Genomic DNA, 114360 nt, shown 5'->3' on the forward strand with positions numbered 1-114360 from the left:
CTAGGGAGTCAGTGACTAAAGGAAGGCCTATCTCATTGAGTTTATGTCACATCTGATTGAATTCCATCAAAACCAAAGCACATCAGTCAGTTCTTTGAAGTACATGGTCTTCATTGGGTGTCTAGGTTCCTCACATCCCTGTCTCATCCACTTCATCTCATCCTGTCAGTGGCCCTCCTATTCCTTCGAACCATCGAATGTAGAACAATGTAGCACAAGAACAGGCCCTTCAGCCCACCATGTCTGTGCTCACCGTAATGCAACATCTATCTTCTTTATGAATATATCTTTGTTCACCTCAACCATTCTCTGTCATTGTGAGGCCCACATTTTTACCCCTCTCTGGGTAAGAAAGATTCTCTTGAATTCCTGATTGGATCTACCTTAAACCTTCCATTGTGTACTCTGCAGCAGGTGGGAATACCTTTTTGATGCCCAGCTTATCCGGCTTCTTTGTACCTCAGTCTTCTCTTTTATGGGAAAAGGAGCCTTGGCATATTCAATTTTTCCTGGTAACCTCATAGTTCTGGGAGCTTCCTTGTTAATCTCTGGTGATTTTAAAAGTACTTTTTGTAACGTGGAGGCCTAAACGCTGAGAAAGATTCTAAAAGTGGTCTGACCAAAGGACTTTTGTGTTTAACATAGCGCATCTGTTTTCAATTCTACCCTAGAAATGATTGCTATCTTTCTTATATCTTTGTAAAGCTATGTAGCTACTTTCAATAAATAGCCTTTGAATGGGAGAGAACTTGTGCATTTCTGAAAAGAGATATGTTTTGTAGAGGCTTTCCATCTTGCAAGCATCAGGACAATTCGGAAGAATACCAATTCAAGAGGAAACCACAATTATACAGTAAAAGAAAGCTACTTTGTTGGCAGATGGACTCTCATTGGTAGAGGTATTGTCATAGAGAATGCACCAGTTAATGATGATTGATAGTTAACTGCAGTTATGCATTCTCCACATCAGTGCCTCCACCAATCAAAATCCACTCGCCAAAACAATCCGCTTGCTCTTCCCAGGCAATATAAATGTTAGCTTTCTCCTTGAACCCATATTTCTTACAAATTGTTCTGACAAGTGTCAGATAAAAATATACAACAAAATAAGCCATTTCAGTCTTTTAGTAATTTATCCCAAGATAACTTGGTACCTTTTCTTTATTTAGATGTTTGTTATGCATGCCTTTATTGGTCAGTGTATTGAGTACAGAAGTTGGGAGGTCATTTTGTGGCTGTACAGGACATTGGTTAGGCCACTTTTTGAATATTGTGTGTAATTCTGATCTCTCTGCCGTAGGAAAGATGTTGTGAAACTTGAAAGGTTCAGGAAAAATTTACAAAGATGTTGCCAGGATTGGAGGGTTTCAGCTACAGGGAGAAGCTGAATAGAATGGGGCTGTTTTACCTGGAGCATCGGAGGCTGAGGGGTGATGTTATAGAGGTTTACAAAATCAGAGGGGCATGGATAGGATAAATAGACAAGGTCTTTCCTCCAGAGTGGGGGAATCCAAAATGAGAGACCATATGTTTAAGGTGAGAGCGGAAAGATTTAAAAGGGACCTAAGGGGCAACTTTTTCACACAGAGGGTAGTGTGTGTATAGAATGAGCTACCAGAGGAACTGATGGAGGCTGGTACAATTACAACAATTAAAAGGTATCTGGATGGGTATATGAACAGGAAGGGCTTTGAGGGATATAGACCAAATGCTGGCAAATAGGACTAGATTAATTTAGGATATCAGGTCGTCATTGACAAGTTGGACTGAAGGGTCTGTTTCCGTGCTGTGTATCTCTACAATTCTATGACTCTAGATACTCACTTCTCAAGGGCTAGTGAGGCATAAGAAGAAATAAGAGCAGAAGGCCATTCAGCCCATCAAGCTTGCTCTGCCAATCAATAAGATCAGACCTTTTCATGGTCAGATACAACTGAGTGGCTTGCTCAACAACTCACCAAGGTTTCTTGGACAGCACCTTCCAAACCCACAATCTTTACCATCTAGAAGAACAACGGCAAGAAATACGTGACAACACTATCATTGCCCCTGCAAGACGAATCCAATCCTAACATAGTATTGTACCTTCATTCCACTTGTATCACTATTCCCTCAATGTCAAAATCCTGGCACTCCTCCCCAACATGACCAACATCACCACCCCTCCCAGGCCTAGCCAATGACATCCATGGCCTGTGAATGGATTTAAAACCCATGGCTGTTTTGGTTTTGGCCTTAACTTCACTTTACTGAGAGGTCAGTTTTGAGACAAGGCATGGCAGATTTAAAAGGGAGATAGAGAGAAATTATTTCTTGCAAAGGGTCATGAAGCCGTAGAATTCACTACCCCAGAGTGCGGTGGATGTGAGGACATTGAGTACATTTAAGGAGGAGATTGTCAGATTTACTTAGTGAAGGGTTAAAGTGTTATGGAAAATGAGCAGGAAAGTGGAGTTGAAGCTGAGATGAGATGAGCCTTGATTATATCAAGTAGTGGGGTAGGTTTGAGGGGCTGAATGGCCTACTCCTGCTCTTCGATGTTATGTACTCAGACACCCTCACCCCACATCCCACCCCCACTTCAAACTCCATGACTCGCTTGTAGATCAAAGCTCTGTTTAACTCAGCCTTCAGCATAATGAGTGAATCAGTCTCCAGTGTCCCCTGGGGCGGCTAATTCCAAAGATTAAGAGGAAATTCCAAAAATTCGTCTTCACTTCAGTCTTAAGTGGGACTCCCCTTATTCAATCACGTTATACAACCAACAAGAACATACCACCTGCCACAGCTTTATTCAGATTCACTTGTCACTTTCTCACCTATTCTCTCCATGTTTGTTTTACCATGCCTGACGTTATGTTCTGTACGGGTTTGGTTGTTATTTTCCCTTTGCCAACAGGTCAATGACAGAGCTTATTTTATCTACAATGATGCCGCCCCATTCATGCCTTATGATATACAGCACGGACACACAAAAGGTGAGCAAATCTTATACAGTCCTGGCAGAGAGGAAGCAAATGTGGTGATGACGGAGGCAGGCACTGAGAAAGTGAATGTGGCTGTGGTAGTGAGTTTTTTTCAGGACATGGTTGAAGAGCTTCAGGGCAGAGGAAATGACCTGGGAGTTGCAGTGGGAGAGGGACTCCCTGAGATTCTTGTAGAGAGAGGAGGAAAGCTTCTTCAAGGCAGGCATCCTTGCAAGAGGATTCGCAGTAGGGTTAAAACAGAATCTTGTTCACATTCGGTGTCAGATCGAGAATCACAGATTTATTCTGGCACAGAAAGGGGACTATTCAGCCCTTATCATGGTTCTATTCCTTACGCCAATCCATTGCTGGGGATTCTAGAACTAGGGGACATTGCCTGAGAATGAGGGCCAGCCATTTTGGGAGCGATGTTAGGAAGCTCGTGAATTGAATTGAATTTATTGTCACATGTACCGAGGCACAGTGAAAAGCTTTGTCCTGCGAGCAATACAGACAGATCACAGAGTTAAGTAGCATAGATAAGTAAATAATAGGTAAACAGCAGCAAAAACAAAAACACAGGTACAGATGAATGTTACGGGATTGTGAGTCCATTCAGTATTCTAACAACAGCAGGGTAGAAACTGTTATGAAAGTGGCTGGTGTGTGTGTTCTGGCATCTGTACCTTCTCCCTGATGATATAGGTTGTAGAAAAACATTGCCAGGGTGGGATGGATCTTTGAGAATGCTGGCGGCCTTTCCTTGACAGTGGGCCTGGTAGATGGATTCTACAGATTCTTTGACATACAAAGGGTGGGAAAGGTTTGGAACTCTCTTCCACAAATGGCAGTGGATGCTGAATCTGGCGTTAATTTTAAATCTGAGATAAATAAACATTTGTTAAGCAAAGGTATTAAGGGGTCTGGGCCAAAGGCAGATCAATAGAATTAGAGCACAGATCAACCATGACCTCATTGAATGCTGGAACAGGCTCAAGGGGCTGAATGGTCTGCCCGTGTTCCTATGTTCCAATCCCCTGCCTTTTCTCCATATCCCTGTATACCTCTATCCAAATAATCATCCAATACCTCTCTTAACTGCCACAAGTGAACCTGTCTCCACCACATTTGCAGGCAGTGCATTCTGCCTAACCATTCATTTGGTGAAAAAGTTTATTTCTCATATCACCCTTTCTTTGTTTACACATCACTTTAAATGTATACACTCTCATTCTTTTATCATTTAGAGTGGGATCACCTTCTCTCTGTCTACTCTATCCAGCCCCCTCAGGATTTTAAAAAAACTCCAGAAGATCTCCTCCCTCTCTCCAAGGAGAACAGTCCCAACTTCTTCAATCTATCCTCAAAGCTGAAATATCAAATTCCAGTTCCCCTTCTTGTAAATAGCTTCTGCACTCTCTCCAATACACTCACATCTTTCCTATGATGTGGCACAGTATCTGTAGCTGAGGTCCAATCAGTGTCTGTACAGGTTCAATACCTGAAGAAGGCTCACTACTAACTCTTAATGTTAATTCTGCTTTCTCTCCATAGATCGTGCAAGATCTGCCATGTTCCTCCAGCAATTTCTGGTTTTGTTTCAGATCTCCAGAATCCACAGTTCTTCATTTCATTCCAATATCACCTTCTTGCCTTTGTACTCTCTGCCCCCCATTGATAAAGCCAAAGACACTGTGTGCTTTATTAACTGTTCTCTCCAGCTGTCCAGCCACCTTCAGTAATCTGTGCACATACACCTCTGGCTGCCTCTGTTCCTGCACCCCTTTAGAATTGTACCCCCTATTTTATATTGTCTCTCAATATTCTCCTGAGCAAAGTCCATCACCTCACACTCTGCATTGAGTCTTGTCTGCCATCTATCCACCCACTCCACCAACTTATCAATATCCTTTTGGAGTTCCACACTAACATAGAGATGTACAGCGCAGAAACCAGCCCTTTGGTCCAACTCGTCCATGCCAACCAGATATTTTAACCTAATCTAATCCCATTTGCCAGCATTTGGCCGATATCCCTCTAAAGACTGGTGAAAGTGAGGACTGCAGATGCTGGAGATTAGAGTCGAGAGTGTGGTGCTGGAAAAGCACAACAGGTCAGGCAGCACCAAGGAGCAGGAGAGTTGACATTTCGAGCAAAAGCCCATTCCTGATGAAGGGCTTTTGTCCGAAACGTTGATTTTCCTGCTGCTCACATAGTGCCTGAGCTGCTGTGCTTTTCCAGCACCACACTCTCGACTCTCTCCAAACCCTTCCTATTCATGTACCCATCCAAATGCCTCTTAAATGTTGCAATTGTACCAGTCTCCACCACTTCCTCTGGCAGCTCATTCCATACACGTACCACCCTCTGTGTGAAAAGGTTGCCCCTCAGGTCCCTTTTAAATCTTTTCCCTCTCACCCTAAACCTATGCCCTCTAATTCTGGACTCCTTTACCCTGGGGGAAAAGACCTTGGCTATTCACCCTATCCATGCCCCTCATGATTTTATAAACTTCTATTAGGTCTCCCCTCAGCTTCCGATGCTCCAGGAAAATTAGATCCAGTTTATTCAGCCTCTCTCTGTAACTTAAACCCTCTGATCCTGGCAACATCCTTGTAAATCTTTTCCTCATTGTCCTCTTCACTATTTACAATTCTTCTAAATTGAGTGTTCTCTGCAAACTTTCCAGATTAAATTTGAACGTAAGTGTGTCCATCCCAATGTATTTGGTTCATTTATATTTGTCATTTGTGAATTGAGAACTATCTGATCTATTCAGGAGAGCAAGATCTTTCATAATATCTGCTGCACTGTAATTTTAAACTCCACCTCCCCCCACCCCCGACCATTGTGGGATGTTTCGAGTCTCTCTATCCCACTGACAATGTAACTGATTCTAGGGAAAAGTGAAGGGGTTATCAATTTTCAGAGTAATGATTAAATAACCTCAGGGTCTTGTCAATATTGAAAAGGCATCGCATAAACACCGATAGCTGATTGTGGTTTACCACTGGTTAATATAATAACCGACTTACAAAAGGGCTTCAACATTGGTGGAGTCTTTTGGGAGGTGATGGATAATGACCTTGGTGTAGGCTAACTATGAGCTTACATCTCAGATCTGGTTACTAACCCAATATTATTTATTTCCCTTCAATAATGGGAGATAGATACTTTCAGGCCAATTTTTGCCGAATTTTCTTGCCTCCTTTCCTGAAGGTCTTCACTTTTGAGTCTTCACAAGCTCTATGTTCATGGTCATCTTCACTTGTGTGAACTCAGTCTGTAAGCGTTGGTGAGATTTTCTACCAGATGGACAGTGAACCAAATTTGATTACCCCTTTCCCCAACATCAACTTTTCCAATTGGGCAGAACTGTCTCATAGAGGCATAGTCATACAGCACAGAAACACCCCTTCAATCTAACCCTTTCATGGCGACCATAATCCCAAACTAAACTGGTCCCACCTGCCTGCTCCTGGGCCATATCCCTTCAAACCTTTCCTATTTGTGTAACCATCCAGATTGTCTTTTAAGTGTTGTAACTGAACCTGCATCGATCCCTTCCTCAGGAAGTTGATTCCACATGCGAACCATCGTCTGTGTAAAAAAGTTGCCAGATTAGATTCCCTACAGTATGGAAACAGGCCCTTCGGCCCAACAAGTCCACACCAACCTTCCGAAGAGTAACTCATCCAGACTCATTCCCTATATTTAAGCCTGACTAATGCACCGGACACTATGGGCAATTTAGCACGGCCAATTCACCTGACCAGCACATCTTTGGACTGTGGGAGGAAACTGGAGCACCCGGAGGAAACCCACACAGACACGGGGAGAATGTGGAAACTCCACACAGATAGTAGCCCAAGATGGGAATCAAAGCCAGGACCCTGGCGTTGTGAGGCAGTGGTGCTAATCACTGAACCACTGTGCTGCCAGTGTCCCACCTGTCTTTTTTATATCTCTCCTCTCACCTTAAAAACATACTCCCTAGTCCAGAAATTCCCCATCCTAGGGAAAAGACAACTACCATGAACCCTTTCTATACCTCTTTATTAGATCACCTCTCAACCTCCTATACTCCAGTGAAAGAAGACCCAGCCTATCCAGCCTTTCTTTATAACTCAAACCTTCCATACCAGGCAACATCCTGATTTACCAGGGAAGTTGCCCGGTAAATCTCTCTAGACCCTCTCAAGCTTAATAATATCTTTTCTATACCAGGGTGGAATGGTCCCTGTGTCTGCGTGGGTTTCCTCTGGGTGCTCTGGTTTCCTCCCACAGTCCAAAGATGTGCAGGTCAGGTGAATTGCCATACTAAATTGCCCGTAGTCTTAGGTACATTAGTCAGCAGGAAATGGGTCCGGGTGAGTTACTCTTTGGAGGGTCGGTGTGGACTTGTTGGGCCGAAGGGCCTGTCCCTACACTGTAGGGAATCTAGCCTAATCTAACAAAGCAACAAGAACTGGAGACAGTATTCCAGAAGAGGTCTCACCAACTTCCTGTACAGCCTTAACATGATGTCCCAATTCCTATGCTGAGGTTTGAGCAACGAAGGAAAGCATGCCAAATGCCTTCTTAACCACCCGATCTACCTGTGACACAGCCTTCCTGCTATCCCCATGACCCAGTGAGATAGGGAAAGAGAAAAAGAAAGAGTTTCATTTATATAGTGCCTTTCACATGATGTTTGATGCCATTTACAATTAATGGTGCATTTTGAACTTTAGTCAATGTGATAATGTGAGAGCTAATTTGTGCACAGCAAACTGACCGGGAGCGGATGATCCAAGTTCAGCATTTATTCACAGACGGGCCAGGATTATAAGGGTAACTCCTCTTCAAAGTAATGCTGATGAATATTTAGTGTTCCTCAGGAGAGATAGAGTTGTATTGGAGATCGTCCAGGGGAGGTTCACTCGATTAATTCCAAGGGTGAGGAGTCTGTCTCATGGAGAGACATTGAGCAGATTAGGCCAATACTTGCCGTGGAGTTTAGAAGAATATTTGAGGTATACAAGATGCAAAAGGGGATTGACAAAGCAGACATAGAGAGGATGTTTCCTCATGTGGGACAATCTAGAATGAGAGGTCAGTAGAATAAGGAGTGGCAGATTTAAACAGAGTTGAGGAGAAATCACTGCTCTCCAAGGTTCATGAATCTGTGGAATTCACTCACCCAGAATGTGGTAGGTGCTGGGATATTGAGTTAATTGAAGGAGAAGATAGACAGATTTTTAATTCGTAGTGGGTTGAGGGTTATGGAGAGCGGACAGGAAAGTGGAGTCGAGGCCGAGATGAGATCAGCTGTGATCACATTGAATGGTGGAGCAGGCTCGAGGGGCTGAATGGCCTCCTCCTGCTCCTCCAATGTTCCTATGTTCCCCTGAGAGAAAAGGCAGGGGATCAGGTTAATGCATCTTTGAAATGGCAGCACCTCTGGTAGTGCTGCATTCCTCCTGTGCTAGAATGAGGGCCTACATTTAGCCCCTGGCTTGGAGCCACTGGCCCTCAACCCTTGGTTTGCTGGGCTGGCAGGACTGAAGTATGAAGGGAGACCAGATCAGTTAGGACTACACAGGACCAAATCACTGCAGATGCTGGAATCTCTACTGAAAATACCAAATGCTGGAGATCACAGTGGGTCAGGCAGCATCCCGGCAGAGAGAGCAAGCTAACATTTCGAGTCTAGGTTAGAAGATGAAGAGTCATCTAGACTCGAAACAGTAGATCGTTCTCTCTCCATAGATGCTGCCTGGCCCACTGTGATCTCCAGCACATGCTGTTTTTGGTTAGGTCTACGTCCACTGGAGTTTAGAAGAATGCGGGTGGGGTGTTGGGGGGGGGGGGGAGCAGATGGGGAAGGATCTCATAGAAACTTATAAAATTCTAACGGGGGTAGACAGGGTAAACACAGGAAGGATGTTCCCAATGTCAAGGGAGGTCACAACCAGGGGCTCACAGTCTAAGAATACGGGGTCAGCCCTTTCAGACTGAGATGAGGAGAAATGTCTTCACCCAGTTGTGGAATTCTCTGCCACAGAAAGCCGTTGAGGTGTGTCTTGATTCGGTTTCCTGGCTCATCAGTTTATTGCTGATAAGAAGGTTTGAAATGGAGAAAAGTTTGATTGTTACACATTGTCCAGTATGGAACCAGGAGATCTTCTACCATCTCAATGGCTTGGGAAGGCAGTGCACCAGAAGGAAACATCATTGCTGGTTGATGTCTTTAACCGGAGTCCAGGATGCTGGTTTCACCTGTTTGCAGCTCAAACCGGCGATATTCCTGATCGGAGTATAGCAGGACTCGCCAAAGGTTCTGCCTCCATGTGGGCCCACTAACCTCCATCTCTGAATCCCCAGTATTTAATATTGCTGATTAATATCATAGAACATAGAACATAGAAAAATACAGCGCAGTACAGGCCCTTCAGCCCTCGATGTTGCGCCGACCGAAGGCTACCTAACCTACACTAGCCCAATAACCTCCATATGCTTATCCAATGCTCACTTAAATGACCATAAAGAGGGAGAGTCCACCACTGCTACTGGCAGGGCATTCCATGAACTCACAACCCGCTGAGTAAAAAATCTACCCCTAACATCTGTCCTATACCTACCACCCCTTAATTTAAAGCTGTGTCCCCTAGTAACAGCTGACACCACACGCGGAAAAAGGTTCTCACTGTCAACCCTATCTAAACCCCTAATCATCTTGTACACCTCTATCAAATCTCCCCTAAACCTTCTTTTCTCCAATGAGAAAAGTCCCAAGTGCCTCAGCCTTTCCTCATATGATATTCCTACCATGCCAGGCAACATCCTGGTAAACCTCCTCTGCACTCGTTCCAATGCCTCCACATCCTTCCTATAGTATGGCGACCAAAACTGCACACAATACTCCAGATGAGGCCGCACCAGAGTCTTATACAACTGCAACATGACCTCAGGACTCCGGAACTCAATTCCTCTACCAATAAAGCCCAGTACACCATATGCCTTCTTCACAGCACTATTTACCTGGGTGGCAACTTTCAAAGATCTGTGTACATGGACACCAAGATCCCTCAGCTCATCCACACTACCAAGTAGTCTACCATTAGCCCAGTAATCCATCTTCTTGTTACTCCTACCAAAGTGAATGACTTCACACTTAGCTACATTGAATTCCATTTGCCACCTTACTGCCCAGCTCTGCAACTTATCTATATCCCGCTGTAACCTGCCACATCCTTCTTCGCTGTCCACAACTCCACCGACTTTCGTGTCATCCGCAAAGTTGCTCACCCAACCTTCAAGCCCCTCCTCCAGGTCATTTATAATAATGACAAACAGCAATGGTCCCAAAACAGATCCTTGTGGAACACCGCTAGTAACTGCGCTCCAAGATGAACCTACACCATCAACTACTACCCTCTGTCTCCTTCCAGCCAGCCAATTCCTAATCCAAACCTCTAATGCACCCTCAATGCCATACTTCCGTAGTTTTTGCATTAGCCTGCCATGGGGTACCTAATCGAACGCCTTGCTAAAATCCATATACACCACATCTACTGCTTTACCCTCGTCCACTTCCTTGGTCACCTTCTCAAAGAATTCAATAAGGTTTGTGAGGCACGACCTGCCCTTCACAAAACCATGCTGACTATCCTTGATCACATTATTCCTATCCAGATGTTCATAAATCCTATCCCTTACAATTCTCTCTAAGACTTTGCCCACAACAGAAGTGAGACTCACTGGCCTATAGTTACTCGGGCTATCCCTGCTCCCCTTCTTGAACAAGGGGACCACATTCGCTATCCTCCAGTCTTCTGGCACTATTCCCGAAGACAACGACGACCTAAAAATCAAGGCCAATGGCTCCGCTATCTCCTCCCTAGCTTCGCAGAGGATCCTAGGATAAATGCCATCAGGCCCAGGGGACTTATCTATTTTCATCCTTTCCAGTATTCCCCAGACCTCTTCCCTACGTACCTCAAGGCCATCCATTCTAATTAATTGTGACTCAATATTCACATCAGCAACAGTGTCCTGTTCCTGAGTGAATACTGACGAAAAGTATTGATTTAGTGTCTCACCAATCTCCTCCGCCTCCACACACAACTTCCCACTACTATCCTTGACTGGACCGATACCTACCCTAGCCATCCTTTTATTCTTGACAAACCTATAGAAAGCCTTTGGGTTTTCCCTAATCCTACCAACTAAGGACTTTTCATGTCCCCTTCTCACTGCTCTTAGCTCTCTCTTTAGATCCTTCCTGGCTACCTTATAACTCTCAATCGCCCCAACTGAACCTTCACACCTCATCTTTACATAGGCCGCCCTCTTCCCTTTCACAAGGGATTCCAATTCCTTATTAAACCACGGCTCCCTCACAAGACCCTTTACTCCCTGCCTGACTGGTACATACTTATCAAGGACACCCATTAGCTGTTCCTTGAACAATCTCCACATATCATTTGTGTTCTTCCCTTGAAGCCTATTTTTCCAATCCACGCATCCTAAGTCATGCCTCACCGCATCATAATTTCCCTGCTCCCAGCTTTAACTCTTGACCTGCAGTGCACACTTATCCCTCTCCATCACTAGAGTAAAAGTCACCGAGTTGTGGTCACTGCCCCCGAAGTGCTCACCTACCTCCAAGTCTAACACCTGGCCTGGTTCATTACCTAGAACCAAATCCAGTATAGCCTCACCTCTTGTTGGCCTGTCTACATATTGTGTCAGGAAACCCTCCTGCACACATTGGACAAACACCGACCCATCTAACGAACTCGAGCTATAGCTTTCCCAGTCAATATCTGGGAAGTTAAAGTCCCCCATAACAACCACCCTGCTACTTTCACTCTTCTCCTGAATCATCCTCGCAATACTTTCCTCTACTTCTCTCGGACTATTAGGAGGCCTATAGAAAACTCCTAACAGGGTGACCTCACCTTTCCTATTTCTAACCTCTGCCCACACAACCTCAGATGGCAAGTCTTCCTCCATCACCCTTTCTACTGCTGTAATACTATCCTTGGCAAGCAATGCCACACCTCCCCCTCTTTTACCCCCATCTCTGACCCTACTAAGACATTTAAACCCTGGAACCTGCAACAGTCATTCCTGTCCCTGTTCTACCCACGTCTCTGTAATGGCCACAACATCGAAGTCCCAGGTACCAACCCATGCTGCAAGCTCACCTACCTTATTTCTTATACTTCTGGCATTGAAGTATACACACTTCAAGCCACCTTCCTATTTACAGGCACCCTCCTTCGAGATCGATGCCATGTTCCTAACCTCCCTACACTCAAGGTCCTGTACCCTAAAGCTACAGTCCAGGTTCCCATGCCCCTGCAGAGTTAGTTTAAACCCCCCCAAAGAGCACTAGCCAACCTCCCCCCAAGGATACTGGTGCCCCTCAGGTTCAGGTGTAGACCACCCTGTTTATAGAGGTCCCACCTTCCCCAGAAAGAACCCCAGTTGTCCAGAAACCGGAATCCCTCCCTCCTGCACCATCTCTGTAGCCACGCATTTAACTGTTCTCTCTCCCTACTCCTCGACTCTCTATCACGTGGCACGGGTAACAAACCAGAGACAACGACTCTGGGTAACACAAATAATGAAAGATATCTTACACTAAGAAAACAAAGAACTGCAGGTGCTGGAAATCTGAAACAAGTAAAGAAATTGCTGGAGAAACTCAGCAGGTCTGGCAGCACCTATGGAGAGAAAGCAGACTAAATGTTTTGAGTCCGGAGATTCCTTGTCAGAACAATATAGAGTCGTTTCTGCTGTAATGCTTTTTCTTCAACACCATTGAAGAGTTCAGACCATTATTTGTAGAACGCGAACTTTCCTTACCAGTATTGGCTGTAATGTGATTCCGGCCCTATTAGTTTAAATGGTGCGACTATTGTGCGATTTTCTTATAACATGAGATCACATGAGTACGGATATCACATTATATCAGAACCACCTGTAGTGGCTTTTTTGACACTTTATAGTCATAGGGTTTGTTACTTTCTTTCTCATTTTTATCTTATTTCAGGGGTTCTGCTGTTTGACAAATCCCAGGGGTTCTGGCTGAGTCACAGTGTTCCACATTTCCCACCCTTTGCCAACAAGCGGTATTCCTGGCCTTCGACTGGGAAGATGTTTGGACAGATCCTTTTCTGTTTCACCTACAAATACAGACAAGTGATGGAAATTGGTAAGGAGTCTGTTCTAAGGTGAGGTTGGTGAGGTGCTGCTGGGCAGGTTTTCCCTGGAGTGTTGGAGGCTGAGGGGTGACCTTACACAGGTTTATAAAACCATGAGGGGCATGGATAGGGTAAATAGACAAGATAAAAACAATGACTGCAGATGCTGGAAACCAGATTCTGGATTAGAGGTGCTGGAAGAGCACAGCAGTTCAGGCAGCATCCAAGTAGCTTCGAAATCGACGTTTCGGGCAAAAGCCAATAGACAAGGTCTTTTACCCAGGGTAGGGGAATTCAGAACTAGGGGCCACAGGTTTAGGGTAGGGGAGAAAGATTTAAAAGGGACCTAAGAGGTAACTTTTTCATGTATTTGGGGCAGCACAATGGCTCTGTGGTTGGCACGATGGCTCAGTGGTTAGCACTGCTACCTCACAGCGCCAGGGTCCTGAGTTCAATCCTTGCCTCAGGCAACTGTCTGTGTGGAGTTTGCACATTCTCCCTGTGTCTGTGTGGGTTTCTTCTGGGTGCTCTGGTTTCCTCCCATAATCCAAAGATGTACAGGTTAGCTGGATTGGCCATGCTAAATTGACCGTAATGTTAGATGCATTAGTCAGGGGAAATGTAGAGAATGTCAGGATGGGTTACTCTTCAGAGAGTCGGTGTGGACTTGCTGGGCCGAAGGGCCTGTTTCCACACTGTAGGGATTCCTCTACTTAAAGAGGGTGTTGCATGTATGGAATAAGCTGTTGGTGGAGGCTGCTACAATTATAAAGGAACCTCGATTATCCAGCATTCAATTATCTGAATATTGGATTATCTGGCAAGATCATAAGGTTCCGATGCTTGGCTAAACTACATTATCCAACATTCAATTATACATAATTCAATTAACTTAATGAGATACTGCCCGCCCACATCCTTCAGATAAGCAAGGTTCTTTTGTCAATATTTAAAAGGCGTCTGGATGGGTGTATGAATAGGAAGGGTTTAGAGGGATAGGAATCAACCCCACCGCCCTGTGGCCCAACATTTCAACTCCCCCTCCCACTCTGCCGAGGACATGCAGGTCCTGGGCCTCCTTCACCGCCGCTCCCTCACCACCAGATGCCTGGAGGAAGAACGCCTCATCTTCCGCCTCGGAACACTTCAACCCCAGGGCATCAATGTGGATTTCACCAGTTTCCTCATTTCCCCTTCCCCCACCTCACTCCAGCTCCAACCTTCCATCGCAGTACCACCCTCATGACTTGTCCCACCTGCCTATCTTCCTTTCCACCTATCCACTCCACCCTCCTCTCTGACCTATCACCTTCATCCTCACCCCCATTCACCTATTGTACTCTATGCTACTTTCTCCGCATCCCCACCCCCCTCTCATATATCTCTCCACTCTGCAGGCACTCTACCTCTATTCCTGATGAAGGGCTTCTGCCTGAAACGTCGATTTTCCTGCTCCTCAGATGTTGCCTGACCTGCTGTGCTTTTCCAGCACCACTCTAATTTTAGAGGGATATGAGCCAAGTGCTGGCAAGTGGGACTGGATTAATTTAGGATATAAGGTCGGCATGAATGAGTTGGACTGAAGGATCTGTTTCCGTGCTGAACATCTCCACGACTCTTTGTTGGCATGGTAACCTGCATCCTGCCAAATGAAGGTTGGATTGTGACGGCCTCTGAAGATGAAGATGGGAGTTGGGGGAGGGAACTGGAGCTTGAGAGGCATGGTTTAACTGACAGGAAGTGGTATCAGGCTCAATACCATGGCACCCTCACTTGGTGGTGTAGTGGCAATGTTACTAAGCTAGCAATCCAAAACTTTAGGCAAATGTTGTGGAGATAGATGTGAGTTCAAATCCCCATTGCGGCAGATAGTGAAATTTGAATTCAATAAAAAAAACCTGAAATTGAGTACTAGTGTCATGGTGACTGTGCAACCACTTTCAATAGTTTATTTGGAAGAAAGATCTGTTTCACAGATGCTCCATAGCGAAGAAAATCTGTTGTTCCTACATGGCTGCACCAATGTGGTAGAGCAATAAATGTTGGCCGAGCCAGTCGTGTGCCCAACCTGTGAAGATGTTCATGCAACACATTCTCCCAACACCAAGCTTGGGACAGCAAGAAGCCCACCTCCTTCTCTCTGAGGGTTCCTCGGTTGGACTTGAGGTATTTCCTGCAGCCACTTCCTCTACTGATGACCCAGCCATTCCATGGCATTGCTAATTGGGCCAAGGGCACTGGGAAGTAGGTCACTCTTTCCCTTGCCTGCACCTCTGCTGCTGCTGCTACAAAAAGAGAGAAAAAAGATGACCAGGACATTTAGTCTCCTCAGTTTAGAGCACTGACTCTGTGCTGATTGGTGCTATAGTCAGCTGTTCTTACTGGAACTGAGGAGGGGAAGAGTTTTCTTTGTCTTTTCTCCCCCCTCTTTTTTGTTGAGGGAAGATATTTGTTTCTTTTCTGTTTGGTTTCTTTATTGGTTGTTCTAAAACAAAGAAAAAAAAGACTATGTACCGCCCACTGTACTGTATACTGACAAAGAAACTACAGAGACTTGTGAACACTGCCCAGTCCACCACACAAGTTGACCTTCCATCCACTGACTCCATCTATACTTCTCACTGCTTCAGAAAGGCAGCCAATGTCATCAAAGAACAAAGAACATTACAGCGCAGGAACAGGCCCTTCGGCCTTCCAAGCCTGCACCGATCCAGATCCTCTATCTAAACCTGTTGCCTATTTTCTAAGGATCTGTATCCCTCTGCTCCCTGCCCATTCATGTATCTGTCTAGATACATTGTAAATGACACTATCATCCCCACCACTACCACCTGCGCTGGGAACGCATTCCAGGCACCCACCACCATCTGGGTGAAGAACTTCCACACATATTTCCCCTAAACTTTTCCCCTCTCACTTTGAACTCGTGACCTCTAGTAATTGAGTCCCTCACTTTGGAAAACAGCTTCTTGCTATCTGCCCTGTCTATCCCTGTCATGCTTTTGTAGGCCTCAATCAGGTTCCCCCCATAACCTCCTTCTTTTGAATGAACATAATCCTAATTTACTCAACCTCTCCACATAGCTAGCACCCTCCATACCAGGCAACATCCTGGTGAACCTCCCCTGCACCCTCTCCAAACCATCCTATTTTCTTACAATCTATTTCTTCCATGTCCTTTTCCACAGTAAACACAAATTGTTTAATATCTCCCCCATCTCCTGCGGCTCCACACAAAGGCCACCTTGCTAATCTTTGAGGGGCCCTATTCTCTCCCTAGTTACCCTTCTGTCCTTATGTATTTGTAAAAACCCTTTGGTTTCTGCTTTCCTCTATTTGCCAAAGCTATCTCATGTCCTCTTTTTGCCCTCCTGATTTCCCTCTTAAGTATACTCCTACTGCCTTTATACTCTTCTAAGGATTCACTCAATCTATCCTGTCTATACCTGACATATGCTTCCTTCTTTTTCGGAACCAAACCCTCAATTTCTTCAGTCATCCAGCATTCCCTATACCTACCAGCCTTTCCTTTCACCCTGACAAGAATATACTTTGTCTGGACTCTTGTTATCTCATTTCTGAAGGTTTCCCATTTCCCAGCCATCCCTTTACCTGCGAACATCTGCCCCTAATCTGCTTCTGAAAGTTCTTGCATAATACTGTCAAAATTAGCCTTCCTCCAATTTAGAACTTCAATCTTTAGATCTGGTCTAACCTTTTCCATCACTATTTTAAAACTAATAGAATTATGGTCGCTGGCCCCAAAGTGCTCCCCCACTGATACCTCAGTCACCTGCCCTGCCTTATTTCCCAAGAGTAGGTCAGGTTTTGCACCTTCTCTAGTCGGTACATGCACCTATTGAATCAGAAAAATTTCTTGTACACACTTAACAAATTCTTCTCCATCTAAACCCTTAATACTGTGGCAGTCCCAGTCTATGTCTGGAAAGTTAATATCCCCTACCATAACCCCTACCATATTCTTACAGATAACTGAGATCTCCTTACGAATTTGTTTCTCAATTTCCCGCTGACTATTAGGGGGTCTATAATACAATCCCAATAAGGTGATCATCCTTTTCTTATTTCTCAGTTCAACCCAAATAACTTCCCTGGATGTACTTGTTTTCATGAAATTCCTCTCCGTGTTAAACGAATACCATGGCAACTGAAAACAAGTTGAGAAAAATGCTAAAAATGGATCCTGGAGGAATGTCTTACTGGCACATTCATTACAGATACCACAGAGCGCAATGATAATTGGACTGTTCATATATTTCTGCCTTAGCTGAAATTCTTGGCATTGGTTGCAGTCTGTGTCTGTGCTTATTGCTTCAGGGACTGAGAATGAAAAGATTGACACATTACTTTCTCAATAACACAGAAGCAGACATGCTGGTTCCTAAGTTGAGAGCTTCCTGAATGCTCTGGGGTCAACTCTTGGACATGTATGTATGCCGGATCTTGAGCAAATATCCGCTGACCTATTGAATGCAGTTGTAGTGACCTATTAAAATAAAAGAGAGTTTTGCAACATCACACAAAAATAAAAACAAAAAGGCCAAGGACTTTATTTCAGGCCACAAAAAAAAGTTCAAAAGCTGGAAGAAAAAGTCAAACAGAAGAAGAATTCTGAAGCAATTTTGAGGCTTTTGGAACATCCACATACTCAGGATTTAAATCAAATTTCTGTGGGTAGATTTACTAAGGCTGTAGTCAAAGACTCTTCTTTAATAAAATGTGCAAAAGGATGTGCCTTGTGACAGGAAAGCAACCATGTTGTTAAGCATGTACAAGAAACGTTTCTGATTCAGTATGTGGATGTACCTACTACTAAAGGTGCAAAACTTGACCTACACTTGGGAAATAAGGCAGGGCAGGTGGCTGAGGTTGTAGGAAAGGTTTTGGAAAGGATTATAAGAGATAGGATTTATAATCATCTAGCAAGCAACAATTTGATTTCAGATAGTCAACATGGTTTGGTCAAGGGCAGGTCATGTCTCACAAACCTCACTGAGTTTTTTGAGAAGGTGACCAAGCATGTGAATGAGGGTAGGGCAGTTGACGTGGTCTACATGGACTTCAGTAAAGCCTTTGATAAGGTTCCACATGGTAGGCTGTTGGAGAAAATGCAGAGGCATGGGATTGAGGGTGATCTAGTAGTTTGGATTAGAAACTGGCTTTCTGAAAGAAGGCAGCGAGTGGAGGTTGATGGAACATACTCAGCCTGGAGTCCAGTTACTAGTGGTGTGCCACAAGGATCTGTTTTGGGACCACTGCTGTTTGTCATTTTTATAAATGACTTAGACGCAGGCATAGGTGGATGGATTAGTAAATTTGTAGATGACACTAAAGTCGGTGGAGTAGTGGACATTGTGGAAGAATGCTACAGGTTGCAGGGGGACTTGGATAAACTGCAGAATTGGGCTGAGAGGTGGCAAATGGAGTTCAATGCAGCTAAATGTGAGGTGGTGCACTTTGAGAAGACTAACAGGAAAGCAGAGTACTGGGTCAATGGAAAGATTCTTGGTAGTGTGGATATGCGGAGGGATCTTGGAGTACATGTACATAGATCCCTGAAAGTTGCCACCCAGGTTAATAGTGCTGTTAAGAAGGCATACGGTGTGTTAGGTTTCATTTATAGAGGGATTGAGTTCCAAAGCCGCAATATCATGCTGCAACTATACAACATGCTAGTGCGGCCACACTTGGAATATTTTGTACAGTTCTGTTCCCCATATTTTGGGAAGGATGTTGAAGCATTGGAAAAGGTGCAGAGGAGATTTACCAGGATGTTGCCTGGTCTGGAGGGAAGGTTTTATGAGGAAAGGCTGAGAGACTTAGGTCTGTTCTCGATGGAAAGAAGAGGGCTAAGAGGGAATTTGATAGAGACATATGCGATGATCAAAGGATTAGATAGGGTAGACAGTGAAAGTCTTTTTCCTATGATGATGACGTCAGCTTGTACGAGGGGGTATAACTACAAATTGAGGGGTGATAGATTTAAGACAGATGTCAGAGGCAGGTTCTTTTCTAAGAGAGTGGTAAGGGCATGGGATGCTCTGCCTGCTAATGTAGTTAACTCTGCCACATTAGGGAGCTTTAAACAATCCTTAGATAAGCACATGGATGATTTTGGGATAGTGTAGGGGAACGAGCTGAGAATAGTTCACAGGTCGGCGTAGCATCGAGGACCGAAGGGCCTGTTCTGCGCTGTATTGTTCTATGTTCTATGAAAACCTGGTTGCAAAAGGCAGGAAAACCATCACATTGACCGTAACAAATGTTGAAAATATTCCCAGTGATAAGTAGGCCATTTAACACAATTTGAAACTGGAAGCAAGGACAGTCGGTTCTCATATAACACAATAGCTCTGTTCTCGTGCGATCTCATGTTATAAGAAAATTGTGCAATAGCCGCATTGTTTAAATTAATGGGGCCGGAATCACGTTATAGCTAATACAGATAAGGAAAGTTCGCATACTCCAAATAACCGTATAAATTCTTCAATCACATTATAGCCAATTCACGCTGAAGAAACCTACTTTATAGCAGAACCGACTGTAACACAATTCAGTTTCTGAAGGGTCACTGGGCCTAAAACATTAACACTGTTTCTCCCTTTGCAGATGTGGCCAGACTTGCTGGGTTTCTCTAACATTCCCTGTGACTTTGTTTCAATGTCACACTGTGATGATGTAAAAGGTGCTACTGAAATGCACATTCTTGTTTTTGTAGTAGCGCATGATCTTCAGCTCTCATCCAGTGGAAGATGTAGTTTGCCCTTTGAGTTGACAGACAAGGGAGCAGTTTGACCACTGTGGATTTTATTTAGTCTTCTTGTTCTAGGTTTTGAGGCTATAACTTTACAGACCTATTGCTGACAAACTAACAGCAGGAAGATCTTTCTTTGCAGGAAGGCAGTTTTTATACTTGAACCCACGCATCTACAACTGGTCTCTCCCTGACACCTTCCTGCCTGAACTTTCAGACCTGCAAATCGCTGCAAAGGGGGGCAGTGTGTCCCAGTCTCCATGGATACGTCACACTGTGCTGACATCCTCGGCAGGACTCCAGCTTCACAGCTTCGCTAAATTCAAGCGTTTTGGAGATGGTAAGAGCCCAAACCCCTTGTTTGAAGGGAACTGTCCCCATTCCCAATTGGAGAACAGGGACTGTGCAATCAGACAAGGATGCAGAGTAGTGGGATCCTACTTAGCCCATCATATCTGAGTTAGCATTTTGAAAGATCTATCCAGTTAGGCCCCCCTCTCTTCAGACCTTCAAATGATTTTGCTTTAGATGTTTATTTTGTTCATTCATGGGATGTGGGTGTCGCTGCCTGGGCCCGGCATTTATTGCTTGTCCCGAGTTGCCCCTTGAGATGTTGGGGTGAGCTACCTTCTTGAATCGCTGCAGTCCATGTGCTGTAGGTAGACCCCCAATGCCCTTAGGGAAGAAATTCCAGGATTCCGACCCAGTGACAGTGAAGGAACAGATGGTGACTGGCTGGGAGGGGATAGCTACCCTTGTCCTTCCTGGAAGTAGGGGTTGTAGGTCTGGAGGCCACTATGAGTTGTTGCAGTGTATCTTATAGATGGTACACTCTGCTGCTACCGAGCAATTTTGGGAGTGATTGCTCAAATATTGTTATTCCTATCATACTCTGATTTTTCTCCCAGAGTTTGCCTGCCACAGTTAATTACCTCAACTCAATTCTGTTCTTTCTCTGTATTCAGGATATTGTAGAATATCCTGTCAGCGTCTTTCATTATAGAGTCTCTCGCTCTCTCTCTCTCTTTCTCTGTCTGTTAACCCTCTGTTACAGAGGGTTGTTAACCTGACAGGTTGTAAATAGGAACATGAGGATATTTAATATGAAACTGAACAAATTGAAAGACCTAATTTTGGAGCTAAGTTTCTATCTTCTTCAAACCGTGTGATTAAAATATGATAACAGGAAGTGTTTTGTGGTGAGGGAGTAGCAGCAGATGTGTGAGTTCAAATATATTCTCGATGTATCTTTCACCACCAGTGCCTGTTGTCAATATTTTTCAGATATTTATGCAGCCTGGGTTGCTCAGGATCTGAAGACGGATTTGTTGGCACAAACTTGGAATGGCACCAAGTCCCAGCTCCCTTCGAACTGCTCCCTCCCCAAACACATCTATAATGTTGCCAGGGTCAAATTGCCAGGGCCAGCCAGCTTTTACTCGGACTATGACCACTCCAAGTGGTGTGTGTCACTGCGTTACCATGAGCAGTGGGTTTGTATCGGAGATCTCAATCGGTCAGTTGGTCAAATGTGGAGAAGTGGGGGCCTTCTCTGTACACAGCACCGGAATATTTACCAAACTCTGCGGAGGTCGGTCTCCTGGTACATTAACTGCACAATCTCTCAGTAGTGGAATGAGAGGACAGCTGACACCAAGCGAATCACAGAGCAAACTGGAGGATCAACATCCCATCTTCAAACTAAGCAGTTTACAACCTTCTGGGCTCAATACTGAACTCAATACATTCAAATTGTGAACCCGTTCCTTCCTTTTCTTATAGCTTTACTTGTTATGTTTTCTGTCACCTTCTCTCCCCACCCCCACCCCTGTGGGACTGTGTTCTTTCCAGTCTGACAGTTAGACACACCATTCTGCCAATCGCAAATTCTGAGTCAGAAAGTGTGACACTGGAAAAGCACAACAGGTCAGGCAGCATCTGAAGAGCAGGAGAGTCAACGTTTCAAGCATAAGCTGTTCCCCAGGTCTCGAAACGTCAAGCTTATGCCCGAAACGTCGACTCTCCTGCTCCTCAGATGCTGCCTGACCTGTTGTGCTTTTCCAGCGTCACACTCTTCGACTCCGACTCTCCAGCCATCTGCAGTCCTCACTTTCTCCATTCTCACATTCCGATTACTTAATCATAGAGTAACATAGCACGGAAACAGACCCTTCGGTCCAACTAGTCCACACAACCGTAATCCAAAACTAAACTTGTCCCACCTGCCTGCTCCTGACCCATATCCCTCCAAGCCTTTCCTATTCACATATTCACCCAAATGTCTTTTAAATGTTGTAACTGTACCTGCATCCACCACCTCCTCAGGACATTGATTCCACACACGAACCACCCTCTGTGTAACAAATTTGTCTCTTATATTTATTATAAATTTCTCTCCTCCCACCCTAAAAATGTGCCTCCGGCCTCGAAATTCCCCATCTTGAGGGGAAGACACCCACCATCGACTCTATCTACACCTCTCATAATGAACTTCGATCAGGTCACCTCACAGCCTCATACACTTCAGTGAAAGAAATCCCGGCTTATTGATATTCTTTCTCCCCCAGCACTCCAACCCCCCCCTCACCTGGTGGGCGGCACGGTGGCACAGTGGTTAGCACTGCTGCCTAACAGCGCCAGAGACCCGGGTTCATTTCCCGCCTCAGGCGATTGACTGTGTGATTAGATTAGAGTAGATTAGATTAAATTAGATTACTTACAGTATGGAAACAGGCCCTTCGGCCCAACAAGTCCACACCGCCCCGCCGAAGCGTAACCCACCCATACCCCTACATCTACATCTACATTTACCCCTTACCTAACACTACGGGCAATTTAGCATGGCCAATTCACCTGACCTGCGCGTCTTTGGACTGTGGGAGGAAACCGGAGCACCCGGAGGAAACCCACGCAGACACGGGGAGAACGTGCAAACTCCACACAGTCAGTCGCCTGAGGCGGGAATTGAACCCGGGTCTCTGGCGCTGTGAGGCAGCAGTGCTAACCACTGTGCCACCGTGCCGCCCATTCTCCCCGTGTCTGTGTGGGTTTCCTCCGGGTAATCCGGTTTCCTCCCACAGTCCAAAGATGTGCAGGTCAGGTGAATTGGCCATGCTAAATTGCCCGTAGCGTTAGGTAAGGGGTAGATGTAGAGTTATGGGTGGGTTGCGCTTCGGCGGGGCGGTGTGGACTTGTTGGGCCGAAGGGCTTGTTTCCACACTGTAATGTAATCTAATCACCTCCCCCCCCATTATTGTATAAATGCTGCCCCCCTCCACACTTCACATCAGCTCTGGTGAAGAGTCACCTAGACTCGAAACATTAGCTTGTTCTCTCTCTATGGATGCTGCCTGATACACTGTGATCTCCAGCATTTGTTGTTTTTCAGTTCAGCTTCCAGCATCTGCAGTAATTTGTACCGACACCAACCTTTCATTCATTGTTGTGGCCAGCATAGCCGTTAGACAACATGCCTAGCTTCTGCTCTTCTCTCTGTCTGGCAGATTACATGAAGCAGCAACAGAAATTGTCAGTCGACCTCCTGCTCAACTGCGTCACCTGCATTCATTGGAACATAAACCCATTTGCAAAATGCAGCCTGTTTCTTTGAAGAAATAATTCTTACGATTTAGATTCCTCCTTTCCCCATCTTCCCCCAGCTGAACTGGAGTTTTCTGGGTTTACCTGTTGAGTCTTTCAATAACAATACCACCATCATAAATCTTATGTGAGTCATTGTTTCAGCCCGTCCGAAACCTCCAAATCATCCACAATGCTTTTAACTTTCTGTGAGAAAATGCAAGGGTCTCCTTCCCTTCTAAGATGGGAGTTATTTTCATCTTAGGCAGAAGATGGTGGTGCAGATAGTTACTTATCACCCTGCTGTGTCACATTTCTGAAGCCTGGCCTCCTAACTCAGAGGTAGGGACACTACCACTGCTCCACTAAGTCAAGTATAATGTACTATTTTGGATATTGGATTGTTACTTGGGTAATTCTAACTACTTAATATGCTAATCATTTACTATGTAGAGAGGAAATAATGCAAATCACATGATTTGGTCTCTTACAGAAGCTCATGGAAGATGCAATAAGATGTGTTCCAATAAACCTCTAGTTTCACATACCTCTGCAGACATGTGAAGATTTTGTGTTAGACTGTCAGGCCATAAGCTCCAGCAGCAGAATTAGACCATTCAGCCCATCGGGTCTGCTCCATCATCCAATCATGGCTGAAATGCTTCTCAATCCCATTCCCCTGCCATCTCCCTGTACCCCATGATCCCAACACTAATCAGGAACCTCTCCATCTTTGTCGTAAAGACATTCATGACTCGACCTACACAGCCCCCTGCAGCGATGGGTTCCACAGAATCACAGCCCTCCTCCTCATCCTGATTCTAAAGGGTCGTCCCTTCACTCTGAGGCTGTGCGAGTCCAGCAATTCCGTGAATATTACAACAGCCATACACGAATGGCCTGTGAGTGTGGTAAGGTGAGATCTGCACTCATGTTCTTGAATATAACTGTTTACATGAAAACGTAGAGAAGATTAATTGTAGGTTCAGGAGTTAACCTTTTGTAATTGTCCACTCTGTGCTGATAACTATGACTGGAGATTCATGTGACACATTTGCTTTGAAACAAAGAACATTCCTGGAGGGAGTGTACTGAGAGGTTATGTCCCCTTGTGGGAGAGCTTAGGACCAGATGGCATTATCTCAGAATAAGGAATCATCCTTTTAAGATGGAGATGAGGAAGAGTTTCTGCTCTCTGAAGGGAGTGAATCTGTGGAATTCTTAGCCGCAAGGGCCGTCGAGGCTGGGTCATTAACGTAGAACATAGAACAATACAGCGTAGAACAGGCCCTTCAGCCCTCGATGTTGCGCCGACCTGTGAACTATTCTCAGCTCGTCCCCCGACACTATCCCAAAATCATCCATGTGCTTATCTAAGGATTGTTTAAATCTCCCTAATGTGGCTGAGTTAACTACATTAGCAGGTAGAGCATTCCACACCCTTACCACTCTCTGCATAAAGAACCTGCCTCTGACATCTGTCTTAAATATATCACCCCTCAATTTAGAACATAGAACATAGAACATAGAACAATACAGCACAGAACAGGCCCTTCGGCCCACAATGTTGTGCCGAACTTCTATCCTAGATTAAGCACCCATCCATGTACCTATCCAAATGCCGCTTAAAGGTCGCCAATGAATCTGACTCTACCACTCCCTCGGGCAGCGCATTCCATGCCCCCACCACTCTCTGGGTAAAGAACCCACCCCTGACATCTCCCCTATACCTTCCACCCTTCACCTTAAATTTATGTCCCCTTGTAACACTCTGTTGTACCCGGGGAAAAAGTTTCTGACTGTCTACTCTATCTATTCCTCTGATCATCTTATAAACCTCTATCAAGTCACCCCTCATCCTTCGCCGTTCCAACGAGAAAAGGCCGAGAACTCTCAACCTATCCTCGTACGACCTACTCTCCATTCCAGGCAACATCCTGGTAAATCTTCTCTGCACCCTCTCCAAAGCTTCCACATCTTTCCTAAAGTGAGGCGACCAGAACTGCACACAGTACTCCAAATGTGGCCTAACCAAAGTCCTGTACAGCTGCAACATCACCTCACGACTCTTGAATTCAATCCCTCTGCTAATGAACGATAATACTCCATAGGCCTTCTTACAAACTCTATCCACCTGAGTGGCAACCTTCAAAGATCTATGTACATAGACCCCAAGATCCCTCTGTTCCTCCACCTGACCAAGAACCCTACCATTAACCCTGTATTCCGCATTCTTATTTGTTCTTCCAAAATGGACAACCTCACACTTGGCAGGGTTGAACTCCATCTGCCACTCCTCAGCCCAGCTCTGCATCATATCTAAGTCCCTCTGCAGCCGACAACAGCCCTCCTCACTGTCCACAACTCCCCCTATCTTTGTATCATCTGCAAATTTACTGACCCACCCTTCGACTCCCTCCTCTAAGTCATTAATAAAAATTACAAACAGCAGAGGACCCAGAACTGATCCCTGCGGAACTCCACTTGTAACTGGACTCCATGCTGAATATTTACCATCTACCACCACTCTCTGACTTCGACCGGTTAGCCAGTTTTCTATCCAATTGGCCAAATTTCCCTCTATCCCATGCCTCCTGACTTTCCGCATAAGCCTACCATGGGGAACCTTATCAAATGCCTTACTAAAATCCATGTACACTACATCCACTGCTCTACCCTCATCCACATGCTTGGTCACCTCCTCGAAGAATTCAATAAGACTTGTAAGGCAAGACCTACCCTTCACAAATCCGTGCTGGCTGTCCCTAATCAAGCAGTGTCTTTCCAGATACTCGTAAATCCTATCCCTCAGTACCCTTTCCATTACTTTGCCTACCACAGAAGTAAGACTAACTGGCCTGTAATTCCCGGGGTTATCCCTATTCCCTTTTTTGAACAGGGGCACAACATTCGCTACTCTCCAGTCCCCTGGTACCACCCCAGTTGCCAGTGAAGACGAGAAGATCATTGCCAACGGTACTGCAATTTCCTCTCTTGCTTCCCACATAATCCTAGGATATATCCCGTCAGGCCCGGGGGACTTGTCTATCCTCAAGTTGTTCAAAATGTCCAACACATCTTCCTTCCTAACAGGTATCTCTTCTAGCTTATCAGTCCGTTTCACACTCTCCTCTTCAACAATACGGTCCCTCTCGTTCGTAAATACTGAAGAGAAGTACTTGTTCAAGACCTCTCCTATCTCTTCCGACTCAATACACAGTCTCCCACCACTGTCCTTGAGCGGACCTACCCTCGTTCTCGTCATTTGTGGTTATGCCCCCTCGTATACATTGACGTCATCATCCTAGCAAAAAGACTTCCACTGTGTACCCTATCTAATCCTCTGATCATCTTGTATGTCTCTATCAAATCCCCTCTTAGCCTTCTTCTTTCCAATGAGAACAGGTTCAAGTCTCTCAGCCTTTCCTCATAAGACCTTCCCTCCAGAACAGGCAACATCCTGATAAATCTCCTCTGCACCTTTTCCAATGCTTCCACATCCTTCCCGAAATATGGGAACCAGAACTGTACACAATATTCCAAGTGTGGCCGCACCGGTGTTTTGTATAGTTGTAGCATGATATTGCGGCTCTGGAATTCAATCCCTCTATGAATGAAACCTAACACACTGTATGCCTTCTTAACAGCACCATCCACCTGGGTGGCAACTTTCAGGGATCTATGTACATGGACTCCAAGATCCCTCTGCACATCCACACTGCGACGAATCTTTCCATTGACCCAGTACTCTGCCTTCCTGTAATTCTTTCCCAAGAGCAAAACCTCACATTTAGCTGCATTGTACTCCATTTGTCACCTGATGAAGGAGCGGCACTCCAGAAGCTAGTGTGCTTCCAATTAAACCTGTTGGACTATAGCCTGGTATTGTGTGGTTTTTAACTTTGTACACTCCAGTCCAACACCAGCATCTCCAAATCAGATCAGCCATGATCACATTGAATAGCAAAGCAGACTCTCCCAAAAACCTGCTACAACTGCAGCTACCTGCTCCTGCACTCAAAGAGTCCCTAAAGTGTTGAATCAGGCCATTCAGCCCATCAAGCCCACACCAACCCTCCAAACAGCATCCCAGCCCGTCCTGCAACTCTGCATTCCCTATGGGCTGCACATCCCTGGACATTATGGGCAATTTACTATGGCCAATCCATCTAACTTGCACACCTTTGGAAGGAAACCAGAGCACCCAGAGGAAACCCACACAGTCACGGGGAGAATGTGCAAATTCCACACAGACAGTCACCCGAGGCTGGAATCGAACCCGGGTCCCTGGTGCTGTGAGGCAGCAGTGCTAACCACTGAGTCACCATGCCACACTCAAACCCTCTTTGCAATAAAGACCAACCAGTTGTCTTCCTAACGAAAACAGAATTTGCTGGAAAAGCTCAGCAGGTCTGGCAGTGTCTGTGAAGTGAAATCAGAGTTAACATTTCGGGTCCAGTGACCCTGCCCCAGAGCTAACAGCTTGGTGTACCTACATGCTTGCTTTCAGTGACAGGTGTACAATGGCCGCAGATCCTTTTGTACATCAACGTTTACCAATCTATTACCGTTTAAATAGTCTCCTGCCTTTCTGTTCTTCCCACTGCAGTGGAGAACTCATACTTACACATATTACACTGTAATTTAAAAAAAATTTTTTACTGGATGTGGGCATCACTGACTTAGCCAGCATTTACTGTCCATTCCGAGTCAGAAACAATGAAGCAGGAAAATAGGAGTCGGAGTAGACCATTCGGCCCTTCGAGCCTTCTCTGACATTCAAATAACAAAGAGCAGTACAGCATAGGAACAGGCCATTCGGCCCACCAAGTCTGCACTGACACATGACACCTTTCTAAACTAAAAACCTTCTGCTTCGAAGCAGTCCGTATCCTCTATTCCCTGTCTATTCATATAACCGTCAAGATGCCGCTTAAACGTTGCTAATGTAAACTTTGCAGACTTGTAGTACAATTCCCTCAAAGTGACAGCACCCTTCATATTCCTGAGCTCTACCCACATGGCCTCACGTGATGAGCCCTCTGAGATGTCCTTCCTAAGTACACCTGGGATATTCTCCCTAATCAGTAATGCAACTCCCTCACCTCTTTTTACACCCCTGTCTCAACTAAGTCTCTGGAATACCTATAACATCATAGTTGTATGTATTAATCCAAGCTCTGAGTTCATCTGTTTTACCCTGCCATACTCCTCACAGTAAAACAGATGCACTTCAGGCCTCAGTCCTGCTGTGTTCAGTAACCTCTCCCTGCCTGTTCTTCCTCTCTGCCTTACTGGCCTGCATCACTGACTACTCCTTGGTCCTCTTATTTGCTGACCTACTGCTCTGGTTCCCATCCCAGTGTAAACCCTCCTGAGTGATACTATCAAACCTCCCTGCCCCTCCAGTTTAGGTGAAACCCATCCTTCTTGTACAGATCCCAGCCATCTCTGAAGGTATCCCAATGTTCCACATTCCTGAAGCCCTCCCTCCTACACCAGCTCTTTAGCTACCTATTTAACTGCATTATCTTCCTATTTCTAGCCTCACTGGCACATGACACAGGAAGTAATCCCGAGATCACAACCCTAGAGGTCCTGCTTTTCAATTTCCTACTTAACTCCCAGAATTCCCTTTGCAGGCTCTCATCTCTGCTTTTGCCCATGTCGTTGGTACCAATATGGACCACAACCTCTGGCTGCTCATCCACCCCCTTCACAATATCCTGTGCTTGCTCAAAGACATCCTTGACTCTGTTACCAGAGAATAGTGAGGACCGCAAATGCTGGAGAGTCAGAATTGATCAAGTGTGGCGCTGGAAAAGCATAGAAAGTCATGCAGCATCCGAGGAGCAGAAGAGTCGACGTTTCAAGCAGAACCCTTCATCTGGACTAGACTGGGGAGGAGGAAGGGGGCTGAGAGATAAATTGGGAGCAGGGGTGGGGGTGGGGTGTGGGGCTGGGGGAAAGGTCTATATTCCTTCCCAACTATCTGCTCCACCCTGCCCACTGACCCCTAGCACAATCACCTCCCATCTGTATCCACCTATCACCATCCTTTCCACCTTTCCAAACTGTACAAAACAGGAACTGCTGAAGAAACTCAGCAACTCTGTGATATCACCACCATGTTCCCCTCTGAGCCACTCCCTATCCTGACTTGAAAATCTATCGTCATTCTTTCAATGTCATTGATTCAAAAGCTTGGAATTCCCTCCTTAAGAGCATTGTGGGTCTCCCTACAGCACAGGGACTGCAGCGGTTCAAGAAGGCAGCTCACCCCCACCTTCTCATAGGGCGATTAGGAATGGGTAATAAATGCTAGCCCAGCCAATGATGCCCACATCCCGTGAACAAATGACAAACAAATGACACAGCCTTTGACCAGCTGCAGTTGTCCATGTGCCAGTGTCACTGGAGACTAGCATATGGATACTCTATCCCCTTCCCTTTGGGGGCTGACCCAGGGGGTTTGTAACCTCCAGGCTGCACGTTACCCAGGGGTGAGCTAGATATTTAATCCATTGCGAAGTGAGACAATGTTCCCCAAGGACTTTGTCTGACCATCACCCACCTCAACATTCCCACTGATGTAAAACTCCTCCTGCCAGTTCAAATTTCCAACCTTCGGCCACAGAGCGTTATAGAGGTTTACAGCATGGGGGAGACAGGCTCTTCAGCCCAATGGGTCCAGTTTGCCCAGATTTCACAATTGAAACTAATTCCATTTGCCTGGGTTTGATCCATATCCCTCCATACCTATCCATGTACCTATCCAACTGGTTCTTAAATGATGAAATGGTATTCACCCCACTACCTCAGGCAGCCCGTTGCAGACACTCACCACCCTGTGTGTGTAAACATTGCCCCTTTGTACCTTTTCTACCATTCCCCTCTCACCTTCAACCATTGCCTCTAGTTTTATACTTCCCTAACCTGGGGAAAAGCAGTTGGCTACTTACCTTAACTATGCCTCTCATGATTTTATAGACCTTTATAAGGTCACCTGTCGGTCTCTCAGGAAAAAAGATATCCAAAGCTTAGATTCCTGTATCCAAACTGCCTTCCAGCTCCTTGTTCCCCCCTTCATCCCACACTCAGTGGCTTCCATTTCAACAAAGCATTGTTGTCTTTCTTCAAATGTGGCTGCGACCCTCCAATACTCTATCGGCTCCCCAGCTCCTGGATGTCTGACTTCCTCAAACTCTGCTCTCTCCTGCTTTTTGCATTTAAACACTCCAGACAGTGACAGAGTGATAAAATCACTGGGCTGGTCATCCAGCACCCCAGGTAAATGTTCTGGGGACATGTGTTTGAATCCCATCAGACTGGCTGTTAGTCTCTAGATTTCAAAAGCATCTGGAATGAAAAGCTAGCCTAAAGGTGATGATGGCAGCATAATCTGAGAATGAGGGCTAGATTGTTCAGGAGAGATTTTAGGAAGCTCTTCGACACACAAAGGGTGGGAGAGGTTTGGAACTCTCTACCACAAATGGCAGTGGATGCTGGATCAGTGTTGATTTTAAAAATGTGATGGGTAAATTTTTGTGAAGCAAAGATTTTAATGGATATGGGCTTAAGATAGGTTATATAGAGTCATACATTAATCATGATTTCATAGCAGAACAGGTTGAGGGGCTGAATGAATCCTGGAATTCCTACAGTGTGGAAACAGGCCCTTCGGCCCAACAAGTCCATATCAACCCTCCGAAGAGTAATCCACCCAGACCCATTCCCCTACTACTCTACATTTACCCCTGACAAACGCACCTAACCTTGAAAAATGTGGTGCTGGAAAAACATAGCAGACCAGGCAGCATGTGTTTTTCCAGCACCACATTTTTCAACTCTGGTACTCCAGCATCTGCAGTCCTCACTTGCTCCTAAACACACCTAACCTACCCATCTCTGAACAGTGTGGTCAAGTTAAGGTGGCCAGTGCACCTAACCTGCACGTCTTTGGACAGTGAGAGGAAACCTACGCAGACACCGGGAGAAAGTGCAAACTTCACACAGACAAGTCGCCCGAGGGTAGAATCAGACCCAGGTCCCTGGCGCTATGAGGCAGTAGTGCTAACCCTGGGATGGCCTACTCCTATTTCTAATGACCTATGTTGGATGTAACCAATGTCAAATGTTGTAAAATCCAATCTCATTCACTAATATTTTTCAGGGAAGGAAATCTTCCAGACCCACAGCAATGTAGTTGACTCTTAATTTTTTGTTATTCTCTTGTGGGACAGGGGCATCACTGGCTGGGCCAGTGCCTTGGAGCCTCCTGTGAAGCGCAGCTGTACTGCGTCTTCTGGAATTTATTTGCTTCTGTTCCTGCTGCCTCTGGTTGCCGGTTCCAATTGCTTGTTGTAGTGGCCGGTATATTGGGTTTAGGTCAATGTGTTTAATGATGGAGTCCATGGCTGAATGCCATGCCTGTAGGAAATCTCTGACTGTCCTCTGTTTAACTTGTCCTATGATCGCTGTGTTGTCCCTGTCGAATTTGTGGTATTTGTCATCTGGGACAGCTGGTCGTGCTGTTTAGTGGTTGGTTGGTGTTCATGAATGCAAACTGCTCGTTGTCTGCTTGTTTGTCCGAGAGAGTGTTTTGTGCAGTCTTTGCATGGAATCCTGTAAATTACGTTAGTCTTGCACATGATGGATATGGGGTCTTTTGTCCCTGTGAGTTGTTGTCTGAGCGTGGCTGTTGGTTTATGGGCTGTCATGAATCTGAGTGGTCAGTGAAGTCCTAAACAGAGGACCTAATTTTGAAGGACCTCCCCCATATTTACCTGACATATACTTCCTTCTTTTTCTGAAACAAACTCTCGCTATCCTTTGACAACCAGGTTCCCTGGACTTGCCCTTGCACTTTGTTCTTAGAGGAACATGCTGGGTACATTACTTTTAAAAGATTCCCACTTTCCAACTGTTGACTTACCTGCAAGTAATTGTTCTGTGTCCTTGCCAGATCCTGTCAATTGATATTACATTTATGTGAGGAACAAGAGGATGGCCAGAGTGAGGATTGGGCCAATCAGGGATAGTGGAGGGAACTTTTGCCCGGAGTTGGAGGAGGTAGGGAGGTCCTCAATGAATACTTTTGAGGAACCTTGTTGTTTGTGAGAACAGATTGATACACTCAAACAGGTTGATATTACAAGAAGGATATGCTGAAAAGTTTGAAAAACATAAGGATAGATAAGTCCCCTGGACCAGGTAGGATATAGCCAAGGTTACTACAGAAATTGAGGGAAGAGATTGCTGTGCCTTTGGCGATGATCTTTGCATCCTCACAGTCCATTGAAGTAGTGCCAGATGATTGGAGGGTAGCAAATGTTATTGTTCAAAAGAGGGAATAGGAATAATCCTGGTAATTACAGACCAGTCCTACATCTGTGGTGGACAAATTTTTTTAGATTACCTACAGTATGGAAACAGGCCCTTCGGCCCAACAAGTCCACACTGACCCTCCAAAGAATAATCCACCCAGTCCATTCACCTATATTTACCCCTGACTAATGAACCTAACATTATGGACAATTTAGCATGACCAATTCACCTAAACAGCACATCTTTGGATTGTGGGAGGAAACTGGAGCACCTGGAGGAAACCCACACAAACACAGGGAGAACTGCGTGTAAACTCCACACAGACAGTTGGAATCAAACCCGGGTCCCTGGTACTGTGAGGCAGCAGTGCTAACCACTGTGCCACCATGCCGCCCAATTATTTGAGAGGATTCTGAGAGACAGGATTTATGATTACTTGGAAAACCATAGTTTCGTTGGAGATAATCAGCATGGCTTTGTAAGGGGCAGGTCATGCCTCACAAGCCTATTGAATTCTTTGAGGGTGTGACAAAACACATTGATGAAGGTAGAGCAGTGGATGTGGTTTACATGTTTTTCTCAAGGTGTTTGATAAGGTTCCCCATGGTAGACTCTGTCAGAAACTAGGGAGGCATGGGATACAGGGACATTTGGCTGTCTGGATACACAACTGGCTGGCCCACAGAAGACAGGGGTGATAGAAGATGGAAAGTATTCAGCCTGGAGCTTGGCGTCCAGTGGTGTTCCTTGGGATCAGTTCTGGGACTTCTGCTCTTTGTGATTTTTATAAATGATTTGGATGAGGGAAGGGGAAGAGAGGGTTAGTGCGTTTGCCAATGAAATGAAGGTTGGTGGAGTTCTGGATACTGTAGAAGGCTGTAGTAGGTTGCAACAAGACATTGACAGGATGCAAAACTGGCAGATGGAGTTCAACCTGGAAAAGTGTGAAGTGATTCAGTTTGGAAGGTTGAATTTGAATGCAGAATATAGGGTTAAAGACAGGATTCTTGGCACTGTGGAGGAACAGCGGGATCTTGGGGTCCATGTCCATACATCCCTCAAAGTTGCCACCCAGGTTGATAGGCTTGCTTAGAAGGTGTATGGTGTGTTGGCTTTCATTAGCAGAGGGACTGAGTTTAAGAGCTGCAAGGTTATGTTGCAGCTCAATAGAGCCCTGGTTAGAGCACAAGTGGATATTGTATTCAGTTCTGGTCGCCTCATTATAGGAAGGAATTGGAAGCTTTAGAGAGTGCGCAGAGGAAATTTACCAGGATGCTGCCTGGACTGGAGGGCATGTCTTATGAAGAAAGGTTGAGAGGGCTAGAGCTTTTCTCATTGGAATGAAGAAGGATGAGAGGTGACTTGATAGAGGTGTACAAGATGATAAGAGGCATAGACACTGTGGATAGCCAGAGACTTTTTCCCAGGACGGAAATGGCTATCACGAAGGGCATAATTTTAAGGTGATTGGAGGAAGGTTCGGTGAGATGTCAGAGGTTAGTTCTTTACACAGAGAGTGGTAGGTGCATGGAATGCACTGCCAGCAGTGGTAGCAGAATCAGATACATTAGGAACATTTAAGTGACTCTTGGATAGTAGTAAATTGAAGTGTACATGGGATTAGTTTAATCTTAGATTAGGATAAAAGGTCGGCACATCATTGAGGGCCAAAGGGCCTATACTGTGCAGTCCTGTTCTATTTGCTATGTTCTGTGATATTGAAATGGGCCTTCCCCAATTTAGACATTTACTTTTATCTTTTTCCATCATGACTTTGAAGCTTTAATTTATTTTTCATAAATATAATTCTGCAATTATTGTAAAAGTTGTAAGATTGCTTCCACCTAGTGGCTCTTGTGTACGTTAGTCCCGCTGTTGAATTTGGGGACAGAAAATTTGCTATTTCCTGTCAAGAGTGACTAAACAGGTTGGACCTTTATTCATTTGAGCTTAAAGGAAAGAAGCGTGATCTTATTAAAACATATAAGATTCTGAGGGACTTGACGGGGGTTTGATGAGAAGATGTTTCTACTTGTGACAGAATCTCAGACTAGGGGACGCTCATTTAAATCTGAGATGTGAAGGAAGTTCTTCTCCCAGAGGACAGTAAATGTTTAAAATCTTTACCCCAAAGAGTGTAGAGGTGAGATCACAAAGTATTTAAGGAGGAGGTAGACAGATTTTTAAAATATCAGGGAGTTGAGGGCTATGAGGAGTTGGTGCAAAACAGAAGTTGAGACCTGAGGCAGATTAGCAATGTTCTTGTTGAACAGTGAGGCAGGGATTAGATGGCCTGGTGGCTCAATGGTTAGCACTGCTACCTCACTGCACCAGGGACCAGGGTTCATTCCCTGCCTCGGGTGACTATCTGTGTGGAGTTGACATATTTGTCCCATGTCTGCGTGGGTTTGTTCTGGTTTTATTCCACAATCCAAAGATGCGCAGGTCAGGTGAATTGGCCACGCTAATTTGTCCATCGTGTTAGGTGCATTCATCAGGAGTTAACATAGGGTAGGGGAATGGGTCACTCTTCAGAGGGTAGGTATGGTCTTGTTGGGCCGAAGGGCCTGTTCCATACTGCAATCTAATGTTAGACATGAAGGTTTTCAATAGAGAATGTTCTTTTTAACCCCTTTGAAGAGAATTACTTGCACAGTCAGATCTCCGCATTGTCCCAGACCAATGCTTATCCCTCAAGCACCAACACCAAAATAGTGAGTAAATGAACGGTAGATTGGGTGACCATTTCATAGAACAATACGTTCTGCCCACAAAGAAGATCCTGAGCTTCCAGATGTCTGCCACCTCAACACCCCACCCTGTTCCCTGGCCAACATCTCAGTCATTCCTGATGAAGGGCTTTTGCCCGAAACATTGATTTCCCTGCTTCTCGGATGCTGCCTGACCTGCTGTGCTTTTCCAGCACCACTCTAATCTTGACACCAATATCTCTGTCTCAGCCTTGCTGCAGTGCTCCAGTGAAGTTCAGTGCAAGCTGGAAGGACAGCACCTCATTTTCCGCTTGGGGACCCTACAGTTTTATGGACTCAATATCAAATTCAATAATTTTAGGGCCTGAGACACCTTCTCCTGTGTCCTTATCGCAACCCCAACATACCAGGCCTTGTTACCACATGGTCAGCTATTATTAACCACTAACTGTCCCCATTCATAGCTACTCATTGTCCCAGGCTGATCTGTGTTCTCTCCTTTGCCAGTCCAACTGGTCATCTCTCCCTTTGGGTTCTATCCCCACCTATTGTTCATTCCTTATCCCCTCCCCCCCACCCTATCCTCTGCAGTAAAGCAACTTTTTTCTAGTGTTATGGACCAGACCAGACTCCCTCAAAACATTTCAAGAAAGTAGCCCAGACCCTAACTTTTCTAGTTGTTTTATGCAGGTGTAAGGTGGATATTCCAGGAAGGATGCAGCTGGGCCAACCAATTAGTTTTAAACAAAACAGAATTTATTTACAAGATTGCCAAATGAAACACAAAGCAGAACAGAATACAGAATAACATAACCTATCTGCACACCCGCCAGATCCTCCCAACTTAATGATGCTGTTCCAAATTCCTGCAACAATCCCCAGAAAGACCCCTTGGCATAAAAGGTAAAATCAAACACAGGCTCTTCCAGGAGAGAGAGAGATGGCGGGGAGATTCAACGTGGAACACCTTCTTCTGTGAAGCTGTTTCTTGGCTCAGCAGCCTCAAAACTGACTGCTCTCAGTGAATAGCCAGCCTGTTACAACCAAACCCCTTTCATTGTACAAGTGTTTTTTAAACCTTTAGCCTGAGGCAGTATCTGTTCGCTATAATCAAACTGGCCCTAAAACCCTTCAAACCTCGACATTTTGGAATTGCAGCTCTGATGACCTTTATCATAGAATAGAATCATAGAATCCCTACAGTGTGGAAACAGGCCATTTGGCCCAAAAAGTCCACACAGACCCTCTAAAGAGTATCCCACTCAGACCCATTCCCCTACCTTATTATGCTACATTGCCCATGACTAATACACCAACCTACACATGTCTGAACACTATGGCCAATTTAGCATGGCCAATTCACCCAACTTGCACATCTTTAAATGCTTAACCAATTCCTCTTGAAATACCTCCATTCTCTCCACCTTCACTATACCCTCAGATGAAAATTCCATGTGCACCAAAGGTTTCCTCATATTACTTGTGACTCTTAATCACCTGCAATCAGTGTCCTCTTGTTTCAGCTCTTATACAAATGACTAATTTCACCTACCTACTGTGTTGAGATCCCTCAGAATTGAGCATCCAAATAACTTCTAATTTGTCTAGACAATTATAGTACCTTATGCTAGGACATTGGTTAGGCCACTGTTGGAATATTGCATGCAATTCTGGTATCCTTCCTATCGGAAAGATGTTATGAAACTTGAATCTTGAAACTTGAGGCTACAGCAACGGATGAATGGGCACCGCACAACAATCAACAGACAGGAGTGTTCCCTCCCAGTCAGAGAACACTTCAGCGTTCTGGGACATTCGACCTCGGACCTTCGGGTGACCACCCTCTGAGGCGGACTTCAGGACAGGCAGCAGCAAAGAGTGGCCGAGCAGAGGCTGATAGCCAAGTTCAATTCCCATGGGGATGGCCTCAACCGGGACTTTGGGTCCATGTCACACTACAGGTGACCCCATTGCACCATACACACACACACGCACACACTCATAATGCACTCCCTCCCCACCCCCCATACACATATACACACGCACACATACACATATAAGCTTGTGGGATGAATTTGTACTTGCAGAATTACATTTTATTTTGCTCAAAAACTGCATAAATCAATGTAAGATTCTGTAAATCTGTTTTTTAGATTAGAATCAATCTGACCATTGTGGCACAGACAGCCTCACACAGGTAAACTAACACCTTCAATGCATCATCTGGGCTGACGTGACACCAATTGTTAAAGTTCACTTGAGAATATAGCTTTGAAAAGAAGTTTTGCGATTTACATATGAAAGAACTGAAACCAACATGGTCATTCTAAAAGATGAGAGACTTAACAAACAATCCAGGTCTTTTTCAATATATAATTTCAGTTACATCACACTGTAAACTTTTGCTATAAATTCTATGCCTTACAATCTTACTCTCCACAATCACCTGATGAAGGAGCGTTGCTTCGAAAGCTAGTGCTTCCAAATAAACCTGTTGGACTATAACCTGGTGTTGTGTGATTTTTAACTGTGAAACTAGAAAGGGTTCAGAAAAGATTTACAAGGATGCTACCAGGGTTGGAGGGATTGAGCTATAGGGAGAGGTTGAAAAGGCTGGGACTGTTTTCCCTGGAGTGTCGGAGGCTGAGGGGTGACCATTAAAGAGGTTTATAAAATCATGAGGGGCATGGATAGGATAAATAGACAAATTCTTTTACCTGGGGTCGGAGAGTCCAGAACTAGAGGGCATAGATTTAGGGTGAGAGGGGAAACATATAAAAGAGACCTAAGGGGCAACATTTTCATGTCGACGGTGGTATGTGTGTGGAATGAGCTGCCAGAGGAAGTGGTGGAGGCTGGTACAATTACAACATTTAAAAGGATGGGTATATGAATAGGAAGAGTTTAGAAGGATATGGGCCAGGTGTTAGCAGGTGGGACTAGATTGGGTTAGGATATATGTTCGGTATAGACAAGTTGGACCAAAGTGTCTGTTTCTGTGCTGTACATCTATATGACTCTATTACTCTAAATGAAAACCAGCAAAAATACTCAGTATGTATTGAAAGGGATTGAATCTGAAAGAGAAGCTCCTCATTCTGAACAAACACTCACCACAGGAATGACATTCCAGAGAAAAGAACGTCACCCAGGAACGAGTAAATATCAGACAAACTGACAACATTTCCTTAAGCTGCCAGATCACTTCAAAAATACTGAATCAAATGCATGTGCAGAGACTGATGAAAGTGGGACAGATGAGAATGATCATAGCTCAGTTCACAAATGATCATTTCTCTTTGCCAACCGTGTATGTTGTGTTGCCTGTAGCTCTAAACTATAGTGCATACGGGGTTTTTGTAAAGGGGAAAACTTGGAGAAATGCATTTTTAACAGTGTACTAGTTGACTTGCCATAGTCAAGTGACTTCCAGATCCACTGTGACTTCTTCTACTTTAGTTTGGGGCAGCCAGTTGCATGCCAACAATCTCATAAACAGTACGACCAAAATGATTCACTTAGCTCAGTCCCCAAGTTGCTATTAGACACCCTCTCCCCAGCCTGGGAACCCCCTGCCCTGGATTTGAACAGTTCAGTCAGCTGGAAGATCCTTTCCCGGTGTTGTCCAGAGTTAACAGACTTGTCAAGTGTCTGCAACACTCCATTCCAGTTCCACTCTACTCCACTCAGAGCATCATTTGGCATAAAACTGAAGGAATTTTGGAAAAGTCAGTGTTTTTTTTTCTTTAATGTGATCAACACTGTCTGGTCAGCATTTATTACTCTTTCCTAATTACTCCAAGTACAAAGAACAAAGACAATATACAGCCCAGGAACAGGCCCTTCAGCCCTCCAAGCCTGAACCGATCCAAATGTACTGTCTAAACCTGTCGGTCAAGTCCTAAGCATCTGTATCCCTCTGCTCCCCACCTTCTCATGCATCTGTCCAGACGCATCTTAAATGAATCTAACATACCTGCCTCTACCACCTCTCCTGTCAACGCATTCCAAACACCCACCACCCTCTCTGTGAAGTACTTGCCGCGCATATCCCCCTTAAACTTTCCACCTCTCACCTTGAGAGCATGACCTCTCGTTATTGAATCCTTCACCCTGGGAAAAAGAAAGCAGTGATCTAAAATGCTGCTGCAGCATGGAGGGCAGTTATACCCCTGTTAGGGTGGTTGTTAAATGCTGGCACTTCCACTGATATTCACGTCCTTTTTTTATTCAATTATGGGACTTGGGCATCAGTGGCTGCGGCCTGCATTTATTGCCCATCCCAAGTTGCCTTTTGATAAGGTGGGGTTGGGTTGCCATCTTGACCTGCTGCATGTGCTGCAGATAGAGCCACAACGCATTACTGAGGGAATTCCAGGATTTTGACCCAGAAATACTAAAGGAACAGCGATATATTTCCAAGTCAGGATGGTGAGTGATTTGGAGGTGAATTTGCAGGGGGTGGTGTTCCTATGTATCTGCTGCCCTTGTCCTTCTAGATGGAAGTGGTTGTGGGTTTGCAAGGTGCTGCCTGAGGATCTTTGGTGAGTTTCTGCAGTGTATCTTGTAGATAGTACACACTGCTGCTACTGAGCATCGGTGGTGGAGGGAGTGGATATTTATGGATGTGGTGCCAATCAAGCTGGCTGCATTGTCCTGGATGGTGTCAAGCTTCTTGCGTGTTGCTGGAGCTGCCTTCATCCAGGCAAGTGGGGAATATTCTAGCACATTCCTGACTTGTGCCTTGTAGATGGTGGGCAGGCTTTGGGGAGTCAGGAGGAGAGTTACTCGCCATAGTATTCCCAGCCTCTGACCTGCTTTTGTAGCCATTGAGTTTATGTGGTGAGCCCAGTTGAGTTTCTAGTCAGTGATAATGCCTGGGGTGTTGATAGTGGGGGATTCACTGATGGTAACATCTTTGAATGCCAAGGGATGTGTGAATGGATGGCCTCTTATTGGAGATGAGAGTCAAAAAGTATGGCAGGGGAAAAGCACAGCTGGTCAGGCAGCATCCAAGTGGTAGGAAAATTGACATTTCGGGCATAAGCCCTTCATCAGGAATGTGAGGTGAGAGCGAAGGGGGCTGGGAGATAAATAGGAGGGTGGGGACGGGGATGGGTGGACGGTAGCTAGGAAGGTGATAGGTAGATATAGTTGGGGGATGATTGTGATAGGTCTGCAGGGATGGTGGACTGGATAGATGAGAAGGAAGATGGACATGTAGGACAGTTCAAGAGGGCGTTGTTGAGTTGAAGGTTGGATCTGGGATGAGGTGGGGGGAGGGGAAATGAGGAAACTAATGAAGTTGATGAAATTGGAGGGGGTCCCAAGGTGGAAGATGAGGCGTTCTTCCTCCAGTCACTGTGAGGCTTAGATTTGGCGGTGGAGGAGGCTACGATCTCCATGTCCCTGGTGGAGTGGGCAGGGGACTTGAAGTGACCAGTCACAGGATGGTGAGGTTGTTTGGTGCATGCGTCCTGGTGATGTTCCCTGAAGCATTCCATTAATTGGCGTCCTGTCTCCTCAATGTAGAGGAGCACATCGAGAACATAGGACACAGTTGATGAGGTTAAAATCAACTCGGCAGAAGTGGGTACTGCAGATGCTGGAGATTAGAGTCAAGGTTAGAGTGGTGCTGGAAAAGCTCAGCAGGTCGGGCAGCATCTGAGGAATGGCCTCATTCCTGATGAAGGGCTTTTGCCCAAAATGTTGATTTTCCTGCTCCTCGGATATTGCCTGACCTGCTGTGCTTTTTCAGCACAACTCTAATCTTCAGAGTAGATGAGTTTTGTGGAGGTGCAGGAATGTCTTTGCCAGGTGTGAAAGGAACCTTTGGGGCCTTGGATTGAGGTGAGGGGGGAGGTGTGGGTGCAGGTTTTACAGTTCTTGCCACAGCAAGGGAAGGTGCAGGGAGTGGAGGGTGGGTGCTGTGGACCTCACGAGGGAGTCATGGAGGGAATGGTTTCTGTGGAATGCTGACAGGGGTGGGGAGGGAAATATATCTCTGGAGGTTGGGTCTGATTGTAGGTGGCAGAAATAGTGGCTGTATCCAGAGATTAGTGGGGTAGAAGGTGAGGACCAGGGGGTTTCTATCCTTGTTGCGGTTGGAGAGGTAGGGTTGAAAGTGCAGGAAGTGGAGGAGATGTGCTGAATCGCATTGTTGACCTTGTGGGGGGGAATATTGTGGCCTTTGAAGTAGGAGGCCATCTGGGATGTCCTGGTGTAGAATTACTCCTCCTGGGAGCAGATATGGCAGAGGCAGACGAATTGGGAGTAAGGATCTCCAGCATCTGCAGTCCTCACTTTTCCTTATTGGAGGTTGCCATTGCATGGCATTTGTCTGGCATGAATGTTACTTGCCACTTGTCAGCCCAAGCCTGGACATTGTCCAGATGTAGGGGCAGCATGGTCACTCAGTGGTTAGCATTGCTGCTTCACAGCGCCATGGACCTGGGTTCGATTCCACCCTTGGGTGACTGTCTGTGTGGAGTTTACATATTCTTCCTGTGTCTGCATGGGTTTCCTCTGGGTGCTCCGGTTTCCTCCCACACTCCAGAGATGTGCAGGTTAGGGGAATTGGCCACGCTAAATTGCCCGTAGTGTTCAGGGATATGTAGATTAGGTGCATTGGCCATGGAAATGCAAGGTTACAGTTATAGGGTGGGTGGGTCATGCTCTTTGGAGGCTTGGTGTGGATTAGATGGGCTGAATGGCCTGTCGGGAATCTAAGATTCGGATCTTGCTGCATTTGGTGACAGATTGCTTCAGTATCTGAGGTGGTGTCAACGGTGCTGAACATTGTACAACAATTGGCAAACAAACCCATTTCTAACCTTCAATCAATCCCTTCAATTAGTTACAGAGTCACAGAACTGTTACAGCACAGAGGAAACCTGAATCGGTTCTACTACCCAGTGTTAATCTCCAGTCTTTTTCCCCATATCCCTGCGTTCCATTTCTATCCAAATAACCATCCAATCCCCTCTTGAATGCCTCAGTTGAACCTGCCTCTATGACATTTCTAGGCAGTACATTTCTACATCCCCAATCTACTCACTGAGTGAACATCATCCTTGCTTCATTTGCACATCACTTTAATTTGATGTTCTTTTGTTTGTGTTCCTATCAGGAGTGGGAACAGCTTCTCCCCATCTGTGCAGCCCTGCTCATGATTTTGGAACCATCTCTCAAATGTCTTCTCAATCTCCTTCTCTCCAAAGAGAACTGTCCCAATTTCTTCAATCTGTCCTCATCACCGAAGTTTCTCCTCCCTGGAACCACTCTTGTAAATCACTTCTGCCCTCTCTTCAACAGATTCACATCTTTTCGATAATGTAGCACCCAAAACTGTACGCAATACTCCAAGATATATCTGGTACCAGTTCAACATCATCTCCTAGTACTCTATGTCCACATTTATAAAGCTGAGTGTGCTTTTTTAACTGCTCTCACCCCCTGTCCACATATACCCCAGGCCCTTCAGTTCCTGCACTCCCTTAAGAATTGCACCCCCTACTTTATATTGTCTTTCAACATTCTAGCAACCAATTGCATCACCGCACACTCTCTGTGTTGAACCTCCTCTGTCACCTATCCACTCACTCCACTGACTTGTTAATGGCCTTTTGGAGTTCTATACTGTCCCAAACAGTTTACAATGTCCTAAGTTTTGTGTCATCAGTAAACTTTGAAATGGATTCCCCCCCCTCCCCCAACTTCAAGATCCAGATCATTAAAGTATATCAGAAAACACAAGGACCACCCCCCTCCCCTCCCAGGGGATCACTACCACAATGCTTCCTACAGCCTGAAAAAATATATTGAGCACCACTGTCTGTTTCTTAACAATCAACCAAATTTTGTATCCACTTGTGTAAAATGAGAAAGCGTTGGGAGTTGGAGAGTTCAACTGTTCACTGTTCTGTAAAAACTTGAGAAATTAGGATTTGAGAAAGAAATTAGGATTTGAGCTGTGTTGTAAGGCTGAGGCTGTTCAAGGCTGAGACAGACCCATTTTTAAGCAAGCAGGGAACTGGGGGATATGGGGAAAAGTGGAGGTGATGATGATCAGATCAGCCATGAGCTCCCCATTGAATAGTGGAGCAGACTCGATGGGTTGAATGGCCTACTCTACTCCTACACATTGTGGTCTTATCTCGGCCTTGTTCTCAATCTCTCTCTGGCAGTGGCTCCAACAACCTTGCTGTTTACATGCCCTGCTCTCAGGCTGGGTTTTGTGTGAACAGCAGCAGACATGTGGACTGGAAGGGTTAGAAAACCAATGGGTCCTACACAGTTTAAGCTCAGGTACATTCTCCAAAGACCATCATGCAGCACAGTGGCTCAGTGGTTAGCACTGCTGCCTCACAGCGCCAGGGACCTGGGTTCGATTCCACTCTTGGGTGACTGTCTGTGTGGAGTTTGTACATTCTCCCCGTGTCTGCGTGGGTTTCTTCCAGGTGCTACTCTTTCCTTCCACAATCCAAAGATGTGCAGTTTAGATGGATTGGCCATGGGAAATTGCTCATAGTGTCCAGGGATGTACAGGTGAGGTTAGTTAGCTATAGGAAATGCAGGGATAGGGTAGGAAGAGAGTCTGGGTGGGATGCTCTTCAAAGGATTGGTGTGGACTCAGTGGGCCGAATGGCCTGCTTTCACACTGTAGGAATTCTATGATTGTAGGATCCTATGATCAGCCAGGAGACGAGACCCTAGCAGATTCTGGATTCGATCAGATTTCCAGTCTGACGCTCTGAGTCACTCCTTGAGTCTGCTGGTGTCAGTGGTTGATTAGGTGTGGGAGTGAGGAGTCTTGGCACAATTGTGGTAATGTCACTGGGCTGGAAGTGATACATTCTGCCATGGCAAAAGGTGAAATTTGAATGCAACGATAATTGAGATAAAAAAAGCAAAGCTAACAGTGACATGGTCAAGTGTTGTCAAAATCAATGAGGTGAAAGTGAGGACTGCAGATACTGAATAAGCCTCCTCACAGAGTGCTTCAGAGAACATCTCTGGGACATCTGCACCAACCAACCCCACCTCCCCAAGGCCGAACACTTCAACTCCCCCCCCCCCCACCCCCATCCCCACCACTTCGCAGAGGACATGCAGATCCTGGGCCTCCTTCATCACCACTCCGTCACTATCCAACGCCTGAAGGAAGACCATCTCAACTTCTGCCTCGGGACCCTCCAACCCCAGGGCATTAATGTGGATTTGACCAGTTTCCTCATTTCTCCTCCTCCCACTTTACCCCAGTTCCAACCTTCCAGCTCAGCACCGTCCTCATGACCTGTCCTACCTGTCCATTGTCCTTCCCACCTATCCACTCCACTCTGCCCTCCAACCTATCACCTTCACCCCCACTTCCATCCACCAATTGCACTCTCAGCTACTTTCCCCCCAGCCCCACCCCCCTCCCCCTCCCATTTATCTCTCCACCCCTGAGGTTCCCAGCCTCACTCTGATGAAGGGCTTCCCAGTGCTGCTGGGAAGGGTAGGTTTTTTCCGCTTACAAAGGGACTTACCTCGGGATTTGGGCCTCCATTTTGACAGAACAGCGAGGAGAGAAGGTGGGGTGAAGCCGGGAAGGTAAGGGCTTGATTTATATTCGGGCAGTGGCTAAACCTGAGATACTACACATGTAGATCTCCCCCCTCCCCCCTCCTCTAACCGGAAGAAAGAGTCTCTGTAAGGTAAGGCTTTTATTTCCTTCTTATCTATCTTTTTCATTTATTTCAGTGCATTGTTTGTTTAAGTTAGTTCATATAAAGTTAAGCTTACAATGGCAGGGGACCTCAGACCCGTGGCATGTGCCTCTTGCTTGATGTGGGAACTTAGGAATGTGTCGGATGTTCCTGACTCTTACACTTGCAAGAAGCGTGTCCAGCTGCAGCTCTTGTTTGACCACATGACGGCTCTGGAGCTATGGATGGACTCACTGTGGAGCATCCGCGATTCTGAGGAGGTCGTGGAGAGCACGTTTAGTGAACTGGTCACACCGCAGGTTAGAGTTGCTGAGGGAGACAGTGAATGGGTGACCAAAAGACAGAAAAAGAGTAGGAAGGCAGTGCAGGTGTCCCCTGCGGTCATCTCCCTCCAAAACAGGTATACCGTTTTGGATACTGTTGGGGGAGATGGCTCACCAGGGGAGGGCAGCAGTTGCCAGGATCATGGCACCGTGGCAGACACTGCTGTTCAGAAGGGCAGGAAAAAGACTCGTAGGGTCATAGCCATAGGGGATTCTATTGTGAGGGAAGTATGATAGGCAGTTCTGGGGCTGAAAATGGGATTCCTGGATGGTATGTTCCCTCCCAGGTGCTCGGGTCAGGGATGTCACCGATCGGCTGCAGAGCATTCTCAAAGGGGAGGGTGAACAGCCAGTTGTCTTGGTGCATATAGGCACCAACAATATCAGTAGGAAATGAGATGAGGTCCTGAAAGAAGAATTCAGGGAGCTAGGAGAGAAGTTAAAGGGGAGGACCTCAAAAGGTAGTGATCTCGGGATTACTACCAGTGCCACGTGCTAGCCAGCGTAGAAATGAAAGATTAGGCAGGATGGACACGTGGCTTGAGAGATGGTGTAGGAGGGAGGGGTTCAGATTTGTTGGACATTGGGACCGGTTCTGGGGAAGGTGGGATTATTACAAAATGGACGGTCTACATCTGAACCAGACCAGAACCAATGTCCTTGGGGGAGATTTTGCTAATGCTGTTGGGGACGTTTTAAACTAAGTTGGCAGGGGGCTGGGAGCCTGAAGAGAAAACAAGTCGGCAGCGAGGTGGAGACTGGAGACTGGAAGGATTATGAAGATAGCATTAATAAAGGGAAGAGTAGGCAGAGAGCAGATGAGCGCAAAAGAACTGGTGGCCTTTAAATGCATCCACCTTAGTGCAAGGAGTATAGTGGGTAAGGCAGAAGAATATAGGGCTTGGATTGGTGCCTGGGAGTATGACGTTATTGCAGTCACAGAGACTTGGTTGAAGGAAGGGCATGATGATTGGCAACTAAATGTTCCAGAATATAGATGCTTCAGACAGGACAGGGAGGGAAGTAAAAGGGTGGGGGGTGGGGCGGTGGAGTTGCATTGCTGGGGGCTTCATTCATCCCATGAATGAATAAAAATAAATCACTGGAACTACTCTGGAGGGGCTGGTGCTGAAGACAACTGAGGGTGATGTTTCATGCCCCTCCCCCATTGTATGGGGGTAGTTACTCCTGATGTAGGCCTTTTGCCCAAAACGTTGATTTTCCTACCCCTCGGATGCTGCCTGACCTGTTGTGCCTTTTCAGCACCACTCTAATCTAGACTCTGATTTCCAGCATCAGCAGTCCTCAGTTTTGTGCAGTTACTCAGCAGGAGGGTGACCAGAGTGGCTCACCATACTTTCCCACCCCCACGTTGATAAAGTCCATGTGCCCATGGGCAACCTGCCTGTGCCCCTGTCAATTGAGCCCCTTAAATGCCCATTTCATTGGGTTGGGAGCACAACAAGCAAACATCCGGGATTATTATCTATAAAGGAAGAATTTGCAGAGTTATGGGGAGATGGCTGCGGGATTTGTTCATACAGATAGCTGGCACAGAGGCTTCTGTCTGAATAGCCTCTGTCTGTGCTGTACTTTCGTTACTTTGATAGGAACAAACTAAGGGATACAATTCTAAATGGGGTGGAGCAGAGCGAGCTGAGTGTATATGTGCATAGATTGTAGATGTGTGTTGACTTTCCTGCTCCTCGGATGCTGCCTGACCTGCTGTGCTTTTCCAGCATCACTCTAATCTAGACTCTGATCTCCAGCATCTGCAATCCTCACTTTCGCCGTCCTGAAGAAGGGTCAATGGAGCTGTAACATTAACTCTGATTTCTCTCCACAAATGCTACCAGACCTGCTAATATTTCCAGCAATTTCTGTTTCTGTTTTTGATTTACAGCATCCAGTTGTACTTTTCGTATTGAGGGTGTGGAATGCACTGCCTGGAAATATGTTGGATTCAGGCATTCAAAAGGACACTGAATGATGATTTGGATTTTTAAAAGTGAGCAAGAGTAAGTGGAAATGGCAGGAAAATGATGTTCATTCAGAGAGCTAGTGTTGCGAGATGGGCTGAACGGCCTGTCCCTTTCTTGTGCGAGGGTTTGTCGTTCCTCTCTCTCGCCAGCAGGGAGCGCGACGGGAACGCACCGACGTCACACACCTTCTCCCGGAAACGGAAGCGGGCGGTGGGGTCAGCGGTGTCAGCAGCGCCAGCGGAGGCGGGGCGAGGTGAGGAGAGGAGGAAGATGGCGGCCGCGAGGAAGCGCGAGCGGCCGGGCACGGAGCCCGAGGCCCAGGCCCAGGCCCAGGCCCAGGCCCAGGCCGAGGCCCAGGCCCAGGCCCAGGCCGGGTCCGGGCCGCCGCCCGTCCCACAGTTCCCGCCCACCTTCAGTATCTCCGAGATCAAAAACAAACAGCGGCGGCAGTTCATGTTCCAGCGGTGGAAGCGGGCCCGGCGGCAGGTGGGGGAGGGGAAGGGGGGGGTGAGGGACAGAGGGAGGTTATTGGGGTGGCCGGGTTATGGGGAGGGGCTTGTGTGGGGGCAGGGTTTGGGGTCGGTGGGTTGTGGGGGAGGGGCTTGTGGGGGGGCAGGGTTTGGGGTCGGTGGGTTGTGGGGGAGGGGCTTGTGGGGGGGCAGGGTTTGGGGTCGGTGGGTAGTGGGGGAGGGGCTTGTGGGGTCGGTGGGTTGTGGGGGAGGGGCTTGTGGGGTTGGTGGGTTGTGGGGGAGGGGCTTGTGGGAGGGCACGGTTTGGGGTCGGTGGGTTGTGGGGGAGGGGCTTGTGGGAGGGCACGGTTTGGGGTCGGTGGGTTGTGGGGGAGGGGCTTGTGGGGGGGCAGGGTTTGGGGTCGGTGGGTTGTGGGGGAGGGGCTTGTGGGGGGGCAGGGTTTGGGGTCGGTGGGTTGTGGGGGAGGGGCTTGTGGGAGGGCACGGTTTGGGGTCGGTGGGTTGTGGGGGAGGGGCTTGTGGGGGGGCAGGGTTTGGGGTCGGTGGGTTGTGGGGGAGGGGCTTGTGGGGGGTGCACAGGGGAAGGGTTAGGGTGGGTGCAGATGTGGTTGTGGTAGAGAGGAGTGAGGTGTGAAGTAGAGAAGGGTGGGGGGGGTTATTGTGTTGTCCCGCCACCCCCCCCCCCCCCCCAAAGCAAAATGCTCAGAGAGGCAGTATAGTTTTACCTCCTTCATCTTTATTCCGGGCCCTGGAGGGGGAGAGAGAACAATCACCCATGTGCACAGAGACATGAGTTCTCAGTCTTCTCTGGAATAGTAGCTTCTTAATGAATGATATAGTTATTTTACAGGGAGATGCCATCCAGATTGATTGGCTGACCATTGCAATCAATGAGTGTCAATAGCAAAGATAAAACCATCTGATATTATACATAGAATGTTCTTAACCATAACTAGCTTCACATAATGAATACTTTTCACCTTGTTAAACTGACCTTACACACTGAATGCTTCCAGTATTGTTAAATGGCTGTAAATAATGAATACTTTTCCATCTTGTTAACCTATTACCCTTGCCTCCAGCATCCCATTGATAACTGCAAGTTCTTATCTGATCTGAGTCATGCTCAGCTGAATCTCTTGTTTCATAAAACTCAGAACTTAATTCTTTCCCTACCTGCTTATACCTTGCACACTTTCTCAGTTGGGGGTGGGGTGTTAGAGTGGGAGCAGGTGTAGTTGGGGTAGAGAAGAGTAAAGGGTGAGGTAGGGAGAGTGTGGGTGAGGGAGGGAGTGCTTGGGAACGGGGGTGAGGATGGAGGGAGAATGGGGATGGGAGGAGTTGAGTGGAGTGTGGGTAGAGTGCGAGGGTGGAGAAAGAGGAGCTGGGACGGTGAAGAGAGAATGGAGATGGTGGAGGGAGATGGGGTGGTGGTGTGCAAGAGACTAGAGGGGTTGGCAATGAGTGTGTTTGGGGGGAGGGGGGCGAGGAGCCGGTGAGGGTAGAGGATGAGAGTTGTATGGTGCCAGATGCGATTAATAGTGATGAAGGGAGAAAGGGGTGGGGGTGGATTGTGACAGAGTAGTGGGGCCATAGGCCTGGGGTCTAGATGTACCAAGGCCAATTGGAGATAACACGAGAGAGTGTGTGTGAAAATTGCTTGAGAGAGTGGGTGAAGTGAAGGAAATTAGCAAAGAGGAATCTGGAAAACAGAGATCTGCATTTATATCACATTTTTAATGACCACTGGACTTCTCCACATATTTTACATCTGATAATGTACTGCTGTCTCTGTCATACTGTAGGGAACATGTCAAGTTTTCTTGAAGATTTCAAGTACATTACTAGATAATCTGTATTTTTAAATTACTTATTGAGAGAGAAAGATTTGGACTGGTATTGGAGAGAATTCCCCTGCTGTTTTTTGTTTCAAAATTGTGCCATTGAGACCTGTTGTATTCAATATCTTGTGTGAAAGACTATCTTTGGCATCCCAGAATAGGAGCAAAGCCACACCTTTAGAGCACAGGTGAGGGTGCTACATGCTAAACCAGAGCTGATGTGAATGCGAGTTACAGTGGGAGTGTTTAGGATTTGAAGAGCATTTTGCGAAAGAGGGGAAGTGTACATCAGGTGTGGGTGTGTGTGAGGAACAGGCGGTGAGGAGGAATGGGCTGGGAAAGAGATGTGGCTAAGCTGACAGTGAGAGAGAGGAGTGGGTATACCAGTGGGTGATAGGTGGGTGAATAGGACATGGGTATTGTTGAGTGGGCCAGCATTAATTGCCCGTCCCCAGTTGCCCTTGAGTAGGTGGCGGTGAGCTGTCTTCTTGAACGTCTGTGATCCATGTTGCGTGGGGACACCCACAATGCCTTTAAGAGGACAGTTCCAGAATCATGACCCAACAACAGTGAAGGAACAACAGCATATTTCCAAGTAAGCTGCTCAAAATCACTATCTCAGAGCAACTAGGGTCGAGCAACAAAAGCTGGTGCAGCCATGGACGCCCATGTTCCACAAATGAGTTTTTTTAACAAACTGTCAGGGTGGCAAGTGGCTTGGAGGGGAACTTGCAGGTTGTGGTATCCCCATGTATCAGTTCCCCTGTCCTTCTGAGTGACAAGGTTCACTGGTTTGGAAGGGGCTGGCTGAACAACTTGAGTGAGTTATTGCAGTGCATCTTGTAGTTGGACACACTACTGCTGTTTCTGGATATGATATCAATCAAGTGGGCTGCATTATCTTGGATGGTGTCCACTTTTTGAATATGGGAGCTGTACTCATCCAGGTGAATGGAGAGTATTCCATCCTACTCCTTGCAGATTGTGGATAGGTTTTGGTGAGTTGGGAGGTGAGTTTATTGATGCAGGATTCCGAGCTTCTGATCTGCTTTTGTAGCCGCGGTGTATATTTGGCTAGTCCAGCTCGGTTTCTGGTTTACCCCCCGGATGTTAACGATGTTGAATGTCAAGGGGAGGGTTAGAATCCATCTTGTTGAAAAGAAGTGAAGTACTTATTGGAGTGTGACCTTTACTGTTAGAGTGTGATGGAGATGTGAGACACGTGTAACGAGAGGAGGAGGATGGGAAATGAGTGAAGGAATACCCTTCAGTTTCTTACGGGTGTACTGATTTGGGTGTCGATGGTAGAAGGTTCTGAATAATTGTCTGAGATGGTTTTAAAGTCTCTTCATTGTCACTTCTCTGCAGCTTCTGTCATGATCAGCCATCCGGTTACCCCCGCTAATTCCCTTCTCATTCACCTTAACTTTATTTTGTTTCAGGGCTTCTGAGAGTTTAGGCTAACCTATAATTTAGCTTTGGCAATACTCATTTAATGTTATTGTGATAACAAAAGAGGAACTCAGCAGGTTTGACAGCATCTGCAGAGAGCAAAACAGAATTAACTTTTGAATCCAAGATGACTCTTAGGAACCCCACTGTCAGAGAATCTTAGAAAACAGGACCAAGAATGGGTATGAAACTGCCCCACCATTTAGCATGGTCATAGATTTTGGTTATTTCACTGCTGTATATGTGTGTTTGATTTCTCAGTTTATCTATTGATGGTAATTGTTGCTCAGTGTAAAACAGATGGTTTGGGCAATAAAGTTAGACACAAATAGTATCTATCTCTTGTGTATCAGCACAATGTGTAAATAGTTCAGGTTAGGATAGTTGTCTAGTTATTAAAGGTATCGAGGAAATGGGGATAAGTGGATGAAAATGGTGGTGAGGTTGAGGTCAGCCATGATCTAATTGTGTGTCAGAGCAGGATAGAGGGGCCCAATGGCCTGTTCCTGCTATTTCATGTGTTCTACTTCAATCACTTCAAGGCCTTGAAGAAGTACAGTATGCACTCTTTGAGACAGATGCTCCACATCAGCTTGGAGAATGGGCATGGGAACATCAGCTAACAGCACCAGTATCGAGGCTGTGATCATACAAAGCTAACTCTACAGGGCCAGCCACGAGCTTAGGATGCCTGAGTTCCTATTGGCCAAAGCAAATCTTCTCTGGCCAGTTCAAGGAAGGCACTCAAACAAGAGGAGGGCAAAGGAAGTGTTTCAAAAACTCCATGGAGGCTTCCCTCAAGAAATGCAGCATAGACTCATTTACAAAAGCATTTTGTGTTGGCGTTTTGTTCACAAGAATGGTCCCAGTAAATGAAGGGAAGGTCTTTTAGAACCGAGATAAGGAGAAACTTCCTCCGTCAGAGAGTGGGGAATCTATGGAATTCACTACCACAGAAGGCTGTGGAGGCCAGGTCATTGAGTATATTTAAGACGGGAAGTCCTTTCTTGCTTGTCAAAGGGATCAAGAGTTACGGGGAGAAATTGGGAGAATGGCATTGGGAAATTTATCAGCTGTAATTGAATGATGGAGCAGACTCAATGGGCTGAATGGTCTAATTTCTGCTCCTGTGCCTTATGGCACAGTTTGGGCCAAAGAGCCTGTTCCTGTGCTGTACTGTTCTTTGTTCTTTAAGTTGTTTAGGTAATTGATAGGCTATTGAAGGACAGAGGAGCAAAACGATATGGGAACAGGCACACAATAGGCTAAGATTGCACAGTGAAACTAGAATTTTTTAATGAAACTGGCAACATCTATGGGGAGAAGGCAGATATAATATTTCAAGTCTGGTGACGCATATTTCTGTTCTGACCGGCTGAGTTTCACCAGCAGTTTCTGTTTTTGCTCCGGATCTCCAGCATCGGCAGTTCTTTGTTTTATTATGAGCTAAGGTTCCTGCTTGTTTCGAGGGAAGGATTGAACAGTCTCATTTCTTTGTAATAGATGTAAACTAGAAAGACAGAGGTGATTCACTGCTTAGACTCTCATCGCTTTAAGTATTAATTTGGTGACTTAGACTATTTCTGGTTTTTCTCATGTTTTACATGTTGATAAGAGCTATAAAAACATTGCTATTTTATATCTGTCTGGACAGATTTGGAATTACTGCACGTCAATGATGAAGGATATCGTAGTTTTGAGAGATAGAAGGCAGAAATGTTTTCCTTCTGGAAATCCAACTATGACAGCAATCCTTACCTCAAAAAAACCATCAGTTTTTCATAACTGCCCGCTGCTGTTGACAGGAATAGGCTGCTGGGCTACTTGTGTCTACTCCATCCTTGGTTAGGATCATGGCTGATCTCACATTCCTCATGTCCACATTCCTGCTTTTTTAGCTTCAACTGATCGAGAATCTTATCTAGTTCTGGGTAAGGTCGGTCACGTTAACTCTGATTTCTCTCTACTGGTGCTGTCAGTTCTACTGAAACTTTGCAAACATTTCTGTTTTTGTTTCAGATTTCCAGCATCTAAAGTTCTTTCCATTTTTAAATCCCATACATTTCAGCATTAAATATTCACAAGGACTCTGTCCCCACAGCTTTCCATAACAAGGAAAGGAGTTCCAAAAGACACTCAACTCACTGAGAGATGAAATTCCCTTTGCCTCAGTCTTCAACTGGCATCTCTTTAATCTAAGTCTATGTCCTCTAGTTCTAGACTCTCCCACGAGGGTGGAACATATTCTTAGCATTTACTCTGTCAAACGCCTTACAATCTTGTATGTTTCAATGAGATCACCTCTCAATCTTCTAAACCGAAATGAGTAAAATCCAACCTGACCAGCCTTTGTTCATAAGACCCATCCCTTCAGACCAGGCCACCCTATTGAACCTTCTCTGATCTGTCTCCAGTGAAATGATACCTTTCCTTAAATAAGGAGACCAGAACTGCTGACAGTACTCCAGATGCGGTCTCCCCAGTACCTTGTACAGTCAAGAAAGACTTCCCTACTCTTATACTCCAACTCCCTTGAAATAAGTCCTGGCATTCCATTACCCTTCCGGATTGCCTGCTGCCCATTTGTGTTTTAATGCCTGACTTCCCCCAAGTCCCTTTGTGTTGCAGCTTTCTGCAGTTTTTCTGTTTTGGTTGGAACCTTTAAACGAGGGTGTCTCTCTGGAAGTAGTGAGATACTTGCCATGCAAATATTCTGTGGCATTTAAATAGTTCTGTCTGAAAATGTAAATGTCCTCCTGGTTAATTTGGATACATTGCCACTTGTCTTTAAGGCTCTTATCAGCTCGTAGTTCCAATATTTGTAAAACTGGTTTAATCTGTCATCCGATACATATACTGTGACATTTTATCATGGGGGTATATAGGTTTGCTGAAATTTTCATTCTATTATCTTTAGCCATGAGAAACACCTTTTTGTATCTTTATTTTGTATCTACATAGAACATAGAACATAGAACAATACAGCACAGAACAGGCCCTTCGGCCCACGATGTTGTGCCGAACTTCTATCCTAGATTAAGCACCCATCCATGTACCTATCCAAATGCCGCTTAAAGGTCGCCAATGAATCTGACTCTACCACTCCCACGGGCAGCGCATTCCATGCCCCCACCCCTGACATCTCCCCTATACCTTCCACCCTTCACCTTAAATTTATGTCCCCTTGTAACACTCTGTTGTACCCGGGGAAAAAGTTTCTGACTGTCTACTCTATCTATTCCTCTGATCATCTTATAAACCTCTATCAAGTCACCCCTCATCCTTCGCCGTTCCAACGAGAAAAGGCCGAGAACTCTCAACCTATCCTCGTACGACCTACTCTCCATTCCAGGCAACATCCTGGTAAATCTTCTCTGCACCCTCTCCAAAGCTTCCACATCTTTCCTAAAGTGAGGCGACCAGAACTGCACACAGTACTCCAAATGTGGCCTAACCAAAGTCCTGTACAGCTGCAACATCACCTCACGACTCTTGAATTCAATCCCTCTGCTAATGAACGATAATACTCCATAGGCCTTCTTACAAACTCTATCCACCTGAGTGGCAACCTTCAAAGATCTATGTACATAGACCCCAAGATCCCTCTGTTCCTCCACCTGACCAAGAACCCTACCATTAACCCTGTATTCCGCATTCTTATTTGTTCTTCCAAAATGGACAACCTCACACTTGGCAGGGTTGAACTCCATCTGCCACTCCTCAGCCCAGCTCTGCATCATATCTAAGTCCCTCTGCAGCCGACAACAGCCCTCCTCACTGTCCACAACTCCCCCTATCTTTGTATCATCTGCAAATTTACTGACCCACCCTTCGACTCCCTCCTCTAAGTCATTAATAAAAATTACAAACAGCAGAGGACCCAGAACTGATCCCTGCGGAACTCCACTTGTAACTGGACTCCATGCTGAATATTTACCATCTACCACCACTCTCTGACTTCGACCGGTTAGCCAGTTTTCTATCCAATTGGCCAAATTTCCCTCTATCCCATGCCTCCTGACTTTCCGCATAAGCCTACCATGGGGAACCTTATCAAATGCCTTACTAAAATCCATGTACACTACATCCACTGCTCTACCCTCATCCACATGCTTGGTCACCTCCTCGAAGAATTCAATAAGACTTGTAAGGCAAGACCTACCCTTCACAAATCCGTGCTGGCTGTCCCTAATCAAGCAGTGCCGTTCCAGATACTCGTAAATCCTATCCCTCAGTACCCTTTCCATTACTTTGCCTACCACAGAAGTAAGACTAACTGGCCTGTAATTCCCGGGGTTATCCCTATTCCCTTTTTTGAACAGGGGCACAACATTCGCTACTCTCCAGTCCCCTGGTACCACCCCCGTTGCCAGTGAAGACGAGAAGATCATTGCCAACGGTACTGCAATTTCCTCTCTTGCTTCCCACATAATCCTAGGATATATCCCGTCAGGCCCGGGGGACTTGTCTATCCTCAAGTTGTTCAAAATGTCCAACACATCTTCCTTCCTAACAGATATCTCTTCTAGCTTATCAGTCCGTTTCACACTCTCCTCTTCAACAATACAGTCCCTCTCGTTCGTAAATACTGAAGAGAAGTACTTGTTCAAGACCTCTCCTATCTCTTCCGACTCAATACACAGTCTCCCACCACTGTCCTTGATCGGACCTACCCTCGTTCTCGTCATTCTCAGGTTTCTCACATACGCATAGAATGCCTTGGGGTTATCCTTGATCCTATCCGCCAGGGATTTTTCATGCCCTCTCTTAGCTCTCCTAATCCCTTTCTTCAGGTCCCTTCTGGCTATCCTGTATCCCTCCACTGCTCTGTCTGAACCTTGTTTCCTCAACCTTATGTAAGCCTCCTTCTTCCTCTTTACTAGACATTCAACCTCCCTCGTCAACCAAGGCTCCCTCACACGACCATTTCTTTCCTGCCTGATCGGTACATACATATCAAGGACACGTCGTATCTGCTCCTTGAAAAAGTCCCACATTTCCACCACATCCTTCCCTGACAGCCTATGCTCCCAACGTATGCTCCTCAAATCCTGTCTTACAGCATCGTAATTTCCCTTCCCCCAATTGTAAAAACTTCCTTGTTGTGTGCACCTATCCCTCTCCATAACCAAGGTGAAAGTGACAGAATTGTGGTCGCCATCACCAAAATGTTCACCCACTAACAAGCCCACCACTTGTCCCGGTTCGTTACCGAGTACCAAATCCAATATGGCCTCCCCTCTGGTTGGACAATCTACATACTGCGTTAGAAAAGCTTCCTGGACACACTGCACAAACACCGCCCCATCCAATCTACTTGATCTAAAGAGCTTCCAATCAATATTTGGGAAGTTGAAGTCGCCCATGACTACGACCCTGTGGCTTCTGCACCTTTCCAAAATCTGTTTCCCAATCTGTTTCTCCACATCTCTGCTGCTATTGGGGGGCCTATAATAAACACCCAACAAGGTGACTGCACCTTTCCTATTTCTGACTTCAGCCCATACTACCTCCAGAGGCAGATCTCCCTCAAACTTCCTTTCTGCAGCCGTTATACCATTTCTAATTAGCAATGCCACCCCCCCTCCTTTTTTACCACCCTCCCTAATCTTACTGAAACATCTGTAACCAGGAACCTCCAACAGCCATTCCTGTCCCTCATCTATCCATGTTTCCGTGATGGCTACAACATCGTAGTCCCAGGTACCGATCCATGCCTTAAGTTCACCCACCTTATTTCTGATACTCCTTGCATTGAAGTATACGCACTTGAGCCCATCTCTGTGTCCGTAAGTAGTCCCTGTCAGTGCTACCTTCTCCACAGCCTCCCTACAGTCTTGGACATCCTGACACACAGCTAGCTTACTTGCTGGACTACAAGTCCGGATCCCATCCCCCTGCCAAATTAGTTTAAACCCCCCCGAAGAGTGCTAGCAAACCTACCCCCCAGGATATTGGTGCCCTTCTGGTTCAGGTGCAACCCGTCCTGTTTATACAGGTCCCACCTTCCCCAGAATGCAGTCCAATTGTCCAAATATCTGAAGCCCTCCCTCCTACACCATCCTTGCAGCCACGTGTTCAACTGCACTCTCTCCCTATTCTTTGCCTCTCTGTCACGTGGCACCGGCAACAACCCAGAGATGACGACTCTGTCTGTCCTAGCTTTTACAGATGGACCAGAGAAAATATTTTGGCCCACTTGGTATTAAAATGAAATACAAAGACTTGTAAGTCGGTCTCTGGTAGTGGGAGGAATTTAAAGTGTTGTGTTACAGCTAAGCTACCAGAGGAACTTTGGTCACTGTTAGCAGGGTTCATATATTAGAATTGCCTCTGCCTACTTAAGTTGCTGTGCCCATGAAGATACTCCAGGAACTTGGCTAGGTTACTTTGCAGAATCTTGTAGCTTCTGTTATCTGGAAGGACAGACCAGAGAGCTGAAGTTATATTGGGGGAGTATGGCATTGTCAGGAGAGCCCTTTCGCAATTAGTTGGATGACAAAATAAAAATCACCCCTATGCTATTTGAAGAAGCATGGGGACAGTTCTTCTGGCATTTCACTCAGTCTTTTGATAGATGCCACCCGATATATTTTAATTAGTGAGTTTTGAGACGATTTGTAGCTCAGGTTGAGGTTCTGGATGTAGGTTTGCTCGCTGAGCTGGAAGGTTCATTTCCAGATGTTTCGTTACCAAACTAGGTAATATTTTCAGTGGACCTCAGGTGAAGCTGTGCTGAAAATTCCTGCTGTCTATTTATATGTTGGGGTTTCTTTGGGTTGGTGATGTCATTTCCTGTGGTGAAGTCCCTTCCTGTTCCTTTTGTCAGGGGATGGTAGATGGGGTCTAACACGACGTGTTTGTTGATAGAGTTCTGGTTAGAATGCCATACTTCTAGAAATTCTAGAAACAATTGAATTTGTTTCGATTGAGATGGGGCATATTTTCTTAATCCTTGCTTTACAGGTAGTATGTTCAGGCAGTGTGCAAATCAGCTGCCAATTTTATCTACTTGGTCTCAGGAAGATAAGTTAATTCAGAAAAGCCGATGGAAGATGCCAATGAAATGTCGGTTCTTTCTTTGCCAATACTGTAAACAGTCGTCGTGACAGCACTGAGTTTAGGAAAACAAACACAAGTATGTTCTAATTTATTTCCTTCTATGTTGCAAATGGTAAGGAAGCTCACAGCATTTGAAAGTCTAGGTGGTTCAGAACCCTTTCATGTGGGAGTATGCAAATATTTAACAGGTGTTTTAGTGACATTATGAAAGATGAATTCATTTTCTCTCACAGGAGCTGTACTTTCAGTTTTTTTTAAGGCTTCTTGCTTTATAATCAGTGCGCTCACTAAGGAGTGCCTTCGGAATGTCTTGTATCTCAGTCTAACCGCAATAACGTTCTCTGACATTAAAATGCTTCTGCAGGAGAATTGTTCCTGTTTTTGCTGAATTGTCACTGTCTCTTTGAGCCTGCTCAACAAAGGTTGGAGGTATAAGGTTTGTCTTTAGGCTGGGCATCTCTCTGTACCACTGAGACTCTGGTCATTTGCTGACCTGAGCCTCTGGTTGTCCTTGGCATCAGAAACATTGTCAAAACGAATGGTTTTGGTGCTACTGATTGCTCCCAATTTATACTCCGGTTGACATTTCAGAGAAGTACTGAGAGGAATGCTGCACTATGAAGAAATGCAGCTTTTTAAAAACCAAGTGGACATCAAAGCACCAGTTTGAAGTAGAGCTGTAACTGTACAAAAAAGAGAAGAAAATGGAATGACTTAACTGTATTGGAACATTTGACAGAATAATAGATTCTTTAACGACTAAACAGTAACTGTTCCAATACAGTAACATCCCATAAACACAGCATTTGCAATGCAAATTCAGGAAAATAGGTTGTCTCGCAGGCAATTCTCCAGTCCGGGAGGAAAAACATCGAAAAAACTGAGAGAGAGAGAGGAGGGAGAGAAGAACAAAGAAAATTTACAGCCCAGGAACAGGCCCTTCAGCCCTTCAAGCCTGAGCCAATCCAAATGTACTGTCTAAACCTGTCAGTCAATTCCTAAGCATTTGTATCCCTCTGCTACTCACCTTCTCATGCATCTGTCCAGACGCATCTTAAATGGATCTACCGTGCCTGCCTCTACCACCTCTGCTGGCAATGTGTTCCAAACACCCACCGCCCTCTGTGTGAAGTAGTTGCCGTGTGTATCCCCCTTAAACTTTCCATCTCTCACCTTGAAAGCATGACCTCTGGTTATTGAATCCTTCACCCTGGGAAAAAGCTTGTCTCTATCCACCCTGTCTATACTCTTCATGATTTTGTAAACCTCAATCAGGTCACCCCTCAATCTCCTTTTTTCTAATGAAAATAAACCTAAACTACTCAACCTCTCTTCATAGCTAGCACCTTCCATACCAGGCAACATCCTCGAAAACCTTCTCTGCACCCTCTCCAAAGTGTCCACGTCCTTTTGGTAATGTGGCAACCAGAACTGTACACAGTATTCTAAATGCGGCCGAACCAATGTCTTGTACAATTTTAACATGACTTGCCAGCTCTTGTACTCAAAACCCCGTCCAATGAAGGCAAGCATACTATATGCCTTCTTGACCACTCTATCCATCTGTGCAGCAACCTTCAGGGTACAATGGACCTGCACTCCCAGATCTCTCTGCTCATCAACTTTTCCCAAGGCTCTTCCATTCGTTGTATAATTCACTCTAGAATTAGTCTTCCCTAAATGTATCACCTCACATTTGTCTGGATTGAAAGCCATCTGCCACTTTTCCACCCAACTCTCCAGTCTATCTGTATCCTCCTGTATTCTCTGACAGTCCCTTATGCTTTCTGCTGCTCCACCAATCTCTGTGTCATCTGCAAACTTGCTGATCATACCAACAGTGCCCTCTTCCAGATCATTTATGTATATTACAAACAACAGTGGACCCAGCACTGACCCCTGTGGAACACCACTGGTCACCGTTCTCCATTTAAAGAAACTCCCATCAACTACTACTCTCTGTCTCCTGTTGCTCAACCAGTTCTTTATCCACCTAGCTAGAACACCCTGCACACCATGTGACTCCACTTTCTCCATTAGTTTACCACAGGGAACCTTATCAAATGCCTGACTAAAGTCCATGTATATGACATCAACAGCCCTTCCTTCGTCTATCAACTTGGTCACTTCCTTGAAGAACTCTATTTAAGGGATGATCTCACCCACACAAAACCATGTTGCCCATCACTGATAAACCCATTCTTTTCTAAATATAAATAGATCCTGTCCCTCAGTACCCTCTCCAGCAACTTCCCCACCACTGACATCAGGCTCACTGGTCTGTAATTACCCGGAATATCCCTACTACCCGTCTTGGACAGGGGGACAACATAAGGTACCCTCCAGTCCTCCAGTGCCTCACCTGTATTTAAGGATGCCGCAAAGATTTCTGTCAGGGCCCCAGCTATTTCCTATCTTGCTTCCCTTAGCAACCTGGGATAGATCCCATCTGGTCCTGGGAATTTGTCCACCTTAATAACCTCTAGCATACCCAACACATCTTCCCTCCTTATGCCAACGTGATCCAGACTAATCAGACTTCTATCTCTAATCTCAAGATTCATCATGTTCCTCTCCTCAGTGAACACTGACGCAAAGTAATCATTCAGAATCTCGCCCATTCTCAAAGGTTCGACACACAGCCTTCCTTTGTTATCCTTTAGTGGACCAATCCTTTTTCTAGTTACCAGCTTACTTCTTATATAAGAATAAAATGCTTTGGGATTTTCCTTAATTCTGTTCGCCAAAGCTATTTCATGGCCCCTTTTTTGCCTGTTTGGTTCCTCGTTTAAGACTTGTCCTGCTCTTCTGATATTCCTCCAGGGCCCGTTCTGTTCTTAGCTGCCTCGACCTTATGTACGCTTCCCTTTTCCTCTTGGCTAGTCGTACAATGTCTCCTGTCATCCACGGTTCACGAATCTTACCCTTTCAATTCTTTGCCTTCAACGGGACATGCCTATCCTGCACTACCGTTAACCTATCTTTGAAAGCCTCCCACATCTCAAACGTAGACCTCTCTTTAAATAGCTGTGTCCAATCCACATTTCCCAGCTTCTGCCTAATTTTGATATTTTTGGCCATGGCCCAGTTTGATACTCTTCCCTTAGGACCACTCTCATCTTTATCTATGAGTATTCTAAAACTTGCAGAATTGTGGCCACTGTTCCCAAAGAAATCCCCCACCGCAACTTCTACCACCTGTCCTGGCTCGTTCCCCAGTACCAGGTCTAATATGGTCCCTTCCCTCGTCGGACTATTGACATACTGTTCTAGAAAACTCTCCTGGACGCTTCTTACAAATTCTACTCCATCCAGACCTCTGACACTAAGTGTATCCCAGTCAATGTTGGGAAAATTAAAATCTCCTATCACCACTACCCTATTGTCTCTACATCTTTCCATAATCTGTTTACCTATTTGTTCTTCTACCTCACGCTCACTGTTGGAGGTCTGTAATACAGCCCCAACAATGTATCTGCACCCTTCTTATTTCTCAGCTCCACCCATAATGCCTCACTACCCAAGACCGCCATAGTGTCCTCCTTTAGCACAGCCATGATGTCATCCCTGACCAGCAATGCAACTCCAACCCCCTTTTTTACTTCCCTCCCTGTCCTATCTGAAGCGTCTATATCCTGGCAACTAAATGTTCCAATCATCATGTCCTTCCTTCAACCAAGTCTCTGATGGCAATAATGTCATACTCCCAGGTACCAATCCAAGCCCTAAGTTCATCTGCCTTACCCACTATACTCCTTGCATTAAAGTAGATGCATTTCAGGCCACCAGTTCTTTTGCGCTCTCTGCCTACTCTTCCCTTTATTAATGCTATCTTCATAATCCTTCCAGTCTCCACCTCGCTGCCGACTTGTTTTCTCTTCTGGTTCCCAGTCCCCTCCCACATTAGTTTAAAACCTCCCCAACAGCAGAAACTCCCCCAAGGACATTGGTTCTTGTCTGGTTCAGATGTAGACCGTCCCTTTTGTGATAGTCCCACCTTCCCCAATGTCCAACAAATCTGAACCCCTCCCTCCTACACCATCTCTCAAGCCACGTGTTCATCCTGCCTATTCTTTCATTTCTACACTGGCTAGCACGTGGCACTGGTAGTAATCCCGAGATCACTACCTTTTGAGATCCTCCCCTTTAACTTCTCTCCTAGCTCCCTGAATTCTTCTTTCAGGACCTCATCTTGCTTTCTACTTATATCATTGGTGCCTATATGCACCAAGACAACTGGCTGTTCACCCTCCCCTTTTAGAATGCTCTGCAGCCGATCGGTGACATCCCTGACCCGAGCACCTGGGAGGGAACATACCATCCAGGAATCCCGTTTTCAGCCCCAGAACTGCCTATCATACTTCCCTCACAATAGAATCCCCTATGACTATGGCGCAACGAGTCTTTTTCCTGCCCTTCTGAACAGCAGTGTCTGCCACGGTGCCATGATCCTGGCAACTGCTGCCCTCCCCTGGTGAGCCATCTCCCCCAACAGTATCCAAAACGGTATACCTGTTTTGGAGGGAGATGACCGCAGGGGACACCTGCACTGCCTTCCTACTCTTTTTCTGTCTTTTGGTCACCCATTCACTCTCTCTCTGAGCAACTCTAACCTGCAGTGTGACCAGTTCACTAAACGTGCTATCCACTCCCTCCTCAGCATCGCGGATGCTCCACAGTGAGTCCATCCGCAGCTCCAGAGCCGTTATACGGTCAAACAAGAGCTGCAGCTGGACACGCTTCTTGCAAGTGTAAGAGTCAGGAACATCCGACACATTTCTAAGTTCCCATATCAAGCAAGAGGCACATGCCACAGGTCTGAGGTCCCCTGCCATTGTAAGCTTAATTTTATATGAACTAACTAAAACCAAACAATGCACTGAAATAAATGAAAAAGATAGATAAGAAGTAAAAGCCTTACCTTACAGGGTCTTTTTCTTCCGGTTAGAGGATTGGGGCGGGAGGGAGATACTACACGTTTAGCCACTGCCCAAATATATATTAAGCCCTTACCTTCCCGGCAGCCCTTGCTTCACTCCTCTCCTCGTCGCTCTGGCAACATGGAGGCTCGACTCCCAAAGTAAGTCCCTTTTTATGCGGGAAAACTTACCCGTATCCTAGCTTTTATCTTACCTGTACCCTACCAGAGAGGGAAAACAGCTTCACGTCCAGCTTCAAGACCTCAGCAACTACTACTGATTAAACTAAAACTAGAAATCCTAGTTCTGCAGGAGCTTGCCCCTCCCTTTCAGACTGCTTCTATTATCCTAACCTTTTTTAAAAATACCCAAGGCGCCTCAACCTGTTTACTTTATGGGCTTTCAATAGACAGCTCTGACTTAAAACTTCTCTCCAAAACAAAACCCAGGGCAAAATGCACTTCTAAAAGTCATAGTATTGTCACAATTCCATTGAACTTTCTCAGTACTTAATTATATTTAATGGTTTTCACTTTGAGTCTTGAGGTCATGCCTTTCCCTCAAGCCTTGAACTTCAGTGCTGACTCTAAGTAGACTCTCAACATGCTGTTTCTTCCACTGATCTTTACATTGTTCTTCAGAAAGAATTGAAACATTTATAGATCAATAATTTATAGATTAATATTTGTACTTGTGGTTCAGTCAGGTTTAGACGTGATGGATAGTTGAAGACCAGGTTGTATTGTTCTTGCTGATTTTATATGATTCAAACCCATTTGACAATTTAATCCATTGTTGTTATTCAGGAGCAACTGGCAGCTAAAAAGAAACGGCAGAAGGAGAGAGAGGCACTTGGAGACAAGGTAACTATCTCATTTTGTACAAGTTTAGATGTTTTTTATTTCTTTGGGATGTGAGCAATGCAGGCAAGGCCAGGAATTTTTGCCCTATCCCTAACTGCCCTTGAATGGAGTGGCTGCTAGGGGCATTTCAGAGGGCAGTTAAAAGTCAGCTGTATCGCTGTGTGTCTGGAGTCAACTGTAGGCCAGACCTGGTAAGGACAGCAGAGTTTCTTCCTTCAAAGCTATTTGTAAACTAAATGGGATTTTACAACAATTAACGATGGCTTCGGAGATAATAGTCACCATTCCTGAGTTTTGAATTAAAAATCAGTTTTTCATTCCAGGCTTTGTTTGTTGAATGTAAATTCCTCAGCAGCTGTGATGAGATTTGATCCTGTCCCCCCCCCCCCCCCCCCCCCAGGAGCATTGACCTAGGTCCTTTATTAGCTGAGTTGGCATTTCCACGACACCACTATTCCCTGATACCCATTGTGCTCTCTACTTCAGTTATGGAAGTGGAATTGAGTAGAGTAGAGAACATTTACTAAAAATGCTCAACCTCATGAGGGGTTTTGGTAGAATAATTGAAGAGAAACCATATCCGGGGCAAGAGGGCCTGCAACCCATGGTCATGGAACCTTCTGTTTAAAGAGTGACCCAAGTTTAATTAAACAAGGGCTAAGGGTTGGAAGTGTGAAGATTTGGATGTCCCATACCTTGATTAGTTAGGGACAATGACACTAAAATTGAAAGTGTAGTGGACAGTGAAGATGATTACCTCAGTACAACAGGATGTTTGTCAGATGGACCAATGGGCCGAGGAGTGGCAGATGGAGTTTAATTCAGATAAATGTGAGGTGCTGCATCTTGGAAAGGCAAATCAGGCCACAACTTATACACTTAATGGTAAGGTCCTAGGGATTGTTGCTGAACAAAGAGACCTGGGAGTTCCTTGAAAGTGGAGTGATAGGTAGATAGGATAGTGAAGAAGGCGTTTAGGATGCTGCCTTTATTGGTCAGTGCATTGAGTGTAGGAGTTGGGAGGTCATGTTGCAGCTGTACAGGACATTGGTTAGGCCACTTTTGGAATACTGCGTTCAATTCTGGTCTCCTTGCTATAGGAAAGATATTGTTGCCGGGGTTGGAGATTTGAGCTACAAAGAGAGACTGAATAGACTGGGCCTGTTTTCCCTGAAGCATCTGAGGCTGAGGGGTGACCATAGAGGTTTATAAAATCAAGAGGAGCATGGATAGGGTAAACAGACAAGGTCTTTCCCCTGGGGTGAGGGAGTTCAAAACTCAAGGGTATAAGTATAAGGTGAGGGAGGAAGATTTAAAAAGGGCCTAAGGGGCAGCTTTTTCACACAGAGGGTGATGCATGTATGGAATGACCTGCCAGAGGAAGTGGTGGAGGCTGGTACAATTACAGTAGTTCCCCTCGTACCCACGAGGGATACGTTCCAGGGCCTACTGTGGATAGGAGTGAGCCCATTCTTGTAAATGGGAACGTACTTTCCCTGCAGCCTCCTTGTCCCTGGTTCTGGAATGTTCCCCTTTTATATGTTCGGGCCATGGGTAACTGAAACTGCCGAAAATGATTCCGTGGGTACAGGATTCGCCCTGTACAACATTTAAAAGGCATCTGGATGGGTATGTAAACAGGAGGGGTTTAGAGGGATATGGGCCGAATGGTGGCAGATGGAACTAGATTTATTTAGTGAATCTGGTCGGCATGGACAGGTTGGACTGAAGGGTCTATTTCTGTGCCGTACATCTCTATGACTATAATCAGAATTGTGGTTATAATTATTTTAGGCGTAAAATATTCATTTGTCTCTTGTGGAGACAAATATAAGGTAATTAGCAAAAGAACTTGAGGCAGTATAAGGTGAAACATGTTCATGCAGCAAGTTGCCAAGATCTGGAGTGTAGCCGCTGAAAAGGTGATGGTGTGCTTTTAGTAAACATATATTCAAAAGGAAATTGGGTAACTATTGAAGTGGAATAGTTTGCAGAGCTATGGGGAAAGTGCATGAAGTTGAAACGATTTGGATAGATACCATGCAGGGCATACCAGCACCAAGGGCCCACCACTACCACCTTCTGTGCTGCACAATCCTATGTTGCTGTTCACTCCAAACTTTATTGAATGTAAACACCCTTGGCATTGAAGGAACTAGAATGTTGCTCCCATTTGGGTTCACGGTTTAGCCCACTTGTATTCACAATTGCCCAGAAAAAGTGGGGTGGAAACTCAATACTAAGGTTAGGGTGTTCAGAGCTGATGCCAAAAAGACCAATTTTCTCAATGAGTTGTGGAGACGTGAAAGTCCATTCAAAAAATTTGCAGACATCAGTTGACAATTTTAGATGTTGTTAGTCAATCTGCGCACTTGTTACAATGTGTATGTGAGGTAGGTGGGACTTGAGCCCTGGATGTCCTGGCCCAGCGGTAGGCAGTACTGCTCCATCACAGAAGCCCTACCGTTGGCGATCTTAAACTGAGATTGGTAGAATTTTATTCCGACACTAAGGCCAATTGTTGCCAAGTAACCTGGTATAGTTCTGGATCGTTCTGATTTATTTTGTACATAGCTGTACCACAGAGGTTGGTTCAGGCAGGGAGTGGGATTAGAGTGTACTTTCCAGAAAAGCACCGCTATGTCGTATAGATAATTGGTTTCTATATTTAAGCTGCATAATAGTTGTTTGGTAGAACAGAACTTAAATATTGTTTATAAAAGAAACACATCTTGTCAAAGCTATTGTCTTGGACAATCAGGACAATTCACAAGAAGCAAACAAAATAGAGATATACAGTATGAAAGAAGTGTGCTGATTGGATAGTAGACTGATTGGTAGAGGTTTTGTCATGGAGAATGCACCTCCAAGCTTTGTTTACATTTTAAATGGCAGGGTTGATTGACTGCAGTAACCAGCACATGTCCAATCATGGAATTGGTTGGTTGTGAGTATGTTCAGACTGTTGGGTACAGTCAATACCTAGTTTGTTGTGAACTGCTGTTGGGATATGGTATTTGATACAATCTCTGAGACTTATGGTTCGCACAGACACTGAAATTTATAGCACATGCCTCATTGTGATAGGTAGTGTATGTTTGGCTTAACAATAGCATCCTGCTAGTGGTAACCATCACTCGTGTTGCTGCTGCACAGTGTGAACTCACCAACTTCGTCTGTTGCTGAAACTGCAGATGTAAATCTTTTTTGTGTCTGAAGTCATTCCGTATACAGTAGGAGAGTTTACTTTTTTAATTTTAGGAAGGGAAATGGCTGCTCATGTGAAGGTTTGTGGCTGAAGACACTGTGCAGCCTAAACTGACTTGGGGGAACTGGATGGGTTCATGTTTAAAAGCTGAACCATGACGTGCGAATCACTTGTCTTAAAGTGAAGGTAACCTTGCTGTTTCTGTCCAAGGCACCGCCAAAACCAGTCCCAAAGACCATTGAAAACCAACGAGAGTATGATGAAACAACTGTCGACCCAGATGATGAGGAGGTAATTTTATAACTTCTGTCAAACTTGTCAGCCTGTATGAGGCCCTTTCTGATGTGTTGTCCTTGCCATGATTTAATTGAATACGCAGTGTTTGTTCATATTACTGCTGAGTTTAACACTAACCATCTTCAATTTTGAACCTTCTAAATCCTTTCATCTGAGGTTCACTTTAATTGTCAAAGGGTGGGGTCCACGTGCTTCCTTTTACAATGGGTGTTGACAAGGTTAGAGAGGAGAGGCATTGTTTTGATGCTCCTGTTTCCACAGAGAGTCCAGTATGTGGAAGACTCTTGTTTATAAGAGAGTTTATTTTCAAACTGAGATCTAGGTGAGATTGAAGTCAGACATATATAATTTTTTTGAGCAATCATGTGCATTTTCAGTCCGGAGAATGTAGATTTGTTTATTTAAAAATAAAATTGATTTTCCACAGGTGGCTTTCGATGAAGCAACAGATGAATTTTCTTCCTACTTCAATCGACAAACAAGTCCGAAGATCCTTATTACCACGTCTGACAGGCCTCGAGGGGTGTGTGCAAATAAACAGTCACAGGGCAAGAGGTGTCTGCGAAAGGGGTGTTGGTGCCAATTTTTCTTAGTTGCACTTGCTCATGTACCTCTTATGACTCAGTCCTGAGAGAAGGTTCATTCTGTGTATAAGACTGGTTGGTTTGTCCCTCTCCCTCTCCCTCTCCCTCCCCCTCCCCCTCCCCCTCCCCCTCCCCCTCCCCCTCCCCCTTCCCCCTCCCCCTTCCCCCTCCCCCTCCCCCTCCCCCTCCCCCTCCCCCTCCCCCTCCCCCTCCCCCTCCCCCTCCCCCTCCCCCTCCCCCTCCCCCTCCCCCTCCCCCTTCCCCCTTCCCCCTCTCCCTTCCCCCTCCCCCTCCCCCTCCCCCTCCCCCTCCCCCTTCCCCCTCTCCCTCTCCCTCTCCCTCTCCCTCTCCCTCTCCCTCTCCCTCTCCCCCCTCTCCCTCTCCCTCTCCCTCAGTTTTGAGTTTGCTCTGGCACTTGTCCTGCACAACCTCAGCATTCTCAGTCTTTGATCTGCTCTTGTACACAGTGTGGCTGGTCTGTTATGTTTCTGCTTGCCATGTTATTTGACCCCCATACTCATCATACATCATGCCTAATTTAGATGGATTCCAGCAAAGCCACAGGCTCTTAATTTCTCTGGGATCCTAGCATCTAGATTTGGTGGCCTTGGCCACCTCACATTTTGCAATATTGAATGGATGATTTTATTTTTCAGAGAACAGTACGGTTATGTGAGCAACTGGCAAAGGTAGTGCCAAACTCTCATGTCTACTACAGGAGGGGATTGGCTCTGAAAAATGTCATACCACAGTGTGTCGCCAGAGAGTTTACATACTTACTTGTCATCAATGAAAATCGGAAAGTACCAAGTATCTTTTACATTTGTGAGCTTGTTTGAAAACGTAGACTAGTTTTCTTCCAGGTTTTCAGTATTTTGATTTATTTTCACGTGTCAATGTGTATGTTCATCTGTCATGAAGTTTGGATGTTGCGGGTGGTTTTTTAAATGTTACTTATGTAGCACAAGGCTGGAATGGGGACTGGCGATGTAAAAATGCAGTGTCTTTCACTTTGTAGTACGTTTCACCTGTGTACTTTGAATGAAAAATATAAGTGGGAATGTTTGGGAAAACAAACTTGTGTTGAAAAGCTGTGCTAATCTGGTTGTGTGGTTTTGTAGGAGATGTTAGACTTTACAGCTTTGAACGGAACGGACTCAGTGTGGTGGAGTAATTTTAAGGCAGAGGTAGTTTGTCACAATCTAACATGAGATTCAAAACTTTTTTTTTTATTTGTTCATCGGATGAGGGCATCACTGGGAAGGCCAGCATTTATTGCCCATCCCTAATTGCCCAGAGGGCAGTTGAGAGTTAATCACATTGCTGTGGTCTGGAGTCACGTTTAGACCAGATGAGGTGAGAATGGCAGATTTCCTTCCCTGAAGGAGATTGGTGAACCAGATGGCTTTTTATGACAATCAACAATGATTTCACGGTCATTAGTGGATTTTTAAATCCATTTTTGGATATAGAGTTCAAATTCCATCATCTGATTTGAACCAGGATCTCCAGAACATTAGCTGAGTTTCTGGATTAGTAGTCTTGTGATAATGCTACTAAGCCATTGCCTCCCTTTTAACGAGGTATGTGGGAGTGTGGAGTTGAAACGCCAGTCAGATCAGTCGTCATCTTATTAAATGGTGCGATTGGCTTACAGAGTTAATCGCATACTTCTCATTTGTATGTTGTAGCCCAGTGGTTACAACCTGTAAAAGTTTGTAACGTTGCACTTAATATTTTTATGACCACAAAAGTAGTCCCAGTTGTTTTTTTTTAAGCACAACCACTTCACTAATTTCCTTCTGTGGGCCCCTCCCTTGCCTGATAAACCTGAAACACCGGTCGCACACTTTGTGGCTGACACCCCTGCAGCTACGTTAGGACGTGTGAGATACTGTCGTGTTTTTTTGTAAGTGAATGAGCTGAGCTGTCCTTGCCTCAAGGATTGTACATGACCTATGTGTAGGCATTTTCACCATCGCCACCTTTTCTGTCGGGTGTTTGGCTGAGCCTTTGTGCAGCTATTCAGACCGCATCGAACCAATGTCAAAACTGGCTGAGCGATTCATCATAGCTGTGGGTTGCAAACAATTCAGAAGCTGGAAGATTAAAATCTAGCAATTGAGAGATTCACTAGATGTAGATCAGATGAGTACACTCAATATTGTGTGTATGCACAAGAATGACAATAATACTTGAGTTCCCGTGTCGTGTTTGTAGTGTTTCTGAACCTGAGAACGTTACAGAATTTCCCACAGAATGTCTCTATAGAATAGTCGCAGGTAGATAGGATAGTGAAGAAGGCATTTGTTATGCTTTCCTTTATTGGTCCGAGTATTGAGTACAGGAGTTGGGAGTTCATGTTGTGGCTGTACAGGACATTGGTTAGGCCACTGTTGGAATATTGCGTGCAATTCTGGTCTCCTTCCTATTGGAAAGATGTTGGGAAACTTGAAAGGGTTCAGAAAAGATTTACAAGGATGTTGCCAGGGTTGGAGGATCTGAGCTACAGGGAGAGGCTGAACAGGCTGGGGCTCTTTTACCAGGAGTGTCGGAGGCTGAGGGGTGACCTTACAGGGGTTTACAAAATTGTGAGGGGCATGGATAGGATGAATAAGCAAAGTCTTTTCCCTGGGGTGGGGGAGTCCAGAGCTAGAGGGCATAGGTTCAGGGTGAGAGGGGAAAGATATAAAAGAGACCTAAGGGGCAACCTTTTCATGCAGAGGGTGGTATGTGTATGGAATAAGCTGCCAGAGGATGTGGTGGAGGCTGGTACAATTGCAACATTTAAGAGGCATTTGGATGGGTATATGAATAGGAAGGGTTTGGAGGGATATGGGCCGGGTGCTGGCAGGTGGGACTAGATTGGGTTGGGATATCTGGTCGGCATGGACGGGTTGGACCGAAGGGTCTGTTTCCATGCTGTACATCTCTATGACTCTATGAGAATAATAAAATATTCTGTCCGTGCAGGCAGTTCTGCTATAATGCACATTTGATCAGCACGAATTGGCTATAATGCAATTGACAAATTATGGATGTTATTTGGATAATGTGAACTTTCTGCTGGACGGGTATATTAAATTCGCTGTTAGCGATCTTCTACAGCATGATCTTCTATAGCAGTTTCCCATATCCTGATTTTCTATAGTGTGAGGTCGCAGAGGAACACAGCTGTCGCATTATAACAGAGCGACCCGTTTTCAGCTTGGTCTTGTAGTTTATTTGTACATGGAATGTGGTTTATTGCCCATTGTTAATTGCGCCTGGACAGCTACCTCCTTGAACTGCTGCAGGTCCTTGGAGTGGAGCACTTCGCACAGTGCTGTCAGGAATGGAGTCCCATGGACTTTGACCCAGCAATTCAATGTTCAGTATTTAATATTTAACACTGAATCTGCCCCCGGTGACAATTCTGTGTGGAACAATTATAGATGGTGGCTGATGATGCTGAGTTTTAGTCTCTGAATTCATCCACTGCCCCATAAGTTAAAAAGCAATTTGTCTTGGAGACTGAAGAGCAACTTGTTTTCCAGCTGATTATTTTGTGAAGTTTCTTGAAAACAAAACACCTATTTCTTTAACCAAGGCTGATAGATGGTTTAATTGTTAGCCACCTTCCCAATGGACCAACAGCACATTTCAAGATGTCTAGTGTGCGTCTAGCAAAAGAACTGAAGGTGAGATATTGTGTGTACTGGGAGACAGGAATTGTAGAATTTTATTGTCCAACCTTTATACCTTATGTGATCTAATGTCCCACATTGAATCTCAATGAAATGTTGATGTTGCTGGGTTATCCTTAAAAATTGTTCACTGGTTGTGAGTGTCACTGGCCAGCACAGCATTTGTTGCCCAGTGCTATCTGGATTCAAATGTAGGTTAAATCAGATAAGGACAGTTCCTTCCTAAAGGACAATAGTGAACTAAGAGGGGTTTATATGACAATCGACAGTGGTTATAAAGTTAGGCTATCTCTTCATTAAGAATTTTATTGAATTAAAAGTTCGCCCATCTACCAACGTCTCTAGACTATTAGCCTGAAGTTCTACATTACGAACCCAGTGATATTACCAGTATCCCAAGCCGCCTCCTGTTAAATTAATTATTTGGGTGAGTATTAATTGTGAGTGGATTATAGAGTTGCATTTTAGTTCCTGTTACATTTGAACTTTTCAACCAAAACAAATGGACAGAATGAAGATATTTCACAAGGTGCAGGTCGATATACTGTTTCTTAACTAAAAGAACTTGCCAAATAATTCGACATAAAGGTACTGTATACATGACAGTGGAGATCATACCCAAAGACTCTGTAGAGCTTCATTGACGTTTACAGTCCTGATGTAGTCTATTTGAATATTTTAATTTATCAAACAGTGACCAATTAAATCATTAATAAGAATGAACTCCAGATGCCAAAGGTCTGAAACAAAAGTAGAAATTGCTAGAGAAACTCAGCAGGTTCGGCAGCATCTATGGAGAGAAAGCAGAGTTAATGTTTTGAGTCCAGTGACCCTCCTTCAGAAAAATGAATTAAACCAGTTGGCTGAAAGGGTTTATTGGAATAGATTTTTCTTGACATGACCAAAACCATTTATTTTTTTTTAGGAGTGCATGTTGCTTAATGAGCTACATAGCTTGTTCTGGAACACTTTTCAAAAGGAAGGTATAAAACACAAATGTGTGATTTTATTTTTCATTTGCAGAGGAGAGGGAAGGATCCGTCGAGCCACTCACCAGAAGTCATCCTAAACAATTTCTCTACCCGCCTGGGACACAGCATTGGAAGAATGTTTGCTGCCCTCTTTCCTTACAATCCACAGTTTGTGGGACGACAAGTGGTAACCTTTCATAACCAGCGTGATTACATATTCTTCAGATTTCACAGGTACATCTTGAAAAATATATTTTCTAGATTAGATTAGGTTACTTACAGTGTGGAAACAGATCCTTCGGCCCAACAAGTCCACACCGACCCTCCGAAGAGCGACCCTCTGAAGAGCAACCCACCCAGACCCATTCCCCTACATTTACCCCTTCACCTAATATTACAGGCAATTTTAGCATGGCCAATTCACCTAACCTGCACATTTTTAGACTTTGGGAGGAAACCGGAGCACCCGGAGGAAACCCACGCAGACAAGGGGAGAATGTGCAAACTCCACACAGACAGTTGCCTGTGTATAATAAATTACACAGTATTATAATATTTCTACAAGTCCTTGTTAAAGTATTTTCAACTTGCTAGAAGCAAGGCAAAAATGATTCAGTAAGAATTGGATAAAATGTAACTTTACACATTATTTGCATGTTTCTGAGGAAACATAATTTATAAAAGTCAGACATCTTGCATTCATCAGGGCTATTCACAACATACCAGTTGAAGGGGAATCAGCATTAATGTCAAATAGTCCCAATGAGAGTAAGACAGAACGTATTTTTTCAGTATTAATCTAGATATTTTTAGTCAGCCTGTTTAGACATGTTATAAACACCAGAGCAGATGGGACATGAATTTAGGCCTTCTGACCCAAAGGTTGAGACACTACCACTGCGCCACAAAAATCCCCTGAAACTGCATTACTATTGCAATGGGTGAATTCATTGTCATTTTGAAATCATAGACCCAGAGGGCAAAGAAGCAACTTAAATCTGAAAAGAAAGAAGTTCTTGCTTTGCCGACAGACATTCCAACAAAAAGGTGCATTGACAGTGAGTTAAACCACTCCCTATACCTTTCAGATTATAATCTGGAAGGCATTTCTGCAAAGATTTTCTTTTCATTTAAGGGTATAGCACATTGAAGGCAAGACCTGTACGTATTATAGAACATAGAACATTACAGCACAGTACAGGCCCTTCGGCCCTCGATGTTGTGCTGACTTGTGAAATTAATCTGATACCCATCTAACCTATTCCATTCCATTATTATCCACATGTATGTCCAATGCCCTTATTGCCCATCCTAATTACCCTGGGGGGTAGATGGTAGTTCGCATTCCACATGCGAACCACTCTGTGTAACAAAAAGAAGTTGCCCCTCATGCCTTGACTTCTGTCTTCCCTGGTGTTACGGCCTCGCATGATGTTAATAGTACACAAGTGAGCTTCCACATTGAACTCTTAACATTATTAACTATTGAGGTCAGTTAATGAACACATACACTGGCAGACATTTGCAAATTTTTAATACACAGAATAAAATACTTAAGAAAAGCATGAATTATATTAAAAACATGAAATCCATTATGATTACCATAACCAGATTTAAAATCTCACTAATTCATAGAGTCATACAGCACGGAAACAGACCCTTCGGTGCAACCAGTCCATGCTGACCATAATCCAAAACTAAACCAGTCCCAGCTGCCTGCACTTGGCTCATATCCCTCCAAACATTTATTATTCATGTACTTATCTAAATGTCTTTTTAACATTGGGACTGAACCTGCATCCATCACTTCTTCTGGAAGTTCATTCCACATGCAAGCCACTCTGTGTAACAAAAACAAAAAATTGCCCCTCGTGTGTCTTTTTTAAATCTTTCCCCTCTCACCTTAAATATATGCCTCTAGTTTTGAAATCCCCAAAAATAAGGAAAAGACACTTGCTATTCACCTTATCTGTGCCCCTTGTGATTTTATAAACCTCTATAAGGTCACCCCTCAACCTCCTGCGCTCGAGTGAAAAAAAAGTCCCAGTCTATCCAGCTCTCCTTATTCCAACCCTCCATTCCCAGCGACATCTGGTAAATCTCTTCTGAACCTGCTCCAGCTTAATAATAAACAGGTTGACAAGAACTGCAGAAGAGGCTTCATTGTCCTGTACAACTCAACATAATGTCCCAACTCTATACTCTGATCTGAGCAATGAAGGCAAATGTATTAAATGCCTTCTTAACCACCCTATCTATATGTGATGCAAACTTCAAAGAATTATGTACATTTTATTAATTATTAGTTCCTTTTATCCCAACAATATATATACAAATACATTCCCCCAGTGAAGATTTATTCCATCTCCACACTGAGTTCTTACTCAGGTTGGCACAGCTGCAACAGGCTTCTTTCAGGTAAGTTTCTTTTGAAGCTTTTTCTTCAGCTGTTATCTCTCCCTGTGATGCCTAAAACAAACTCTAAGCTAAACTCCGTTAGTTTAACTGAAGAGCAAAAGTTCCCCAAAACTTTTCAGCAGGTTTACAAGATTTTTATTTACTGGAAAGTTTTAACGTTTGTGCCTGCACTTTCGGGTATACAGATATACACGTTAACAAACTCCCTTTTTGGATTTTTCCGTGACCCCCTCGAAAGGCAATAGCATCACTTTTTTAACACACTAAGCTACTCAACCCCATCTCTTCAAATTACAGGTTATCAAACCTCATTGAAAACGTGTATACAACAGACCTCCAGACGTTTCAGCACCAAGCTCACAATAATGACCCTTCAGACTGAATTGAAACTAAAAGAGAGTCTGCCTCTTAAGGAACAAAATGCAAAATATAAAGTTGTACAGTGTTCCTAACAATGTGGTGTAAATACACAAACTGCCTGGGAAGGATGATAAAAACATAAGAACTAGGAGTAGGCATAAACAATACACCCCCTCGAGCCAGCTGTTTCATTTCACACAGTCATAGCTGATCTCATCCTGGCCTTAGGTCCACTTTCCTGCCCGCTCCACATCAACCTTTAACCCCTAATATAAATGCTGCTTGTCCTGGGGATGCCCATATCCTGTAAGTTAATAAGAACTTGTCAGGGTCGAGACAGAGAGATGCTAGTGGTCCAATACTCTGTACACTACTTTATTTAAACTTTCCCCTCTGTGCTTCGCACCACCTTGACTTGGAGCTATATAGCAGTTCCCATGCAGTCACTGTGTCAAAATCCTGGAACTCCCTACTAGTATTGAGGGTCAAACCACTGCTCATGGACAGCAGCGATTCAAGAAGCATCTAACTTCCACCTTCTCAAGGGCAGTTAGGAATGAGCAATAAAATGTGGACTCAGCCAGTGATGCTCACATCCTGTCAAGGAATGAAACGTATGAGCCTCCTCAGTCAGGACAATCCCCTCCTCCCAAGAACCTGTCTAAGTGCGCCTGTTTCCAATGAAGGAACTCTGTTGAGCTGATGTCTGGAGTGAGTTAGAGTCAGATACTAACAGTGTTTTTGTTTTGAAGGTACATATTTCGAAATGAGAAGAAAGTGGGTCTTCAAGAACTTGGACCACGTTTCACACTGAAACTGAGATCTTTACAGAAAGGGACCTTTGATTCAAAGTATGGAGAATATGAATGGATCCACAAGGTCAGCTATCAAGATTTCTTTTATGGCTTGAGTAACGTTTACTATGACCTAGCCTATTTGGAAGAGTTTAGCAAACAATATTTTCCATTTAATTTTAATCCTGTAATCAAATTGACCCTGTTAGTGTCCCCAGTCACTGTCAATAGGATGCTGTAAATGTAATTTAAGATATTTTTAAAAAGAATATTGAGTATATCTGTCAGGATTATAGTATATTTTACCATGTAAATTACTTCACTGTGTTGCTTTATGTAAGGCAAGGGCAAGGATTTGAAAACTTGTTGCTATCAACACTGTGGTCATGTATAAAGTGTAATTAGTTGTTCATTGGAGCCTTCTGGGATTAAGCTTGAAAATAGGTGCGAGTAAGGCCATTGAAAACATATTTAAAATGTCAGGGTTTGTTATGCTCCAGTGGTTCAAGAATGGATAAAGGAAACTTGTTTCATCAATTCCACAGTGCTCTCAATCCTTCAGCTGTTGGATAGAGTGCAAAAATGTGCATTGTATAAACTAGCTGAGTGAAGGTGTTTAATACCTTTTTTAGTTGAGGAATGAATCCACAAACTGGGGCTTGGGGATTTACCTGTCACATACTGAGTGTGTGCAGAATGTTTTATTGCGTGCTGTCACTGACTGACCGTGCTTTTCTCTCTCTTCAGCGTCATGAAATGGATACGAGTCGAAGGAAGTTTCACTTATAAAGTCTGGCTTTCAGTGGGACTGGTCGAAAGCATGGCGTAGGTCCTTTGGCAGCACTGCTTTTACACATTTCTTGCAGAATATCGGAAATCAAGCAAACTAAACAGTCCTCAGGTGACGTCAACTAGATTCTTTGAAAATAAATTCTGCAGAAGCTGGTTGCTGCAATCGTTAGTATTGTCTCTGTCGAGAAATGTTACACTCTCAAATTTATGCATTCTTCCTTCCAGCCTGTTCTACAATAAAAACTTCTTTGTATATGTACTCGTACAGATTTAAGTTTTGGAACAATTAAATTATTTCTTTTGAATATTTCCACCCAGAGGTGTACTTCATGCTGTTCACCTTTCATGTTAGGGCAATATACATTTGGTTTAATATCACACACTTTAACCCTGTAAAGACAACATCAAATTTCCAAAGTCCTTTACTTCTAAGATCCACCAACTTCTAAAAGATATTTCACAAGAGAAATTTCAAGTAGTATCTCTGATAATTTTGGGAATCATATTTTAGGGAGTGATTTGTAGTATTTAATTAGTGTTTAGAGAATGGGTTAATAAGGTTAGGATATTTCATATGATATGACCTGGGTAAATTGGATGTAGATAAGTTTAGCAAACATGAAATCACAGGCCCAAGTTAAGATTTCAGCATTTTTCAGTGATGGATGTGAATTGGGCTCCAATTAAAGAAGTTGACACCTCAACAAAAAGGATTAGATTTGATTCTGTTCTTAATCTGATGCTTAGATACTGCACAGACTTTGCAGCTATTGTGGAGTCTTAGAAAAGAACAACATTGGACGAGGTCATTTGATCATTAAGTCTGTTCTGCAAACAAAAACTGGCGCAATCCAACCTGCTGTTCCCTCTCAAACACCCAAACTTGCCTGCCTGACTCTGGCAACACTATCTGCCCTGTTTGTGGCAGGGGCTGTAGATCTTGCATTGAGATGGTGGCTAATGCCCGTTGAACCAAAGTTGAGACACACTGTCCTCAAAGTTGGGTGGGTAGAGAGGATGCCTACCAGAGAAGAGGTTATACGTGTCGCATGATCTCATTGTTCTTAGGCAATTTTCTTAGATAATCTTAAAATGTATTCTTTGTTGCAATGTAGAAAATAGAACAGATGATGCATTGCTGTTTAGTATATTTGTGAGTTGCTCATAGACCACACTTGCACGATGGATAAAGTTTATTCAGCAAAGGTACTAAGGGATATGGACAAAGGCAGATGTATGGACTTAGGCCACAGATCAGCCATGATCTCATTGAATGATGGTACAGGCTTGAGGGGCTGAATGGCCTACTCCTGTTCCTATATACCTGTTTACAGCCTGCCTCCTCCTCCACTGGCAAAAATGAGATCTGTCCGAAATGAAGGTAAGGTTTTAATATCCAGGTTCTGCCTGCTTAAAGCAAAGGCATCTTGAGTCAGCCTCACTCTGACACCCTGTGGGAGGTTATTTCCCAATAATTGATAAGATTCCAGATTCAGGCATGTTCTGGGGATTAATATGTAAGTTTTGGACCCCTTACATGTGAAAAGAGTTACTGGAGGTGGAGGCAGTCCAGAGAAGGTTCACTAGGGCTGATCCTAGGGACACTGTGGCTGAGTGGTTAGTGCTACTGCCTCACAGCACCAGAGACTCTGGTTTGATTCCTGCCTCAGATGGCTGTGTGTGGGAGTTCTCCCCATGACTGCATAAGTTTCCTTCTGCAATCCAAAGATGTGCAGGTTGGACAGATTGGCTGTGGGGAATGCAGGGCTATGGGGTGGGTCTGCGGGATGGTACTCTTCAGTGGGTTGGTGTGGACTCAATGGGCTGAATGGCCTGCTTCAACGCAATAGGGATTCTATGATTCATAGGGTTGGGCCTATACTCACTGAAATAAAGAGGAATGTGAGGCAAACTTATTGAAATATAATTGTTGACTAGATGAGGTGAATTCTGAAAGGCTGTTTCCCCTTGTGAAAGAGTCTAGGGACAAAAGAGACAATATGAGAATAAATGATTGCACTTTTAAGGCAGACGATGAGAAATTTTGAGGTTGGTGAGCCTGTGGAATTCTTTACTGCAGACAGCTGTAGAGGCTGTGTCGTTAAGGTCCACATAAAGTCAGACTTTCAGTGGAACTGGTTAAAACTGTGACGCATGTTCCTTGGCAGTACTCCTTTTACATGTTGGATTCCAGTCTTCAATTTTTATCCAAAGCTGACATTAACTGGAATCTTTGAGAATAAATTCTGCAGGAGCTGATTGCTGCAATCATTGTATTGTCTCTGTCAATAAATGTTATACTCTCAAATTTGTACATTCATCCTTCCAGCCTGCTCTCCAACAAAGGTCTCTTTGTATATGTACTTGTGTAAGAGATTAGAGTTTTGGATCAATTAAATTAATTCTTTGAACATAGGCTGTCATCATAGTCCTCTAAAACCACAGAACTGCTCTGTGTTATGACAGTGATGACCAATAGTAGTTTAGATTAGATTCCCTACAGTGTGGAAACAGGCCCTTCAGCCCAAAAAGTCCACACCGACCCTCTGAAGAGCAACCCACCCAGACCCATTCCCCTACATTTGCCCCTGTACCTAACACTATGGACAATTTAGCATGGCCAATTCACCTGACCTGCACATCTTTGGAATGTGGGAGGAAACCGGAGCACCTGGAGGAAATACACAGACATGGAGAATGTGCAAACTCCACACAGACAGGAATCAAGTAAATGACTGATATTTATTAAGGAAACTACTGCAGTTGTATCGACCAGTGGGCACTTTTGGACCCAGACAGTTCTATAGTCTCAACCTAAATTTCACAAAAACACAAATCTGGCAATGGAAATGTACTACTTGGTCACCTAGCCCAAGTAATTCATGGTGCAGCCAGTGTGGGATGTTGGTCTGAAGGATCTTGTGGTGCAGTAGTGTCCATATCTCTGAACCAGGAGGCCTGGGCTCCTGCTTCTGAAGTCTGATCAAGGTGATTAGGAAAATATGCTGGTGTGACTAAATGACAATGCTTGAAATTAGTTCTTTTTGGAGTCAGAATACAATAGTGGGAACTTTTATTTCTGAAATGGGAGTGCTTGATGTTTACAAAAGTTAGCTTAACATGTTTGTATGTCAGATCTTTCAGAATTATTTCTCCTGTATGGCATTGCACTCATCAGTTCCAGTGTTTGTAACTCAGATGTTTATAAATCGGAGATTACAAAAGATAAACTTTGATTGTGAAAGTCTGTAGTTAATTAAAAGATTTTGATCTACAAAGGATTGGCTTGTGGTTTGGTGTGACCTAACAATCTGAAGCAATGACCAGATTGAATTCAGCTTGGTATATGCTCATGTTCACCTTGAGAAACACAAGCTTGTGCTGGCACCAAAATGGAAGTGCAGGAGGTGAAGTTACAAACAGGGCATACCGTCCTTTGTGTTTACCCCACTGCTGGAGCTGCCTTTCCAAACATCCTGACCTGTTGCTCAGGTAATTCTGTAATACTGGAGTAGCAATGTTCAGCTTTAATATCAGAACCAGCTTGAAGGCTCAGAGTGGGGGAGGGAGGGACGATACAGGAAACAGGAGATATAGACCACGGGGGGTCAGGGGATGGAGGGTGGGGAGTGAATGCAGAGGTGAGCTGTGGATACCAGGTTGGGGATTGGATACAGAGTGCAGGGCAGTGGACACAGAGGGTGGGGAGTGGATACAGAAGGTGGGAGAGGAAAGATAGGGCAGGCAGTGGGGGTTGTGAGCAGGAGATACTGTTTGAAAGCAAGAGATGGCATGAGTCTGGGATACCAACAATTCAAGCACAAAGGATCTGGAGGATGATAAGGTGCTGAACACATTCTTCCCTTGCCGATAGAAACCACTGATAATGGCAGATTCCAAGACTGACCCTTTCAGAGGGTAAAGAAAGCTGACCAATTGCAGCAACAACAATCACCATAAGTCACTTTTCAGGGCAAAGGATAATTGTGTGGCACTGAGTAACTATAAACATCGCCCTTTGTAGTTCAGTTCAATACCTAAAAACTAATTCCATTCCATTCCAAATTTCATTAAAAACCCACAATTACATTGATGCTTCTTGATGTTGCAATATTAAAACTCTACAAGTTTGCCCTCCTTTCAGGGCTAATCTTCCACTGTTTTCTTGCCCAACCGACGCATCTTTTATCTACAGTTCTATAAATTGTAGGAATAGAAGTAGGCCATTCAGCCCATCATGCCGGGTCTACCATGCAATGAGATCATGGCTGATCTGAGTTGAGGGTTAAGAGAAGTAACTATTTTCCAGCAAAGGTACGATTTCATAACTCTGATTTCCATGGGGCAACTGATTGTTCCTTTTCCTGCGCCTCTATTTTTGATGTAAAAACAAACAATATTGCTTTTTATATTTACTCCATCCACCCACAAACAATTTTTCTACATCAAATTGCAGCTGCTATTAGGAGAAGCTAGCACATCTGCCAATATCACCCTTTCACATCTGCACCCTTCACATGATTGGATATCTCTTGTTTGTGATATGCCCAAATACAGAACCTGAAGGAAAATACTTGTTCCCATAACCACCCAGCCCCAATTTAAGCCATTTCCTCAAACAATTACTCCGTTACCTCAGTGTAGAGCCTGCTGTGGACTCCCGGTCTGGAGGTGAGGGACAGCATCAATGGAGTGAAAATGTAAGGCAGATTTGCATTTACATTGAGACGGCTGTTGGCTGTGAAAAAGAGCGCAAAGTGCTTCGCTGTCCAGAAATACACTTGCAGAGTAGTCACTGGAGGAAATGCAGCAGTTAGTTTGGTAGCAAGCTCCCCCCCCACACACACAGAAATGTGATAATGACCAGGTAATCCGCTTTGTAATATTGACTGAAAAACAAATACAGGCCAGGAGGTGATGTTTAAATTTATCTTGAATAATAGTGCCATGGTATATTCTAAATCCATCTCAGGTTTAGCATCTCGTGCAACAGACAGTGCTTCCAACTGTGCAGCACTCTGCCAGTAAAGCTAACGTGGCCTTAGGCTACACTCATTAGAGAGAGGTGATTGGTGGTGGTTTAAACGGAGGGTCACTATGCCTCAGGTGAGGTGAGAGATTGAGAAAGTGGGTTTTTCGTGGGAACCTCAGGCTGGTAGTGGTACTGGATTCACTCTGTCATGAAAGCAGCCATCTAGCTGACAGAGCCCTGACTCTCCCTTAGGATATTTACAGTGTGGAAGCAGGCCATTCGGCCCTTCGGGTTCACACTGACTCTCTGAAGAGCATCCCAGACTCACTCCCTATCCTATCCCTACATTCCCAATGCATAACCCACCTAATCTGCACATCCCTGAAGACTATGGGCAATTTAGCACAGCTAATCCACGTAACCTTCACATCTTTGGATTGTGGGAGGAAACCGGAGCACCCGGAGGAAACCCACACAGACACAGGGAGAATGTGCAAACTCCACACAGATAGTTGCCTGAGGCTGGAATCGAACCCTGGTCCCTGTAAGGCAGCAGTTCTAACCACTGAGCCCACCATGCTACTCCCAGTGCAGTTGTATCAGCCTTGACTTTTGTGCTTAAGATCTGGAGCAGGAATTGAAACCAGTTCCTCTCCCTGCTCACCCCCATCCAGTAGCCAGTCATGATGTCTGGCTAAACAGAGAAAAGTCAAAAAGGTCCCAATTTAGCTGGCTAGAAGCCTCAAAATGTTCAGCCTGATTTTACAAGTCCTGAGTAACTTTAGGAGGGATGTACAAAGTGCAAAGCCTCAGAGCACATGTGTATTAGATTAGTTTGGATTCCCTACAGTGTGGAAACAGGCCCTTCGGCCCAACAAGTCCACACCAACTCCGAAGAGTAACCCACCCAGATCCATCTCCTTCTGACTAATGCACCAAACTCTATGGGCAATTCACCTGACCTGCATATCTTTGGATTGTGGGAGGAAAATGGAGCACCCGGAGGAAACCCACGCAGACTCAGGGAGAATGTGCAAACTCCACACAGACAGTCGCCTGGGGCAGGAACTGAACCTGGGTCTCTGGTGCTGAGAGGCAGAAGTGCTAACCACTGAGGCACCGTACCGCTGAGTATATACAGTAAATGTTCACAATGCATTTAACTTTACAAAATACAGCAATCATTTCAGATCTTTATTGAAATGTTCCTCTAAACAGTGAACAGGTACAAATCTCTCTAGAAACAGGACTTTGCAGAAGCAACAACTAAAACTGTACGTACAGCACCTCATCGCTTCAATGAGGTCGGTGGAGATCAGTATCAAAGAATTTACAAAAGTGAAAGTAAGGAAAGTTGGCACAGATTTCAAGAGGATTTTAAAAACAGCTCCAACATGGCTCATCCAATGGTTCAAAGGCCACTGAGAATCAAGATTAGTGTAAACATCTTCATTGTTTTCAGAACATGCACCAAAGGGTGAATTTCCCACATATGACCCAGAAACCTGCAAAAAAAGGGAAAACAAGGACAAACAATTACTTTACAGCAGGTAGGATCTGCAACAGAGAGAGAGATACAGAGAAAGAGCCAACTGGTGATGGTTTAACCCAAGGGCCACCCCAGCTTAGACGAGGGGAGATGTTGAGACGATGCTAACTTTGGCTGGTGCAGAAATTGAACCCACACCATTAGCATCACAGACCAGCCGTCCAGCTAACTGAGCTAACCAAAGAATCATATTAGACTGGAAACATGAACTCTGCTTTCTCCCCACAGATGCTGCCAGACCCACAGTTTCTCTAGCACATTTTGGTTTTATTTCAGATTTCCAATATCTGCTGGATTTTGTTTTAATTCCTGTACCTTATTTTATCATTGGCAGCATAAATTATATTTATGTCTAACTGTGGAAATATAAAGTCCCCCACCCTTCTATAAATATTAGCACATTTGGACCATTATCCCACTTTCACCACCCCTTCCTAAGTTACTAATTCTTGTTACTAATGTCTGTGTTTCTAGAGATGGGATGTTACAAACATGCGATTCACAGACAGGAGTCAAATCCTAGCACGACAGCTAGAGAACTGAAATTCATTCATTTAAATAACTCTGAGATAAAGAATAGAGTCATAGAGATGTACAGCACAGAAACAGACCCTTCGGTCAAACCCATCCATGCTGACCAGGTATCCTAAATTAATCTAGTCCCATTTGCCAGTATTTGGCCCATATCTGGTCTGGGTGGGTTGCTAAACGGAGGGTCGGTGTGGATTTGTTGGGCCGAAGGGCCTGTTTCTACACAGTAAGTAATCTAATCTAATCTTTCCTACCCTAAAGGACATTAGAATAGAACAGCCTTTATAGTCTTATATACTCAGTCAGGTGGTGCATGATATGCAAAGGTTGGTAGGGTGGAAGGTCAGCACCAGGGGCGTTCTGTCCTTGTTACGGTTGGAGGGGTGGGGTCTGATGAAGGGTATTCCTGATGAAGGGCTTTTGCCCAAAATGTTGATTTTACTGCTCCTCAGATGCTGCCTGAACTGCTGTGCTCTTCCAGCACCACTAATCCAGAATCATATACTCAGTCAGAACAGTGAAAGGTTTATACTTTGCCAATTACAGCATCAACTTAGATACAAACGTAGCTAGGCACAGCTTCTTTAGTTACAAGATTTAGACAATAAGGATAATGAAGTGAACAGCTTTACAGAAAGAACAGTATACAGTACAGGAAACCTGATAGAGGTCTACACAATGATGAGGCAGAGATGGGGTGGATAGTGAGAGGCTTTTTCCCAGGGTTGAAGTTTCAATGACAAGAGGGCGTAAGTTTAGGGGGAGAGGGGGCAAGTTTAAGGGAGATGTGTGAGGGAAGTTTTTCACGCAGAGCGTGGTAGGAGCCTGGAACGCATTGCCAGAAGGGGTGGTGGGGGAAGCAGCACGTTGGCAACTTTTAAGAGACACTAGATGGTACATGAATAGGGAGGGAATAGAGGGATATCGACTGATTACGGGCAGGTGGTTTGTTTTTTAGTTTAGTGAGGGCATGAGAATCGGCACAGGCTTGGAGCGCCGGAGGGCCTGTTCCTGTGCTGTAATTCTCCTTCTTTGTTATTTTGTACAGCAGACCACGCTGGTACTTAGCTTCCAGATGGAGCTTTCCTGACAAATGGCAATGATTTCACAGGCATCGGTAAATTCCTCTGAGCAATTTGGAATGGGTCAGGAAAGCTGGCCTAGCTCGTGACACCCTCAGCCCATGAACAAAGTAAAAACATAAATTTTAAAATACCAATTACAATTGTATATTAGTTTTGAAGAATACTTACCAAAAGAAAGTAGAATCCCATTCTAGCTACAACAGCAAACAGGGTTTGGCTGGCCGGAAAGGATTGGTGTTTGGGTGTATTCCCGTCAATAATGGATCCTGCTGGGCATTCTGCAGACAGAACTGCTTCAGATCTGCAGCTGCTTGAGATACCTGTGTGTTTTGGGGGGAATACAAGAGGGAGGGGTTGGAGAAGGTGGAGAGAAGAGACAGGAGTTAAAGTTACAGTTCTTTCCATGATGGACTCAACTCTGCTGCTGGTAATCAATTTCATGATTAATATTCTGGTCAAACTTGTCTTTGAGTCATGTGAACCTTTCAATGCACCAAGTAAAATTATACTACCCAGGAGCAGGAGACGGTTTCATGAACTGTCTGGCAAAAGAGGGAAAATACATTAGTCTCAGAGAACATCAGGATGATACTGCCACAAAGATTGGCAGGGATACCCACTTGTAATTATTTTCAACAAAATGCCCCCTCCTTGGGGGTTTTATAATACCAGAATTGAGATCTCGGGGAGTGTTGAGGAGCTGAAAATGTGCTCACGCTTCTGAGTAAGCCACTTGTATTAGCTTCTGGGAAAGCAGCATTACATTCGAGAGAGAGCGTGAGAGAGAGAGAACATAGCATGTGAGCCAGATTACTTTCACATTGTGAAAATATGCTTCCTGTGTAACACTTGCAATTCATTAACTGTAAACCCATTTCTCTTCCACTATTTTATGTCACCATCTGAAGACTGAAGCTTGGAGAGAGGAAGGGGTGTCCCACGATAAACAAAGCCTGCGGACCGTCACTGTGACACATCACTGTGACACATCACTGTAAACCATAGTGAGGAGAAACAGTGAAACTCCCTCCAATAAGAGAAAGAACACTAGTTTATACAGGGACTTGGAAAACCGGGTAAAAGCAGCTAGTCCATTGTACAGCATGGACAGTAAAGATATAGGCCATTTGGTCCATGCACATGTATACGGTCCAGTCTTGATCATTCTCTCTATCTGACATAACCCTGACAGTGTGCCAAACAAGTCAATCCAAGTTGCTCCCCAATTGGAAATGTTGGATGATCCAGGAAATCCACTCCCTACTGAAGACCAGACCAAATCAGATGACTCAGACCTATGCAGGAAATCCAGAGATGATTTGCACCAAGCCATCAGGAGGCAGGACCAGACCCAACCATACAGACTCCAGCTGCCTGTGGCACGGCCTAAACAGCATTACAGGATACAACATGAAGCAGAGCCAGATAGCAGACACAGGCACATCCCTCCCTGACATACTCAATGCTCTCAGTGCTCGGTTTGAGCAGAATGTCATTGGCATGGTGCCACCTGCCCCTGCCAGCCCCAGGCACACCTGTTCCCTCGGTCACCACTGCAGACGCCAGATCGGTTTTCCTGGGAGTCAACCAAAGGAAAGTGACGGGCCCGGACAGTGTTCCCGGCTGAGCACTCAGATCCGGAGCTGACCAACTGGCGGAGATATTCACCGGCATCTTCAACTTCTCCCACCTACAAGCCGGAGTCCCCACCTGCTTCAAGAAGAAATCACATGCAACGTGCCTTAGTGACTACTGCCCAGTCCTGCTCATCGACTATAGCTCCGCCTTCAAAAGCATCATCCCCTCCAGACTGATCTCAAAACTCCAAGACCTTCGTCTCGGGTCCGCCCTCTGTAACTGGACCATCAGCTTCCTGACCCACAGACCGCAATCAGTGAGGAAACTACAGCACATCCTCCATGATAACACTCAACACTGAAGACCCCCCAAGGATGTGTGCTCAGCCCCCTGCTATACTCCCTGTAAATCCATGACTGTGTTGCCAAATTCCAAACGAACACCATCTACATGTTTGATCATGACACCACCGTGGTGGGGCGGATATCGAACAATGACAAGGCAGAATACAGCAGGAAGACAGGGGGCTTGATGACCTGGCGCAATTAGAACAATCTCTCTTTCAACATCTAAAGAATTGAGCATTGACTCCAGAAAGAAACTGAACTGAGGTTGAAAGAGTGGACAGCGTCAAGTTCCCAGGAGTGACACTAACCGATGTCCTGTCCTGGTCAAGGCGGCACAACAATGTCTCTTCTTCCCCAGACAGCTCAGGAAATTTGGCATGTCTATAAGGGCCTTCACCAACTGTTAAAGGTGCACTGCAGAGAGCACTTCTTGTTGCTGTGAAAAGGCTGCCAACTTCAAAGACCTCTCCCACCCCAGGATCTCTCTCCTACAACCTCTGCCATCAGGCAGAAGATACGGAAGATTGAACACACGCACCAGCAGGTTCAGGAACAGCTTTTTTCCCCAGTCTTTATTAAACTGATGAATGGACTTTCTAGCTTCAATAATGCAGATCTTGCTAATGCTGATCTTAACGAGCACATGCCCTATGTGGTGTAACCTGGACATCTCACTCTGTTCACGTTTTTTCTCACTCCAGGATCTGCATGTCCTTGCTTACTATGATCTGCCTGTACTGCACGCAAACAAAGCTTTTCACTGTACTTCGGTACATGTGACAATAAAGCAAATCAAATTAAATCAATCAAATCACAGTCCAGCACCAGTCCTGGGCACAGTCCCAAAGATGTGGGCTAATGTTCTAGCTTTCCCAGTCATTTTGAAGATTGGAGGAGTTTGCAAGTAATTGTGTTCGAAGGTTGTTCCCTAGGTAAGAGCCCTCGAGACACTACAGGCACAGGAATTCTGAGGGTGGGGAATCTGTGGAGTTAATTACTGCAGAGGGCTGTGGAGGCCAAGTCATTGAGTATGTGTACAACTGAGCCAGATAGGTTCATGGTCAGTAAAAGGGTTACAGGAAAGAGGCAGGAGAAGGGGGTTGAGAAACGTACCAGCCAGGATGAAATGGGCCCAATGGCCTCATTCTGCTCCTGCACCTTATGGTACTATGACAATTGAAATAACCACTCTCTCCTGACAGGTATGCTATAAGAACAAAGTAGGTAAAAGTGAGGACTGCAGATGCTGGAAACCAGAGTTTAGGATCAGAGTGGTGCTGGAAAAGCACAGCAGGTCAGACAGCACCACTCTGATCTAAACTATAAGAACAAAGTGGCAACTGGAGAGTTAGTTCATTCTACCAATAGATTAAGACCACACTATCATTTCCAAGTTGAATGACTTTGGGGAGACAGGTTTATTGATGAGGTAACACATGTATTGCTGAGAGTGTGATGCTGGAAAAGCACAGCAGATCAGGGAGCATCCGAGAAGCAGAAAAATCAATGTTTCGGGCAAAGGCCCTTCATCAGGAATGAGGCTGGGAGCCTCAGGGGTGGTGAGATAAATGGGAGAAGGGTGACACTGGGCGGAAGGTAGCTGAGAGTGCAATAGGTGGATGGAGGTGGGGCTAAAGGTGATAGGTCAGAGAGGAGGGTGGAGTGGATCGGTGGGAAGGAAGATGGACAGATGGGACAGGTCAAGAGGACGTGCTGAGCTGGAGGGTTGGAACTGGGGTAAGCTGGGGGGAGGGGAAGTGAGGAAACTGGTGAAATCCACATAGATGCCCTGGGGACAGAAGGTCCCAAGGCAGTCAATTTTCCTGCTCCTCGGATGCTGCCTGACCTGCTGAGCTTTTCCAGCACCACACTCTCAACAATTCACCCTCAACAATTTCTCATTTAAATCCTCCCACTTCCTCCAGATGAAAGGGGTAGCCATGGGCACCCGTATGGGCCCCAGCTATGCCTGTCTCTTTGTCGGTTAGGCAGAACAGTCCATCTTCCGTAGTTACACTGGCACCACTCCCCACCTCTTCCTCCGCTATATTGATGACTGCATCGGCGCCACCTCGTGCTCCCGCGAGGAGGTCGAACAGTTCATCAACTTCACCAACACATTCCACCCTGACCTTAAATTTACCTGGACCATCTCTGACACCTCCCTCCCCTTCCTGGACCACGCCATCTCCATCAACACTGACATTTTTTACAAACCCACTGACTCCCACAGCTACCTAGATTACACCTCCTCTCACCCTGCCTCCTGCAAAAATGCCATCCCGTATTCCCAATTCCTCCGCTTCCACCGCATCTGCTCCCAGGAGGACCAGTTCCACCACAGAACAGATGGCCTCCTTCTTTAAAGACCGCAATTTCCCCTCCCATGTGGTTGAAGATGCCCTCCAACGCATCACATTCACTTCCCGCACCTCCGTCCTCAAATCCCACCCCTCCAACTGTAACAAGGACAGAACACCCTCGGTCCTCACCTTCCATCCCACCAACCTCCCTATACATCAGATCATCCTCCCACAATTCCTACAATGGACCCCACCAGCGGGGATATATTTCCCTCCCCACCCCTATCTGCTTTCGGGAAAGACCATTCCCTCTGCGACTATCTTGTAAGGTCCACGCCCCACCCCTGACAACCTATCCTTCCCTCCTGGCACCTTCCCCTGCCACCGCAGGAATTGCCCACACTGCCTCTCTCACCACCATCCAAGGCCCCAAAGGAGCCTTCTACATCCAAAGTTTCACCTGCACTTCCACACATGTCATTTACTATATCCGGTGCTCTCAATGCGGTCTCCTCTAGACTGACGAACAGGACGTCTACTCACAGAGCACTTCAGGGAACATCTCTGGGACACCCACACCAACCAACTCCACACCCCTTGGCCGAACAGTTCAACTCCCCCACCCACTCTGCCGAGGACATGCAGGTCCTGGGCCTCCTCCATCACCACTCCCTCACCACCCAATGCCTGGAGGAAGAATGCATCATCTTATGCCTCGGGACCCTCCAATTCCATGGATTTCACCAGTTTCCTCATTTTCCCTCCCACCACCTTACTCCAGTTCCAACCTTCCATGTCAGCACTGACCTCATGATCTGTCCCACCAGTCAATCTTCCTTCCCACCTATCTGCTCCACCCTCCGACCTATCAGCGTTAACCCCAACTCCATCCACCTATCACACTCTCAGCTACCTTTTCCCCTAGCCCCAACCCCCTTCCATTTATCTCTCCACCCCTGAGGCTCCCAGCCTTTTTGCTGTTGAAGGCCTTTTGCCTGAAATATCAATTCTCCTCCTCCTTGGATGCTGCCTGACCTGCTGTGCTTTTCCAGCACCACACTCTCAACACTAATCTGCAGCATCTGCAAGTCCTCATGTTCACCTAATACATGTATTGTTGCCAAGCCAAGGTGAGCAGATTGCGCATGCTAAATTTCCCTGTAGTGTCCAGGGATGTGCAGGTTAGGTGGATTAGACATGGTCAATGCTCCAGGTTAGAGTGGGATGCTCTTTGGTGGGTTGGTACAGACCCAATGGCTTTGAAATCGACGTTTCGGGCAAAAGCCCTTCATCAGGAATAAAGGCAGTGAGCCTGAAGCGTGGAGAGATAAGCTAGAGGAGGGTGGGGGTGGGGAGAAAGTAGCATAGAGTACAATGGGTGAGTGGGGGAGGGGATGAAGGTGATAGGTCAAGGAGGAGAGGGTGGAGTGGATAGGTGGAAAAGGAGATAGGCAGGTAGGACAAGTCCGGAAAAGTCATGGGGACAGTTACTGAGCTGGAAGTTTAAAACTAGGGTGAGGTGGGAGAAGGGGAAATGAGGAAACTGGTGAAGTCCACATTGATGCCTTGGGGTTGAAGTGTTCCAAGGCAGAAGATTAGGCGTTCTTCCTCCAGGCGTCTGGTGGTGAGGGAGCGGCGGTGAAGGAGGCCCTGGAGGAAGAACGCCTCATCTTCCGCCTCGGAACACTTCAACCCCAGGGCATCAATGTGGACTTCAACAGTTTCCTCATTTCCCCTTCCCCCACCTCACCCTAGTTCTAAACTTCCAGCTCAGTAACTGTCTCCATGACTTGTCCTACCTGCCTATCTTCTTTTCCACCTATCCACTCCACCCTCTCCTCCTTCATCCCCTCCCCCACTCACCCATTGTACTCTATGCTACTTTCTCCCACCCCACCCTCCTCTAGCTTATCTCTCCATGCTTCAGGCCCACTGCCTTTATTCCTGATGAAGGGCTTTTGCCCAAAACGTCGATTTTGCTGCTCCTTGGATGCTGCCTGAACTGCTGTGCTCTTCCAGCACCACTAATCCAGAATCTGGTTTCCAGCATCTGCAGTCATTGTTTTTACTGACCCAATGGGCTGAGTGGCCTCTTTCTGCACTGTAAGGATTCTATTCTATCTTCATTCTTAAGTAGTTCTGACTTACCACCCAAAACACTGAAGAGTGGCTCATAGGAATTAGTCATTAAAGATCCAGCACAACAACAAAAGAATCATTTTATATCTGCAAACAGAGAGAGAGAGAGGTAAACGCCAGCAGTGCCTGTGCCAGAGTCGGCATTTTCTGAGTCACTGGGAGAGGCGTGAGTGTAGGGGAAGATTTGAAAGTATCAGAGAGGACAAAGACCTGCTCCCAATTATAGGGGGAGTACGCCAAGTCACACCGAATACTCCTCCCCACTGTCGAATTTGGAAGGTGATGGAAGCACCTCCTCAGGCCAGCTGCTTGCACCAACTCTAAACAGCTGTGCAATGGAGTCCCTTAGCACAGCATTTAAGGAACATTAAGAATACAGGAAAGGCCATTTAGGACTGACACAAGGAGAAATTTATTCAAGAAGTACTGTTATTTCCAACCCCCTAGCAACCAAGGATTCAATCACATGGACCTGGTAATGCATCATTTAAATGAAGTTAACTCCTATCCAGCTGCTCGGTCTTTATTCTATCTGATATCTCCACTCCCTCATCTTCAACCCCACTCGTGCTCTTTGGCACTCACACTGTTACCAGCTGAAGATTCCCTGATCTCTCTGTGAAATATGTTAGTAACCCATAAAAATACTATGGCACACTCCAACTTTTAAATTAGTTCTCCCTTTCCTTCTTGCAAAATTATTTTTTTAGTTTCCGGCCGCATTCAGATTCTGCCTATGTTTTTCTTCCTACTGTATTCTATACCTTTGCTTGTCATAAAAACACCTTTTTCTATGTCACTTTATCCAACATTTCCTTTGGCATGTAGAGCGTCCTGGATTTGAATGGACCACCTTTGCTTTTTACAGGAATATTCTGAAACAACTTCATGTGAAAGACCCTTCTGACTCAGCTCATACTACATTGGCCCATTCCACCTTCTCAATGCTGACCACATGACACTCATACCTCATGGAACCTGCTCAGTTATTCACTATGACCATGGTTGTTCTCGAGTTTCAATTCTGCTTTCCCACTTGCTCCTTATCTCCTTTTGATTCCCCAGGTCACCAAAACAAAATAAAATCTATCGCAGCCTTAAATATATTCAGTGACAGACAATCTACAATCCTCTGGTGGAAAGAATTTCAAAAAATCCTCGTTGAGTGAAAATATTTCTCATATCTGTCCTAAATGATCGGCCCTTATCCTGGGATTGGGCCCCAGTGTTGTGAATACCTTAACCAGCAGAAATAATCTCTCAGCATCGATCCTGTGAAACCCCTTCAGAATCTGACTTATTTTAATGAGATCACCTCTTAATCATCTAAACCCTAGAGAATATCTGTCCAGTTTACTCAACTTCTCATTATGGGAGACCTACTGCCCATTTCCCTATCCCCGGAGCAATTTAGTGAATCTTTGCAGGACAGTCTCCAACGCAAGAATATCCTTCCAGACCAAAAAGCATTGATGCATTTAGGAGGAAGCATGTGTTATGGATTAGGCCAGACTCCTCAAAACATTTTTAAGCAGTTAGCGCAGACCGTAACTTTGCTATTTGCTTAGTTAGTTATGGATATTCCGGTGTAAATTAGCTGGGTCAACTGCCGAGTTTTAAACAAACAGAATTTATTTACAAAATTACGGGAGGAAACACAAAGAACAGAAAACAGAATATCGGATAACTAATCCTATCCAAACCCAACATAATGATGCTGCTCTGAAAATACTTGCAACCATCCAAATACACGTACTTTTTAACACAAAAGGTAAAATCAAACAAAGGCTTACAGTTTGCAAGGAGAGAGAGAGAAGTCCGACAGGTTTCGCACATCCCCTGTTGTAACTGAACTAAAGTTCTGAACTGAGAAAATCCCTAACCTCAAATGAAGACTAGCTGTGTAGCTAGCTGGCCACTCCCCTTTGATTTTGCTTTTTTATAAGACATGTAAGTCTTAAGCTGGAGGTATTATCTGTTAGGGTAAACAGAAAGCCCTCATGAACCATTCAAACTTGGAGCGTGGCCAATTACCCCTTCTCTGAAAAAAAACTCAAGGACACAGTAACCTCGTAACAGAAACAGTATTGTGACACATGATAGTGAAATTATTATTATTAGAAATGACAGGGAAAGATGGGACTAATGTCTGTGTAGAACATGAGACAGGCACAGATATTTGGGTTAAGTGGCTGTTTCGCTTGTGTAAAATACAATTGAATTCTAGCAGAAATTCAGCAAACTGAAGTAGTACCCAATTGCAAATCACCATTTTCACTGCCAATTTACATGTAATAGAGTCCTACAAACAAATGGACTAGATCATTTACTTTGTGTTTAATTAACCTGTTTAGGGATATTATTATGCACATCTGAAGCAAGTGGGATTTGAAGCTGTGTTTCCTGGCTCAGAATCAGGGACACTACCACTACATCACAAAAGCCCTGATCATTTGTTTTGAGCGTTGTTTGAGGGAAAAGTATAAGCCATATCTATTCGAAAGGTCAGATGATGCCTCCATTTAAAACAAACCAGACAAGTGCAGAACGATAAGGCTTCAGCACCAGTGATGTCATTCTTACATAGCTGTACTGGATCAGCTACAGGTTTTAGTAGGAAACTAATTCAATTAGAGGTAAAATTAGAGGTTGTCCAATTTGGTAAGAAGACCAGACGTGCAGTGTACTTCTAAAATGGATAGAGTGTAGAAAAAATGTAAGTGTGCAAAGGGGCCTGAGTGTATTTTATTCACTCTTGGGTTGTGGGCATCAGTGGCTGAGCCAGCCTTTATCAACCACTTACAAAAACTCTGGATAAAGTGGTGACGAGCTGCCTTCTGGAACTGCTGCAGATCTTTTGTTGTAGGGACACCCACAGTGCCCTTAGGGAGAGAATTCCAGGATTTTGACCCAGCAACAACGAAGGGACGGCAATATATTTCCAAGTGAAGATGGTGAATGGCTGGAGGGAAATTTAGAGACTGTGGTGTTCCCATGAACCTGCTGCCCTTCTCCTTCCAGATGGAAGTGGTCATGGGTTGGACTGTTTTGTACAAAGAGCCTTAGGGATTTCCTGCACTTCTTCTCGTAAAAGGTAGGTTTCCTGGTCTATAATTCACTGAAGGCTAACACTTTGTTGACCACTGTATTGAGTACAGGAGTTGGGAGGTCATGTTGCAGTTGTACAGGGCATTGGTTAGGCTACTTTTGGAATATTGCGTGCAGTTCTGGTCTCCCTCCTATCAAAAATGTGTTGTGAAACTTGAAACAGTTCAGAAAAAAATTACAAAGATGTTGCCAGGATTGGAGGATTTGAGCTACGGGGAGAGGCTGAACAGGCTGGGGCTGTTTTCACTGGAGCGGAGGCTGAGGGGTGACCTTATAGAAACTTATAAAATCATGAGGGGCATGGGTAGGATAAATAGACAAGATCTTTTCCCTGGGGTGGGGGAGTCCAGAACTAGAGGGCATAGGTTTAGGGTGAGAGGGGAAAGATATAAAAGGGACCTAAGGGGCAACCTTTTCACGCAGAGAGTGGTACGTGTATAGAATGAGTTGCCAGAGGAAGTGGTGCAGGCTGGTACAATTGCAACATTTAAAAGGTATCTGGATGGGTATATGAATAGGAAGGGTTTAGAGGGATATAGCCCAAGTGTTGGAAAATGGGGCTAGATTAAGATATCTGGTCAGTCTGAGTTGGACTGAAGATTCTGTGCTGTACATCTCTATGACTCTATGTAGGTGTAGCAAGCTAATAGAACGTTCGCCTTTTATCACAAAAGGATTTGAGTAGAGGAGGAATGAAAGCTTGCTTCAATTGTAACAGAACTTGGTTAGACCAGAGCTGGAGTACTCTGTACAGTTTTGATCTCCTTATTTCAGGAAATAGATTATTGCCACAGAGAGAGAACAGCAAAGGTTCACCAGATTTGCTCCCAGGATGACAGGACTGACCCGCGAAGCACGATAAGGCAAACTGAGCCTGTTTCTCAGAGTGAGAAGTGATCTCATTGAAATCTTACAAAATACTTAAAGAGTTAGTCAGGGTAGAGGCAGAAAATGTTTCCCTTGCTTGGTGGGGATGGGGGAATGGGGGTTTAGATCCACAGGATACTGTTTAAAGATGAGAGGGGTGTCATTTAGAGCCGAGATTGGAGAAAATGTTCGACTTCAAGGATTGTGAATCTTAGGAATTTGTTACCCCAGGGGGAGTAGAAAAGTAAAATTGATACACGTATAGTAAAGGTGGATAGACTTCTGAATCCAGTGGCATATTGGGTTCCAAAGAAAATGTGGGCAAATGATATTGAGGTGTTTGACCAGGATAGCAGGGCAGACTCGATGGACCGAATGGCCTACTCCTGTTCCTTTATTTCCGATCATGGTGTGAGCTGCACATTTCAGCAAAATTAAATAAAAGTCATAGGCTAGTGGAAATAGCAATACATTGCTCTCCAAACCAATGGGTAGGGAAAGGGAGGCCAGTAACATTGTTCCAATAGACCAAAGAAAATAATGCTGCCTAATTTGAATGTTTTATTTCACACTCATCAGCAATAGGAAGGGTTTAGAGGGAGACAGTGGGAACTGCAGATGCTGGAGATCAGAGTCGAGAGTGTGGTGCTGGAAAAGCACAGCAGGTCAGGCAGCATCCAAGAAGCAGGAAAAAATTGACATTTCAGGCCAGAGTCCTTCATCAGGGTTTAGAGGGATACGTGCCAAATAGGACTAGATTAATTTAGGATTTCTAGTTGGCATGGATGAGTTGGACCAAATGGTCTGTTTCCATGCTGTACAACACTATGACTCTTAAGTACAAGAATAGCAGGACCAGAATCCAAGTTTAAAAAGTTTACAACGGTTTACAAAACAGGAAAAGAATGTGTTGATTTTTGGGCAAGCTGTCTCTCACACTAACCAATCAGCACACCCTTCTCCTGTCCTACAAATGGTTATGATTTCAAGTGTTCTTGTCTGTGTCATAACGATTCCAAGATGGAAAGATCCAGTAACACATTTCAAAACGACATATGGGGCAAATTTGTTTTGTTACACATGTGTGGTTCAGATGTGGAATGAACTTCCTGAGGAAGTGGTGAATATGGGTATAATTACAACGCTTAAAAGACATTTGGATAAGTACCTGAATAGGAAAGGTTTGAAGGGATATGGGCCTGGAGCAGACAGGTAGGACTAGTTCAGTTTGGGATTATGTTCGGCATGGACTGATTGGACCAAAGGTCTGTTTCTATGCTGTATGACTCTAAGTCTTGGAGAGGGGTGTGGGGGGGGGAGACGGGTGGGGGGGGAGACGGGTGGGGGGGTGGGGGGGGGGGGGGGGGAAGAGACGGGTGTGGGGGGGGGGGGAAAAGAGAGACGGGTGTGGGGGGGGGGGAAAGAGACGGGTGGGGGGGGGGGGGAAGAGGAGGAGGTCAAAAAGTGTGGTGCTGGAAAAGCACAGCCGGTCAGGCAGCATTCGAGGAGGACCAGGAGGGTTGACGTTTCGAACATAAGCTCTTCATCAGTAAGAGCTTGAAACATCGACTCTCCTGCTCCTCGGATGCTGCCTGGCCAGCTGTGCTTTTCCAGCACCACACTTTTTGACTCTGATCTCCAACATCTGCAGTCCTCACTTTCTCCTTTGCCAAGTCCAATCCCAAGCATAATAAGAATTGAGACGGGAAATTAGAACATTGGAGGAGGCCAGATCGGGAATCCAGAAAGAACTTTAGAGACTTTATAATATCATCTATATCTCCTTAAATGAGACTTCATAGAAAAGCTATAGACGATATTAAGATCATGCTTAATCATAAAGCTGGAGGTGAGAGTGGAACAGAAGGCATCAGTGTAATCACATTACACAGGTCAAAGTTGCCAATTGAACATTATTTCAATTGATGTTCTTTGGAAGACAATTAGCAGTTTTACTGTCATCATAGCTTATGTTGCTTCCAACATTTTTTAATCAAATTATTTTATCTGTAAGGGATTCAAATAGCCAGTTTACATTAGAAGAAGATGGAAATAAACAAAATTCTAGCAGGATGGAAGGTCTAGATAGAGGAAGGATGTTTTCCCTGCCAGGGGAATCTAGGTTCAGGGACACAGTCTCAGGTTATGGAGTAGACCATTTCAGATCAAAGAACCATTTCTTCTTTCAAAGGGTAATGAACCTGTGGAAGTCTCTATCACACAAGTCACTGAATGGGTTCAAGATAGATAGATAAAACTTTCAGATTTTAAAGGCATGAACAGGTAAGGAGAGAAAGTGGGAATATTGTACTGAGACAGAGAATGAGTCATGATCAGACTGAATGGCTGAGCAGGTGTGAAGGGCCGAATGGCCTACATCTGCTCTCAATTAAATTACTAAGGCTCTCAGTTTCGAGTAAGTTCTGAAAGCAGCTGTCAGTCACAAGGCAGCAGGTGGTGGCGGTGATGCAGCAAGGATTGAGAGCTGCCCTTGGTGATGAACTGAGAGAAGTGTGTTATATCACCCCAGTATATCACCACATGGGCGGCACGGTGGCACAGTGGTTAGCACTGCTGCCTCACAGCGCCAGAGACCCGGGTTCAATTCCCGCCTCAGGCGACTGACTGTGTGGAGTTTGCACGTTCTCCCCGTGTCTGCGTGGGTTTCCTCCGGGTGCTCCGGTTTCCTCCCACACTCCAAAGATGTGCAGGTCAGGTGAATTGGTCATGCTAAATTGCCCGTCGTGTTAGGTAAGGGGTAGATGTAGGGGTATGGGTGGGTTACGCTTCGGCGGGGCGGTGTGGTCTTGTTGGGCCGAAGGGCCTGTTTCCACACTGTAAGTAATCTAATCTAATCTAATCTAATCTAATCTAATCTAATCTATTATCAGACCATTAAAACCCATACCAGTTCATGGCCTAGTTGGGTGCTGTCAGGTTTATTCCATATTGCAATAACTTGGTGGAGCTACCTGCACCTGACAATCACTGCATTTAATTGTCATCAAAAGAATCACCTGCAACCCCTTCTCATCTTGACTGACAGCCTCTGATCGCAACATACTGCCCTTAGTAATATCATCCAAAGACAAAAACCACATGGAAGTTGGTGAGGACTCAACACAGTCCCACCAGCTCCTGCCACTCCTGCCCTGCCTGTAAATCAGAAAGCTACGTGACCAATCCTGGAGCAGGCGACACTTTTACAATTCCAGCTTGCTGCGAGTGAAGTCATTCATTTCCAACAGCATCACCCACCCTGCCCTTTATACGCCAACTGCATTTCTGTCCAGGAACTGGCAGAGAGTAAACCGACCAGTCACCAAAACTGACTATCACCACCTCGATAAAAACCAGCTGATCTCGTCCCTTGTTCCGCCTTGCTCCTTCTGAAACCCGGAATTGTGCCTTTTCTACCTCCCAGTTTGACCATTCTACCACACTCTGCCATATTCTACCCTCTGTGAAATGGGCATTAGCCAAAATACTTCTGCCGCGACCTAACATGCCCAAGGTTAGAAGTCACATGGCACCAAGGGCAAGCACAATGACCAAGTGATTACACTGCTGCCTCACAGCGCCAGGGACCCGGGTTCGATTCCAGCCTCGGGTGACTGTCTGTGTGGAATTTGTACATTCTCCCGGTGTCTGCGTAGGTTTCCTCCCACAGTCCAAAAATGTGCAGGTCAGGGGAATTGGCCATGGGAAATTTCCCATAGTGTTCAGCGATATGCAGGCTAGGTAGATTAGTCAGGGGAAATGTAGAGTAATAGGGTAGGGGGAATGGGTCTGGGTGGGTTACTCTTCGGAGCGTCAGTGTGGACTTGTTGAGCCGAAGGGCCTGTTTCCACACTACAGGGAATCTATGACCAGGTTACAGCCCAACAGGTTTATTTGAAATCACAAGCTTTCAGAGGGCTGCTCCTTCGACAGGTGAAGTGATGAAGGGGTGGTGCTCTGAAAGCTTGTGATTTCAAATTCTGGGTTTCAGAAGGAGCAAGGCGGAAACAAGGGACGAGATCAGCTGGTTTTTATAGAGGTGGTGATAGTCAGTTTTGGTGAGGTAGGACATCTGGTCGGTTTACTCTCTGCCAGTTCCTGGACAGAAATGCAGTTGGTGTACAAAGGGCAGGTTATTGGACTATAACCTGGTATCATGTGACATCTAACCTTGTCCACCCCCCAGTCCAACACCAGCACCTCCACATCATGGCTAACATGGCCAAAGCCCTTTCTCCCCTGTGCTCACTGACCTACATCGTCCCTCAGTTGCACATTTCCTCATTTGAGCATTTTTTTTTAGATGCAGGAGTAGGCCATTCAGCCCTTCGAGCCTGCACCGCCATTCAATATGATCATGGCTGATCATTCCCAATCAGTATCCTGTTCCAGCCTTATCTCCATAACCCTTGACTCCACTATCTTTAAGAGCTCTATCCAATTCTTTCTTAAATGAATCCAGAGACTGGGCCTCCACTACCCTCTGGGGCAGAGCATTCCACACAGCCACCACTCTCTGGGTGAAGTAGTTTCTCCTCATCTCTGTCCTAAATGGTCTACCCCGTATTTTTAAGTTGTGTCCTCTGGTTTGGCACTCCCCATCAGCGGAAATATGTTTCCTCCTGCCAGAGTGTCCAGTCCTTTCATAATCCTATACGTTTCAATCAGATCCCCTCTCAGTCTTCTAAACTCAAGGGTATACAAGCCCAGTCGCTTCAGTCTTTCCGTGTAAGGCAATCCTGCCATTCCAGGAATTGACCTTCGTGAACCTACTCTGCACTCCCTCAATAGCCAGAATGTCTTTCCTCAAATTTGGAGACCAGAACTGCACACAGTACTCCAGGTGTGGTCTCACCAGGGCCCTGTACAGCTGCAGAAGCACCTCTTTGCTTCTATACTCAATCCCTCTTGTTATGAAGGCCAGCATGCTATTAGCCTTCTTCACGACCTGCTGTACCTGCATGCTTGTTTGTTTCATGTTTGTTATCGAATCCCTACCTGGCCTCGCCCCTTCCTGTCATATTCAGTCTCATTACACCAAGGCCTCTCTGTTCTTCTCCTCGATATTAATTAAGGGTCAGGCCTTCAGCTGTTTGAGCCTAAAATCTGCCATTTCCTCTTCAAATCGCTCCATCTCCTACTTTAAACTAATCCCTTTCCTCAAGTCCTTGTTCTCTCTCGGAATTTGTTCTGGGGGTGGGGGATTAGTTCATTAAAGACACAATGTAGACGATGGTGTTCTCAGAGTTCTCGGTTCCCTGCATGGACACCCACACTCTGCTCTTTTAAACCAAAAGTAGAAACTCCCTCTACCATTTTAAACAAAGTAAAACTACCACTACGCTGTCCCCATCAAATGAAAAACTCCCAGGATAGGGACAGCGCAGAGTGCATACAGAGCCAAGCTCCCTCTACCCGTTTAAATTGAAAGTAAAGCTACCTCTGAGATATAGATATAGGAACAGAATAAGGCCATTCAGCCCATCAGGTGTGTTCTGCCATTTGATTATGGCTGATATCTTTCTCAGTCCCATTCTCCTGACTTCTCCCATAAACCCTTGATCCCCTTACTAATCTGCAGGATAACGTAGGTGCTCTGATTAGTAAATTTGCAGATGACACTGAAACTGGCAGAGTTGCAGATAGTGAGGAGGATTGTCAAAGGATACAGTGGGATATAGATATAGTACTGATTTTGCCAGAAAAATGGCAGAGGGAGTTTAATCTGGACTAATGCAAGACGATGCATTTGCAAGATCAAATTCAGGTGTGGCTTACACAATAAACGATAGAACCCCTAGGAGCATTGACATACAGAAGGATCTGGACGTACAGGCCTATGGGTTACAGCTGTAGAAAACTTTAGTTAGGCCACATTTGGAATATTGCATCCTGTTCTGGTCGCCACACTACCAGAAGGACCTAGATGTTTTGGAGAGGGTGCACAGAGGGTTTACCAGGATGTTGTTTTGACTGGAAAATTTTAGTAACGAGGAGGTTGGATAAACTCTGATTGTTTTCACTGGAAAGATGGAGGCCGAGATAGAGGCCTACAAAATTATGAGAGGCATAGATAGGGTGGATAGTCAGAGGCTTTTTCCCAGGGTGGAAAGGTCAACTACAAAAGGGCACAGGTTCAAGGTGAGAGGAGGAATGTTTTGGGGAGAAATGCAGGAAAAATCTTGCACCTGGAGGGTGCTGGGTGCATGGAACAGACTGCCAGTGGAGGTGGTGATAGCGGACACATTAGCAATGTTTAAGAGATATCTTTAATAGACACATGGATGGGAGAAAGCTTGTATGGTCAATAAGTTAAGATCTAAATAACAATCAGGCGCAGACTTGGTAGACTGAAGGGCATGTTCCTGTGTTGGATTGTATTGTATACTAATCAAGAACATAACTAGCTTTGTCTGAAAATATTCAATGACTTCACAGCCCACTGTGGCAATGACTTCTATAGATTCCCCATCCTCTGGCTGAAGAAATTCCTCCTCATCTCAGTTCCAAAGGGTCGCCCCCTTCACTCGGAGGCTGTGGTCTCGGGTCCTAGTCTCTCCTACTAGTGGAAACATCATCTCCGTGTCCATTTTTTCCAGGCCTCTCAGTGTTCTGTAAGTTGGAGCACGAATACACGACAGCAAACCCAAAACAATAAAGCACCAGAGAACTAGCTTGTAAACTTTTGAACATAGAAAAGTACAGCACAGAACAGGCCCTTCAGCCCATGATGTTGTGCTGAGGATTATTCCTAATCTAAAAATAACCTAACCTACACGCCCCTAAATTCACTGCTATCCATGTGTAATTCCAGCAGTCATTTAAATGTCCCTAATGACTCTGATTCCACTACCACATCTGGCAACGCATTCCATGCATTCACAACTCTCTGCGTAAAGAACCTTCCTCTGACGTCTCCTTCATACCTTCCTTCTAATATCTTAAAACTATGACCTGTCATACCAGTCAATCCTGCCCTGGGAAAAAGTCTCTGGCTATCGACTCTATCCATGTCTCTCATTGCCTTGTACACCTCGATCAGGTCACCTCTTTTCCTCCTTCCCTCCAGAGAGGAAAGTCTGAGTTTAGTTAAACTCCCTTTGTAAGACAAGCCCTCTAGTCCAGGCAGCATCCTGGTAAACCTTCTTTGCACCCTCTCCAAAGCCTCTATATTTTTCCTATAGAAGGGCGACCAGAACTGGACACAGTATTCCAAGTGTGGTCTCACCAGGGACTTGTAGAGTTGCAGCAAAACCTCACGGCTCTTAAACTCGATCCCCCTGTTAATGAAAGTCAAAACACCATTTGCTTTCTTAATAACCCTATCCACTTGGGTGGCAACTTTGAGGGATGTATGCACTTGAACACCAAGATCCCGCTGTTCCTCCACACTGCGAAGAATCCTGTCTTTAATCCTACATTCAGCATTCAAGTTCCACCTTCCAAAATGCATCACTTCACATTTATCCAGGTTGAACACCATCTGCCATTTCTCAGCCCAGCTCTGCAGCCTGTCTGTGTTGCACTGCATCCTGCAATAGCCCTCGATACTATCAACGGCACCCCAACCTTTGTGTCATCAGCAAATTTACTAACCCATCCCTCAACCCATTTATAAAAACTACAAACAGCAGAGACCCAAGAACAAAGTCCTGTGGGACACCACTCACCACTGTCCTCCAGGCAGAATACGTTCCATCTACAACTACTCTCTGCCTTCTGTCAGCCAACCAATTCCGAATCCAGATAGCCAAATCTCCCTGTATCCCATACCTCCGGACTTTATGAATGAGCCTACCACAGGGAACCTATTAAATGCCTTGCTGAAGTCTATATACAGGATTAGAGTGGTGCTGGAAAAACACAGCAGTTCAGACAGGATCCAAGGAGCAGGAAAATCGATGTTTCAGGCAAAAGCCCTTCATCAGGAATCAAGTTCATATACACCACATCCACTGCTTGATTTCATTGATCTGTCTTGTCACCTCCTCAAAGAACTCAATAAGATTAGCGAGGCATGACCTGCCACTCACAAAGCCATGCTGACTGCCTTTAATCACACAATGCTTTTCCAAATAGTCATAAATCCTATCCCTCAAAATTCTTTCCAAAACCTTGCTGACCACAGATGTAAATTTGGTACAGCATTTACTGCCCACCCTCAGAGAGCACTGAGTTGTTGCTGTGGGTCTGGAGTCACATGGAGGCCAGACTGAGTAGGTTTTGGCAGATGTCCTTACATGAAGGACAATAGAGAATTCCATTGGTTTTAACAACTGACAACAATGACATAGTCACCCTGAGACAGCTTTTTATTCCAGAGTTTCATCTATTTCAAATTTCACTATCTTTCCTGATAGGATTTGAACCCACTTCTCCAGAATCTTTGCCTGGTATTTGGATTATTGGTGACATTACCACTATGTCACTGTCTCCTCGTTTACCACTTCCTCCACCCCTCATATCAAGTCTACCAACTCTGACTTTCTCAGAATTCCCATCTCCTCGCAGCTCACCGCTGGTGGGGAACCTTTGACCAACTTGGCCCTTACAGTTTGGAGCTCATCCCCTCCTCCACCTTTATTAATCTTCTCAAAATACAGCTAAGCTGAACCACTGCACTTTGCAATGATGACAATGTCCTTTCACCCACATTGCCCCCAATTCTTCTACAGACACCTTGTGACATTTTCCACAGGACAGCTCTTGTTTTCTCCTCCACTACCCAATCCAAAATCAAACTCACATTTTAAAAGATTCCTGAACAGTCTGGGAACTAAGGATTACAGGGAAAAGGCTGGAAATGAGGTATGTTGGATCAATCCTGTCAAATATTGGAGCAGGCTCGAGGGGCCGAATTGCCTACTCCTGTTCCTATTCCTTATGGTCTCAGCTTTTTTGAGCTTTATTGTGGATTTAATCACACGAAGCATGGTTCTAAAGAGTACACGCCCTGGATATGCCTTCTTCCATTTTCTTACCCCAACCCCCACACACCAGGCCTTGTTATCACACAAGGTAAAAACAATGACTGCAGATGCTGAAAATCAAATACTGGATTAGTGGTGCTGGAAGAGCACAGCAGTTCAGGCAGCATCCAACGAGCAGCAAAATCAACGTTTCGGGCAAAAGCCCTTCATCAGGAATAAAGGCAGTGAGCCTGAAGCATGGAGCTCTGAAGCTCTTCAACCATGTTCTCCCAGGTCATTTCCTCTGCTCTGAAGCTCTTCAACCATGTTGTGCAGTTACTGTCTCCTTGACTTGTCCTACCTGCCTATCTTCTTTTCCACCTATCCACTCCACCCTCTCCTCCTTGACCTATCACCTTCATCTCCTCCCCCACTCACCCATTGTACTCTATGCTACTCTCTCCCCACCCCCACCCCCACCCTCCTCTAGCTTATCTCTCCATGCTTCAGGCTCACTGCCTTTATTCCTGATGAAGGGCTTTTGCCCGAAACGTTGATTTCGCTGCTCGTTGGATGCTGCCTGAACTGCTGTGCTCTTCCAGCACCACTAATCCAGTACTTGTTATCACACAGTCTGCTATTACACACAACTCATTGTTAGTCACTAGCAGTCCCCATTAGCAACCATTCATTCTCCCAGGCTGATCTTTATTCACTCCTTTGTCTATCCAACTGTTTTTTTCTCTCTCTTTTGGCTCTATCTCCACTTATTGTTTACTCCATACCCCTTTACCCCATTGTACAGCAAATTGTACAGAGGACTGTGAAACTTTCCAAAGGGAATAGATAGTTTAAGTGAGTGGGCAAAAGTCTGGTAAATGGAATACGATATTAATAAATGTGAAGTCACCTATTTTAGTAGGAATAACAGTAAAAAGGATTATTACTTGAATGATAAAAATTTGCAGCATGCTGCTGTGCAGAGGGACCTGGGTGTCCTTGTGCATGAATCACAGAGGGTTGGTCTGAAGGTACAACAGGCAAGAAGGCAAATGGAATTTTGTCCTTCATTGCCAAAGGGATTGAGTTTAAAAGCAGGGGGGTTATGTTGCAGCTGTACAAGGTGCTGGTGAGGCCACACCTGGGGTACTGAGTGCAGTTTTGGTCTCCTTACTTGAGAAAGGATGGACTGGCACTGGAGGGGGTGCAGAGGAGGGTGACTAGGTTGATTCCGGAGTTGAGGGGGCTGGTTTGTGAGGAGAGACTGAGTAGATTAAGGTTATATTCATTGGGATTTAGTAGAATGAGGGGGGAATCTTATAGAAATGAAAGAAATTATGAAGGGAATTGAAAAGATAGAAGCAGGGGGATTGTTTCCACTGGCAGGTAAAACTAGAACCAGGGGACATTTTTAGGACTGAGTTGAGGAATTTCATCCAGGGGATTGTGAATCACTGGAATTCCCTACCCAGTGGAGTACTTGAGGCTTCCTCATGGATGTTGTTAAAGCTAAGTAGATAATTCCTTTACTTTTCAAAAAAATTAAGGGTTATGGTGAGAGGATGGGTGAGGCCACAAAAAGATCAGCCATGATCTTATTGAAAGGCGGAGTGGGCTCGAAGGGTCAGGTGGCCTATTCCTGCTCCTTGTGTTGTACGTTCTTTCCCCACTCTTTCTTCTGCATAAAAACATCCTTTTCTTATCTACAATCAGTTCTGAGGAAGGGTCACTGGACTCAAAACATTAACTCTGATTTACCTTCAGAGATGCTGCCAGACCTGCTGAGCTTTTCCAGCAATTTCTGTTTTTGTTTCTGAAGTCAGAAGTCACATGACACCAGCTTATAGCCCAACAGGTTAATCTGAAATCACAAGCTTTCGGAAGGCTGCTCCTTCGTCAAGTGAACCTGACTTCTGACTTGTTCCATCCCAGTCCAACACTAGCACCTCCACATTTTTGTTTCTGAATATACTGAACAAGCCAAGAGCTAACATGACAAAAAGGAATACCTTCAAATAATATCGATTTACAAATTAAATTTACATTCCAAATCAATAATGAAAGCTTCTCAGACCAAAATGACACAATATGCACACTGATGGTTTCAGGACTTGGGGAGAGTGTGCTGTGTTGGCAATGGGATGCAAACCATATTAGATTAGATTCCCTACAGTGTGGAAACAGGCCCTTTGGCCCAACAAGTCCACATCGACCCTCCGAAGAGTAACCCACCCAGACCCATTCTCCCTCTGACTAATGCACCTACAATACGGGCAATTTAGCATGGCCAATCCACCCTAACCTGCACATCTTTGGACGATGGGAGGAAACCGGAGCACCTGGAGGAAACCCACGTAGACACTGGGAGAACGTCTGTGTGGAGTTTGCACAGTCACCAGAGGCTGGAATTGAACCTGGGACCCTGGTGCTGTGAGGCAGCAGTGCTAACCACTGAGCCACCATGCCGCCCATTGTAGAATAAATGTTGCAATTCAGTGCACCCTGCAACACGAGAATTTCAGTTTACTCTCCCAACTTGTGAAACATATAACTTTAATTGAGGCAGAAACACAGATACAGAATGAGTTTGTGATATGTTGCTGATCCTGATGTGCTAGAGCACAGTCACGCTATACTGTTTAAACTGTAGACAATGGGAACTGTTTACAAAACTTAGGAATTACATAGGCACCCAGAAACAATTAAAATAACAAAAAGTACCACTGTTTCACAAGAACTTCCACAGAATGTATGTTTTACACAATCCAAGTCAGTAAGATTCCTGCAGGCTGTCTGTGAGGCAAGATTCACGCTCAGGCCTTAACAACAAGTGTGTCAATTTCAGAAACAAACAGTGAACAGAACAACAAATGAAAAATTGCTGAATCTGACAGAAACAAGGAGCTTTCGAGCAGCAGTCAGTTGAATTTAGTGATAGCTCCTAACAAGCAAATGTTCATTTCCTGCATTGAGGTTTAACTCAATATTTGATCCGATCTGCAATTTAAAATGCCATAACATTATTTATTTCCAGATGATTCAAAGTTCGCTTCCGCATAGTACTGACAAGGAAGTTTACAAAGCCTTGGGCACTGCTCAGCTCAAGGAAGCTCTTAAAGCCAATTTCTATCTCCCTTCAAAGAAAAGGAAGGTGGGGGGGGGGGGGAGAAGAGCAGGGAGAAAAGATTATTTTGTTCCCTGGTGTCTGAATATTCGATTTATAAACTGAGACACAGCTTGGCGAGAGAAAAGGCAAAGAGGCGCTTTTGTATAATCTTCAAACCTGGAACTGCCCACATTCCTCTCAAACCCAGTGTGAACCTCGAATGAAAAATGACAGAAGAAATGAGCACTGGACTCTTTGACAGTGGGGCCAAAAAGGGGCGATGCATGTTGGAATGAGAGACACCCCAGAAAGTCATTTACACAGACCAAGAAAGACACGTGAGAGCTGTTTCTAAAAACGTGACAAAGCAGCTCACCAAAAATAGAGAATAAACTTCAATTCCCAGTGGGAGTGGAACACCTCTGGATTTCAAATGAAGAGATGAGGATAGGCATCATTGAAATAAAAATCATTAAATTCTTACCTGGCTTTCGAGTAGAGATAACAAACTGAGGTTAAATGAATGTGAAAAACAAAGTTCTTCTCTAACACACAGTGACACAGACACACTCATACTCTCTCATACATACACACACACACACTCCAGACTCTCTCTCTCTCTCTCATACATATACACACACAGACTCCTGACTCTCACACTCACTCACAGAGATTGGCTCACCCTGGGGATTATCCCTTTCAGATGGGAATCAGACATGAATGAAGCAGTCATTCCCAAACAGGAATGGGGGCAATGTCTGAAAGGGGGGAGTTAGATAGGCGAAATTGAGGACTGCAGATGCTGGAAATCAGAGCCTAGATTAGAGTGGTGCTGGAAAAGCACAGCAGGTCAGGCAGCATCCGAGGAGCAGGAAAATCGACGTTTCAGGCAAAAGCCCTTCACCAGGGGAAGACAGACAGCTGTTGGACCCTGGGGTGAGGAGGGAGGGAAGGAGCAGGACTGAGGGACGAATTGTGAAACCACACTTGGCCTCCTCTATCTCCCCCCCCATTCAAAATCTCCCATTTCCTGCTTTCTCCCGGGGCCGGGGAATACTCCAGGAATGGCGTTTGGAGAGTCAGCCCCACGCCCTGCCCTGACCCTGGGCTCTCTCTCTCTCTCTCTCACCTTCAGCCTTTTAATGGCCAGCTCGGAGCGCAGTTGCTGAACCATCTTCCTGGTGGTGCCCAGGTTCGCTGTAGCTGACATTCCTGCCTCTCGCTGCCAACCAGCTCAGGCCGAAAGCGAGTGCGATAGTTAGCACAGGGAGCGGACAGCAGCTTCCACCGAGGCTCAGCCTTGTTCCGGTTTCTCTCTCTCTCTCCTCTGTGTGTGTGTGTGTGTCTACTACATCAATGTCACTGCTGCGCCCCGCACCGTCTACAACAGGAGCAGCAGCGAGAACATAGAGAGCAGACTGGGCACACACACAACAGTGTACACAGAGAGAGGGTACACAGAGAGAGAGGGTACACAGAGGGGGTACACAGAGAGAGAGGGTACACAGAGGGGGTACACAGAGAGAGAGGGTACAGAGAGAGAGAGGGTACAGAGAGAGAGAGGGTACACAGAGAGAGAGGGTACACAGAGAGAGAGGGTACACAGAGAGAGAGTGGGTACACAGAGAGAGAGTGGGTACACAGAGAGAGAGGGTACACAGAGAGAGTGGGTACACAGAGAGAGTGGGTACACAGAGAGAGGGTACACAGAGAGAGGGTACACAGAGAGAGAGAGGGTACAGAGAGAGAGGGTACACAGAGAGAGAGTGGGTACACAGAGAGAGAGGGTACACAGAGAGAGTGGGTACACAGAGAGAGTGGGTACACAGAGAGAGAGACGGTACACAGAGAGAGTGGGTACACAGAGAGAGTGGGTACACAGAGAGAGAGACGGTACACAGAGAGAGAGTGGGTACACAGAGAGAGAGGGTACACAGAGAGAGAGGGTACACAGAGAGAGTGGGTACACAGAGAGAGAGTGGGTACACAGAGAGAGAGTGGGTACACAGAGAGAGTGGGCACACAGAGAGAGAGTGGGTACACAGAGAGAGAGTGGGTACACAGAGAGAGAGACGGTACACAGAGAGAGTGGGTACACAGAGAGAGAGTGGGTACACAGAGAGAGAGTGGGTACACAGAGAGAGTGGGCACACAGAGAGAGAGACGGTACACACAGAGAGAGTGGGTACACAGAGAGAGAGACGGTACACAGAGAGAGAGTGGGTACACAGAGAGAGAGTGGGCACACAGAGAGAGAGGGTACACAGAGAGAGTGGGCACACAGAGAGAGAGGGTACACAGAGAGAGTGGGTACACGGAGAGAGTGGGTACACAGAGAGAGAGACGGTACACAGAGAGAGAGAGGGTACACAGAGAGAGAGTGGGCACACAGAGAAAGAGTGTACACAGAGAGAGAGAGGGTACACAGAGAGAGAGGGTACACAGAGAGAGTGGGTACACAGAGAGAGAGGGTACACAGAGAGAGTGGGTACACAGAGAGAGAGGGTACACAGAGAGTGGGTACACAGAGAGAGAGGGTACACAGAGAGAGTGGGTACACAGAGAGAGAGGGTACACAGAGAGTGGGTACACAGAGAGAGAGAGGGTACACAGAGAGAGAGGGTACACAGAGAGAGAGGGTACACAGAGAGAGAGGGTACACAGAGAGAGTGGGTACACAGAGAGAGAGGGTACACAGAGAGAGTGGGTACACAGAGAGAGACGGTACACAGAGAGAGAGAGGGTACACAGAGAGAGTGGGTACACAGAGAGAGTGGGTACACAGAGAGAGACGGTACACACAGAGAGAGAGGGTACACAGAGAGAGACGGTACACACAGAGAGTGAGGGTACACAGAGAGAGTGGGTACACAGAGAGAGAGGGTACACAGAGAGAGTGGGTACACAGAGAGAGAGACGGTACACAGAGAGAGAGAGGGTACACAGAGAGAGAGGGTACACAGAGAGAGTGGGTACACAGAGAGAGAGATGGTACACAGAGAGAGAGAGGGTACACAGAGAGAGAGGGTACACAGAGAGAGTGGGTACACAGAGAGAGAGACGGTACACAGAGAGAGAGTGGGTACACAGAGAGAGAGGGTACACAGAGAGAGTGGGTACACAGAGAGAGAGACGGTACACAGAGAGAGAGTGGGTACACAGAGAGAGAGGGCACACAGAGAGAGTGGGTACACAGAGAGAGAGGGTACACACAGAGAGTGAGGGTACACAGAGAGAGAGAGGGTACACAGAGAGAGAGAGGGTACACAGAGAGAGTGGGTACACAGAGAGAGTGGGTACACAGAGAGAGACGGTACACAGAGAGAGAGGGTACACAGAGAGAGTGGGTACACAGAGAGAGAGGGTACACAGAGAGAGTGGGTACACAGAGAGAGACGGTACACACAGAGAGTGAGGGTACACAGAGAGAGAGAGGGTACACAGAGAGAGAGAGGGTACACAGAGAGAGTGGGTACACAGAGAGAGAGGGTACACAGAGAGAGAGAGGGTACACAGAGAGAGAGAGGGTACACAGAGAGAGAGAGGGTACACAGAGAGAGAGGGTACACAGAGAGAGAGAGGGTACACAGAGAGAGAGGGTACACAGAGAGAGAGAGGGTACACAGAGAGAGAGAGGGTACACAGAGAGAGAGGGTACACAGAGAGAGAGAGGGTACACAGAGAGAGAGAGGGTACACAGAGAGAGAGGGTACACAGAGAGAGAGTGGGTACACAGAGAGAGAGTGGGTACACAGAGAGAGAGAGGGTACACAGAGAGAGAGGGTACACAGAGAGAGAGAGGGTACACAGAGAGAGAGGGTACACAGAGAGAGTGGGTACATAGAGAGAGAGAGGGTACACAGAGAGAGAGGGTACACAGAGAGAGAGGGTACACAGAGAGAGAGTGGGTACACAGAGAGAGAGAGAGGGTACACAGAGAGAGTGGGTACACAGAGAGAGAGAGGGTACACAGAGAGAGAGGGTACACAGAGAGAGAGTGGGTACACAGAGAGAGAGGGTACACAGAGAGAGAGAGGGTACACAGAGAGAGTGGGTACACAGAGAGAGAGGGTACACAGAGAGAGAGACGGTACACAGAGAGAGAGGGTACACAGAGAGAGTGGGTACACAGAGAGAGTGGGTACACAGAGAGAGAGGGTACACAGAGAGAGTGGGTACCCAGAGAGAGTGGGTACACAGAGGGGGTACACAGAGAGAGAGGGTACACAGAGGGGGTACACAGAGAGAGAGGGTACACAGAGAGAGAGGGTACAGAGAGAGAGGGTACACAGAGAGAGTGTGGGTACACAGAGAGAGAGGGTACAGAGAGAGAGGGTACACAGAGAGAGGGTACACAGAGAGAGGGTACACAGAGAGAGAGAGGGTACAGAGAGAGAGGGTACACAGAGAGAGAGTGGGTACACAGAGAGAGAGGGTACACAGAGAGAGTGGGTACACAGAGAGAGTGGGTACACAGAGAGAGAGACGGTACACAGAGAGAGTGGGTACACAGAGAGAGTGGGTACACAGAGAGAGAGACGGTACACAGAGAGAGAGTGGGTACACAGAGAGAGAGGGTACACAGAGAGAGAGGGTACACAGAGAGAGTGGGTACACAGAGAGAGAGTGGGTACACAGAGAGAGTGGGCACACAGAGAGAGAGACGGTACACAGAGAGAGAGTGGGTACACAGAGAGAGAGTGGGTACACAGAGAGAGAGACGGTACACAGAGAGAGTGGGTACACAGAGAGAGAGTGGGTACACAGAGAGAGAGTGGGTACACAGAGAGAGTGGGCACACAGAGAGAGAGACGGTACACACAGAGAGAGTGGGTACACAGAGAGAGAGACGGTACACAGAGAGAGAGTGGGTACACAGAGAGAGAGTGGGCACACAGAGAGCGAGGGTACACAGAGAGAGTGGGCACACAGAGAGAGAGGGTACACAGAAAGAGTGGGTACACAGAGAGAGAGACGGTACACAGAGAGAGAGAGGGTACACAGAGAGCGAGTGGGCACACAGAGAAAGAGTGTACACAGAGAGAGAGAGGGTACACACAGAGAGAGGGTACACAGAGAGAGTGGGTACACAGAGAGAGAGGGTCCACAGAGAGAGTGGGTACACAGAGAGAGATGGTACACAGAGAGTGGGTACACAGAGAGAGGGGGTACACAGAGAGAGTGGGTACACAGAGAGAGAGGGTACACAGAGAGAGAGGGTACACAGAGAGAGAGGGTACACAGAGAGAGTGGGTACACAGAGAGAGAGGGTACACAGAGAGAGAGGGTACACAGAGAGAGTGGGTACACAGAGAGAGAGGGTACACAGAGAGAGTGGGTACACAGAGAGAGACGGTACACAGAGAGAGAGAGGGTACACAGAGAGAGTGGGTACACAGAGAGAGTGGGTACACAGAGAGAGACGGTACACAGAGAGAGAGAGGGTACACAGAGAGAGACGGTACACACAGAGAGTGAGGGTACACAGAGAGAGAGGGTACACAGAGAGAGAGGGTACACAGAGAGAGTGGGTACACAGAGAGAGAGACGGTACACAGAGAGAGAGAGGGTACACAGAGAGAGAGGGTACACAGAGAGAGTGGGTACACAGAGAGAGAGACGGTACACAGAGAGAGAGAGGGTACACAGAGAGAGAGGGTACACAGAGAGAGAGGGTACACAGAGAGAGTGGGTACACAGAGAGAGAGAGGGTACACAGAGAGAGAGAGGGTACACAGAGAGAGAGAGGGTACACAGAGAGAGAGGGTACACAGAGAGAGAGAGGGTACACAGAGGGTACACAGAGAGAGAGACGGTACACAGAGAGAGAGAGGGTACACAGAGAGAGAGTGGGTACACAGAGAGAGAGTGGGTACACAGAGAGAGAGGGTACACAGAGAGAGAGAGGGTACACAGAGAGAGAGGGTACACAGAGAGAGAGTGGGTACACAGAGAGAGAGTGGGTACACAGAGAGAGAGAGGGTACACAGAGAGAGAGGGTACACAGAGAGAGAGAGGGTACACAGAGAGAGAGGGTACACACAGAGAGAGGGTACACAGAGAGAGAGAGGGTACACAGAGAGAGTGGGTACACAGAGAGAGAGAGGGTACACAGAGAGAGAGGGTACACAGAGAGAGAGTGGTTACACAGAGAGAGAGAGAGGGTACACAGAGAGAGTGGGTACACAGAGAGAGAGAGGGTACAGAGAGAGAGAGGGTACACAGAGAGAGAGTGGGTACACAGAGAGAGAGGGTACACAGAGAGAGAGAGGGTACACAGAGAGAGAGAGGGTACACAGAGAGAGTGGGTACACAGAGAGAGAGAGGGTACACAGAGAGAGAGACGGTACACAGAGAGAGAGGGTACACAGAGAGAGAGACGGTACACAGAGAGAGAGGGTACACAGAGAGAGAGGGTACACAGAGAGAGTGGGTACACAGAGAGAGAGAGGGTACACAGAGAGAGAGGGTACACAGAGAGAGTGGGTACACAGAGAGAGTGGGTACACAGAGAGAGAGGGTACACAGAGAGAGAGGGTACACAGAGAGAGTGGGTACACAGAGAGAGAGGGTACACAGA

The 114360-nt window shown here is 45.5% G+C and overlaps 3 protein-coding genes across 4 annotated transcripts in view; 2 read left to right on the forward strand and 1 right to left on the reverse strand.

Moving 5' to 3' along the window:
• dnase2b (deoxyribonuclease II beta) overlaps positions 1-21826 on the forward strand; it is a 36496-nt gene extending 14670 nt beyond the window's left edge. The window contains exons 3-6 of the mRNA XM_072574813.1: positions 2900-2978; positions 13012-13173; positions 20080-20277; positions 21222-21826. Of these exons, the coding sequence (XP_072430914.1) occupies positions 2900-2978; positions 13012-13173; positions 20080-20277; positions 21222-21568 (786 nt within the window). The 3' untranslated portion in view covers positions 21569-21826. The remainder of the gene's footprint in view (positions 1-2899; positions 2979-13011; positions 13174-20079; positions 20278-21221) is intronic.
• A 25998-nt stretch (positions 21827-47824) lies between these two features.
• rpf1 (ribosome production factor 1 homolog) lies at positions 47825-88108 on the forward strand. 2 transcript variants are annotated; one of them, XR_011961193.1, is made up of 10 exons: positions 47825-48055; positions 64120-64176; positions 67595-67675; positions 68109-68204; positions 68922-69075; positions 71863-71945; positions 72975-73156; positions 76453-76579; positions 77242-77395; positions 86332-88108. XR_011961193.1 is itself a non-coding variant. In XM_072574814.1 (9 exons), exons 1-9 carry the CDS (start codon positions 47840-47842, stop codon positions 77281-77283), a joined length of 1038 nt encoding a protein of 345 aa, XP_072430915.1. In that variant the 5' UTR covers positions 47825-47839; the 3' UTR covers positions 77284-77595. The 2 variants fall into 2 exon arrangements, 1 of the variants encoding a protein (XP_072430915.1); XM_072574814.1 differs by lacking the exon at positions 86332-88108 and having other exon boundaries at positions 77242-77595.
• LOC140480130 (guanine nucleotide-binding protein G(I)/G(S)/G(O) subunit gamma-5-like) lies at positions 83440-109106 on the reverse strand. The gene is made up of 3 exons (XM_072574823.1): positions 108910-109106; positions 85592-85743; positions 83440-83763 (listed from the first exon to the last, which is right to left on the reverse strand). Exons 1-2 carry the CDS (start codon positions 108988-108990, stop codon positions 85618-85620), a joined length of 207 nt encoding a protein of 68 aa, XP_072430924.1. The 5' UTR covers positions 108991-109106; the 3' UTR covers positions 83440-83763; positions 85592-85617.
• Positions 109107-114360: the final 5254 nt, after the last annotated feature.

The sequence above is a fragment of the Chiloscyllium punctatum genome, chromosome 7 (genome assembly GCF_047496795.1).
Source record: "Chiloscyllium punctatum isolate Juve2018m chromosome 7, sChiPun1.3, whole genome shotgun sequence".
NCBI classification, from domain to species: Eukaryota; Metazoa; Chordata; class Chondrichthyes; order Orectolobiformes; family Hemiscylliidae; genus Chiloscyllium; species Chiloscyllium punctatum.

Excerpts from the sequence above, each read along its gene's own strand:
- LOC140480130 (XM_072574823.1), bottom strand. The coding sequence starts at position 108,990 with ATGTCAGCTACAGCGAACCTGGGCACCACCAGGAAGATGGTTCAGCAA. Across the intron at positions 85,744-108,909 it reads TGGCCATTAAAAGGCTGAAG|GTATCTCAAGCAGCTGCAGA; the intron begins GTGAGAGAGAGA and ends CAAAACACACAG.
- rpf1 (XM_072574814.1), top strand. The coding sequence starts at position 47,840 with ATGGCGGCCGCGAGGAAGCGCGAGCGGCCGGGCACGGAGCCCGAGGCC. Across the intron at positions 48,056-64,119 it reads GGAAGCGGGCCCGGCGGCAG|GAGCAACTGGCAGCTAAAAA; the intron begins GTGGGGGAGGGG and ends GTTGTTATTCAG. Across the intron at positions 68,205-68,921 it reads CGTCTGACAGGCCTCGAGGG|AGAACAGTACGGTTATGTGA; the intron begins GTGTGTGCAAAT and ends TTTATTTTTCAG.